Consider the following 134,199-nt stretch of genomic DNA (forward strand, 5'->3'; position numbering starts at 1 on the left):
TATATGATTTGAAAAAAAGCAATTTGTAATAACCAAAGATAAAATAGATAATATTGTTATGCATCTACATAAATTGGCGGAGCTTAGGACATATCAATGTCCATTCTTCGGAAAGAATATTCGAAGTATCCTTCCCACTAACTCTCTACCAAAAGAGAGAGTGAGAGAGTGAGTGAGTACTCTCTACCAAAAGAGAGAGTGAGAGAGAGAGTGAGTGTGAAAGAGAGTGTGTGAGAGGATGAGTGAGTGGTGGTGAACTTTAATAAGTTCAAATTGCTTTTTTCATATCATATACAGCTCAATAGTTATTTTCTTAGTTCATATTTTGTAAATTCATCTATAATTTTGCTGTATTGTAAGCTATTGTATATGAGTGTATAAGCCAGTATATATTGTAAACTACATGAATAAAGTACTCAATCAATTAATAAACTAAGAAAATTATTATTGAGCTGTATATGATATGAAAAAAAGCAATTTGTAATAACTAAGGATGGAATAGATAATATTGTTATGCATCTACATAAATTGGCGGAGCATTGGACATATCAATGTCCATTCTTCGGAAAGAATATTCGAAGTATCGTCCCCACTAACTCTCTACCAAAAGAGAGATTGATTAATTGAGTACTTTATTTATGTAGATTACAATATATACTGGCTTATACACTTATATACAATAGCTTACAATACAGCAAAATTATAGATGAATTAACATAATATAGTGAATTTACATAATATAGAGAGTGAGAGAGTGAGTGAGTGCAACCACAAATTTCATGAAAATATATTTCTGCGTTTCGCCGTAAATGCGCAACATATAAACATTTAAACATTAAGAGAAATGCCAAACTGTCAACTTGAATCTTAGACCTCACTTCGCTCGGTCAAAAATGTTAAAACATATAAACATAAAAAGAAATGCAATCCCTTGGACTCGAATCTAGACCTCACTTTGCTCGGTCACTCGTTGCTATCTATTGTTGTATTTTCTTCTTCTTCTTTCATTCATCCATCTCTTGTTATTGATAGAAAGTAACTTCCCTTGATATCAATAAATTGAAAGAATATCTCACAAAGATGGTTCCGAGTTGACGGAGCGGGGAAACTGGGAAAAAAACAACGCTGATGAAATAAATGAAGCGAATAGTGGAATGAGGAACTAAAACGGAGACAAAGTGAGAGGGCATGGAAGCGCGGTACAAAGCGAATAATGGAAAACATTATTAATAATTGATGTCGAATGGAGTGGAAAATTAATTTACTGAGCCAACGATTTAAAGTTTAGAGAAGAGTGGAATGCTTTGATGAGGTTGGAAACATTTTGCGATGCAATTTCTTGGCGAATAAAGTTTCCTCAATGAAAATAGCAGCTGGGAGGATTCACTCAACCACAAACTCCTCGAATATTTCAAATATTGCAGTTCAACTATAACAAAAGCTATTATACAGAGTGTTTCAGAAGTAGTGTCGAACATTTTAGGGTATTGTTCCTGGATGATAGGAGACTACAAATGTCGTATTTCAAGTGTCCAATACTCAGCGGTTATCCTTATAGATGTCATTTTGTTTTTTTCACTTGGGAATTTTTATTTCGAGAACAAATTTCATCAAGATTTCAAGGATACCTTATTTATTAAGATTAGTCAAAGGAAAACAGAGACATTAATTTTTTCGCCACATTGCACAGAAAGCAGCTGTTTTCCAGTCCCTACGTAGATCTGAAAGACATTGTTTGCAGACGACTCTCGTCTGACGTCAGAACAGGGTTTTTTCAGGCCTAGGCCGGAAAGAGTACCCTTTCCAGCCGATAACATGGAACTAAGAAAGGTGATCAAAAAACAGCTGAACAAAAAACTTTTCATTATTTGTGTTCATTATTCAATATTTAAAACATTTATAATAATATCATATTATTGTCATTTGAAAGAATAAAAAAGTATAAACTCAACCTCCCACATAATTGAACATCATGTTTCAGGTTATTTAGACAAATCAGAATAAAAAATAAAATACTTGGACAATTTCCTGATATTCAGATTACATCACATTTGCTAGAGCTATCACCTTCCACTTCTGCTTTCGGAAGTGCTTAGTAACAAATAATTCATATATATATTATATATAATATATATATATATATATAATATATATATATATAATATATATATATATATAATATATATATATATATTATATATGAATTATTTGTTAACGAATATATTGTTTATTTTGTGTGTGGCTAAAAATAGCGTTCGCACCACGGTCAAAAATGTTTTTCCGGCTCTCAATCTTTTCGGACTTGAAAACTGATTTCGAGCCGGAAAAATCACACTTTCTGCTCTAGGTGCGAAATGTGGGGGCTAAAAGCAAAAGCTGCAAAATCCACTTTTTCCGGAATTGAGTTATTGGTACCACTGTGAGCTGTTCTGTGTCTAGTTTCAGAATATGTAACTCTTGAAAGCAAAAACTGCTCGGAAATATTTTATTTTAATATATGAAATATAGCCTTGTTTGCAAAGTCTGCAATATCCAAGTTCAAAGTTTTACGTCTGAGAAGCATAATCAACAAAATCCAATTCCACCAATCAGAGTTCTTGATTTGGTCATGTGACCAACATGGCCGCTTTTAGTTGTGATGGGCTGTATGTTGTTGACTTCCAATGAGGATTGGTTTGTAGTGAATACGGTAACTGCTCACGAATTTATTAATATTCATATTATTAAGTTATTTCAATAAACTTAAAGTGTAATGGAACCTGATGAAGAAAATGGTATTTCACCGGTGTAACCCAGTAAAGCAAGGAAAAGGCAGCGTCGTCCTAGGCAGCCTACAGAGTTTTCAAGCCTGTGAATAGCTGGCATTTCAAGTTCGCACCAACTAAAAGATTTTTCCTGAAGAGATCAGTGAGAAATAAAAGCCAGGTTGTAGTGAAGGGGGAGCACTTCTATTATCATGAGTCATGCCAATACAGATTCCTGACAAAATCGAAATTAACAATAGCTGACATTAAGCCTAAGTTGATTTCTCCTGGAAAGGTTGGCTTGGTGAAAAAAGTGAAACTAACCGACATTCAAAGACTTCTTGAAATTCACTACGGACCCAACTGATTCAAAACATGAGTTTGAATTTCTACAAAAATCTTCTCGAAAAGTATGGTGACCAAGAAGAAGATGGGCCTACTCAGCAAGAAGCAGAACTGGAGTGTGAGGAGACCGTAGAATCACCTGAGACTATTGTTTAGAAGAAAATCAACTGTAGAAGAACTCAACTACCTACTCACTTTTCAATCACTTTTTTCCATTTTCAATAAAAAAGTTACCTTTTTATTCCTGTATACATCATTATTTCCTCAAATTCTAAGTAGTATTATGGTAAAGGCAACGCTAACATGATGGTTTAACAATGCTAAATTTAATATATTATGTTAAAATAGGCAATTTGTAATAACTAAGGATGGAATAGATAATATTGTTATGCATCTACATAAATTGGCGGAGCATTGGACATATCAATGTCCATTCTTCGGAAAGAATATTCGAAGTATCGTCCCCACTAACTCTCTACCAAAAGAGAGATTGATTAATTGAGTACTTTATTTATGTAGATTACAATATATACTGGCTTATACACTTATATACAATAGCTTACAATACAGCAAAATTATAGATGAATTAACATAATATAGTGAATTTACATAATATAGAGAGTGAGAGAGTGAGTGAGTGCAACCACAAATTTCATGAAAATATATTTCTGCGTTTCGCCGTAAATGCGCAACATATAAACATTTAAACATTAAGAGAAATGCCAAACTGTCAACTTGAATCTTAGACCTCACTTCGCTCGGTCAAAATGTTAAAACATATAAACATAAAAAGAAATGCAATCCCTTGGACTCGAATCTAGACCTCACTTTGCTCGGTCACTCGTTGCTATCTATTGTTGTATTTTCTTCTTCTTCTTTCATTCATCCATCTCTTGTTATTGATAGAAAGTAACTTCCCTTGATATCAATAAATTGAAAGAATATCTCACAAAGATGGTTCCGAGTTGACGGAGCGGGGAAACTGGGAAAAAAACAACGCTGATGAAATAAATGAAGCGAATAGTGGAATGAGGAACTAAAACGGAGACAAAGTGAGAGGGCATGGAAGCGCGGTACAAAGCGAATAATGGAAAACATTATTAATAATTGATGTCGAATGGAGTGGAAAATTAATTTACTGAGCCAACGATTTAAAGTTTAGAGAAGAGTGGAATGCTTTGATGAGGTTGGAAACATTTTGCGATGCAATTTCTTGGCGAATAAAGTTTCCTCAATGAAAATAGCAGCTGGGAGGATTCACTCAACCACATATCCTCGAATATTTCAAATATTGCAGTTTAACTATAACAAAAGCTATTATACAGAGTGTTTCAGAAGTAGTGTCGAACATTCTAGGGTGTTGCTCCTGGATGATAGGAGACTACAAATGTCGTATTTTAAGTGTCCAAAACTCAAATCCTTATAGATGTCATTTTGTTTTTTTCACTTAGGAATTTTTATCTCGAGAACAAATTTCATCAAGATTTGAAGGATACCTTATTTATTAAGATTAGTCAAAGAATAACAGAGAAAAAATATTTATACATTTTTATAGTATACTGATATGAAGTTTGTAATAAAACATCTATGCATGAAACATCTATTTCATATATTGATTGGATGTCTGGTTGAGGTATTGAGTTTAGTTGGTTTAATGACTACTCTATATGCTTCCTCACCTGAGCTTAGACCTTCTAACCTATCTAAAATGTAAGTTTTTGAAATAGAGAAGCTTCCCATGTTATTTAAATGGAATTACTTTTACGCTCTTGGGAGTTTTTTGTATTTTCCTACCGAGAGCGAAAAAGTGACATTTTAGTATTATGTTTCAGGGAGTAAAGTAGGCTCTTTAGACAGTAGCTGGAGGAAAAATTAATTCTTTATATTCCATGTTATTCAAAATACCAACCAACGAACATTCCTCTTCAACTAATCAAATTTGAAACGGGAACTTCATCATAGTGATGCAGTCGAGTCGGCGGCCATTGTTGCTACAACTATTGCCGACAGATAGCGCTGTCGGCGGTGAACTGTGTGATTACAAGACAGCTGTTTAATTTTTAAGTTATGTTGTACCACATTTTACTGGTCACGTAAGTTTTTAAAAATTATTTTATTTGCAGTTTTTATAAAAATGTAGGAGGAGGAAAAATGTTGTGTACATCACGAGTAGAAAATGTTTTTCTCCCTCAGGAAAATTATTGCCCTCGGCTTCGCCTCGGGCTTCAAACTTTCCTCTCAGGGAGAAAAACAGTACTTTTCACACTGGATATACAAATCGCTATTTTTCTTACTGCATGCATTCACAAGACAAATTATATCATAAGAAAAACAATGTAAAATCAGCTGTATGGCCATATGGAGCCATACCGAGTTTCAAAGCTTAATCTTAAATACAAATTGGAATTAAAAATTCAATATTAAAGTCTAAATATTGAAAAGTGGTCATGCACTTACGAAAATAATAAATTTCTCTGTTATTCTTCTACCAATCTTAATAAATAAGGTATCCTTGAAATCTTGATAAAATTTGCTAACCCTTTGTCCCTTGTACATTTCCTGTAAAGTGAACGGTTTTCGTGAATTTCGCCATCAAAAATTTAAAATGGCCGCCATTTTGAATATTTACATCGAGAATTTTTTATTTAATTTTTTAAAGTTGAGTCTTTATAGCATAAATACTCATGTCAAATCTCAGATCAATACAACATTTCGTTCTTGAGATGAAAATTCCTAAGTGGAAAACAAAATGGCAGCTATAGGAATAGCTGAGTTTTGGGCACTTCAAATACGATATTTGTTGTCTCCTATCATCCAGGAACAACTCCCTAGAATAATCGACACTACTTCTTAAACACTCTGTATATTGTTGGTTCAAGAATAATTCCATAGTACCCTTTCAAGAACCTATTATATTGAATACATTAACAATACAAAACATTAAGATACGTTATAAGATTCATTGTACTATATTTCCAAAATTTTTCTCTCCAATTATTCAATATTGCAATTGAAATCATTTGTTGCATATTTCAATTTCAATTTCAATTTCATTTATTGCCAATTAGAATATTCAAAACATATTACAAACTCTTTATAATATGACATATCATTAGAAATATAATTTAATAAACATAATAATTACTCATACATATACTTGAATAAAATTGAAATAAAATATAAAATCTAGGCATAACCAGCAAAAAGCAAATATTTGCCCGCTGGTGAGAGTTGCAAAACAGTAAAAGAAAAACATAATATTTCGAAATAATGCAGAAAGTTGAGGATAAATTTAACTAATAATTACAGAACTTTATAACAGCATAAACATAAAAAAATAAGAATATTGTGCAGAGAGAATACTATAAAATGAGAATAATAGAATTCAAATTGAATTGCTATATTTAAGGTAAAGAAATATTCCCTCTTTATCCACTCATTGACGCTCTTTTTACTAATTTTGAAATCCAAGTCAAAAGGAATTTCATTGATCAGTTTTTTACTGCTTGTGTAAATTAGCTGTCTTCGGATCAATGGAAGTTTAGTAGGATGAACTCGAAATTCCTCTGTTACACCCGATCCAAAATGATAAGTGTTCTTGATCAACTTTGGGAAGATATTTTTATTTTTCACTAAGTATTTGAAAAAAAACTGAATTTTTTATTGAATTTTCATGTACTTTTTCATCGTTTGTATTACAAAATACAGTATAATATAGTAACTGCCACATGTCCACAAGTATAATATAATATAATAGTTGCTACAAGTCCCATATCTGTAAAAATCTTCAGGAGCTCCGCCCCATACATGCAAAGTTTGATTTTAGATTTCCAATTATCATGCTTCAGATACAATTCAAACGAGAACATTCAAGTGGGAGATATTGAGAATAAAAATCTCTATAATTAATGTTCAGTACCATTTTCATCTAAAATTGAAAATAAGTTCGAAATTCGAGAAAATGTGATTATTCAAATGCAAACTTCCTCTCTATGAGAGAGGCAACTGTTCATTCTATTAAGGCTGTGCAAAGGCTGAAAATAAACTTTCTACTCGTGATATTTTTCCAAGTTTTTCAATTTGTATATCATCATGCTATCAAAATGAAAAAGTTTTTTCAGGAAAACATTTTTTTCCGATCATTACTTTCTGAGATATGAGCGCCTGAAGTTTGAATTTTTGGGACGGAACATTTCAAATTCGGTAAGATATAAATCCATGAGAATCAGAGGATAGATTCTTCATTATATTGTTGATCTAGTAAAACAATAATTTTCTGAAAATATGAATTTTTGGAAAAGTTATTCAATTTACCAAAAACTCAACTAGAAGTTATTTTTAGTAAATTGAATAAGTATCTCAAAAATTGATATTTTCAGGAAATTTTCGTTTTACTAGATCAACAATATCATGATGAATCCCTCCTCTGAGTCTTGATGGAGTCTATGGTATTAGTCTATGCTATATAAGTCTATGGATTTATATCTTACCGAATTTAAAATGTTCTGTCCCAAAAATTTAAACTTCAGGCGCTCATATCTTTAAAAGTAATGATCAGAAAAAAATGTTTTCCTGAGAAAACTTTTCCATTTTAATAGCTTGATGATACAAATCGCAAAACTTTGAGAAATATCACCAGTAGAAAGTTTATTTTCAGCCTTTGCACAGCCTAAAATGCCGTTTGCACAGTCACAGTTTAAACAAAATGTCGTTTTAAACAGGAATAAATCCGTATCAAGTCTCGTTTGTTATAATGTGTTTCATTTTGAGTTTAAGCCACCAGCTGATTAAATTTCGTTTAAGCTTTGACTGTTCAAACGGCCCTAAATCATTCACTGGGAGAGATAGCGGAATTGATCTCGTTAGCTGATCAATATTTTGAATTATATTTCCGAAAACTCGACTCTTACGCTGGGATCACATGAGTAAAATGGAAATTTTCATAACGGCAAGGAGTGTGCCACACCAGATTTTTACTTTACTTGCCCTATTACCATAGGTAGGGAAAGTATTGCCCTCCAAAAAGAATTAAGGTAGCCCAATTTCTAAATTTCTTTATGTTTCAAGGTCCCTGAGTCCAAAAAAGTGTTTTTTTGGTATTGGTCTGTATGTGTGTGTATATGAATGTATATGAGCGTCTGTGTACACGATATCTCATCTCCCAATTAACGGAATGACTTGAAATTTGGAACTCGAGGTCCTTACGATATAAGGATCCTTCACGAACAATTTCGATCAAATGCAATTCAAGATGGCGGCTAAAATGGCAAAAATGTTGTCAAAAACAGGGTTTTTCACGATTTTCTCGAAAACGGCACGATTTTAAACAAATTCACACATAAAATTGTCATCGATGAGATCTATCAACTGCCACAAGTCTCATATCTGTAAAAATTTCAGGAGCTCCGTCCCATCTATGCAAAGTTTAATTTTAGATCCTCATTTATCAGCTCCAGATACAATTTAAACAAAAAAAATCAAGTGGAAGAGATTGAGCATGAAAATCTCTACAATTAATTTTTGGTTACATTATGACCTAAAATTGAAAATAAGCTCGAAATTCGAGAAAATGTGATTATTCAATTGCAAACTGTTGGCGAATGTTGATTCTATTGAATCATTCACTATGAAGAGATAGCAGACTTCGTGTGTCTTCAGCGCTATTGTCCTGTCACCAGCTGTCTCAGATCTTAGAATAGTAGATTTGATATGCGAGGGAACACTAGCGTCAGTTGATCAATTTTCATAACGACAAGGAAAGTTGTGTGAGTGTGCCACACCAAATTCTTTACTCTTACTATTGATTATTTTTAACGCTAGAACGTAAGTTAAATTCTGTTTTGTTGAACACATAAAGAAATCTGAATCTGAATCTCCTTTCATCCATTTCTCTCGTTCTCCATCTCTCTCTCACACACTTTGTATCGTTTCATTAGTCTTTATTAGCTCCTCAGTTCTTTTAAGAGTTGCCTCAGGCTAATCATCGCAACAGAGCCATCCGAAATGCTAACAGTAAACACGAATTTTCTTTCTCTCCGAAATCATTCTAATATTCACCAAAGAGAAATAAGTTTTGAGAAAATTGACGGTCGCAAAGGAGAGATAATGATGATGAGAGAAGGAGAGAGAAGAGAGATGATGATGAGAGAAGGAGAGAGAAGAGAAATGATGTTGAGTGAAGGAGGGAAAGGATGATGAGAGAAGGTCAGTTGCAAAAAACGTTCTCAAATAGAGCTTTGATGGAATGGTTGAGGGAGTGAGTGGGAAGATTGGGGAGCGTTAGATTAGAACGAAGACGAGATTCCTGATGAGAAATAAAAACTAGGTCAAAACAGACGAGTCCTGTCTTTGCCAGCTCCGTTCAGATTTGTCTAGATCAGAAAGTTTCGAAAATTTGCACTCTGTTTTGTAGTTTGTCTAACATTTTTAAGCTCTACAGATTACTAATAAAAAACTCTGTTCCACAACTTATTCATGAAAATAAGAAGAAGAAGGAGAAGAAGAAGAAGAAGAAGTAGAAGAAAGAGAAGAAGAAGACTGAAGAGGTAGAAGAAGAAGAAGAAGAAGAAGAAGAAGAAGAAGAAGAAGAAGAAGAAGAAGAAGAAGAAGAAGACAGAGGAAGACAGAGGAAGGAGAAGATAGGAGAAGAAGAAGAATAAGAAGAAGAAGAAGGAGAAGTAGAAGGAGAAGAAGAAGAAGAAGAAGATGATGAAGAAGAAGAAGAATGATTAGCTCAACGAAAATCGGATGAAAGACTGTTTTTTCTTCCTGCATTGAAAGAAAATAAGGTTTATGAATCCTATACTATTAAACGAGCAATTTCTGTTTATATGTTCAGATGTTGAATTATTGTATGTTCAGATGTTCATATGTTTGTATTCCACCGGATCTCAGAAACGGCTCTCACGATTCTTACGAAATTCAAAACATAGTAGGTTTATAATATAAAGATTCGATTGCACTAGGTCTCATCCCTGGGATAACTTGCTGAAGGACATTGAAAATATAATTATTATTCATCCCTGGAAAAACAGCTGATAATAATTATTTCGTCGTCTGTTGATGATAGAAGTGAGTGAGCGAGTTCATGTGTGTGGGGGGACTGTGTCAAAATTATGACTCAGCTGTTGAACTTTTGTAATCATTCAATCAGGTATAAGAAGCTGTATTGGCTGATCGGAAGAAACTCTGTCCTTTCAATCCGAAACAAAGTACTTCTGTACAAACAGATATTAAAGCCAATATGGACGTATGGTATACAACTTTGGGGGTGTACCAAAGAAAGCAACATCAATATCATTCAACGTTTTCAAAACAAAGTGCTAAGGAACATTTTGGATGCTCCTTGGTATGTCAGGAACAGCGATCTTCATAGAGACCTTCACGTCGATCTGGTGTCCACCGAGATCCAGAGGCATGCGGAGAAGCACGAGGGGCGACTGCACCAACATGACAACGTCGAGGCGATCCAGCTGCTAGACAATGGAGGGTTGGTGCGGAGGCTCAAAAGGAGGAAACCGTTTGAACTAGTGTAGTGCTTGTTCAAGTAGTGTCCAGTGAAAGAGCAGAGCAGTGATTGAGTGAATCTAGCTTCTATAGTGCAGTCAATAAGTGTACATATTAATTAAACAATAGCAGTAAGAGTTTCTAATGAGAAATTCACTGTTCAATTTTTCAAGTAGTAATTTAGGATAGAAAAAATTAGCTCATTAGTCTTTAGACTAGATGGCTAAAGTATTGACCAATAGAAATTCAATCAGGTACTTAGTGCCGGTTGCAAAAAGCCAGGCTATTTTCAATCCTGATTGATTCCAGAAAATCCATCTCTTTGGAATGGTCTTCTCTGGATCACGTAAAATTAATCAGGATTAAAATTCAACCGGAATTTGTGCAACCGGGCCTTTGTGAGGGAGATTTTTTACATTCCTTGGGAATTAATCTCAATGTACTGTGATAAGATGATACCTGTTTGAATGATTACAAAAGTTCAACAACTGAGTCATAATTTTGACACAGTCCCTTACACATGAACTCGCTCATTCACTTCCATCACCAACAGACGACGAAATAATATTATTATCAGCTGTTTTTCCAAAAGTGAATTATAATTATCCTTTTAATGTCCTGCAGCGAGTTTTTCCAGGGATGAGACCTAGTGCAATCGAATCTTTTTATTATAAACCTACTATGTTCTGAATTTCGTGAGAATCGTTAGAGCCGTTTTCGAGATCCGGTGAAATACAAACATATGAACATCTAGACATATTATTAACATAATGTTGCTCGTTCAATAGTATAGGATGGATTGATCCAATTGATGTCTTCACATTGATGTCTAGACCATATTCATAACTACAAACCGTTATTTTGTCCATCATGAATTGCAAATCTTCGTTTTCTCTGATAATTTAGGAGATTTGCAATTTATGATGGACAAAATAACGGCATATAGTAATGAATATGGTCTAGATATCAATATGAAGAAGACAAAACTGATGATTATAATCAAGAATAACATAAATGGAGGTCACCTAAATATCAATCAAGCACCAGTGGAAAGAGTGTAGAAGTATAGCTACCTGGGAACCATGATAAGTGAAGAATGGGATATTACTGAGGAAATAAAATCAAGAATAGGAAAGGCCAGATCAGCTTTCAATAGAATGGGCTCCATCCTAAAGAGCAAAAGTTTCTCCCTAGAAACAAAGATAAAAGATAGACTGTGTTTACAGTCCTATTAAATGGTGCAGAGTCCTGGACTCTGAATGAAGTCATTAATAAAAGACTTGTTTCATTCGAGATGTGGGCATACCGAGATGGATTCTGAGGATACCGTGGACTGATTACGTAACAAACATTGAGGGTCTAAGGAGAATGGGGAAAGACATTGAGATAATCACCACCATCAAATGCAAAAAGATCCAGTCATATAATGAGAAACGACGTAAGATATTCTCTATTACAGGTGATTCTCCAAGGAAAGATTTTTGGAAAGAGGGGCCTAGGTAGACGAAGAATTTCTTGGCTAAACAACATCCGATCCTATTTGATAATCACAATATTCTTATCCTATTATGATAAGACACTTATCAGAAGTTTATTAAACTACTGCTCTGAAGTATGGCATCCATATCTCGCCTCTCATGAGCTGGAATTAGAAAGAATTCAAAGTAAACTTCCAAGTGTAATTATTATTGAACGAAAATCCTAAATAAATGCTGCAAATCACCCGAAGACCTCTGCTACTGCAGACATTGACAACAGGTCTAACAGCTAGATGGAAATTCGATGAGAATTATCCAAAAAAATTTGGATAGTAGTTCTCATCGAATTTCCATCCAGCTGTTAGCCCTGTTGTCAATGTCAGCAGTAGCAGAGGTCTTCGGGGTGATTTGCAGCATTAATTAAGGATTTTCGTTCAATAATAATTATATATTAATTAGCATTTGAATAAATGCATTCTCCATTTAATTCCATCTGTAAATTTCTAAGGTTTGTATATTTCAAGCGTTTTAAAATGTTCTGTCCTTTCAATTTTCCCACAGCTAACCTAAGAGCCATATTTGATATTCAATCCCTGGAAGCATCAAGGAGCTGTGAATTGCTTTTGTTTCTATATAATATATTGAACAACCGTGTTCAATCAGCCTACCTCCTTTCATTACTGAATATATATGTGTCTTCAGTTTCACGGCGTTCCGGCTTCAGATTTCTCCTTCCTCAATGCAAGTCCAATAGTCACTTCAATTCTCCAATCAACCACATGATGAATCTTTATAATTACCATAGTTTTCAACTTGACCTTTTCCATATGAATCCCAGTCAGTTCAAGGAGGCATGTAAGCACCTTCACCCAATGTGACACCTATTTTTCCCACGCTGGACCTCATCAACTTACATAGAGTACCATAAAACCATATGAGTACCATAGAGTACCATTTTTTTCTTATAACTTGAAGATGGTGTAAACCGAAACTAGTTGTTCAAGTATTTTAAGGTTTTTTAAAAATAAAGAGTGCTATAAGATTTATTTTATTTTATTAATAGAGTACCATATTTAGTAGATGACTTCCTTTCATTCTTAGCTCTGTTATCATCCACCTCATTCTTATTTTATTTCAGCATATAATTCAAATCATTCTTGGAATGTTATTTGTAGTTTCTTGCTTCCTCTCCTATTATTTTCTCATATTGTAAATGGTTTCTAGTATATAGTATAGTCTCTAGTATTTAGTATATTCAGTTTTCAGTATATTTATTTTTTTATAACATTTTTTCTTCTTCACTAATATGAAATAGTTTTTTCGCCCCACTTGGATGTAATGAGCTGGTTTTCGTGCGTCATATGGAGGCCGAAAATGATTGTTTTCTGACCAGGCCGGTAAAAGTTTTACGGCCCTAGGGCTGTAAAATAACCTTAAAGTCAGCTGGTTCTGATTTGATGTGAACGTGTTTACAAAATGGTTTATGAAACGGAATCAGTTTATGCTTCTAGAATTGAATAAGTATTCTGCAATAAGATACTATCATTTTATTTGGATGAATAAAATACAGATAAGATATATATTATAAACTATTCAAATTCAATTTTCAGAGTAGGATAGAACTTCTAACCTAAACTTCCGAAGTCAACGACAACAAGCATTGTTGACGTTGACATTCAGATTGGCCAAATTTCAAGTATGCTAAAACAGCTGATCAAAAAACTTTTCATTATTTGTGTTTATTATTCAAGAATCAAAACATTCATAATAATATCATCTTATTGTCATTTGGAAGAATAAAAAGTATAAACTAAACCTCTTACATAATCTTTTGGGTTATTTAGACAAATCAGAATAAAAAAAAAATACTTCGACAATTTCTTGATATTCACATTCAGATTACCTCAGATTTGCTAGAGCTATGACCTTGCTGTTTTGCTTTCGGAAGTGCCTAATAAACAATTATTCTCATATTTTATTGTTTATTTTTCTGTGTGGCGAAAAATAACGTTCTCACCATGGGCAAAAATGTTTTTCCGGCTCTCAATCTTTTCTAGTCCTCGGCCTACGGCCTCGGACTTGAAAACCGATTTCGAGCCGGAAAAATCTCATTTTCGGCCCTAGGTACGAAATATACTATTTTCTCTCGATTTTCAATTTCTTTGTAAAGTGATTATTGTATTTTTTTTTATTAGGAAGAAATTTTTGGGGTTTTCCCGTATGCTCCCATATTGTTGTGAATGAATAAATATTGTATGGATCCTGGTGTGGAAAAAGCTCCATAGAAATATTTCGTATTGCCGTGGATAAAGTGAAAATCGCCATGTTGATCGCCCACATTGTTAGCGGACAGGCACGATAAGGAGAAGATCAATATTCAATTCATCAATCCAATACCACATTTTTTCATTCATCTTCTTCAACTATACTCTCAATTCCATGATTATTCACCTTCCACGTTCTATAATTTACAAACCTGAATGCTAACTGATTGAGTACTAATATGTTAGCCTGCAGCCATACGATCTGTTCACTTGATTCGGTTACATGTGACAATTTATTGTAGCCTGGACACTCACGACATATCACTGATGCCCCGTTTGAAGTCATTAACACACACTCGACTCAGAGATAGGAGGACATCGAACGAGGCGGAGAGACGGCAATTGGACGTCAAACGAGGCTGAGAGACGGCAATTCTGTAGATTCGCTAACTGATATTTGATGGTTCCCCCCACCCTCTCTTAAACCCTTTATGCAAATCAGTCAGTTTGACAATGGCAAGTACCTCATCCCTCTCCACAACAATCACTTCTTACCCACAATTCAAAATCATCTGGCTAATCATAGGTTTCGTCCCTCTCACTAATCTGCCATCATCCATTGTATTGTTCACTACTTGACATTTTGCTGAGTTGAGCGAAATAGCCCTATGGCTGTTATATGGTTCAATTTGTATGGTGAAACTGCTGGGGAGTGATCGAAGAGGGAGAATGATAATGTTATATTACTAGTAACCCCTACACATACATCCCATACTATTAAACGAGCAATTTCTGTTTATCCTATAACATTAAGCAAGCAATAAATTTATGTATATATTTATTTGGATATATGGTTATATGGGTATATGTATGGGCATAGCCACCTCTAATACAAGGCCCTGCCCTACGATATTGCAACGTGGCAGTGTTGGCCTAGAATCTAATACATGATTGGTGAAAAGATTTTTAAAAATACCAGCTGATCTTTTTCACCAATCATGTATTAGATTCTAGGCCTACACTGCGACGTTGCAAAATCATATGCCAAAAATCGTAGTAGAGGTGGCTATGGTATGGGAATGTGGTTATGTATTTATGTCCAACGGATCTCGAAAACGGCTCCAACGATTCTCACGAAACTCAGAACACAGTAGGTTCATGATATAAAAATTCGATTGCACAAGGTCTCACCCCTGGGGAAACTCGCTGAAGGACAAAAAAATGATAATAATTATTCATCCTTCGAGAAACAGCTGATAATTTCGTCGTCTGTCGATAAAGAAAGTGAGTGAGCGAGTGTATGTGTGTGAGACTGAGAAAAAATTACGTCTGTCGATAATGAATGTGAGTGAGCGAGTGCTTGTGTGTGAGACTGAGAAAAATTACGTCTGTTGATAATGAAAGTGAGTGAGCGAGTGCATGTGTGTGAGACTGAGAAAAAATTACGTCTGTCGATAATGAAAGTGAGTGAGCAAGTGCATGTGTGTGAGACTGAGAAAAAATTATAACTCAGCTGTTGAACTATTGCAATCATTCAATCAGTTACTTAGTGCCGGTTACACAAAGTCCGGTTAAATATTAAACATGATTATTTCCAGGAGAACCAATCAGAGAAACCGTCTTTTTGAAATGGTCTCTGAACTGATTTAGTTCACGTGGAATTATTCAGGATTAAAATTCTACCGGTTTTTGTGTAACCTTGCCATTGTGAGGGAGATTTTTGCATTGTGAGGGAGATTTTTGCATTCCACTGAGAATCAATCTCAATCCACTGTGATTAGTTAGAACCGTTCTGTATAAACTATAACTATATCATGATTCCCTCTTTCGTGAAAAATTTTCTATGCTTTAGTGCTTTAGAGCAAAGCTTTGTTCCCCGATATTTACCATATTTGAGCGAGAAACATTCAAAAGAGTTCTATTACACAGAATTAACTGGTAGTTCTGTGAACAGTAGACCTCACGCAGTATTCTCATCCACAAGTACCTGATTGAAACTATAGACCTTAAGGGAATACAGCAATAGACTGGCTTCTCCACACATCTGTGTAATCACTTGTCAGCTGATTTATGATGATTAATTCTATAGTCTGATTTTTACTCCAATATTGGCGTATGAAGGAGGCTTCTCTTTCCTTTTATATTATCCTTGAAATGCAAAGTTTCCAAAAACCTTGTATATACGTCGACGCTCAATTAAAAAAGGAACATACCTGTCAAATTTCATGAAAATCTATTACCGCGTTTCGCCGTAAATGCGCAACATATAAACATTTTAACATTAAAAGAAATGCCAAACCTTCGACTTAAATCTTAGACCTCACTTCGCTCGGTCAGTTACCAAATTTGAAGGAGATACATTCAATGAAATTCTATGACCTAGAATCAATGACATGATTAGTTTCAAGTATTGTATCTCGGAAAATACTCGAAAATTGTTGTCTAAAAAAATAATATTCGTATGCTTTAACTGGTGAGGAGACCCTGACTGAAGTTCTACCTCACCTGAATATAATCACTCCTAAGCCGTCAATAGGCTTTACGAATGTTATACTTCAGCCGGGACCGACAGTTTAACATGCCCATCCGATAACACGGGAGTGTCCTGGTCAAAAACTTCTGGTGTTGAGAGGGTTTGAACCGGGGATCTCTATATAGGTGCGTACAGATTTACGCGCCGCGAACACGAGCAATTCACTTTCAATCAGCTGATGAAAAGTGTATTGCTGGTGTTCGCGGCACGTGAATCTGTATACACCTTAAGTTGCTACGCAAGCACTCTATCCACTAGACCACGGATCTGGTTGTCTCAAAGTAAATGAATGGAAAAATACTGGTAATTTCAGGTAGCCCTATTCAAATGTTAGAAACTATGATATACTGTCAATTATTGTGACTCATTAATTTTCTTTGTTAGATTGAACTTTGTGAAATTGAACTAGCTTTTCACTCTGTGGTTAATGTTTTTTTTTTATCACAGATTCAAAGACATAAAAATGATCATTCTACTGCAAAATTTAATCTTTTCATATTTTACACCTATTTATGTGTATGATTCTATTGATCTTTACTAGTTTATCAAAAGCTCTTCATGTTAGTTTTTGTTTTTGTCAGGTTTATAGCACCTATATTTATGCTATTTGATAGCAAAGGCAGCCGGTTGCTGCCTTGGGGTATGGTTCACAATATTCTACATCATTTATTTATTATTTTACAAAGGCGACTTTCTAGAAGTATTTCAAGCCTGGATGATAATTATGGGATGAATGATAATACAATGAAGGTAGAGTTAAGAATGAATAAAATTATCAGGATAGACTCTGTAATCAATAATTATTAATAATAAGTCGTCAATATTTCTGAATTAATGATGATCCTTGATATTTTTTATGAGTATAACCGAGTCCTTCAAGGAGATTGGGAAAAACTTGGAGCTTGTAGAGGAAGAAAAACGTGCGAATTCAGAATAATTCTAAAGTAACTGATGTGTTTTGTCAGGTCGTGCATTTAACAAGTTGGAATGAATAAGTCGTCAATATCCTTGAATCAAGGACGATCCTTGATATTTTTTATGAGAATAACCGGGTACTTCAAAGAGATTGTAAAAACCTCAGAGAGAGAGAGAGAGAGAGAGAGAGAGAGAGAGATTGATTGATTGATTGAGTACTTTATTTATGTAGATTACAATATATACTGGCTTATACACTTATATACAATAGCTTACAATACAGCAAAGTTATAGATGAATTTGCATAATATAGACTAAGAAAATAACTATTGAACTGTATATGATATGAAAAAGCAATTTGTAATATAATAACTATAGATAATAATCATATTGTTATGCATCTACATAAATTGGCGGAGCTTTGGACATATCAATGTCCATTCTTTGGGAAGAATATTAAAAATATCCTCCCCACTAACTCTCTACCAAAACGTTAATTTCGTTATTTAAACTAAGGATTTATTCATTAATGGAAATATTGTAAAAGTTTTAATCAATATGAATATTGAAGAGAAAAAAAAACAGAAAATTGATAAAGTAAAATAATTATATAGGTAGATAAGATCAAATAATTGATTAATAAAATGAGGTAGGCTGAACGTAGATCAGGGTTATCAAATTTCAGTAATATACAGCAGTATGCAGTGGATAATATTGAAATAACATGAGTTTATATATATATATATTATATATATATATATATATATATATATTATATATATATATATAATTCGTTCTATAACATGGTTTAAAGGTTATATTGGTGGAATGGGTGAGGGATGGTTGTCATGTGATCGTTCTAGGGCCGGACAGTTTCAGTCATTTGTTCCAAAATATGTTTTTTTAAAGTCAGGTTGAAGCTCGCTCGGCTCTCGATAGACCTGATAGAAACAGGAAGTGTATTCCATGCACGACAGGCACTGACTAAGAAGGATTTTGTGAAAATAGTAGTTCGATGATTGGGTATCCTTAAAGTACTTTCTCCGGTTCTAGTATGTGAAGCATCTATCCTCCTACCTTCAGAGACAAATTTGAAATCATCTTTAAAATAGTTCGGATTACCGTATTTCAAGATATCTCTAACAAGCTTGACTATTCGAAAAAGCCTCTGATCGGGAAGCTTCAATGTTGAACTAGCAATGTGGGCTGGGGTGATATGATCATGGCGTTGGAGAGAGTAGACGAAACGTAGACAATAATTTTGGCAACGCTGTAGTTTATCATTCAGAGTGACTTGCATATCATTAAGAACAGAATTACAATACATTAAATGTGGGAAGATGAGAGATTGAACCAATAATAATTTAATGTTTCTAGGGAGGATATCGTGCATTTTCTTCAATGCATGCATGGCTGAAAATACCTTTTTACAAGTTTTGTTCACTTGTTCTGACCAGTCAAGAGTATTATTCATAATAATGCCTAAATTTTTAACTGAGCTACAGTAAGGAATGTCATTACCGTCTACACTAACTTTGTGAATCGATTCAAGGTCAATATTGTTTATAAGACGAGAATATCCAATTATAATGGGTTGTGTTTTGATGGGATTAAGCTTAAGGCCATTTTTCTTTGTCCATTCCACTATCGAATTGATATCCTAATTCATTATTCCAACTGTTTCATTAATTTTTGCTATGGGACAGCTTAAATAGATTTGAAGGTCGTCTGCATAAGTATGGAAACTGGAGAATTTGATAATGGAAGAAAGGTCATTAGCATACAAAGTGAAGAGGAGAGGGCCTAAAATTGAACCTTGTGGTACTCCATGCATAACGTTTTTCCAAGTTGACTTTTTGTCACCGACAGATACACATTGTTTCCTACCTAATAGATAGGATTTAAACCAAACTAACGAGTTGTGACTGAACCCAAGAATAGCCAACTTATTCAGAAGGACTGTATGATCAACAGTATCGAATGCTTTGGAAAAATCAAATAGGGTGAGGATGGTGCATTTTCTTTGGTCCATAGCTAACCTTATATCATCAGTGACACGAAGCAGAGCTGTCTCAGTTGAATGGAATTTTCTAAAGCCTGATTGAAAGTTATGAAGCTTACTATTGTTGTCTAGAAATTTTACAACTTGAGCATGAATGAGTCTTTCTAGCACTTTGGACAATGCAGGTAAAATACTGATTGGTCTAAAATCCTCAACTTTATTGGGTGATGGAACTTTATTTAGAGGGCGAACCAGACCAAACTTCCAGTTTTCAGGGAAAATGCCTTCTTCAAGTGACTTGTTGAAAATGTATGTAATGGTTGGTAAAACAGCAAATAACATCTTCTTGATAAATTTAATAGGAATTTTGTCTACACCCGTAGCATTACAATGAATACGTTGAATTGCTCTGAAAGTGTCTTCTTCTGAGATTGGATGGAAATGAAATTGATCAGTGATTGGTAAATCTAAGTTTGTAACCTGCTCTTCAAGATCATCTATATGATTAGCAATGACAACTTCGTCGCGTTGGTTAGAGTGTGAAACGAAATGGTCATTTATATTATTCAATGGTAAGTCAATTTGTGGATTCGATTTCTGTTTGCCAAGCCCGAATTCTTTTATTCCCTGCCAAAGTGATTTAGAGTCTTGTCTATTGTTTGTCATAAACGAATTCAAGTACCTAATCTTTGAGTTCCGTAATTCCTGTTTAACCCTATTTCTAAGGCTCCTATATTCTATCAAACTGTCCAAGTCAAATGTCTTTTTAAATTTTCTATGTGCTTTGTCTCTACGTCCCATCATCTTAAGTATGTCTTCAGTCATCCACGGTACTCGTCGTTTTCTATTAATCCTCCTTGTCACATAAGGTGCATGTTTGTCATACAAAGTCAAAGTCCAATTCTCGAAAGTCTTGACCATGTCATCAACTGAGGGTAATGCTTCAATTTGATGCCATGGAGTCTGAGCCACATCAGTCAGGAAGGCGGCTTCATCAAAGTTTTTGAAGTCTCTATAAGTGATAATTTTCTGTTCTGGCTTGGGTATCTTATGGGAAAGTACACAGTAGATCAAATCATGTCTAGAAATAGCTGGGACTGAGATTTGGCCTGCTTGAACAACCTCATTGGGATCACTAACAATGAGAAGGTCAATGAGTGTGTCTGATTCATTAGTATGATGAGTTGGATCGAGGGGTAAAATAGTCATGTTTAGGCATTGGAAAATTGTAGTCAGTTGAAAGTAGTCAAAGTTACGATTCGTCATGTTCAAGTCGGTGTTCATATCCCCCATAACTAGTATACGGTTATAACAAGGCATAAGAGAAAGCAAGGCATTTTCGAAATCTGTGAAATGACCTATTTTTGGTGGGCGATAACAGATACCAACGAGTAATTTATCATTATTAGATAAGGATAATTCAAGTAGCATAAACTCTGGTCTGGAACAATACTCTTGTTTAGATGTGATTAAAACTTTTGTTTTGATACCATCTTTTACATAAATTGCTACACCCCCACAAGCTTTATTTAATCTATCATTCCGGAAAAGATTATATCCAGGCAATGCAACAAAATTTGATGATATACTAGGCTTCAAAAATGATTCGGAAATTCCGATTATATTGAAGTCCTGAAAACGGAAGATTGCTCTGAGTTCATCAATGTGGCAACTGAGGGATTGTACGTTAAGGTGAGCAGCCTTGAAAAGTTTTTTGAAAGAGTGGAGCTTATTTGCTAGAAACATACCTGCGTCATTATTACTATTATTGAAATAATCATACCTACTTGAGGGCGAGCGAGCTGACGTGTCAGTGAGAGGCATCATGGAAGCAGCAGACCAATCGTGAACCGACCTCAGAACGACACATGACGGGGGAAATGGGGATGAAACTGATAAAACTTAACCTAAATGAAAAAGTCTCTTGATTCGAGTGCATTCAGTATGCCTTGACAGTTCGGCTCCCTTCACTATTTAAAGCACTAGTTCAAAAAAAATTCACTAAACACAATAAGATGTAGATGTGTGGAGTTCCGGTGATGAATAATCCCAATGGTGAATAAGATGAAGATTGAGGAAGAACTGGTAGTGGGAGATCTGGTCCAAGTGGAGATAGAGCGAGTAGGTATCCAGTAGTGGAAGAATCGGGTCCAAGTGGAGGTAGAGCGAGAAGGAATCCAGTAGTGGAAGATCGAGTCCAAGTGGAGACAGAGAGAGATGAATCCAGTGGTGGAAAATCGAGTCCAAGTGGAGATAGAGCGAAATGGGATCCAGTAACAACTGAAAAAGAGAAGAAGAAGCCAGCAGAAAAACGAAAAATCTTTGAAGAAAGTTATCAATAGAGGAAAGATACATAATACAACTGATAATGAATAATATTCGCATAAAATTGAAGAGGAATAGTATGATTTAATGTGGGAAAGAATCGAATATTATATGGATAAATATATGGATATTATAATATAATATATGGATATTAGTAGAAGGTAATCAGATAGAAAGAGAAAAGGTAGAAAGATAAATAGATATAGAAAGAGAAATAAACATTTGAACATGCTGGATAGCAAGTGGAAAAATCACAGGGAAAATAATGATAATAATAGGGAAGAAAAGAAGAGAAAGAAGGAATGTGCACAAATTGCGAAGAACTTATGAAACTGAACTATAGAATAAGAAATAGAACATCGCATCGTGATCTTGAATTAATCAAGGAGAGAAGAAAAAGAAGAGAAGAAAAAGAAGAGAAGAAGAAGAAGAAGAGAAGAAGAAGAAGAAGAGAGAAGAAGAAGAAGAAGAAGAAGAAGAAGAAGAAGAAGAAGAAGAAGAAGAAGAAGAAGACGAAGAAGAAGAAGAAGAAGAATAGAAAAGAATAATAATCATCATCGCAAACAACAATATTCAAGTAATCATTATAAATATAAGATCAAGAAGAGAAACGAGAAAGAAAAAATAAGAAGTAGAGGAGACGATGGAGAAAGTGCTAGATTATTTTAGATGAGTTTTAAATAGTATTGAACGGTGAAGTGTGAAAAATATTATATAGTATTAGAAGTATAATTAACTATTGGGAGTTGCAATAACGATAAAAGTAGTAAATTGAGAACTGTGATAGTTTAGTGATGAATGTCTAAGATAACGTTAAATTAATGAAACACAGCCCCTATATAAGCATATGAACAGACTACCCACCCCTCTGTTCTATCAATAATTCTTCACACATTAGCTTCTATTGTTCAAGCTGTGGCAACAGTAGAAGATATCATTATATAGGAGATTACTATCATTACCTATAGATTACATCCATATCTATAATGTATGTTAATCATTCAATTTATTTGAAATTCAGCATTTCGAAAATTATTAATTATGGAAATAATTTTTTTTTGGTAAGAGATGTAATAATTATTAGTAAGAATAGAGAGAATGATTCTCTAAGTACCCTCTGGAGTATAGTAGTTGATGCATTGAACGTAGTTTTGGGAATTAATATCAAGATAAATTATTAATCAGTATTAACAAATGTGGATCTCCTTAGTTTGAAATAATTGCCTCATATATAATCATAAATAGCAGTGGAAAGATTCATTTATAGAACAGAAAGCCAGCTCATGAAAAATGCCAAGGTATGTCTACTGTGAAATGTATTAATACGAATTTCCTATTATTGTAGTGAAGGGCACCTTAGTCATCGAATCCTGAAATGATTTAATTTACCTTTATTTTTTGAAGGTCGGTCATCCTCTCGACTGTGTGGACCCTCTTGGATCCTCCCTCGCCGATAGAGATCTTGATCCTCCCGTCCGATGACCAGACATTCCTATGCCCATGACGGTCGGCCGCAGCGTTGAGGATCTTGAGACGCTCCGCAGTCAGATCCTCGCGAATGGTGACGCCGGAACCCTTCAGCTTCCTCTTAGCGTCAAAGATCATCTTCCTGGTCCGGTAGCTGCAGAGTCGTACTATGATGGGTCGGTCCTTGGGTTTAGCTTGCCCTTGTTGAGGTGGTTGACGCCTTCCAACGCGATGCGAGCGGTTGACATCCGCCAGAGTCACGGGCACGTTCAGCTTCTTGTTGAAGACATCAAGCGCCAGCAGGTCCGTGTCTTCTTTTTCACTCTCCGGGATCCCAAAAATACGTATTGAATGTCGGCGCCCGTATTGCTCGAGGTCGTCGACCTTCAGGTGACAAGACACCTCTAGCTCACGAATTCTATCGTGCAGCTGTTTGTTCTCCTCCTTCAATGCCTGAAGTTCCTCAAATATAGACTTCACTGCCATAGAAACAGCATGATGCACAGTTTCCTCGATTTGCTGTCGAATAATTCGGAGGGTCTCTTCAGACAGTGATCCAGAAATAGCTGGCCCTGGCTTCGGAGCATTGACCTCATTCCTCGGCGTGCCTCTGTTTGGTCGAACCATCGTGTACCGTTAGGTGGATTTACACTTTTACAGGCGAGAAGGTATACTGAAGAATTAGGAATGTTTTTCAAGATAAATAAAAAGTCATCATCATCCTTGAATTAAGAGTGATCCTCGATATTTTTGATGAGTATAATCGATTCCTTCAATGAGATTGTTAAGAACTTTGAAAGAGAGCTTGAAGAGGGAATAAAAAGTGCGAATTCAGGTAGAGGACGGATATTGACGGTGTAATGAATGAATAATGAGTTGTCAATATCCTTGAATTGAGGACGATCCTTGATATGTTTGATGAGAATAACCGAGTCCTTCTAGGAGATTGTAGAAAACTTGAAGAGAGAGCTTGAAGAGGAAGGAAAACGTGCGAATTCAGGATAATTCTAAATAACTGATGTGGCAATATACTCCCATTGAGGATATTCCTGTATATCCTTGATAAGGCTAATCGAGTCCTTCAAAGTGATTGTAAAAAACTTGGAGAGAGAGGTTGGAGAGGTAGAAAAACTTGCGAATTCAGGATAATTCTAAAGTAACTGATGTGTTTTGTCAGGTCGTGCATTTAACAAATTGGAATGAATAATAAGTCGTCAATATCCTCGAATCAAGGACGATACTTGATATTTTTGATGAGTTTAACCGATTCCTTCAAGGAGATAGTTAAGAACTTTGAGAGAGAGCTTTAAAAGTAAGAAAAATGTGCGAATTCAGGATGATTGTAAATAACTGATGTGTCAATATTCTCCTATTGAGGATAATCCTTCATATCCTTGATAAGGCTAATCAAGTCCTTAAAGGAGATGGTGAAAAACTTGGGGAGGAAGAAAAACGTGCGAATTAAGGATAATTGTGAATAACTGATGTGTCAATATTCTCCTATTGAGGATAATTCTGTATATCCTTGACAAGGCTCATTAAGTCCTCCAAGGATATTGTAAAAACTTGGAGAGAGAGCTTGAAGAAGGAGAACGTGCGAATTCAGGATAATTGTGAATATCTTATGTGTTAATATTCTCCTATTGAGGATAATCCTGTATATCCTTGATAAGGCTAATCGAGTCCTTCAAGGTGATTGTAAAAAAACGTGAAGATAGAGAGCTTGAGGAGGAAGAAAAACGTGCGAATTCAGGATAATTCTAAGGTAAGTGATGTGTTTCGTCAGGTCACGCATTTAACAAGTTGGAATGAATGATAAGTCGCCAATATCCTTGAATCAAGGACTTGACTTTTTCAATGATAATAACCGATTCCTACTAGGAGATTTTTAAGAACTTGGAGAGAGAGCTTGAAGAGGGAGAAAAACGTGTGAATTCAGGTAGAGAACGGGTATTGACGGTGTAACTAATGAATGATAAGTCGTCAATATCCTCGAATCAAGGATAATCCTTGATATTTCTGATGAATTCGCCATTCAAGGAGATAGTAAAAAACGTGAAGATAGAAAGCTTGGAGAGGAAGAAAAACGTGGGAATTCATGATAATTCTTAAATAACTGATGTGTCAATGTCCTCTAGATGAAGATAATCATTGATAAACTTGATGAGTATTATCAAGTCCTCCATGAGATTGTAAAATACTTGGAGAGAGAACTTGGAGAAGAAGAAAAACGAGCGAATTCATGATAAATCTTGAATAACTGACGTGTCGATATTCTCCTATTGAGGATTTATTATTCATTTTACAAAGGAGACTTTCTAGAAGTATTTTAAGCACAGGTGATGATGATGGGATGAATGATAATACAATGAAGGTAGAGTTATGCATGAATAAAAATTATAGGTTATGCTATACATTTGAATTGATTTGAGTGCCCTTTCAGTCCAGACATAAATAGACTAGAAATTTTGAATTCGATTTGATTAAAAAACGAATATAATGGAATTATTACATTCAATAAACTCTCAGAACTTGAAAATATTGAGTTATTAAGATAAATTACCCTTGATATCCTTGAGGCTAATCGAGTCCTTCAAGGAGATGGTGAAAAACTTGAAGATGGAGAGCTTGAAGAGGGAGAAGAACTTGCGAATTCAGGATAATTGTAAAGTAACCGTTGTGTTCTGTCAACTCGTGCATTAAACGACAGGAGCTTTGTTAGGGGTGCACACATGTGCTTTAATGACGTTGTTGGAACTAATTAGACTAAGAGGAAAAGTTGAGAGACGAAAGTTGGGAGACAAATTGGTGATGACACTGAGCGAGTGGAGGGGGAAACTGGAGTGGGAGGTTCATTGGATGTGGCTCCGAATGTGAGCTGTGTGGAGTATGGATCACAGGTTCCCTTTTCATTTCCATACTCCTGTATCTTGTTATTGAACTTCCTGTTATTTCCGTTCATACCATGCTTGTTTCTTATGTTCTTCATCTTCTTCTCTTTCTTCTACTTTCTCTTCTACTCCTCTTCCTCGTCATCCTACTTTTCCTACAGGGTGTAGGAGTCATCCTTTTTGCTTCTTATCCTCTTCTCCAGTCTTCTTCCTTTTTTCTCTCCTTCTTCTTCATCTTCTTCTCCTTCTTCTAATTTCTCTTCAGCTTCTCCTCCTTGTCATCCTTATCCTCCTACACCCTCACATCCTTCTCCTTCTTATCCTTCTCCCGTCTTCTTCTTCATATTTTTCTCCTTCTTCTTCTTCTCCTTCTTCTTCATCATCTTCTTCTTCCTCTACTTTCCATTCTGTGTCACCTACTACACCCTCTCATCCTTTCTGCTTCTTATCCTCCTCCTGTCTTCTTCTTCATCTTCTTCTTCTTCTTCTTCTTTTCCACCTTCATCTTCTTTCCCTTCTCCTTCTACTCTTCCCCATCATGTGTTTCTACATCTACTCCTCCTCATCCATCCCCTTATCATTTATCCTTCTTTTTCCCCTGCTATTTTCTTCTTCTGATGAAATCTTCATCTTCCTTCTCTTCTAGTGTTTTATCCTTCTTCTTCTTCATCTTCTCCTCCTTTTTCTTCTGTGTCTCCTCTTCGTCATCCTACTCCTCCTACACCCTCTCATCCTTTTTGCGTCTTATCCACCTGTCATCTTCTTCATATTTTCTCTCCTTCGCCTTCTTCTTGTTCTTCTTCTTCTTCTTCCTCTTCTTCTCCTCCTTCCTCTTCTTCTCCTTCTTCTTCTTCTTTTTCTTCTTCTTCTTCTTCTTCTTCTTCTTCTTCTTCTTCTCCTTCTTCTCCTTCTTATCCTGCTTCTTCTCCTTCTCCTACTCCTCCTCTTCCTCGTTCTAACAATCCTCCTATTCCCACTTTTTGAAAACATACCAATTTTCCTGAGGTTGAGGCAAACTACTATAATGAGATTAAAATTATTCTGGTATTTTTCTGATATATCAGAATCAGAACCAGCGAACTTAAAACTCGACGTACTGAAATCTTGAAGGATTGAAAATATGCCTATAACCAATAACCATCCTCGGTAAATTAAGAGTCCATATGCAAAATTTCAAGCTGATCAGACCAGTAGTTCAGACTTGATGATGCGTCATTCGTGAATTTCCTACCCCGTACGTGTATAAGCCAGTTCTTTTATTTATTATAGTACTAGCCAGCAGGCCCGCTTCGCTTGCCTCATCAGTCTAGCCAGGGGGTTCCGCCCCCAGGACCCCCAGCTGAATCATCCAGAGATGAGAACAGCAGAACTCGCTTCGCTCGCCTGCATTCTTCATCTGGGCTTGCTTCTTCCCGTCAAATAGATACTTTTAGGAACGATTCAATCACCAGTTGCCTGAGACGATGGAAAACGTCGATTTTGGTCGTAAATTCGGGAAAATGTCGAAGTCCTTCTAACATAAAACTTTTAAGAACCTAGCTGAACCTATGTACCAAATTTGAACATTTTCTCTCGATAAGATTTTGAGAAATCTAAAAAAACGCAGAAAAACGTTTTGAAACCGCCTATATCGGACGTATCATTGGCGTAATTTTGAAGTCCTCTCAAGATAAAAATTCAAAACCCTTGTTGAACTTGTGTACCAAATCTGAATATGATCTGTCAATTAGTTATTATAAAGGCATAAAAAACGCATGAAAAACGCTCAAAAACCGCCGATCTTGGACGGAACGTTAGGCGTTTTAACTGTAGGCGGAACTGAATTTACAATACAACATTTTTATAGTTCAGTGAAGCCTGTGTACCAAGTTTCATAATTTTTTCGCCAATTGTTTATTGAAAAGGCTGAGAAAACGCTCAAAAAACGCAGATTTTGGGCGTATCTTTGGATTTTTTTCAAATCCGGTCTTAGTGCGCCTCTAGATGGCTAACTGAACAAACCTGCCGAATTTGAACGTATTTGGTCCATTAGATTTTCAGTTGTGTTGATTTTGAATGAATGAGTGAATGAATCAGTGCCATTTTGCTTCTATAATTATAATAATACTTGGGCCCGAGCTTTGCTCGTTATTCATTTATTGATAAACAAGACACAACTCTCTAAAATGATTGGAAAACGTCTAATATGCACATCCCAGAACTGTTTCATCCACGTATTTTGATTTATACACTATAAAAAGTCCAAAAGGTAGGTTATGTTCCATACATTTTAATTCAGGTCCAATTTCAAGTTCAAACATTTGAAAACAAAAAAGTTCAATTTAGATTGTTTACAAACCAAATTAAATAACAAAATAACACTCACTTAAAAATGTAAAATAATGATTAACAATGAAAATTCTGATATACCGTACTTCAATAAGAATGATTATACCATGCTATGTCAACAAATTAGATCATTTTGATCAAGTTGATTAAAATTTCCAGATAATATTTCTCATTAGATGAGCTGAATGATTAAGAGCCTCCCAGCAGCTGAGTGCATCTGCTAAAAATGTTTTATGGTTGAAAGATTAAAAGAAAAATAAACTTTTTTGATGAATCTTGAAACATCGCAAAAGTATTTTTCTATTTTAAATATAATTAGTCTATTATTTTCGATCAATTATGAATTTTCACCTTTTAAATCCTAAAGGTTTCTTTATCTTCTAGGTCGTGTTTATATTTTACAGCTGGCTATACGTCAGTTTATGAATTTCGGGGATGAGATATTTTGGTTTTCCACAGACGCACTTGCTCACCCACTTTTTTACTATTCACAGACGACAAAAGTCTCAGCTGTTTTTCGAAGGATGAATTATCCTTTTAATATCCTTTAGCGAGTTTTCCCTGGAATAGGACCTAGTGCAATCGAATTTTTCATATCATAAACCTATGTTCCAAATTTCGTGATACTCGTTGGAGCCGTTTTCGAGATCCGTTGGACATAAATAAGTATATGAATAACCAGATAAATATACGAAAATATACTGAAATTGTTCGCTTAATATAATAGGATAGATAGATAATCCACGTAATGCTCAGAGCAAACTACATTTGTGATAGAATACGATCATACAACGGTAGGAACGATGTAGAGAAAGAGACAGAACTCTTGACATTTCAAATGAAATGGCATCCATCACACTTCAAACAAGGCAGCTGACAGAAATATTCGACAGCAAATCATTCAACCGCAATATGGCATAGGAAATCCGGTCTTTGCGGTCGGAATTTATTGGTGCTCAGTGCTTTTCGGAAATACTCGCATCCCTGATGACTGTACCTGACTGGAGTCTCGAATTCCACCGCTGGTGTGGTGGTGGGGGGGGTGGTGAAGTTGGGGAAGGGTGTCACACCCACAGTAAGGGCATAAACCAAATCATTCTCTTAACATACATTGCGTAACGTGATTTTTTCATGTGCATTCCGCTCAACGATGTGAATGTGATTCTGGCGAGGAATTGTAAATTAATGGGTTTGCTGTCGGTGGCTTCCCATGGCATTTTCCAACAAATCTGACACCACTCATCACAGATGGCTCGACACTGAGTGCAAATATTTGACCACATTATGATATGAAATTATTATTTTCATTCTTGGATGATAAGTTCAGCATAGCAGCAGGAGTAAGCTACATAAATTACATATAACTACATGAATGGAATGAGATAAATATTTTAAACCATCCAGTGTGATTTGTTTCATTAACTCAACCAAAATTGAACTCAAACATTTTACAGAAGAAACATAACATGTTACATTCTACAGTAGAAACATCACCTACATCTTTAGACATGTTATCCATTATCTAAATTTGAGAGAACAGAATAATTGCATTATTCATCAATTGAGTAGTCCAGTTTTAAAACTCGTTATCTCCATTTTTTCCAATTTCGAGTTAAGACCGCCATTTTGTTCTCTGGGTTCATATACAACCAAAGACCTTAAAGATGCATAGACTCACATGCAGCGCTAGTGTCGTACTTGGAATTGAAATCGGCCATTGAGGGGGCAACCTATAAGATTTTTACATACCAATGCCTTTGTAATCTATAATATTACAAATATATAGATATAATATCTCGTGCTGGAATAACCCAATGGCGGCCTTTAATTTCAAGTAAGATCTATCATTGGGAAGGCATAGGCATTGTGGGTATATCTCTTTAAAATCTTGCAAAGGCTAAAAATATAATTTTCTACTGGTGATATTTTTCAATTTTTTTCGATTCGTATACTATCAAGCTATCAAAATGAAAAAGTTTTCTCAGGAAAACAGTTTTTTTCCGATCATTACTTTTTGAGATATAAGCGCCCAAAGTTTAAATGTTTGGGGCAGAACATTTCAAGTTCGGTAAGAGATAAATCCATGAGATAAAGAGAATAGATTCTTCATGGTATTGTTGATATAATAAAATACATATTTTCTTCAAGTATCAATTTTTGAGAAAGTTATCCAATTTACTAAAAAGACCAAAAATAACTTTTAGTTGAGTAATTTTCGGTCATTCTTGGTAAATTGAATAACTTTTTCAAAAATTGATATTTTCTGAAAAGTTTTGTTTTATTAGATCAACAATAACATGGATAATCTATCCTTAAAATCTCATGGTTTTATCTTTCACCGAACTTGAAATGTTCTGGCACAAAAATTTAAACTTTAGGCGCTCATATCTCAAAAGCTAATGATCGAAAAAAAAATGTCACCTGGGAAAACTTTTTTATTTTCATAGCTTGATACTATACAAATCGAAAAACTCTGAAAAATATCACCAGTAGAAAGTTTATTTTTAGCCTTTGCACAGCCTCAACTCAACCAGAATTGAACTTGAACATTTTATAGTAGAAACATAACCTATCTTTAGACATGTTATCCATTATCTAAATTTGGGAATAGAATAATTGCATCATCCATTAATTGCATGCAATAGAAAACTGAAAGCTCGCATTTTTGGTCTTTCAGAATTATTTCTTAAATATGGGAATATCTCATATTTCAGTGATAATGATGTGAAACATTTCTTGTATGTTTGGTTCTAAAACATTTAAATTAAAAAATCTACTTTGTGAAAATGATTAAGGAGTGAAAATTTTGTAAAGTTAACAACTACAAGACAACCCTATTTTGGACTATGTGTAGCCTTATCTAAATTTGGGAGAGGAATAGCACAAGGTTACCTCATTTCTTCTCTCCCTATCATTTTTATGATGTACTTATTCTATAAATCGAAAAAGAATATATTATATTGAATAGAAAAAATATATTAAATAGTTTTGGGCGAAACCTGTTGTTCCTTCCCAATCATATTCGTATAATCAAAAGTGATTTTATCCAAGAATAAATAAATTTATCAATAAATAAATAATGAAGGGAAAAATTCATCAAATACTGAGATACCAACAATAACAGTATATATTTAATATATAAAATATTTTTCCATTGCGGATGATGCTCTATCATGAGCTTTTTGCTTGAGCGTGAGTTAATAGTGCAAAGGTGATTTAATGAGATGATCAAGCGTTCATTCCTACCGACGGGATTCAAGCCCACGACCGAACCGCGGTGTTGCAACGCCGAATGTATAGTCCGGGTCCTGTAGCTTTGCCTATCGGCGGAGGGCCACTGGACTACAAAACTACCCAACCAAAACATTTTTCAAAATGTGTCTTTCCATAAGCAAAAGATGCTCTTATGTATAATTTCAAAAGCAACGTGTTGCATCCGGAAAGATACACAAGAAGCTTTGATATACCTTTCCGTAAGCAACAGATGTTCTTTTGTTTCTTCACAAACCCAACGTGTTACATGATACAACGTGATACACAAGGAGCTACGTCTTCACAGCACAACACAGCCTATCAGCTGACATTCGTTCACAAAAGCAACGTGTTGCATCCGGAAAGATACACAAGGACCTATCCGTAAGCAACAGATGTTATTTTGTATCTTCACAAAAGCAACGTGTTGCATCCGGAAAGATACACAAGGAGCTACGTCTTCTCAGCACAACACAGCCTATCAGCTGACATTCGTTCAACATGCTCTTTCCATTGTTGGTGTTACGTTGCAACTCCATCATTCATGAAGAATCTCTTTGTTTAGGGAGCTTCCTCCATCTAGGGATCTAGGGTCTCTGAAGTCTGATGTTTTTGCAAAGCCGTGAATATTACCCTGCGAACCATATCTTGCCTATTTGTCGTTTCAAAGTCATGAAAGCAAAGTTACGGGATGCGTACTGTACTCTGTCTGAGCCTCAAAGCTGTGAAAGGAATGATATCTTGCAAAAAACAAGAATGACAAAAACAAAAACAAAACATGTTTTGTTTTTATCAATTTGTAGATTATTTGAGATCTCCTATTCAGAGAGGGGCATAGGTAAATACAAAATTATCATTAATCAGTATCAGTAGGGGTAAAGTGAGACTTCTGGAGAAAAGCTGCCCCAAACCTGGCTCAAACCTGCCCCAAACCTGGCTCAAATCTGCCCCAAATCTGATTCTTGGTTCTAACCTTGCCCAATCCAATGTAATCCGATCTAACCTAACCTAGCCATACCCCTAATCTCACAATAAACCTCAAATGAAGATTTCCCACTTTTTTGGAGAAAAAAAACTAGATCCAGCTTTTTTTTATTTCTTGAATAACTAAGAAACCGTTAATTTTACAAAAAATCTACAAGAGTAACTTTTTCCAGTAAATCTAATAACAAATCCATTGACACCCCATTTGTCAAGATTGAACAAAAAATAAGGATCTCATGGGAAAACTGGATCCAGCTTTTTTTTTATTTCTTGAATAACTAAGAAACCGTTAATTTTACAAAAAATCTACAAGAGTAACTTTTTCCAGTAAATCTAATAACAAATCCATTGACACCCCATTTGTCAAGATTGAACAGAAAATATGGGAAAACTAGATCCAGCTTTTTTCAATTTCTTTAATAACTAAGAAACCGTTAAATCTACAAGAGTAACTTTTTCCAGTAAATCTAATAACAAATCCATTGACACCCCATTTGTCAAGATTGAACAGAAAAAGTAGATCCAATTTCTTGAATAACTAAGAATAATTTTTTTCAGTAAATCCATTATTTGTCAAGGGATCCTAACTCTGAAACTGAGCAACAAGCATTTTTATGTTGAGACCCTTTCTCAAACCTCAGCACTAAACCCCCCCCCCCCACAGAGTGGGGGGGTTGGGGGGGGCTTGACCCTCTGCATTTAACCAGCTAAGCTTGAAAACTCATCTCAGGTTGTATTGAGAAGGAAAAATATATATAATAAAAATGTATAAGAAACAAGTCAAGTCAGATATATTACTTGTTGATCAGAGTGTACATCTTGATGAGAGTATTACCAAATATGAGTATATCACTCACACACCATATATTCAACAGACATTTAATTACAATGATGAAATTCGAATTAGTTTAAAACAAGAAGATATTTATACACTTCCAAGTAGAAGTTTTCTCATAATTGAAGGCGAAATCAAAGTGAAAGATAAGAATGATGTTGAAACCAAGGACTTTTCACTTATCAATAATGGAGTTGCATACCTATTTGATGAAATCAGATATGAATTGGGAGGGGTTGAAGTTGATCGCACACGTAATGTAGGATTGACAACAACCATGAAAAACTATCTACGTCAATCAAAACTCAATGAAAAAATTATGGAGAATGCAGGATGGAAGTTGACTGGATGGAAAAGTTTAGATAAATTCTGCTTCTGCATTCCTTTGGATATGTGGTTAGGTGTAATGGAAGACTATAGAAAAGTTCTATTAAATGTTCGTCAGGAAATTGTTCTATTAAGATCATCATCAGACTTAAATTGTATTGAATCAGAGACAGCAAAATCGGTGAAAATTGATATTACAAAACTACAATGGAAAGTACCCTATATACATGCTTCTGACACTGTTCGTCTTGATCTGCTGAGTTTAACACATAGTGATATACCAATTACCATTCCATTCAGATCATGGGAATTGCATGAATTTCCACAATTACCTGAAACTACTAATCTTCAATGGACAGTTAAGACAACTTCAAACATATTGAAACCTAGATTCATTATTCTTGGATTTCAAAAGAATAGGAAAAATGTTATAACTGCTAACAGGTCACATTTCGATTTCTGTAATCTGAACAATGTTAATCTCTATTTAAATGCTCAATCATTCCCCTATGAAAATATTGTTGGTAATAAACATTTATTGTATCACATGTTCTCTGAATTCCAAAATGAATACTATCCTTATAACAGCAGTACATCAATTGAGTATAAAACATTTGATGAATATGCACCATTGGTTGTTATAGACTGTAGTAAGCAAAATGAACTATTGAAATCTGGTGCAATAGACATAAAGTTGACATTGGAAACAACAAATAATTTCTCAGAAAAAACCAGTGCCTACTGTTTAATCCTCTATGATAATGAGTTTGAATATACACCACTGAGTGGAACAGTAAAAAGAGTATTATAAATCTTCTATAAAATAACAAAGAACTAGACAATATTCAAATCAAAAGTATTATCTACAAATGTATCAATATTTTACCTTCAGTATCATCCCATTGATTTGTAGAATTGCTCTTGTCTTAATCTCAACCATTTTCTTCAAATTTAATTTTAAAGCATTTTATATTATTATTCAATTTATCAGCTTCTTTCAAAGCAAAATACTGACTGTGCTATCCATATGAGCTTAGATTTTTCATTAAAGTTGAATAATGTTCTTGGTCTGGGTAACCAAACCTACATTTTTTTTCTGGGTGTACTCACCTACATCTACAATTTCTTTCTGGGTGTACTCACCTAGACCTAAGATTTTTCACCTATATTTATTACATTTTTTTCATACCATTCTTTAAAAGAGATTCCAGAAGAAAGTGAGAATTGTTGGATTAAGTTTGGATCAGTCATATACTTCCATTCTTTTTCATTATTGAGATTGATGTTTGGTATGAAAGTTGCAGCTAATGGTATACATTGTAAAAAATGGAAAAAATTCTGAATCAAATTTTTGATATCAACATTAATATCTCTATTATTATCTTTATCATACAAATATCGACCAAATTTATCAACACTCATGATCTATTTTTATAATAAATGTTTAATACAACCTGAGGTGAGTTTTCAAGCTTAGCTGGTTAAATGCAGAGGGTCAAGCCCCCCCAACCCCCCCACTCTGTGGGGGGGGGGGTTTAGTGCTGAGGTTTGAGAAAGGGTCTCAACATAAAAATGCTTGTTGCTCAGTTTCAGAGTTAGGATCCCTTGACAAATAATGGATTTACTGAAAAAAATTATTCTTAGTTATTCAAGAAATTGGATCTACTTTTTCTGTTCAATCTTGACAAATGGGGTGTCAATGGATTTGTTATTAGATTTACTGGAAAAAGTTACTCTTGTAGATTTAACGGTTTCTTAGTTATTAAAGAAATTGAAAAAAGCTGGATCTATGAGATCCTTATTTTCTGTTCAATCTTGACAAATGGGGTGTCAATGGATTTGTTATTAGATTTACTGGAAAAAGTTACTCTTGTAGATTTTTTGTAAAATTAACGGTTTCTTAGTTATTCAAGAAATAAAAAAAAGCTGGATCTATGAGATCCTTATTTTCTGTTCAATCTTGACAAATGGGGTGTCAATGGATTTGTTATTAGATTTACTGGAAAAAGTTACTCTTGTAGATTTTTTGTAAAATTAACGGTTTCTTAGTTATTCAAGAAATAAAAAAAAGCTTGATCTAGTTTTTTTTCTCCAAAAAAGTGGGAAATCTTCATTTGAGGTTTATTGTGAGATTAGGGGTATGGCTAGGTTAGGTTAGATGAGATTACATTGGATTGGGCAAGGTTAGAACCAAGAATCAGATTTGGGGCAGATTTGAGCCAGGTTTGGGGCAGGTTTGAGCCAGGTTTGGGGCAGCTTTTCTTCAGAAGTTACCATCACTAGTTGCGTTGCAAACACAAGCAACACCATGCAACGCGTTGCTCCACTCAGTGATACACTTGCACTGCACAAACCCATTGTTACACCGATTACTTTGCAACAAACTAATGATACAAAGTCAGCAGTGAAGATACGCACCACCTCGAATTGAAGAAATATGTTTTCAACCCTAGTATATTCCTCTGTAACAGCTATTTTTCAATTGCTCCCGAATTCCATTCATAGAATGATGATTTTAGTAATTATTGTATTGTTACACTATAATTTTTACAGTATGACCAAGTAGATAGATAAGAAATGACTAGATTTGGAAATGCACAAAGTTAAAAATTAAAGAATAGATATGAAATGGCTTGATTTGAAAATGCACAAAGTTGAAAATTGAAGAATATGGTAGGTTGTGTTCCTGTTGTAGTTTGATCGATTAATGATTTCCTAGCTACTTTTTATTGCTGGATATGTTAGAGTATCTATTCACACTGAATATTCTTTACAAATATCTAAGTATTAAACTGCAGATACTTTCAATGAGCTCCATGATTGATTATATGTATCAATGATCAGAGCTTGACTCTTCGGTATAATAGTTTTGCAAAATATTTCATTTCTTTTGCATGACGAGCTGTTTCTAGAGAGCACAAATTTGATCGATGGTTTCTGATGGTTCGCCTCAGTTATGGAATTTCAGGTCGAGTCTGCTAGGCCCAAAAACCTGCAACAGTAAATTGAAAATTGAAATGGAAAAGTTCAGAAGATAATTATGATACTGATACATTTTTGATTTCATAATCTAGGTGTCAATTTTTTTTTTTGTATGAATTCCTTCAACTTGAAGGTCTGTTGAAATTGAAATGAAAATTGGTATCCTATTATATTTAACGAGGAATTTCTGTATAATTGTATATTATTTGTATTGTTATATCTGGTTATTTATGTTCAACGGATCTCGAAAACGGCTCTAACGATTTTCACGAAATTTGGAACATAGTAGGTTTATGATAGAAAAATTCGATTGCACTAGGTCTCATCCCTGGGAAAACTCGCTGAAGGACATTGAAAGGGTAATTCATCCTTGGCTGAAACAGCTGTGGTTAGTAAAAAAGTGAGTGAACGAGTGAGTATGTGAAAAATCAAAATATCGCATCCCCGAAATTCATAAGATGACATATAGCCAGCTGTGAAATATGAACACGATCATTTGAGAGAATTGTGTTTTGTTTATCAATAAATAAAAATAACGAGCGAAGCTCGGTGCCCCGATATTTGAATAAGAATGGGAGTGGTTATCTCCCTCCACACTGGACAAACACTATTTAATTATTTACGTGATGCCTATGTGCTAGTGTACATACACCATTTTCTAGTAGAGATACATAACATATAATTATCATATCCATTAGGATACATTCTAGAGGATTCTAGAATGATTCACATCCTTCTGGATGTGATGATTATACTCCATTATATTATTGCATAGAAAATAGAAAGAAAAATAAAAATCTCAGTACCATTTTTGAATTATTTTATCACAACATGTTTCAACATTGATGCCATTTTCAAGTGATATGAAGTAAATAAATAAATACTGCTGTGAGATTCATATTTTTGATCATAATGTTAGTGTAGTCATATGATTTTATGAACTAGGACTGTAAATTTTGGATTCAAATTTGCATGATTCTATCAAAAAATGGGGTTATTGGTGTACAATTGGATCAAGTTTATTATTTTATCTCTGTTTAATTTTGCCGCTATATCATTTTTGATAGAATCATGCATGATAGAAAATGGCATCGATGTTGAAACATGTTGTGATAGAATAATTCAAAAAGGGTACTGAGATTTTTATTTTTATTTCTATTTTCTATGCAATAATATAATGGAGTATAATTATCACATCCACAAGGATACATTCTTAAGTGAATCAATCCTATTATATTAAGCAAGCAATTTCTGTATAATTGTATATTATTTGTATTGTTATATCTGGTTATTTATGTTCAACGGATCTCGAAAACGGCTCTAACGATTTTCACGAAATTTGGAACATAGTAGGTTTATGATAGAAAAATTCGATTGCACTAGGTCTCATCCCTGGGAAAACTCGCTGAAGGACATTGAAAGGGTAATTCATCCTTGGCTGAAACAGCTGTGGTTAGTAAAAAAGTGAGTGAACGAGTGAGTATGTGAAAAATCAAAATATCGCATCCCCGAAATTCATAAGATGACATATAGCCAGCTGTGAAATATGAACACGATCATTTGAGAGAATTGTGTTTTGTTTATCAATAAATAAAAATAACGAGCGAAGCTCGGTGCCCCGATATTTGAATAAGAATGGGAGTGGTTATCTCCCTCCACACTGGACAAACACTATTTAATTATTTACGTGATGCCTATGTGCTAGTGTACATACACCATTTTCTAGTAGAGATACATAACATATAATTATCATATCCATTAGGATACATTCTAGAGGATTCTAGAATGATTCACATCCTTCTGGATGTGATGATTATACTCCATTATATTATTGCATAGAAAATAGAAAGAAAAATAAAAATCTCAGTACCATTTTTGAATTATTTTATCACAACATGTTTCAACATTGATGCCATTTTCAAGTGATATGAAGTAAATAAATAAATACTGCTGTGAGATTCATATTTTTGATCATAATGTTAGTGTAGTCATATGATTTTATGAACTAGGACTGTAAATTTTGGATTCAAATTTGCATGATTCTATCAAAAAATGGGGTTATTGGTGTACAATTGGATCAAGTTTATTATTTTATCTCTGTTTAATTTTGCCGCTATATCATTTTTGATAGAATCATGCATGATAGAAAATGGCATCGATGTTGAAACATGTTGTGATAGAATAATTCAAAAAGGGTACTGAGATTTTTATTTTTATTTCTATTTTCTATGCAATAATATAATGGAGTATAATTATCACATCCACAAGGATACATTCTTAAGTGAATCAATCCTATTATATTAAGCAAGCAATTTCTGTATATCTGTTTATATTTTTATATTTGGTTATCTGGTTATAATATGGTTATCTCTTTATTTATGTTCAGCAGATCTCCAAAAGGGCTCTAACGATTTTCACGAAATTTGGAATAAAGTAGGTTTATGATATAAAAATTCGATTTCACTAGGTCTCATCCCTGGGAAAACTCGCTGAAGGACATTGAAAGGGTAATTCATCCTTGGCTGAAACAGCTGTGGTTAGTAAAAAAGTGAGTGAACGAGTGAGTATGTGAAAAATCAAAATATCGCATCCCCGAAATTCATAAGATGACATATAGCCAGCTGTGAAATATGAACACGATCATTTGAGAGAATTGTGTTTTGTTTATCAATAAATAAAAATAACGAGCGAAGCTCGGTGCCCCGATATTTGAATAAGAATGGGAGTGGTTATCTCCCTCCACACTGGACAAACACTATTTAATTATTTACGTGATGCCTATGTGCTAGTGTACATACACCATTTTCTAGTAGAGATACATAACATATAATTATCATATCCATTAGGATACATTCTAGAGGATTCTAGAATGATTCACATCCTTCTGGATGTGATGATTATACTCCATTATATTATTGCATAGAAAATAGAAAGAAAAATAAAAATCTCAGTACCATTTTTGAATTATTTTATCACAACATGTTTCAACATTGATGCCATTTTCAAGTGATATGAAGTAAATAAATAAATACTGCTGTGAGATTCATATTTTTGATCATAATGTTAGTGTAGTCATATGATTTTATGAACTAGGACTGTAAATTTTGGATTCAAATTTGCATGATTCTATCAAAAAATGGGGTTATTGGTGTACAATTGGATCAAGTTTATTATTTTATCTCTGTTTAATTTTGCCGCTATATCATTTTTGATAGAATCATGCATGATAGAAAATGGCATCGATGTTGAAACATGTTGTGATAGAATAATTCAAAAAGGGTACTGAGATTTTTATTTTTATTTCTATTTTCTATGCAATAATATAATGGAGTATAATTATCACATCCACAAGGATACATTCTTAAGTGAATCAATCCTATTATATTAAGCAAGCAATTTCTGTATATCTGTTTATATTTTTATATTTGGTTATCTGGTTATAATATGGTTATCTCTTTATTTATGTTCAGCAGATCTCCAAAAGGGCTCTAACGATTTTCACGAAATTTGGAATAAAGTAGGTTTATGATATAAAAATTCGATTTCACTAGGTCTCATCCCTGGGAAAACTCGCTGAAGGACATGAAAGGTTAATCATTATTATTCATTGTTGGAAAAACAGATGATAATTTCGTCGTCTCTCGACAACAGAAGATGCGTGTGCCTGTGTGGGAGAGAGACAGAATTATTTCCAGCTGTGTAATCAAAATCAGTCAGCGAGAAATGTTATCGAGCTAGACAGTTTAATCGACTTGATCAACATAATCTGATTTGTTGACATGACATGATAATCCTTCTGAACTGGAGTATATCATAATTGATCATTATTTGACAATTTTAAGTGATTAGTGAGTGTCATTTTGTTATTCAATTTGGTTTGTATATAATCTAAATTCTAAATTTCTTGTTTCCAAATGTTTGAACAAAAAATTGAACCTGAATTCAAGTGTATGGAACATAACCTACTTTCTGGATTATTTATTGTGTATAAATCAAAATTCGGGAAGAAACTGTTTTGGGCTGTGCCTGTTAGTCCTTCCCCAATCATTTTAAAGAATTGTGTTCGGTTTATCAAAAGTCAATGAATAAATAACGAGCGAAGCTCGGTGCCCCGATATTAATAGATAATCAACCCAATAACTAAGAGAGTGTAAGAGAATCACTTCCGTTCTAAACTTGCAATTCATTCTTATTTAGTGAATTGTACATACATCTTACGGGTCTGATCTCCTCCCTTCCTCTCCACCCATAGTCCCACCATTCCCGCTTAGTTCTATTCAATTTGCAATCATATCGTTTATACCGTTAGGTGGCAGGGTAGCGGGAGGAGGGTAACATGAGCTCATGGGTTTTCCCCCTAATGGGATGCGATTTGGTTCGGTTTTGAGGGGATTTTGTAATGTGGTGGCGTTGGTACACAGCGGGAAGGAGGGAGACTCGGTGAGAGTTTGGGGATGCAGAAAAGGGTTCGGGCAGCATCTCTGCCTCAAACCACATCAGAACAAGGGCACTCCAAGGGGAATGGGTGGCTCTGCTATGAACTCTCTGTGGAAAAACGGGGCTGGTAGTCGGAAAATCAGAATTGCAGCCACAATAAACTTCAGTTTTATGACAGCCAGTTTAAACGTATGCGGTCTCATGTCGGTTATACCTACACAAGCATGTACCCTTCCGTATATATATCCAACACGTTTACACATGTATATATCAAGCCACCGACCTGATTCAAGCATTCAACTAAGCTCTAACAAGCATCCTAGCTAGGAAATGAGAATTGTAATTGATCTTTTAGTGTTCCGTTGATTGTTATTGCCATCATTCTATAAGATTCCTGCATATGGATTCCATTGAATTTGTTTCGGTATGGCTTTGAAGGCGATTTCACTTGGAATATTGTTCTATATAGTGGTTTGTTTGACGAGTATATGAATGAACTTATTCTTTAGTTACTTGAGAATAATGTTCATAAAAATTGGAATTGGACAGTTTGTTATATGATGTATTTCCGTAATAACGATTAGTGAATATCAAATTGTATTCATATGTTAGGATAGCTACACACACATAGATTTTTGTTCATACGATATTTTGCCGTCCCTATGAATTCTATCAGATTAAACGGAATCGAATTTGTTTCGATATGGCTTTGAAGGCGATTCCACTTGGAATATTGTTCTATATTGTGGTTTGTTTAAAGAGTATTATGATCTTATTCTCTAGTTACTTGAGAATAATGGTCATCAAAATTGGGATTGGACAGTTTATGATGTAATATCGGGGCACCGAGCTTCGCTCGTTATCCTATTATATTAAGCGAGCAATTTCTGTGTTTATATATCTGATTATTTTTATATCTGGTTATTTTTATATCTGGCTATTTTTATATCTGGTTATCTATGTTTAACGGATCTCCAAAACGGCTCTAACGATTTTCACGAAATTTGGAACCTAGTAGGTTAATGATACTAGTAGTTCTGTGAACAGTAGATCTCACGCAGTATTCTCATCCACAAGTACCTGATTGAAACTATATAGACCTTATGAAAATACAGAGATAGACTGGCTTCTCCACACATCTGTTTCAGCTGATTTATGATGAATAATTCTATAGTCTGATCTTTACTCTAATATTGGCGTATGAAGGATGCTCCTTTTTCCTTTTATATTATCCTTGAAATGCACAATATCCAAAAACCTTATATATATATGTCGACGCGCAATTAAAAAAGGAACATAACGGTCAAATTTCATGAAAATCTATTATCGCGTTTCGCCGTAAATGCGCAACATAGACTATAAACATTGAAACATTTAAACATTCAAACATTTAAACATTTAAACATTCAAACATTTAAACATTCCAACATTTGAACATTTAAATATTCTAACATTCAAACATTCAAACATTAAGAGAAATGCCAAACCGTCGACTTGAATCTTAGACCTCACTTCGCTCGTTCAATAAAGATTCGATTGCTCTAGGTCTCATCCTTGGGAAAACTCGCTGAACGACGTTAAAAGGATAATTCATCCTTGGCTGAAACAGCTGTGGATAGTAAAAAATTGAGCATGTGAAAAATCAAAATATCGCATCCTCGAAATTCATAAGATGACATAATTATAGCCAGCTGTGAAATATAAACACGATCATTTTAGAGAATTGTGTTCTGTTTATCAATAAATAAAAATAACGAACGAAGCCCGGTGCCCCGATATTTTTCATTTATTGATAAACAGAACACAATTCTCTTAAATGATCGTTTTTATATTTCACAGCTGGCTATATGTCATCTTATAAATTTCGGGGATGCGATATTTTGATTTTTCACATAGACTACTCACTCACTGTTTTACTATCCACACCTGTTTCAGCCAAGGATGAGTTATCCCTCTAATGTCCTTCAGCGAGTTATCCAAGGGTTGAGACCTAGTGCAATCGAATCCTCATATCATAAACCTACTATCATGAACCGTTTTCGAGATCCGTTGAACATAAATAACCAGATATAAATATATAGAAATACAGAAATTTCTCGCTTAATATAATAGGATTTCCGTGTTAATGAGTAGTGAAATTCAAATTATATTCATCTGTAAGGCTTGCTACACACACATCGACTTTTTTTGTACGATATTCTGCCGTCCTTATGAATTCCATAAGATCAAACAGATGATGTTTGTCAAGATCTGTTTAATCTGATAGAGTTCATAGGAACTGCAAAATATCGTACGAACAAAAATCGATGTGTTTGTAACTGGACTAACAGTTTAGTTTCTAATTGATATACAGAGTGAGGTATATTGTATATGACAACAGGTTGATATTTCTGTAACAAGGATAATTAATTTGACAATAGGTTTGATCAGGTATCTTATATAAATCGAAATACTACTTTTCTGTGACTACAAAATATTCGTCTACCATTTTGGATCCGACATTTTGAATCCTACATCAATATTTTGAATAAAAAAGTGATCATGTGGAACTGTTCAGTATTTTAATTGAATCCATCTAATGCTATACTGTCAAATTAAAGTGAATCCATCTAATGCTATACTGTCAAATTAAAGTGAATCCATCTTTATACTGTCAAATTAAAGTGAATCCATCTTTATACTGTCAAATTAAAGTGAATCCATCTAATGCTATACTGTCAAATTAAAGTGAATCCATCTTTATACTGTCAAATTAAAGTGAATCCATATTTCTACTGTCAAATTAAAGTGAATCCATCTAATGCTATACTGTCAAATTAAAGTGAATCCATATTTCTACTGTCAAATTAAAGTGAATCCATATTTCTACTGTCAAATTAAAGTGAATCCATCTTTATACTGTCAAATTAAAGTGAATCCATCTAATGCTATACTGTCAAATTAAAGTGAATCCATCTAATGCTATACTGTCAAATTAAAGTGAATCCATCTTTATACTGTCAAATTAAAGTGAATCCATCTTTATACTGTCAAATTAAAGTGAATCCATCTTTATACTGTCAAATTAAAGTGAATCCATATTTCTACTGTCAAATTAAAGTGAATCCATATTTCTACTGTCAAATTGTATGGACGGTAATAGCACAAATAGTCTTTTATATCGTTCAAATTAACTGTGCTTAGAAAAATAGCCTTTAATTGTTTCGCCAAACTATAATTTTCACTAGATGATTTCTGAATTGCACTTTCACACTCATCATACCAGTCTATGCAGTTTTTTAACCTCACTTCCAATTCGTTGTCAGCAGCTAACCACTTTGCCGGATCCATCGTTGTCGAGTAGTAAAACTATGTGTAGGCTGGCACTATTATAGAGTAATTAAACGGTCTTTCTTCATTAATAATTGTAGACAGACAACACGTGCGAGCTTTATGCAGTCTCAGTGCATGCGAGCAATAAACACACTGTAATTCCTTTCCGTTGTAGAAGAATCCATATCGTGCAAAGTTTCTTTTCTGAGCATTCGTATACATAGGCGCCAATTTCATACTTTTCATACGAGTATTCTCGCACAAGAAATTATTTGTTTGATACATATTTTTAAACAGCAGAGAATTATAATGTTGGGCACTGTACAACGCACACCTTCCATCGGGTCTATACTTATGTATCTTACATGCATCATAACACCACGAAGTGGTGAAAAAGCTGAAATCGGGCTTGAGAAAGTCCTCCGGTATGCATTGTACGTTAGAATGCAATCTTCTCAAAAACTTTGCTTTCTCAGTTCCTTTTGTAAAAATTTTTTCATAACCTGCGAGGTATTCACGGATAATTGTCTCATTCCATTCCAAATCTCCATCGCTCCATTTTATTTTATGATAGTTACGTTCCAGCCATGTTACGTCGTTAAACAATTTTGTAGTCAATTCCATCTTTGGAAATGGTGATTTGAAATGAAATACAACATAATTATTGCTCTCATCGACAATAGCAAGTTCTTTCACAATAATTTGATTACAAGTTTGCTTAAACCAGTGAAGATCAACCGTAGCAATTTTCGTAGGTGTCTGCTTTTGCACTCCTTTCTGTTCCTCTTCACGTTTCTGTTCCTCCACCTCTGGCGCCCCCTCCCCCTCCTCCTCTCCCGACTTCTGGATTGGTGTACTGCTTCTCCTTGGTTCATAATAGAAATTTGTTGATTCAATATCGTAAAGTAGCGACGACTGAGCTTTGTCCAAAATATCAGAATCAAGATCACACTGGATAGAGCGAGTTTGTGGCTTGTCCACCAAAATATCAGAACACAAAGAATAGGACATGATTCCTGTTCAAAGGTAAAACTGATAATGGCTTACATTTGGTGCAGTACACACCTTATATAACCTGCAGTGATGCACTCTATCAACAAATTACTGAACTTCTTTCACCATGCTCGTGAGTGGCGTGTACTCCATCACACGATCGCTAATTAAAACGCAATACGCGGAAGTATTTGCAGGTACTGCACTATTAAATTCCATTTCAATACGAACATCTGTCGATGATTTCAAATGACTTGGTTGGTGTGAACAATCTACAACAATCAGCGGTGTTGATTCACAAAACGTTTTAAAATCGATTTCTGTTCCGAGTTCGCTATTGATTGAATGATTATAATACGAGGGTGCGAAATCCAGGAACATCCGGTATAAAACTTCCTTCTTACCTAGCAGATTTTCGTATGGATAATACTCACTATTCAAATATACTTTAACATTGTAAATATTACAGCTGTCAAAATTAGATATTGATTTTTTAATTTTATTCTTTCGATCAGTTTGAAATGCAATTATAATATATTTTGGAGTATCAAAATTCGATGTTGTGCGTACTGACCAAGAATGAACAAGTGAATTTTGCAAATTTGGTAATTCACAAATTTCCCAATGGCGGAAACTTAATTTCAGTGGAGTGTCGGCATCGAGCAGTCTCAAAAATTTCAATCGCACATGATCTTCTAAAGTAATGTAGGGCATCCGCCATTGGAGCTTAGTAATTTTTACACTAACCTCTGTACCGGTTGCAGACTCGACGCAATTGAGGTCTGAGGGCGACCTCAATAATACAAGCTCTTGTTTCAAGTTTAAAATTATTCTTTGAAAATCTTCAAAAAATGGAAGGATTAATTTCAACGGCACACAGAAAGTGAATTTATTATCTGTTAGCTCATATCCTGCTCTGTCAAAACCAGCTAAATGATATGTGTTTTTATCAGATGCGTTCTTCACAAGAATAGCTTTAATTGTAGAAGTTAAACCAATTAATCTTGATTTGGAAATTTGTTGACCTGCTAATTCGTATCGTATTTCATCAAAAAGGTTGCCCACTATGTTACTGCTTAATTTATAGTCTGCCGCAATGGGCGCACCAGCCGGTTGAGTTGCCTCCCCTGCTACTGTAATCGCAGGCGCTGCCGGTTTTGTACAGCTCACCGTTCCCTCAATTAATATAAATGATTTGCAAGGTAAAGTGTACACATCCAATGAATTTATTCCAATTCGAGCTTCATCAGAGTTTTTTATTTCTTGTCCCGAATAAACTGTATGTGTATGAAACTGGAATTTGGTTATGTCATTATAAAACTGAAGCTCTGTCTCCACATCCAGAATATCACTAATTGCAGCCCCTCCTGACATGTCGCCAATTAACTATAAAACCTAATCTTTCCAAAGTTCTCGCACTTTTAGCTGATAACGCCCTATTGCTTTTACTAGATGTTGACGCTATCGCGACCTTTTCTCTAATGACTTGATTATGCGTACACGTACTACGTGTACGCGGGTTGAAAATAAGATATCCCATTACTTTTGTTTTTCACGTATGTGCAGTCTAATTGTAATTGTATCTCCGCGGAAATCAATAAACGATCCGTTCTGGTCTGTTACCTTTACATTAATAGTTTGAATTCGACGTGTATTCAAAGGTACATAAATAATTGGAGAGGGTACTTCATTTATTAAATAACCGCTAGGAACCTTTGGCAAAAATTCGTAGATTATATGTTTTTCTTTTCCATTAAAGTAACTGCCACATGCTAAATTACATTCAACAAGAATACCATCAATGCTCGATATGTTAACCAGATGTTTGGAATAATGCCATTTATTTGCTTGTAAAACTACATTATCAAAACCTAGTATCTTAGCAATCGAATCAGAACGTGTTAAATCAATAGGCTTATCAGAATAAATTTCAATCTTCATAGTATTTGCATTTGCACGTATAATAAGTCTATTCTTCTTCTCATCATAGTTCAATTTATGCTTTATAGACTTTATAATATCCTCAAGCTCATATGCACCGGTATCCAACAAGATTAACTTATCACCATATTTGAAGCTAGAATTTGTTCCTTTGTTTACATTTGCTATACTATTGTAACTACAAAAATTAATCAGACCAATTTCCCATTCACTATTTTTGTCCAATTCTATAATTTCTTGTAAATGTTCGTAAAGGTTACTTGACTTTGATCTTAACGTTATAACGACCATCTTGTGTGTTCAACACAAACACTTAATTACAACTGATTTGCAAGAAACAATAACGTGAGATGACCACAAATATCACTATCTAATGGTTGCAGGTGATCCAAATTATAAAATATATTTACTCCATTTTCTTTTTTCCAATATTTGTCCAATTCGTATGGAGGTTGTAAATTTCCAATTGGATCAAAATACCATACATTACTTCCTACCTTCTTATATGCAATCCAGTGTGTCCCCGGTTGGCTGTGCTTGTCCAAATTCACGATCGCATTTTCGTTTTTTAGAATTTTTTTGGGTAATGCATCTAGCATATATATTCCTCTTAAACGAATTTGTAATAAGCTAGCCCAATCCATTAAATCATAGTTACTCAATTCTCCTTCAATATTCATGGTTTTTTCTTGCTCTTCTTTGACCTCTTCTTTGTTGTTCTACGTTTCTTAACTTGAGGGAATAAACTCACACCATATGATGATGATGGTGGGGGTGGGGGTGGAATTAAAAGTCGCCCACCACTAAGCGGGGGGTACGGCTTCAAATAATACCCTTTACCTGCTATATGTTGTTTCAACTGAGCTATAGCCTTGCGTCTAATATCATTACTATAACTTCTCCTCTCATTCTTCTTCTTCTTCTTCTTCTTTCTCAAAGAACCACCAAAGTAATTTTTAGCTTTCATTACATTCGTAACAAGGTAACTGAGACCTCTCTCGGCTAGGGGAGTTTTCGGATTTTTAAAAATTTCCCACGCTGCGTTCGCTAGAATTCTGTCAGCTTTGGCTCGATTAGAATTATCACTATTTAGTGAATATGCTATATCGTGGGCCTTACAAGCCTGGTCAAGTTTGTTTATTCCAGGATCTCCACGTGCTAATCGCTTTTCAAGTTTGGTTCCTGGTCCGCAATACTGGTACCCAGGTGCTATTGGGATTTCAAAGGGTGTTACATCGATCAATTTATTTAAAATAGTTGAAGTAATACCTGTAGCAGCCCCTGCCGCCCCCTTAAGTACTTTCGCGGCCGAGCTTAAGAAGCCTCTCCCCCGTTTTCTTCCACTTTGCTTTCTCTTACATACCACCATTTTCATTACCTTTCAACTCAATGGTTGAACATTAACTAAAGTTAATTAATTAATCATTACACTAACTTAATCTAAAAGAAAAATGGAAATTTTCTATTAATTTGGAATAATACTTTGAATTCATCTATTCAGATTGCAAAATGCATTTCAAAAACAGATGGCCCCATGCGTTATCTCCTATTCTCGCTACTGCTTTTTCCTCTATTACGAAAGAGAAATCAATCGTGAGTTCCTTTTTAATCCTGCCTTCCTATACTGCCAGTTGAAGTGAATCCATATTATTCACTTTATATGTGGCTTGCACCCAACTCGAGCCCCCTGGCACGTTGCCGCTTTTTCCTCTATTACGAAAGCCATGACAAAAATCAGTCGTGAGTTCCTTTTTAATCCAGCCTTCCTATACTGCCAGTTGAAGTGAATCCATTCTGCTCCTCGGGACGGCCTTGTGAAGGTCGGGAGGGCGTTGCCCGGCCTTGAGTGAGTGAGCGACCGAGTGATGTCAGCTTGTGCGTACATCAAGCTATATATAAAAACACATTTCTTATCACTTAATGCAACTTGGAGAGTGATTGAGTGCACTACACGTACTAGCTGCCGAGGAGGCCTATCACAATTGGCGAGCACTGCATACTCCACAGAGGTCACCGCTAACATTATTGATTGTAAGTAAAAATTTTTGTTACATTCTCATATTTTTGTGAAATAACACTAAATTGATTTTTATAATATATATTTAGTGTTACAGTTTGGTTTCATTGTTTTTCCACAGCATTTTCTCACCTCACAACTCGGTCTCATAAGCAGTTGTGCTCTCGTGAAGGAACCTTACCTGCATCGAGAAAATCATAGCCGAGGAGCTAGCTGAACCGAGTCGAGGAGCCTATCCGATTATTTCATTTCGTCAAATCAACACATGTAAGTTCATTTTTACTTAAATTTTCCTCTTCTCCGAGGACAATATTGTTCTCCATGTTAGATCCTTCAACAAGGAAGTAAGAGGAGCTCATTTTTCAAACATGAATCTTATCTTGACAGTGTTTTCTATCATCAATGAGACATTTTAATATTTAACCAACCAGAAAGATGCATTTCATTTATTTACAATATTGCACACATACTTGATTTTGATCTTTCTTTGTCAATCTTGTTCTAAGCCTGTTTCATCTGAAGAATCTCGTAAAAAATTCCAGATAAGTTTATTTAATTGTTCTTTTGTTAAATGAGCATTGTTTTCTATTATAACCTTCTTAATTCTATTGATAGACTGTGTAATTATTGCCAGACTACAGTCCAAAACTTCTTTTCATCCCAATTTCATAAAATAAATTGTCCAAATAAAGGTTATGCACATGCGACTTTTCAATTCTTCACTAATTTCCACGTTGAAACAGAATACAAACACATGAAACAATTGATTTTGAATTTAGAAAGATTAAGATCCGAATTGACAAAAAACAAAATTCATTCTACTTAGCACTAAAAACTGTAAAATAAATATTAATTACTGTATTGTTCCTCATAAAACTAATGAATAAAGCCGATTAAGATCAATTAAAAAATGATAATCAATTAAGGTTCACCAGAGAGTTATGCAAAACTTTTGTTATAATTAGATTTATGAGAAGCAAACCAGCATAATTAATTTCTCACTATAATCCCTCTCATAAACCACGTACAGGGTATAATCTATAAAGTAAATAAATGAAGATCTTTGATATAATTCAATATATTATGTATATTTTGTAATTCAGTTTAATTAATGAGATACTATACTTACAAAGATTGGGCTATCAATGCGATCGTCACTCACCTATAAAAGAAAGAATGAAATTACAACACAAATAAACATTTTTTTACAAACAGCATTAAAAAATACATAACAATTTTGAATGTTTTTCAAGGCTCATTTTTGTTATTACATTGAATTCTATGCATACCTCTCTGTTTGTGATCATGAGGTTTACCAGCATGTAATTTTCCAGTTTACTCAAAGCTTGTAATTTTTCAATTGTCTGCCTACGATTTTATTTATTTATTCATTTATTTATTCGTTGATATAATTACAAATCATATGAATATGATCGGGTAGAACAACAGGCACAGCCCAAAACTATTCTGTTCCTTTAGATGAAATGTCCGAACATTTTTTCTAAAGGAACAGAATGGTATTCACTTAATTGATTAAAATGTCTATCTATAATGAATTGAACGCACAAATCTGAAGACTTTAACTCAGACTCCACTGATCCATCTCAGTACAGTAGCTTGATGTTGTATCAGCAAAGACAAGATCACTACTAACAGATTAGCTTGCTCTAGCTTATTATTATTATTATGAAAAGCACACTCTAGCGATAATTTATTGTACTTTATAATATATATTTGGTTACAGTTTGGTTACATTGTTTTCACAGCATTTTCTCACCTCACTACTCGGTCTCATAAGCAGTTGTGCTCTCGTGAGGGAATCAATCATACCATAGGCCGCTATCTACACCTGTACCATAGACCGCTATCTACACCTGTACCATAGACCGCTATCTACACCTCTACACTCGAGGAGATTCACGCACCATCAACACATGTAAGTTCATTTTTACTTAAATTTTCCTCTTCTCCGAGGACAATATTGTTCTCCATGTTAGATCCTTCAACAAGGAAGTAAGAGGAGCTCATTTTTCAAACATGAATCTTATCTTGACAGTGTTTTCTATCATCAATGAGACATTTTAATATTTAACCAACCAGAAAGATGCATTTCATTTATTTACAATATTGCACACATACTTGATTTTGATCTTTCTTTGTCAATCTTGTTCTAAGCCTGTTTCATCTGAAGAATCTCGTAAAAAATTCCAGATAAGTTTATTTAATTGTTCTTTTGTTAAATGAGCATTGTTTTCTATTATAACCTTCTTAATTCTATTGATAGACTGTGTAATTATTGCCAGACTACAGTCCAAAACTTCTTTTCATCCCAATTTCATAAAATAAATTGTCCAAATAAAGGTTATGCACATGCGACTTTTCAATTCTTCACTAATTTCCACGTTGAAACAGAATACAAACACATGAAACAATTGATTTTGAATTTAGAAAGATTAAGATCCGAATTGACAAAAAACAAAATTCATTCTACTTAGCACTAAAAACTGTAAAATAAATATTAATTACTGTATTGTTCCTCATAAAACTAATGAATAAAGCCGATTAAGATCAATTAAAAAATGATAATCAATTAAGGTTCACCAGAGAGTTATGCAAAACTTTTGTTATAATTAGATTTATGAGAAGCAAACCAGCATAATTAATTTCTCACTATAATCCCTCTCATAAACCACGTACAGGGTATAATCTATAAAGTAAATAAATGAAGATCTTTGATATAATTCAATATATTATGTATATTTTGTAATTCAGTTTAATTAATGAGATACTATACTTACAAAGATTGGGCTATCAATGCGATCGTCACTCACCTATTATGATGGAATCTAGACCACAAATAAACATTTTTTTACAAACAGCATTAAAAAATACATAACAATTTTGAATGTTTTTCAAGGCTCATTTTTGTTATTACATTGAATTCTATGCATACCTCTCTGTTTGTGATCATGAGGTTTACCAGCATGTAATTTTCCAGTTTACTCAAAGCTTGTAATTTTTCAATTGTCTGCCTACGATTTTATTTATTTATTCATTTATTTATTCGTTGATATAATTACAAATCATATGAATATGATCGGGTAGAACAACAGGCACAGCCCAAAACTATTCTGTTCCTTTAGATGAAATGTCCGAACATTTTTTCTAAAGGAACAGAATGGTATTCACTTAATTGATTAAAATGTCTATCTATAATGAATTGAACGCACAAATCTGAAGACTTTAACTCAGACTCCACTGATCCATCTCAGTACAGTAGCTTGATGTTGTATCAGCAAAGACAAGATCACTACTAACAGATTAGCTTGCTCTAGCTTATTATTATTATTATGAAAAGCACACTCTAGCGATAATTTATTGTACTTTATAATATATATTTGGTTACAGTTTGGTTTCATTGTTTTCACAGCATTTTCTCACCTCTCAACTCGAGGAGTCAAAGGCAGTATCTACACCTGAGAGGAATCAATCATACCATAGGCCGCTATCTACACCTCTACACTCGAGGAGATTCACGCATCATCAACACATGTAAGTACATTTTTACTTCGATTTTATCCTCTGAGGAGGAAAATTGTGCTCCGAGCACAGTTTTTCTCCTCCGAGCACAGTGTTTGTCCTCGGAGGATAAAAAACCTTCTACATTATACTGCATGCTTGTGATTTTTTCGCTTCATCTGTATGATGAGCGTCTTTTGTCTTAGACTCATCAGCATAATATATACAAAACGGTGTATGCATTACTTTTTCAAATGGTTCAACGATAATATATTTACAAAACACACATTGTAGATAGTGATAGTTATGTAAGAAATAACCATTTCTTGCAAAATAGTCTGCTCTATCAGTTAATGGTTTGCAAATGTAACAATGTAGATGGTGTGGAGGTAGTTTTTCAAACCACTCTCCTTGTACAGATAAATCTTCTGGCATATTAGTAAATGATAAATATCTTTCTTCATATAATCGTAGAATATTATTATCGTAATTCTCATCTTCAATTGTTATATTTCCTTTCCTTCTACAATTTGGGCTAAACTTTGCATGTTCGTTGGCTACAACATCATTTTGCTCCCAATCTCCTATACAAACTGAACAAAATACGCAGCGCACAATATCCGGTTCACTTGCGAATACAAAACCGTCTTTCGCCATATTTTCTGCCGACAAATTCTGACTAGTTTTTGTCCATTTTTTATCGAATGTTAATAATCTCAATCTTTCATGTAACATTATCTGTCCTTGTGATAACATCGTGAATGTCAATTCACAACTGATTGTGAATTACATTCCTTTACACATACTATTAATTGCCTATGCCATCCTGATCATTATTCTTTTGTTTTTTCAGTATCATGCCGAGGGAACGCAGACTTCGTGGGATCAATTCAAGCGCAGTTCGCCATCGCATCAGTTTTGAGGACGAGGATATTGACATTGAGAGTGTGCTTGAGAGGACGAAAACTCGAGTGTTCGAGATAATTAGGGAGCATGCGGCACGGTATGATGCAAATGTTAAGTGGTACATAGTGCTTAACGTTTTATTGTATAAATTAGTGGTGCTGGATGACAAGGTTGATGAGTCTGTTTCATCTCTAATAAATCTACATAGTTACTCCAACATAGCGCTGAACGTGCTTGAGAACTATGAAGATTTTAATGAGCATTTTTTCTTGGCTGTGAGAAAAATCCTCTCATCTTTCGAAAATTTCGTAAGACATGGGTCTGGATGGGTGTTGAAGAAAATTGAATCACTGGATGTAAATGTAATCAAATATAATCCTATATACACATCCAGTTTCATTCAAACACCCCAGTTTTTGAAAAACAAAAAATGTATTATAAATGTCAAAAATCTTTCTGACGAAAAATGTTTTTTGTGGTCGGTCCTCGCATATTTCCATCAGAAACCAAGGAACTCGGACTTAACTGTAAAGTATTTGAGCAAGTTTGCTCACAGACTCAATATGCGAGGTGTAAATTTCCCGGTGACGACACGCGATATTAAGAAATTCGAAATACTCAATCCGGACATTGCAATTCACGTCATCGCGTATGACAACAAAAAGTTTTTCCCTACCGTACAAGCATTTTCCGCACGCGTAAACACCAAATTAATCTTTTAATGTTGAAAGGCGATGCAGGAAAAACACATTATTGTTTAATCAACACCGCGAACGGGAAAAACGGGCTATCGCGTCTTTTCTCCCACCTTTCAAAATGCAACGGTCAAGTACATGTATGCAATTTCTGTTTTCACCGGTTCACATCAAACAAATCTATAAATGTAGACGGGAAAGCAAATTTGTTGAAACATATGGAACTTTGTTCCAAGTTTGAATCTCAGCGCGTTTCATATCCTAAACGCGGAGAGACAATTAAATTCAAGAAACTAGGCGCGACGTTGAAGAAAAAGTACACTATTTACGCGGATTTAGAAACATACGTTGTGAATATTGATAATGATGATGATGATGATGATGATGATGATGATGATGATGATGATGATGATGATGATGATGATGATGATGATGATGATGATGATGATGATGATGATGATGATGATGATGATGATGATGATGATGATGATGATGATGATGATGATGATGATGATGATGATGATGATGATGATGATGATGATGATGATGATGATGATGATGATGATGATGATGATGATGATGATGATGATGATGATGATGATGATGATGATGATGATGATGATGATGATGATGATGATGATGATGATGATGATGATGATGATGATGATGATGATGATGATGATGATGATGATGATGATGATGATGATGATGATGATGATGATGATGATGATGATGATGATGATGATGATGATGATGATGATGATGATGATGATGATGATGATGATGATGATGATGATGATGATGATGATGATGATGATGATGATGATGATGATGATGATGATGATGATGATGATGATGATGATGATGATGATGATGATGATGATGATGATGATGATGATGATGATGATGATGATGATGATGATGATGATGATGATGATGATGATGATGATGATGATGATGATGATGATGATGATGATGCATTACTTTTTCAAATGGTTCAACGATAATATATTTACAAAACACACATTGTAGATAGTGATAGTTATGTAAGAAATAACCATTTCTTGCAAAATAGTCTGCTCTATCAGTTAATGGTTTGCAAATGTAACAATGTAGATGGTGTGGAGGTAGTTTTTCAAACCACTCTCCTTGTACAGATAAATCTTCTGGCATATTAGTAAATGATAAATATCTTTCTTCATATAATCGTAGAATATTATTATCGTAATTCTCATCTTCAATTGTTATATTTCCTTTCCTTCTACAATTTGGGCTAAACTTTGCATGTTCGTTGGCTACAACATCATTTTGCTCCCAATCTCCTATACAAACTGAACAAAATACGCAGCGCACAATATCCGGTTCACTTGCGAATACAAAACCGTCTTTCGCCATATTTTCTGCCGACAAATTCTGACTAGTTTTTGTCCATTTTTTATCGAATGTTAATAATCTCAATCTTTCATGTAACATTATCTGTCCTTGTGATAACATCGTGAATGTCAATTCACAACTGATTGTGAATTACATTCCTTTACACATACTATTGCCTATGCCATCCTGATCATTATTCTTTTGTTTTTTCAGTATCATGCCGAGGGAACGCAGACTTCGTGGGATCAATTCAAGCGCAGTTCGCCATCGCATCAGTTTTGAGGACGAGGATATTGACATTGAGAGTGTGCTTGAGAGGACGAAAACTCGAGTGTTCGAGATAATTAGGGAGCATGCGGCACGGTATGATGCAAATGTTAAGTGGTACATAGTGCTTAACGTTTTATTGTATAAATTAGTGGTGCTGGATGACAAGGTTGATGAGTCTGTTTCATCTCTAATAAATCTACATAGTTACTCCAACATAGCGCTAAACGTGCTTGAGAACTATGAAGATTTTAATGAGCATTTTTTCTTGGCTGTGAGAAAAATCATCATGTCTTTCGAAAATTTCGTAAGACATGGGTCTGGATGGGTGTTGAAGAAAATTGAATCACTGGATGTAAATGTAATCAAATATAATCCTATATACACATCCAGTTTCATTCAAACACCCCAGTTTTTGAAAAACAAAAAATGTATTATAAATGTCAAAAATCTTTCTGACGAAAAATGTTTTTTGTGGTCGGTCCTCGCATATTTCCATCAGAAACCAAGGAACTCGGACTTGACTGTAAAGTATTTGAGCAAGTTTGCTCACAGACTCAATATGCGAGGTGTAAATTTCCCGGTGACGACACGCGATATTAAGAAATTCGAAATACTCAATCCGGACATTGCAATTCACGTCATCGCGTATGACAACAAAAAGTTTTTCCCCTACCGTACAAGCATTTTCCGCACGCGTAAACACCAAATTAATCTTTTAATGTTGAAAGGCGATGCAGGAAAAACACATTATTGTTTAGTAAATACCGCGAACGGGAAAAACGGGCTATCGCGTCTTCTCTCCCACCTTTCAAAATGCCACGGTCAAGTACATGTTTGCAATTTCTGTTTTCACCGGTTCACATCAAACAAATCTATAAATGTAGACGGGAAAGCAAATTTGTTGAAACATATGGAACTTTGTTCCAAGTTTGAATCTCAGCGCGTTTCATATCCTAAACGCGGAGAGACAATTAAATTCAAGAAACTAGGCGCGACGTTGAAGAAAAAGTACACTATTTACGCGGATTTAGAAACATACGTTGTGAATATTGATAATGATGATGATGATGATTCCGATTCCGATGAAATTACTCGTAGTTACACCAAGAAAACGGCGCGGCATATTCCTTGCGGGTATTGTTTCGTTGTTATAGATGTAAACGGAGAAATCGCCTACGGACCTGTACTCCATAGATCGAGTAGTTTAGACGAAAAAATCATGGAGAAATTTCTTCAGGAAATTACAGATCTTGGCGAAATTTTGTATGAGGATATGAAACGTGAAATTCCGATGCAACATTTGTCCGAAAGTGAAGAGCGCGAATTTCAAAATTCAGTAAACTGCGGGCTTTGTGCTGAACCGTTCTCAGAAACCGATATTAAATGTCGTCACCACGCGCACGAAACCGGTAATTACCTATGTGCAGCACATGTTTCTTGCAATTTAACAGCGCGTACTCCAGATTACATTTCGTGTTATTTCCATAATTTCTCCGGTTTTGATTCGCATTTTATTCTGAAAGCGCTCGGTAAATGTAAAAAAGAAATTTCCTGCATCGCAAATACGTCAGAAAGATTTTTGACACTTTCAGTAGGCAAAATTAAATTTCTAGATTCCTACAAGTTTATGTCTGAATCCTTGGAAGTATTGGTGCGTAATTTGGTAGAAAGTACAGACATGGAAAAGAAGTTCGAAAGATTATTTTCGGTGTTTCATGATCCACCTCGCGAACACAGACAGCTCTTGTTGAAAAAAGGAGTATATCCCTACTCGTACATGAGCTGTCCCGAAAAATTCGCGGAAACATCGCTCCCTCCCATTGAATGTTTTCATAACGACTTAACTGATACACCTCTGTCTCGCGAAGAATATGAGCATGCGCAAAGAGTGTTCTCAACATTCAAGCTGAAAAATCTGGGTGAATATCACGATTTTTATTTATGTTTGGACGTAATGCTATTAGCAACAGTATTTGAATCCATGAGGTCTACGCTTTTTAGCTCATACGGCCTCGATGTGACCCATTTTCTTTCCCTCGCGGACTTCACCTGGAATTGCATGTTGAAGTACACTAAAGTCGAATTGCAATTACTTACAGATCCGGACATGCATCTCATGTTCGAAGCGGGAATGAGAGGCGGGGTCTCATTTATCGGTAAACGTTATTGTGAGGCGAATAATAAACATCTACCTGAGACATACGATCCCTCAAAACCGTCTAATTATCTCCTTTACGTGGATGCTAATTCTCTTTACGCGGATGCTATGAGCAGACCCCTCCCTTTTGGGAATTTCAAATTCCTCACAGAGGAAGAAATTTCCAAACTTGATTTCGCGAATTTGGACAGCAATTCAGGAACTGGTTACATAATTGAATGCGATCTCGAGTACCCGAAAGATTTACACGATAAACATGCCAGCTTCCCTCTCGCGCCGCTACACTTAACTCCCCCGCGGGAATTGCTGTCCGAGTATCAGACAAATGAGAACGGTCAGGGAGTGACCAGAAAACTCATGAACACACTTTTTAACCGTGAAAAGTACATTGTACACTATGTCAATTTAAAACTCTACCTTCAGCTCGGTTTGAAATTATTGAAAGTGCATCGCGTCATTAGTTTTTCCCAATCTCCCTGGCTGAAAAGCTACATCGACTTCAATATCCGGAATAGACAGAACGCGAAAAATAAATTTGAAATATCCTTCTTTAAGGCCTGTTGCAATCTTTGTTTTGGTAAGACTATACAATCAGTTCGGAAACACATTAATGTTAAAATTATTACAGACGAAAAACGATTAGACAAGTACATTTCAAATCCGTTATGCAAACGCTGGCAAATAATTAGTCCGGACGTGATCGCGGTTTTCTCTCGCAAGTTGGAACTTAAAATGAACAAACCTGTCTATTCCGGCTTCAGTGTACTGGAGTTGAGTAAATTCCATATGTACGAATTCTTTTATTGCAAATTACAAAAAATCGTACCCTGGAACCGCGTAGAACTCTGTATGACCGACACCGACAGTTTTCTTCTAAACCTAAAAGTCGAAGATGTGTATCAGTTGATCAAAGATAATTTGACCCTTTTCGATACTTCTAACTATCCACCTGCCCACCCTTGCTTTTCCATGGAAAGAAATAAAGTTGTAGGTAAGTTTAAGGATGAAACGGGCTCAAGGCCGATCTCTAAATTTATAGGTCTTAGATCGAAACTTTACAGCTTTTTAGTTGGTAATGAGAATGATGACGAGGTTGTAAATAAATGCGTAGCAAAAGGAGTAAAGTCATCGGTTAAATGTAGAAAACTTAATTTTAATTTGTATAAGAAATCATTGTTTGAACGTAGTGTACATGTAGAAAAATTTAGTATGTTAAGATCCTATAACCATAGTATGTTTCAGGTCGAATGTGCAAAAATTTGTTTGAGTCCTTATGACGATAAAAGATACATTGCAGAAGATGGTCTGAATACTCTCCCTTTCGGTCATTATAGTCTCAACACTTCAACTGATTGATCAGTATGTGTCGTGACAATCATCCAACACCACTAATTTGATTTGTCTGTTGTAAATATCATGAATATTATTAGATCTAAGCTAGCTTTAGAGCTTCATAGCGTGCCGCGTGTGAACTATCCCACTCGCAAGTATGAACTGAAAAGTGAAAAAGATCTCCTTCAAGCAGACCTTATTGAAATGATAAGTTTATCACGTTTTAATAAGGGTTATAAATATATCTTAGTTGTTATTAATTGTTTTACAAAATTTGCATATTGTGTACCATTAAAAGACAAGACAAGTCAATCTGTATTTAACGCTCTCCAACCAATTATTTCTAAAAATAAGGGCATTAAGCTGTTCCAAACAGATCAGGGAACAGAATTCTTCAATTCAAAAGTTAAAGCATTATTAGATAAATATAGTATTAAACATTACCATGTTTTTACCGATAAGAAAGCCTCCATAGTTGAAAGGTTTAATAGAACACTTAAAGCAAAAATTTATAGATATTTAACTGAGCACGGAACAAAAAACTGGTTAACCAATCTAGACAGTTTAGTTAAAAATTATAATGCTACAGTGCACAGTTCAATTAGAATGAAACCTAAAGATGTGGGGAAAAAAGATCGTACACATGTTTTATCGTCATTGAATTCTGCATTCAATAGACGATATAAATTGAAAAATTCAAAACCAAAATTTAAGCTAGGCGATATCGTGCGAATCTCGAAGAAACGATTATTTTTCGATAAATCTTATAACATAAACTGGAGCGCAGAGTATTTTGTGATTCATTCTATATTTCCTTCCAAACCTATAACCTACTCACTGAGAGATCTAAACGGTGAAGTAATTAGTGGTCGGTTTTATGCAGAAGAAATTAAAAAAACGCAATTAAACGAAACGGAGAGACAAGTGTATTTGATTGAAAAAATATTAAAACGTGATAAAAAAGGATTGTTAGTGAAATGGATTGGATTTTCTAAACCTAGCTATATTAGTAAAGATCAATTATTAGATGAAAAATAGTTTTGTAAATAACATGTACATTTATTGTAAATACATTCCATTTATTGTAAATATCATGATGTACATTTGTTGAAAATATATTAGAAGTATTATTTGACATTGGTTCTCATTTCGTAATATAAGAATCCATAATCTGTCTGATGATGTGGAGAGGAGGTGGAGAGTGTTGCTCTGCATTCCAATCTCTGGGAAACGCCTCTCTCACACATGTAGCGTCATCATGACCTCGGTCATTGTTCTAAATATTCAGTGGCTTATCAGATCACGTACTGTACGTTTGTAATCATGAGCCAATTACCAATTGTTAACTTTGATACCTTAATTACAAATAAAGAAAAGCCTGCATTTTGTAAAAATGGGAATCTGCTACCTCACAATGCGCGAATGTTAATAATTTCTCCTAGTGCTGGAGGAAAAACAAATCTCTTATTTAATTTAGTATTTGCTGAAAATGGTTTAAAATTTAAGCACATTTACTTATTTAGTAAAAGTTTATATCAACCAAAATATGTCTTTTTAAAACAGGTATTTGCAGGTTTGAAAAATATCGGATTTCACATGAAAGATGATGTGAGCCAAATTCCCCATCCAAACCGAATCCCTGAATATAGCTTGGTAATTTTTGATGACTTGCAACTGAGTAATGTGCCACAGATTAGAGAATATTTTACAATGGGTCGTCATCGTAATATTGATACTGCATATTTAATTCAGAGTTATGGTGCCACACAGAAACATTTCACTAGAGATAACGCAAATATGATTATTATTTTTAAGATGGATTTATTGAGTCTCAAATTAATTCACAGAGATCATGTTGGAGGAGATATGTCTTATAAAGATTTCAGTAAACTTTGTCTAACTCGCGGATTACTCGAATTATTATTCAAAGCGAGACCAAACAGAAATCTTTATAATAATGATGACCTTGACAAGTACAAACGTATCTTATTACTTACTGGCGTACATTTAGATCGAAGAGGCTATGTTAAACGTAATCATGGAATTAAATCGCAATTGATTCAGAAATTATTTCCCAGTAAAAAACTTGTTAAAAAGAAGGGACAAGGTTTGTTGAATTTTGCAAAAAATATTTCTCATGAAAGAAATTACCAATACTTTGATAGTTTTGATGAACTAGTGGAAAGATTAAATTTACTCTATTCCTCAAAAGCTTCTGGGAATTCTGCTCATGATGTTGAGATTTCATCTATACTAGAAGAGCTCAGAGAAGCAAAACTAATTATTTAGTGTCACGATGACCTTGCATCGATTCGGACGGATTGAAACACCTACTGCTACCGCTTCAACTGCTGAGGTTTCCTGTAATATTGATGTCATAACACAGACTATAATTGATTCAATAAATCAGCAGGGAATCAGTGAAGCTGTTAAAAGTTCATTACAGAATTTTAGTGCAAATATTGATAAAGTTATCATAGAGAGAACACAAACTCTACAGAGTGCATTAGGAGAAGTGAAAAATTTATCAGATACCTTTTCAACCCAGTTGGTTAGTATTGACAAAAATAAGGTTGATAAATCTTATTTGGACGAAAAATTGAAAGCCATTTCTGATAAAATTAAAAATTTAGAGATCTTGGACAGAAACTATCTTAACACTAAACTGAAACAGCTTAGTACAGAAATTTTTACTAAAGTAAATGAAACACAACCGTCAGTAATTGATAATAAATATTTAGATACTGTTTTGGAGAAATTGACTAGTAAAAATATAACTAAGGAAGAATTTGAAAAAAGATTATCTGGAATGGCAGACGCAATAAAAGCTACTATTTTTGATGGGATTAAACAATTCGTTACAAAGGATGCTGTTAATGGTCTGATTAAACAAATTACTGAGCAATATGCACAAAAAACTGATTTAAAAGATTTTATTAAGAAAGATGAATTGGATCTTGCTGTTAAAAAGGTTAATGATGAACTAACAACCTTGATTACAAATTCTGAAAAAGATACTGTGATGAGACTGCAATGTTCACCCGCTTTTATAGATTATTTAAAATTATTCATTCACAAAATGGCCTACGATATTGTAAGGAATTACGCAAAAGTTAGTTTTAATATGAATTGGATAGAAGCTAAACAACATAATTTGACTGAGGAACAGGTGGGAGATTTGATTACATCGAAAATGGGTCTTGGTCAATATGCTGGGTTTGTATTAGCCCCAAAAGAAAATCTATAACGAGCGGTAAGCATTGTAAGCATAGCTGGCGAGGGAAAGCAGCAACGCGCGAGGAGGCCCGAATTGGGTGCATACCAGTCTGCTACTTGTCTAAAACACATAGGAGCGCATCACCATTTCTCTCTATAACCTTGGCACGAGCGATGGATTTCACTACGTAACATCACATTAGATAAGGAAAGTATAGCACGCGTCGAATTGCAGCAACAGAAGGTGTCATTTGCTTTGAAACGTTCGAACTGATAAGATGAGTGCTTATTTCGATTGCACAAGCTTTAATGAATTTTCAATTGATGCAGACCCGCAAGCAAATTGGGGTTTTGACCATTTGGCTTACGATTGGTTTACTGTAACCAATGTCACATTTCCTGATAGTGGTGAAATTTGCATACACATAATTGATAGTGAAGGAGACTTTAAAGAGGTTATCAACTTGCCCAATGAGTATTCTCTAGTCTTAAACAAGCATAAACTTAAAAGTTTTCTTTCACGCTCGTGGGAACTTAATGTCAGTGGAAATCGAATTTTCCTAAGAGAACTGCACCGATATTGATGATGTTGATTTGAGCACACCAAGTGATATAGGTCTGAGAATATCTATAAATATTTTTGGAATGCTTGTTCGTACTAAATTTACTATAGATATTCTCGGAGAGCACACTTAAAAAGCAACGCCTGCGGTTTGTACAGCACATAGAAAATTTCAATATAAATTTGTGAAATTTTTCTTAACTGTCGGGTGGAAAGCAAACCAATCACTTTAATTTGACAGTAGAAATATGGATTCACTTTAATTTGACAGTAGAAATATGGATTCACTTTAATTTGACAGTAGAAATATGGATTCACTTTAATTTGACAGTAGAAATATGGATTCACTTTAATCTGTCAGTAGAAATATGGATTCACTTTAATTTGACAGTAGAAATATGGATTCACTTTAATTTGACAGTAGAAATATGGATTCACTTTAATTTGACAGTAGAAATATGGATTCACTTTAATTTGACAGTAGAAATATGGTTATCTATATGTTTATCTATGTCCAACGGATCTCGAAAATGGCTCTAACGATTTTGACGAAATTTGGAACATAGTGGGCTTAAGATATAAAAATTCGATTGAACTAGGTCTCATCCATGGGAGAGCTCTCTGAAAGACAAGAAAAGGATAATAATTATTCATCCTTTGAAAAACAAATGATAATTTCGTCGTCTGTCGATAATAGAAGATGTGAGTACCTGATTCAGAGAGACAGAATTATTTTCAGCTGTTAAATCAATCAGCTTATCTCACGAGAAATATTATCTAGAAATTTTAATCGACTTGATCAGAATAATTTGATTTGTTGACATGACATGGTATATAATTCTAAAATATCGGGGACCGAGCTTCGCTCCGGACAGAAGCATAAAACAATTATTACGAAAGAAGAAACTATAATAACATTATTACAGAAATGTTCTATCTAATCACAGTAAAATGAGATTAATTCTCAGAGGAATGCAAGAATTTCCCTCACAAAGGCCCAGTTGCACAGAAGCCAGTTAAATTATAATCCAGATTAACTTCACGTGATTCAAATCAGAGAAGACCATTTCAAAAGATGGATCTACTGGAATTAATCAGAATTGAAAATTGGAAACGGGACAGTTTTGGGCATGAGCCTGTTGTGCCTTTCCTCATGTTAAGTATTTGTTCACGATGTGATAAATAAATAAATAAAATTACCCGGCTTTTTGCATCCGGCACTAAGTACCTGATTGGATGATTACCAAAGTTCAACAGCTGAGTCATAATTTTGACACAGTCCCACACACATGAACTCGCTCACTTATTTCCATCATCAACAGACGACGAAATAATTATTATCAGCTGTTTTTCTAAGGATGAATAATAATTATCCTTTCAATGTCCTCCAGCGAGTTTTCCCAGGGATGAGACCTAGTGCAATCGAATCTTAATATTGCAAATCTACTATGTTCTGAATTTTGTGAAAATCGTTAGAGCCGTTTTCGAGATCCGTTGAACATGAATAACCAGATATAAATACTGTTTATAAAAATACAGAAATTGCTCGCTTAATCCTATACTATTAAACGAGCAACTTCTGTTCATATGTTTATATGTTCAGATGTTTGGATGTTTAGATGTTCAGATGTTCAGATTTTCAGATGTTCAGCTGTTCAGATGTTCAGATTCAGATGTTCAGATGTTTAGATGTTCAGATGTTCAGATGTTTATATGTTTGTATGTTTGTATTTCACCGGATCTCTAAAACGGCTCTAATGATTCTCACGAAATTTAGATCATAGTAGGTTTATAATATAAAGATTCGATTGCACTAGGTCTCATCCCAGGGAAAACTCGCTGAAGGACATCAAAAGGATAATTATTTATCTTGTTCTTGGAAAAACAGCTGATAATAATTATTTCGTCGTCTGTTGGTGACGGAAGTGAGTGAGCGAGTTCGTGTGTGTGGGACTGTATCAAAATTATTATGACTCAGACTGCACTTCAAGTTTCCATCTAAAACAAATTATATTATTTGCTTTTACTGGCTTCAATCTGCAATGCAGCTTGTCTTGCGTCCGTCTTCTGTGGGGAAGTAACGTTGTTCGAATAATTGAAGTCTACTGTGTTCATGTTCCATATTATGTTTGTTTCGAAACTCTATTAGCAACCGCAAAGTCGGGTCACAGTGGTCCCTTGAACTACGGTGGGGTTCACCCATCCCTTATTTCTGGGGAGACTGAGATGGACTGCTCCCTTTCAACTAGCATATATCCTTCTCATACTCTCTCGCTCAATACCTCACTCTCACTCTTCTTCATTCGAAGAGGAAGTAGAAGAAGTAGAAGAAAGCAGGAGGAGGTTGAGGAGGATGAGCAGGAGAGCAAGAAGAAAGTGGAGGGGGAGGAGTAAGGGAAAAGGAGTCGGAGGAGAAGAAGAAGAAGACATGAGAAAAAGATGAAGAAGAAGAAGACAGGAGAAGACTGAAAAGGAAGAGGAAGAAGAAGAAGAAGGGGAAGAAGAAGAAGAGGATGACGGAGGCGGATAAGAATGATAATGATAATAAGAAAAAGAATACACAAGAGGAGGAAGATCTTGGTAGAAGGAGAAAACGGGATGGGAGATATAATGATTAGTTAGTAGTGGATAAGGAGGAGGAGGAGGTGATGAAGGAGGAAGAGGAGAAAAGTAGAAGTAGAAGAAGAAAAAATTAGGAAGAAGATTACAGAAGGACGATAAGAAGGGAAATAGGATGTGGGAAACAGGGAAATAGGGGTTGTTGGAAGAGGAGGATGAGGAGGGTTATGAGGAGGAGGAGGAGGAGGAGGAGGAAGTGGAGGTGGAGAAGGAGGAGGAGGAGGAAAAGAAGAAGGTGATGGAGGAGGAGGAGCAGCAGGAGAAGGAGAATGAAAAGGAGGAAGTGGAAGGTGAGAAGGAAGAGGAGGAGAAGGGGGAGGAGGAGCGGGATGAGGAGAAGAAGGAGGAGGGGAAGAAGGATGAGACAAGGAGGAAGAGGCGAAGAATAGCAAGAAGATAAGAATAAGATGGAGAAAAAGTCTGTTGAGAGTTTAGTGAAGATTAGCCTGTGGAGGAGTAAAATTTGACACGGATTTTTGGAAAGAGGCCCCTCTTTACAAATACAGTATCATTCTACACTCTCCTTCAATCCTTTCCCCCACCGCTCTACATCATTCCACTCTCTCTCGTACAATCTCTCTCACTCTCACTATTTTCCTCTCATCCTCTCACACTATCTCTCTCACCCACACATTCTCTCTCACAATCTCACCCAATCTTAATCCCTCGCACAGTCTCTCACTCGCCCCTCACCATCACTCTATCACTCTCTCTCTCTCACTCATCCTCTCTTTTTCTCATTCTCTGTGTCTCTAATCCAATTTGATCAAATCTCTCTCACTTTCTCACACTATGTCCCTCTCACTCTTTCTCTCTCTAGCAAATAACTAGCATTATCGTCATTTAATGTGAATTAGTGAATAAGCCAGTAAACATTGTAACATACATGAATAAAGAAATTTAATCTAATCTTATTCAGAACGTATAAACAGTCTCGTTCCGATTATCCCAAAACTAAAACCGTTGCACCCCCGCCCCAAAGAGTACGAGAACTTGCCTGGAGGTCCCCAGGCTTGGGTCTGACCCCTATACATTCTACCACCTAAATCCTCCCCGCCCCCTCAGGCCCCCTCGAGGGTAAAGTTTATTATTTGTCTTTGGGTTGGATTCGGTGGTTTGTTTACTCTCTCACTTAGACCCTGGGTCACTTCAGTGAGAGGGCTTCCCCAACACTGAAACTTCACTTTTCTATGGTTGCTAAGATCTCCCAGTCTGCATGATTCATCGACTTCTGCTATATTTACTTGGGACTTCTAATACCTTTGATTGAGTTGATAGTCTTGTTGAACGAGCGCTAGCGAGTTCTCACTTTCGACTCACTTAAGGCCCAAGTCATTGTCAGTCTGTTTGTATGTTCTACAAAATTTGAAGATGTTTGATCAATACCTTCTTAAGTTATTGTAGAACGAACTCGACCTGTAAAAATCTGGTGTGGCGCACTCACACAACTTTCCTTGCCGTTATGAAAATTGATCACCTGACGCTAGTGTTCACGCGCATCTCAAGTCCACTTATAAACAAAGATCTGAGCCAGCTGATGACAGGACAATAACAATGGAGACATACAAGGTATGTCTATACATGTCTATACATGTCTATACATGTCTTGTATCTCATACAAGCTATCTCTTCATAGTGAATCATTCGATAGAATCAACAGTTGTTGCCAACAGTTTGCAATTGGATAATAACATTTTCTCGAATTTCGTGCTTATTTTCAATTTTAGGTGGAAATGCTAGTATACAATAATTGTAGAGATTTTCATGCTTAATCTTTTCCACTCAATGTTTTTTGTTTAAATTGTATTTGAAGCCTGATAATTGGGAATCTTAAATCAAACATTGCATAGATAGGGCGGAGCTCCTGGAATTTTTACAGATATGGAACTTGTGGCAGTTGATAGAGCTTATCAATGACTATTTTAGGTATGAATATGATCAAAATCGTTGGAGCCGTTTCCGAGAATATCGCGATTGTTTTTGACAGCATATTCTCCATTTTAGCTGCCATCTTGAATTGCATTTGATCGTAATTGTTTGTGTCGGATCCTTATATTGGGAGGACCTTAAGTTCCAAATTTCAAGTCATTCCGTTATAGAAATTTAGAAATAGGGGTACCTTAATTTTTTCGGAAAGCAATACTTTCCTTACCTATGGTAATAGGGCATGGAAAGTGAAAAGTTTCGAAGAATACGTGTTCAAAAATTGAAGCTGATTGATTAATTCTCTTTAAAGTTATTAGTTGCGACTTCTCATATCTTTTTTTTCTTAATTTAAAAATGATTTTTGTGTGTTTTGAATTGTAAATCGAGTGTGTAATAATTGAAGAATGTTAAGTGACACATAACCTAGCTACATTTGTACTGTTGTTTGAATTAAAATAATTGGAACTGTTTTGGGTTTATAAGCCTGTGGTACTTTTCTGTAAGTTGTGTAATTCTGAATAATTAAATTCACCTTTGAGAAGTTGAAAGTTATATCGTTGAAAGTCTTGTTGAAGGAGCGTTAGCGAGCTCTCACTTTTGACTCACACTTTTTTAAAATATTTAGACCACAAAAATGAGCAATCCGCTACTTGGCGGGGCTGAAGTCCTATGATTCTTGTAAACAGGCTTTTGTTGACTTGAATATACTTACGCTACCATCAATTTATATCTTCAAACTGTTAATTTTCACTCACAAGCATTTATCTGATCTGAATACAATTGCTGATAGCCACACTTATAACACCAGAGGGAGGAATAAACTGTCTTTGAGACAACACCGACTGCAGCTGTACGAGAAAATGCCCTCTTATATTGGAGCAAAGCTGTTTAACGACTTACCTACCGAGCTGCAGTCCTTGTCTGAAATAGAAATTTTTAAGAGTAAAGTGTATAAATTCCTGTGTGAAGGATTCTAGTGATAGAAGGTAGCGTAGTTGATGATGGTGATTGAGTGTGTGTGTGTGTGTGTGTGAGTGTAGACTTTTTTCTCCTCTTACATCCCGATTAAACCTGAACTTCTGCTCACGGGCAAGGGTTTCATGAAGCACTTTGTACAAATTGCTTTTTGTTCACATTATTATATATATATATATATATTCTTTCCACATACATGATGGTATTTATTCCCTCAATAAAATAAGAAACAAATAAAATATTATGATGCAATACTATATAGTCACGTAATTATATATGGAAATCTAAATAGATTCTTACGACATGTGTTACGATAAGGTATTATTGTATAATGATTGCTTCAATTTGTAGTAACTGTCATATATGTGTAATATGGAAACAATTTTAATAAAGTTTGTAGGTAGGCCTACTCTAGTCTCCCATGTGTGCTTTTGATTGTGTACTTATTATTTACTTATTAAGACCTGACGTTATTCAACTGTATATCATAAAGTGTACTGTGTTGAATAAAAAGATTATGTTATCTTTATCTTATCTTATCTTAATTGATTAAAATGAAATTTTGCATATGATTTCTTTATTTACCAAGGATGGTTATTCAAGATTTCAGTAGATTAAGTTTTCATCAGTTTATCAAATTTTCAATTGGACCCTTCCAGAGCACAAGTTACCTGCTAGTGATATAATAAAGGGAAAAACTTTACCCATACACGTACGGGATAGGAAACTCACGAATGACGCATTATCAAGTCCAAACTACTCAACTGATTGACTTGAAATATGAAATTTTGAATATAGATTCTTAATTCAACGAGGATGGTTATACAGGCACATTTTAAATTCTCCAACATTTCAGTAGGTAAAGTTTTCAGTTTCTAAAGTTTTTAATCGGACCCTACTGAAACACGGATTACCTGCTAGTCTATAATATAATATATACTGGCTTATACATGTACGAGATGGGAAATTCACGAATGACACATCATCACGTCTCAACTACTGACTGATTGGCATTTATAGATTCATTATAAAATGCATTTCCTTTTTCAAAAACTGCCCGTCTATTTGAAAAATCCCGACAATTTGAGAATAAGTCACTATAAAAAAATAGTCAACGATTGGGTGACTTCCCTAAACCCAGAGGAGCAGGAAGATATTTTAGTATCACCTTACTCTTTCCGATGATTGTATCTTTTTTGGCTAATAATTATACATTACATAAACATTGAGAGTGAATAACGAATGTGTGAATGAGTGCGCTTGTTGGATGTGAGTGTTCTCGATCCGTGGTCAAAAAAGCAGGTTTTCAACAATTATTGTATCTTTTTTAACGATTTTATTTTGTTCGTCGATCTCACCGTGCTTCCCACTTCGTTTTTTAGTTTACCTGATTTGGTTTATTTTATTTTATTCATAATAATACCTCTCTCCAGATTGACTTTAGTTTTATTTGTTACACTAGTCTATTCTTTCTTAAATAATTTTTTTATTGTATTTATAGTCATATTTCTCATAGCTATGAATAGTTAAATTCAAGATTATGTATATTGGATGCTACTAGACAACTCGCTCCTCTCTCACAGGCATAAGAGGAGCCTCCAATCAAATGTATTCTTATTTTTTACATGCAAATATAATTGTATTGTTAATTTTTTTTGGAGAATAAAGAATTTCGATTTCAATTTCAATTCCATCATTTATCGAGGATGGTTATAGGTCTATTAAATAAATTGTACAAGATTTTAGTAGGTCAAGATCCAGTTCGTCAATTTTTCTAATTAGACACGTGTGAAGTACGTGCCGCTAGAGCTGCGCTACTTGTCTTTCTCGCGCTCTCTCGCACATATCTCTTTCTCTCTTCCACTCCCTCCATTTTCGCGCTCTCTCGCACATATCTCTTTCTCTCTTCCACTCCCTCCATTCTCGCGCTCTCTCACACATATCTCTTTCTCTCTTCCACTCCCTCCTATCACCTCTGCCATAACGCTCATGCTATCACAAACACAATCTCAAAGCACACTCGTTTCACACACACATCACCACTGATTCGCCACATCACCGGCCAAGTCAAGAATATAGGCCTACTCCTGCCAATTCCATCTTTTTGAATCATGTTATTGATTTATAGGAGATTATAAAATAATTTACATATGCGTTATTGCACTCTAATACCTTTGAAAGAACAATTTATTCTATAAGCACTATGTTGAAGCTATGTTCATTTATTCTCTCTGTAATAAATGAGAGATAATAATAAGCTATGAATGTTTTGACAACCTTTGTTTTGGAAAGCTGAAGCTTGACTACTGTCAGTTCTAACACTTGAATAAACATATTCCGGCTCACCCACGAATCTACATATATATATAATAAGTCCTATAGGGAACTATCAACTATCTTACACACAGACATTAATTTATATATATAAATATATATTGATATTTCCCTATAGGACTCAAAAACTACTTGACAGAACAGCATGAAACTTTGGGAATAATATGTTGTGTGTATATTGGGATAAATTCAGATGAATTTCAAGATTCACCAAATAGTCAAGTGTGACATGTGATACATTGACTTTTTGGCGGTACTAAGTTTGCCGGGCAAGCTAGTTAAAGATAATACTAATGAATTATGAATTATGTTTGAATAAGTTGCAAGTTGCATAAAACACAATAAAGTTACATTATTTCATTCGGGATTTCAGTAAAAGCTCGCATTTTTTGTGTAATTTTTATCATTTAATTTATTAATTTATGTTTCAATCAACAAAGAATAAAATTAAATTATGCACAAAATTTCACTGTTACCTGTATCGGGTACTCAGATTATATTATAGTACCATACATTAAAAATCAATCAACTTAACTCACAAATTACAGCAATAATGAGCAAAGTAAATTTCCAGTAAATATCGTCTATTTTTTAGGGCTACTGTTGAATATACTGTAAATAAGATGGAAACTTAATAGTTACCCTTTTTAAAATGATTTAGTCACATGTTTTGGCTATATGATGCTATTATCAGATAAAAAGAATCAGATAATACAAGAATAAATTGAGAATCATTTTAATAGTGAGTCAATAAAAGAATTCAATATCTATATTGAAGCATAGTGTCACCTGGTCATATGGGACATATATATGAATCATATATTTATCTCATATTGATCAGGATTTTAGAGTTTTAATTTAGAAAAGTTTAATGAACAGTGTTTTTGTCTTTGAACAATTTTTGTCATCGACAGAAAGATTGTTTATTTCATTTGTTATCAAAATTATTGTAGCTTCTCTTTTGTTTTTGATAACAAACGTGCTCGCTTGTGCGACTGATAAAAATATGTATTGAAATGGCTTCATGTTTGGCATTGACTGAGTTATATATTAATACCCAAAATTTTGCTTTTGTGTGGTGTGTGAGCTCGTTCGATAGGACTGTGAGTAAAGTCCGGCTGTTCTGGTGAAGGGGATAGATTTTGTTCTTGTTTTATAATACAGTTTTCCTGTCACAGGTCGGGCAGTTTAAAGAGAATTGTATTATTGAATAGAAAGGGATCTGAACCCACTTCATTAGATCAGTTTTTTTGATTTTTAATTAATAAATTAACGTCGCGTCTCAACCAGTAGATGCCAAATTGGGAAGCCATTTTTATAAAGGTAGGTGACTACTGAGTCATTGTTTTAAATTTTTCATAACCACAACAAATGAATCTTCACTAGCAGCAAAGTGAGTAGCCCTTGAAAATATTCATCTGATTATTATTTCTAATTATAATTCTAATTTTGTACAACTAATTTAATGTTTTGTTTTAAATATCAAAAACCTGTACGATTTTTCCTTGTTTTTCATTTTCCCACCCTTACATATTCAGTGAAGGCACATTTTTGCTTACATATTTGGTGGAGGCTTTTCCCGCCGTCCATATCGTGCTTACAATAGATAAAACCTATTATTGAAAGAAAAATTCTTTTTTGAAAAGTTCTAAAGAAGACATGTAACTTGGAATCTATTTCAAACAAATTGAAAAATGGGAATGCCATTAGCACAAAAGCAGACAAGGGAAGTAGGCCTACTACAGTTATCATAAAACAAATAGATTATAATGATAAAGTGAAAAAATTCATTATAGATAACAATTTGAAAACATTTGATTTAAACTGAGAGATTTGACATTTGAAAATTCAACAGAAGATCCAACTCATGAATGTAGTACCTAAAAATATTAATAATATCGTATAATGAAAATGATAAATCCTTTATCTCCAATGTTTAATAGACCAATCAAAAATACATTTATAAGGTTGGAATACCAATAAGGCCAGTAGTAAAGTATTGTAATGCTCCTGCATATAAAACTTGCAAATATATGAATAAATTACTACTTCAAAAGATAATAATGGAAGAAAACCATAGCATAAAAACACATATAGTTTGGTTCAAAAAATTAAAGGTATGAAAATTCCAACTAATTTCCAGCTATTTTCCTATCATTTGATGTAACCAACATGTATACTAGTATTACAACAAGTGAAACAATTAGAATTCTTAAACTAAATTTTATAGATAATAACATGAATTGGAAAGATCTTAAATAATGAATAATAATAATATACAAGGATAGCCTTTTTAATTATATACAAGGATAAAATAGTCATTGATAAGCTCTATCAACTGCCACAAGTCTCATATCTGTAAAAATTTCAGGAGCTCCGCCACATCAATGCAAAGTGTGATTTTAGATTCCCGATTATCAGGCTTCAGATAAAACTTCTCTGGCACTGGTATGGTAGGACTAGGGAACTATAAATACCTTTATAGTCTTTATAGTTCCCTAGGTAGGGCGTTAGAGCATGAAGGCTGATTCGATTCGCAAACTAGTTCTCGGAGAAAGGAGAAAAGTCAGAAACCGGAGTGAGACAGCAGGCGTTAGCTCCACTTTCTCTGTCTATGGCTGGGTATGGTGGCGGGGGAGTTAGGCTGGTGATTCGCAAGCTAGCCACACGCGGCGCTATCGGACTAAGCTAAGAATGAGTAGTTTCACCATACGCGCCGATAGAGCCGCGACACTTGTGCCGTCTTCGAATCCGCGTATCCCATAATATGTCTATTCTTTCTATAGTCAAAGGTTATACCTAATAAATTTAGACTTTTTCATTAACAAACTTTCTTTCTTCCTTTCAATCATTCTACAGTAGACCTAAAGATTCACCGCAAATTCAAATCAGTGTCTGTTGGACACTGCATGAACTCTGGCCAAGAGAAATGTAACATTCACGTAAAGGGTTAAGCATGTCCAACGTTAGTAGACAGTTAGTCTGTCCACTAACTTTGAAAAGTCTCAGCTGTTTTTCCAAGGATGAATAATCCTTTTAATGTAGTTCAGCGAGTTTTTCAAGGGATGAGACCTAGTGCAATCGAATTTTTATATAATAAACCTACTATATTCCAAATTTCGTGAAAATCGTTGGAGCCGTTTTCAAGATCCGTTGAACATAAATAACCATATAACCAGATATAAAAATATAGAGAGATATACAGAAATTGCTCGTTTAAGATAAATATCGGGGATCGAGCTTCGCTCTGGAGTACAAAGGCATAAACAATTCATTATGAAAGAAGAAATTATCATAACATTCATACAGAAATGTTCTATCCAATCACAGTAATTGAGATTTATTCCCAGAGGAATGCAAAAAAATCCCTCACAAAGGCCCAGTTGCACAAGAGCCGGTTAATTTTTTATCCTGATTAACATCACATGAACCAAATCAGAGAAGACCATTTCAAAAAGATGGATCCACTGGAATTTATCAGGTTTGAAAATAACCCGGATTTTTTGCAACCGGCACTGAGTACCTGATTGAATGATTACAAAAGCTCAACAGCTGAGTCATAATTTTGACACAGTCATACACACATGAACTCGCTCACTCACTTCCATCACCAACAGATGACGAAATAATTATTATCAGCTGTTCTTCCAAGGATGAATTATCCTTTTAATGTTCTTCAGTGAGTTTTCCCAGGGATGAGACCTATTGCAATCCAATTATTATATCATAAACCTACTATATTCCAAATTTCGTGAAAATCGTTGGAGCCGTTTTCGAGATTCGTTGAACATAAAATATATACCCATATAACCATATAACCACATAACCAGATAACAACATAACCATATAAATATATACATTACAGAAATTGCTCGCTTAATATAATAGTATTTATATCTTATGAGATATAGGCAACTGCTTGGACAGGTTTTAATTTTTTGTTATCACTTGCATTACTTACATTATTGTTTCTACTCTATACTCTATAGTCTATACTAATGTTTTTCACCATGTGTTTTTCTATTAAACCTTAGTCTTTGCTTAAACCTTGTCTTTTGTTAAACCTAATAAATTCAGACTTCTTCATTAACAACTTTCTTTCACCTTTCAATCATCCCAGACCTAAAGATTAACCGCAAATTTAAATCAGTGTCTGTTAGACACTGCATGAACTCTGGCCAAGAAAACTGTAGAATACACATCAAGCATGTCTACTACGTATTGCTAGAAGTATTCATGTCTATGCGTGTTGTAACCCAACCTGAATCACGTTGTCTGAATGGTGAGAATTTGGTTATGTTGACCCTTACCTTCATGAGTGTGACTGAAGGCGTGTGTTCCCGACATAAACTAGCAGAGCTCTTGTCCTCACTAGCATATTATTTCACAAACACTTGTGGCTGTTAGTTGTATTGCAGGTCAGCACAACGAATATTCCGACACTCGAGCTAACTTCACGAGGTAACGCGACGAGGTGACCTCTGATCTGCCGCCGCGTCGCACCCGGACTGATGAGTGATGGCAAAGTAGAGTCGCGTCGCGGCTACAGAAACTCCTATCAGCAGTTTTGCCACCACCCCCAACAAAAACCTCCCTCTAGTCTGTTGGCTGCAGTGCTCACGCTCGATACTCCCCCGTATCGATACTGCGCTATCGTATGTATCGATATCGAAACACCATAAAGGTGAACAGTCTGAACACTTTTTCACAAGGAGAGCAGAGTCTCGACGTCATGGATACTTATATCGATATTCATGTTGCTTTGAATCGATAGTTTGTTGATTTGACAACTGTACTTTGATCATTCGAGATGATGGATTCTTCATGGTATTGTTGATCTAGTAAAACAAAATTTTTTTGAAAATATCAATTTTTGAAAAAGTTATTCAATCTACCAAAAATAACTCAACAAAAGTTATTTTTGGTTATTTTTAGTAAATTTAATAACTATCATGAAAATTAATATTTTCAGGAAATTGTTGATTGGTAATTGCAAGATGCAACAGTTGGTTATGTTTATGTTATGGTGCTGGAAGTGGATTAATAATAATGCGTTATGTGAATTGTAAATTGATATTAAACGACGTAGTTGTTAAATTGAGAGGCCATAAAGTGGCAACTGGTTCCAAATATTTATTTATTTATTCATATACGAATACAATCCAGGTAGAAACAACAGGCATTCGCCCAAAACTGCTCCAAGCGTTTATTTGGAATACACAGTCTAGAGGTTATATCAAAATGATATTTTTCTCGTGAGATTAATCACGATTAAAATGTAACCGGCTGTTATGCAACCGGGCATTAAGGGTGTGCGAAGACTAAAAATAAACTTTCTAATCGTGATATTTTTCGAAGTTTTTCGTTTTGTATATCATGAGGCTATCAAAATGAAAAAGGTTTCTCAGGAAAACATTTTTTTCCGATCATTACTTTTTGAGATATGAGCGCCTGAAGTTTGAATTTTTGGGACAGAGAATTTCAAATTTGGTGAGAGATAAATCCATGAGATTTAGATAATGGATTCTTCATGTTATTGTTGATCTAGTAAAAAAAAATTTCTGAAAATATCAATTTTTGAAAAAGTTATTCAATTTACCAAAAATAACTCAACAAAAAGTTATTTTTAGTAAATTGAATAACTATCATAAAAATGAATATTTTCAGAAAATTGTTGTTTTTCTAGATCAATAATACCATGAAGAATCTATCATCTGAGTCTCATGGATTTATCTCTTACCGAATTTGAAACTTTCTGTCCCAAAAATTTAAACTTCAGGCACTCATATCTCAAAAAGTAATGATCGGAAAAAAAATGTTTTCCTGTGAAAACTTTCTCATTTGGATAGCTTGATGATATACTAATAGAAAAACTTCGAAAAATATAACGAGAAGGAAGTTTATTTTTAGCCTTTGCACACTCTTAACTAGTCAGTTACTTTAAAAGAACAAAGATTTAAAGCTTCAAATTTTGTTCTCTCAAATGATCTGTCAGTCTTGTACAAGACTAAAAGATCGCTACGGTAGTGACTTTACTATAAAAGATAAGCTACTTTAAATGAACATGATTTTAAGCTCTTCAATTTTAATAACAGAAATTCCTAACAGTCGCTCTGCCAACTAGGCTACTGTACTAAACTTTTTGTGTAGTTGAGAAGTTGATATTGTGGTAATTATTCATATTGAATGAAAAAGACTAATAAATTGTCAAAAACCACTGATTTATTGATAATTAGAAAGACCGGTTTCGGTCATTACACCATTGTCAATCTCTGATAAACTCTGTACTAAACCACGGAGTCTGTTAATACATTGTATTCTATTACTAAACTATCAATTCTAATAAGAAACTATCGATTCTAAGCTATGGATATCGATATATGTATCCATGACGTCATACTTATCATGACGATGAGACTCTGCTTTCCTCCTTGTGAAAAAGTGCTCACCCACAATAAATCTGATTCGAACATAGAGTGCCGGTTGCTCAAAAGCCGGTTAAATTTTAATACTGTTCAATTCCACGAGAACCAATCATAACAGTCGTCTTTTCAAAAAAGCCTTCTCTGATTGGTGGTTCTTAGTTATTAAGAATGAGAATTCTTATTTATGAGAATTATTAGTCTAATTTATTAAACAATAACTTCAGACAAGGATTTGAACCTGCTAAATTTAGTCCTGATTAGTTTGAAATCTTGTATGAAGTTATTGTTTAGACGTTTAAATTAGACTTTTATGTAGCCTACTTCATAATTTAACTTATCCTATACTTTTGAACAAACAACTTCTGTTTATATGTTTAGATGTTTAAATGTTCAGATGTTTAGATGTTCAGATGTTTAAATGTTTAGATGTTTGTATTGCACCTCAAATACGGCTCTAACGATTCTCACGAGAATTCAGAATATAGTAGGTTTATAATATAAAGATTCGATTGCACTAAGTCTCATCCCTGAGAAAACTTGCTGAAGGACATTAAAAGGATAATTATTATTCATCATTCGAAAAACAGCTGATAATAATTATTTTGTCGTCTGTTGGTGATGGAAGTGAGTGAGCAAGTTCATGCTTAGACCAGTTATAGAATAGACACGGCCCATTGTATATTCATACTGAAAGTCGATGAAGCCAACATCTACTGCCATATCACCATATCGTGACGTCAGCATCGGATAGAAAACAATGTATACAAACTCTGCAGAAAAGTTTTCTATCCAATGCTGACGTCACGATATGGTGATATGGCAGTGAATGTTGGCTTCAGAGGCTAGACTCCTCAGCGTGTCTATTCTATAACTGGTCTAAGAGTTCATGTGTGTGGGACTGTGTCAAAATTATGACTCAACTGTTAAACTTTTGTAATCATTCAATCAGGTACTTAGTGCCGGTTGCAAAAAATCCGGTTTATTTTTAATACTGATTAATTCCAGTAGATCCATCTTTTTGGAATGGTCTTCTCTGATTTGGTTCACGTGAAGTTAATAAGTATTAAAATTTAACCGGCTTTTATGCAATTGGTTTTTTGTGAGGGAATTTTTTGAATTCCTCTGGAAATTAATCTCAATTTACTGTAATAAGATAGAACTTTTCTGTATGAATATTATAAATTTTATTATAATTTCTTCTTTCGTAAAAAATTTTTCATGCTTTTGTACTCCAGAGCGAAGTTCGGTCCCCGATATTTACTCTAATATTTTTATCTGTATGATTTTTTTTCATAATTTGTAAATATTGTGAATTGGATTGAATAAAATTCGAATTTGAGAAATTTGAATTCTTGTAAAGTTAATCACGGTTGAAATTCAACCGGATTTTGTGCAACCAGGCCATAGGCACTGTACCTGTAATCATAGTTAACTGCAATCAAAACTTGAAGATTGTTCTATTCTAAGCTGTAATTCACTATTCGCTATGAGCACAAAGGTGGAGAGCTTTTAAAACGTAGCGTAATTTGTTCTCATTAGATTCATCAATTTAGTATTTAATTGGGCGTCAATTAAATACGGGGAGTATATGGATTGATTGATTAATTTAGTGCCGGTAACACAAAAATCGGTTTAATTTTAACCGTGATTAATTTCACGAGAACCATTCAGAGAGGCCTTTCCCTTTTTTTTCAAAAAAGCCTTCTCTGATTGGTTCTTGTGAAATTAATCACAGTTAAGATTTAACAGTCTTTTGTGCGACCGGGCCATATAGGCACTGTAACTGTACCTAATCAGAGAAAACTCAAGTTTTCGTTCATAAACTTGAAGATTGTTGATGCTGTAATACACTATTTGCTATGATCATGTAAGTGGAGGGATTGCTAGAGCATCTTTTGATAGAGCCAAATTTTATGGAATCTAATTGATCTATCTGGAATGTTGATGAGAAACAAAAGAATAACATGAGTAAAGAAAGGATAATCTATACTATAATAAAGGAAAGAAGTTGCTTGTGCAGGATAGACCAATTATGTTTGACGCATCATCACGTATGAACAATGACTGAAATTAACTTAAAAATTTTGCATATAGATTCTTAATTACCGAGGGTGGTTCTTGGCCTACTTCAAGATTCCACTCGCTCAATTTTCCAGTTTGTCAAGTTTTAAGGCTGTGCAAAGGCTAAAAATAAACCTTCTACTCGTGATATTTTTCAAAGTTTTTCGATTGGTATATTATCATCAAGCTATCAAAATGAAAAAGTTTTCTCAGGAAAACATTTTTTTTCTGATCATTGCTTTTTGAGATATGAGCGCCTAGAGTTTGAATTTTTGGGACAGAACATTTCAAATTCGGTAAGAGATAAATCCATGAGATTTAGAGGATAGATTCTTAATGGTAATGTTGATCTAGTAAAACAAAACTTTTCTGAAAATATTAATTTTTAAGATAGTTATTCAATTTACTAAAAATAACTTTCAGTTGAGTTATTCTTGGTAAATTAATTAACTTCTTCAAAAACTGATATTTTCAGAAAATTTTTGTTTTACTGAATCAACTAAATCCTCTAAATTTCATGGATTTATATCTCACCAAATTTGAAATGTTCAGTCCCAAAAATTCAAACTTAAGGCGCTCATATCTCAAAAAGTAATGATCGGAAAAAAAATGTTTTCCTGAGAAAACTTTTCCATTTTGATAGCTTGATGATATACAAATCGAAAAAACTTTGAAAAATATCACGAGTAGAAAGTTTATTTTTTAGCCTTCGCACAGCCTTAAAATGAAATTTTGCGGAGCACGGGTGACCTGCTAGCATAAAGGAAGTAAATTTCACCATAGAGAAACGATAGCATAAGTAGATATCTCATGGTATAGGGCGTTTATGTCGCAACTTTTACTGTTATCTCAAGCCGATAGTACATGTAATAGTTTCCCGTGAAGCTGTGTGACACTGGTAGTCTCTCATATTGTGCCGTTTATGCACTCTCACCCCAACAAAACAGTGAAATTCGTCAATAATCAACAGTAATCGGCTTGAGATAACAGTAAAAGTTGCAACATAAACGCCCTATACCATGGGATATCTACTTACGCTATTGTTTCTCTATGGCGATACTATGACATATATAAATGATGATAATGATGAACCTCTGGAATCAACTCATGGAAAGTTATGGAAATGTGTGTTATAGAAATAAGATTGGAATTATATAGTTCTGTAGTTCAAGTAGTTCCAGACTATGTGAACTATACAATTTCATTTTGTGACGTTCGAGGTTATGTCTAACCTATATATACCGAACTTTATTTGATTTGAATGCTTAGATAATATATTTAGTATACGCTGAAATGAATGAAGATATGATCAGTAAATAAATAGTATATAAATCAATGATCAGCTGTACTTTTAGGAGTAAGTTTGTTTCACGATTTGTGTTTGAAAATTTCTGTAATAAGTGAATATTCTCTATTTTAAAAATAACTGAGTGTTATATTATTATTATTTTGGTATTTAGAACATCTAGATTAAAAAGAATGGTCCGTATAAAAATATTTTTGGACAGAAAATTTTGTGAAAATCTAGAAGACATAACCTCATTTTGACTTTTAATGTTTCCAACATTAGGGAGAGGAGAAATAGTACAAGGTATTCTTAGTTTTTCTCTCCCAATATGTGCTTCATTATAAAAAAAATGAATAATGAATAAATATGCCACAATATAAATAAAATTTAAACTTACCTGGAATAACTTCGTCTATGTACGAAAAATCTGTGCAGTTTGTAACGAAGAGCAAAACTGAGTGTGATAACCTAAAAAAAGATTGAGCTAACCGAGGGTAGCCAAAGCAAAAGCTTCCAAGGGTAGCGAAGAGCCACCCGAAAGGTGGCGGCGCCCAGCGGAAAATTCCTCTCCTATCGCACACTGGAGACGCGCCTCGCCGCTCCACGAAAAATTCCGCTCCGTTTTGTCCGAAACGTTCTGGCAGCAGAATAATTCCACTGCGTCCACGACTGCGTGGCGCGGGGGGCGCGGCGCGCCTCCAGTGTGCTCATTCTAACTTATTTACATGCTAAGTATTAGCAACCAGAATAATTCTACGGCGTCCACGGCTGCGCGGCGCGGCGAGGCGTGGCGCACCTTCTGTGTGCTCATTCTAACTTATTTACATATTCAACCGGAATAATTCCACTGAGTCCACGGCTGCGTGGCGCGTCTCCAGTGTGCTCCGTGCTTACGGAGCAACACTTCATTTGCTCTTAGTGGGTTTTATTGTGGATGATGAAAACTAATCACTAAACACTTTGTTGAGTTTCATTTACTTCCCAATTACTTTCAGTTACCTGAAATTACCTTACCACTTGTCTTTCAATCATTTCCTATGTCATTGCATTGATTATAAGTTTTTCACCTGTTGTAAAGATGTAGATTTTTGCCCCACGTGTTGGGTGACATTATGTAATGGTGTGAATTGCCAACCATTCATATGTGGTGCGGTATTTCTGATATTTATGAGAGCGGTTGCTAAAATCCCTATTTTGCAAATAAATTTGCAAAAAGTTAAGGCCGTCCGGCTTGCAAATATGCTGGGTTCAGACCGCAGCTCTAGCTCAGTGGTAGATGCATGAATTTTCCAAATATAATCAATCACCACCAGGTTCAATGATTGGTGATTAATAATTCTTACCGCTGCTTCCGTGAAGTTCCGGAAGAACACCAATAAGGAAATCAAAAAGATAGTTAGTGACTGATTACCAGTAACCATGTATCCAATCGAGAATAATGAAGACCAACTATGGTTTTTTCTAGTTGATTTTTAAAACGCTTGTCATGAATACAGGTATTCACCAATTTACCTTTCTGAAATTCCTTGGAACTTACAACGTCAGATCTTGAAGTTCTCTGGATCCTTATATGATATACTGTGGACTTATTAATATAATTATCAGTAAGACTTTCTGGCTGAATAGTGTGTCTATCATCAAAGGATGATAAGTAATAAATGCTCTGAATAAGATCAATATTAATTGATTCACTGAATTTATATGCTGCAGAAGATTTTTTCTTGGTACCAAGAAAACGCTATATCATGAGTTGAGTTAGGATATAATAAAAACTTCTAAGACTTTGTATGCTGACATAAAACATAAAAAATATTCCCATAAAATAGTATATATAAAATATTCTTATATCTATAATTCCAATATAAATAAATTATTTAATATTTTAATAATTATCACAAGGTTTATTAGCATTCACAGTTGTGAGCTTTAAAATTATATATATGTATTTAATACTGATTCGTGGACTTCAAGTCAATTCAGAATTCTACAACTTAAAACCTGTTCGGTCTGTAGATTTAACAGGACATACTTTGATCAATGAACAAATAATAATTAATAAAAATAACAAGTTAAAAATCTCAGGGTTTATGAGTTTGTGCCATGCATGGAAATAAGCTTCCTACATAAATCAATAAATTCATAAAAGAGTTTTTATAACTTATATGATAATAATTGACACGTTGCGAATTTCTTAACTTGAATAAATTTATATAGCACTTTGATCAATTCCCCAATTCACTGCTAAAGGCCTTCTTAAAATGAGCTCATTTGAGAAAAATTCTGCACACTCACTATAATGATGTTCTTGAAGGTCTAGTAGAGTAAATTAATTATTTCCAATAATTAATTAGCCGGGTCCTTTCATCTACGCTGGGCTCGTGTATGGTCCAGATTTCTTATAAGTTTCTATCAGTATTAAAAAATATAATTATGGGAATAAATTACAGTTAAGAACTCTTTAACAACACTGAGTTCACAAATAATCAAACATTAATTACATATACTTAACATTCAAATAGGGATTGGCTTGATGCTTTTAAAAATTAATAGGAAGAAAGAACCCTAATCTCCATGTGCTCCTCACAGATCGAGATCACAAGCCAGAGAGAGTGATTTTCAGAAAAATTTCATCTCTTCCTTAAACAATTTATAAGCTTCCTTCTGATTGGCTTTCTCATCTGTAAAGACGTAGATCTTTGCCCATTCATATGTGGTGTGGTATTTTTGATATTTGTAAGAGCGGTTGCTAAAATCCCTATTTTGCAAATAAATTCGCAAAAAGTTAATGCCGTCCGGCTCACAAAAATGCTAGGTTCAAACTGCAGCTCTAGCTCAGTGGTAGATGCATGAATTTTCCAAATATGATTAATCACCACAAGGTTCAATGATTGGTAATTCTTACTCTTGATTTTCATACTTTTTTAGATTGCAATAAATACTCATGTAACAATAATAGTTGTCCTTATCTATTCACATAAAACTTCCCTAGTGTATATAATATATATTATGTGAGTAGAACTTATAATTCAATTTATACTGGTCAGGGGTGCCCAGCCCCCCCAAGGGCAATGGCGCAAGCCCCCCCCAATTCAAGTGTAATGCCCCCCCCCCAAAGTACCCCAATTCCCAACCCTTTTGTTTTCAACATTAGTCAGTGTATGACAATAAAATTCACATCTTACATTCTAATATTCTAAATGACATTATTTACCTTTGGTCTTGTGAGGAGTTCTTTCTGTTTTCATAATATTGTAAAAATATATACCATCGTTCCTTATCTCTTTTAAAATAGAAATAAAGTATCTTTTTGATATCATTTTTGAGACTAGCAGTGCACCCGTTCTTGTTTGGGAGGAGTAGAAAGTACTAAATTACATCAGGAAAAACTCCATGACAAATATTTTTTTCCTACAGTTACCTTGAAAAGTGACGATTCCTGCACTGATTACAGAACGCAAAGATTCACTTTTCCGCTCTAGTGCGGGAAAAAATTTTTCTGCACTCCAGATTTGCAACATGGCAACACAAAATAGTTGGTGGGTTATATGGAGGATTAGTGCACGAAAACAAAAATTAAGTTTGTAACAATGACTGTGGTTAGATTTAGATAAGAATCATTTCAATGGCTACCCTACATTTATGATAAAATCCTGATCTAGAAATCCAAAACAAGAATAATGTTCATCTAAATCATAATTAAATAATCATTATTTACGAATTCTCATCATTTAATAATAAATAATAGTTCTTTTCTATTGATAATTATTATTTCAACTGCAAGAAATGAGAAAAGTAGCAAATTTACATTATAAAATTCGAATTTTGAGGTTAAATGATTACCGTTCGATATTCATATAAATAGAAATAATAAAAAACATAACAATACTACAATAAATATTCTCTGTTGTCTATGTTATTTTTATAAATATTTCTCAGTTTACATCGAGCATTTTTCTCGGTAAATTGAGCAAAAGTCTAAATTTCTGAATCGTGTTTCAGTAATTTTTAGCAGGATGAAACAAACTTAGGTACGATTCTTCCCGATAGGTCGCGCGCTTGTCGGTTCAGCCATCTTGTGTTCAGCCATTTTGCAGCTCGGTTCAGCTAACAAGCTGTTGGCGTGTATTTTGAATGTGAATTTTTTGTTTTATCTGTATTTTTTATGATTCTTGAATGAATAAAAATGGGAACTTTGGCTGAGAATTTTCAACTTCATTTGGATTATTAATTTTTAATGAATGGTAAGGTTGTTATTAATAACAGCATCACACACACAATGCATTTCAGCCATCATTTTACCCATAATCATTTAATCAACCACTTCTCTCATTCAATGGTAACTGTGGGAAAAGTTTAATGTGAAATACGTGAGCAAAGTTCGTCTGCTGCACTCAAGAAGCCATTCCGCCCTCGCCTACGGCTCGGGCGTAAACGTTTCTTTCGGTGCAGCAAACTGTCACTTTGTGCACTAGTTGCACAAATAACTATAATAGGATATTGAAAGATAAGTAAGGCTGGCTTTGCTTTTTAAATGTTAAGGTTACTTATAAAACTTTGAATAATAATATAATTGATAATTCTTTATTGCAAAAGAATATTGCATAGCAAGTTTGGTACCTAAACATTCATACAAATTTGGAACGATTTTATTCATACAATATATAATGTCGGCAAGCTTAGGTATTCTAAATCCTATAATATAAAACGAGCGATTTCTGTTGAGATGTTTTGATGTTTAAATGTTTAGATGTTTATGTTTGTATTTCACCGGAACTCGAAAACGGCTCTAACAATTCTCACGAAATTTAGAACATAGTAGGTTTATGATATAAAAATTCGATTGCACTAGGTTTCATCCCTGGGGAAACTCGCTGACCCAGTCAGCAGTAAGGCTTGATTCAAGGCTTGAATTAGAAGCAGCCTTCACTTGTCAATCAAGGCTGAAGTTGAATCCAGCTGAAAACAATCATGCTAGATCCATACTAGAATCGAAAGCAGCATATCCTTGTTTTTCAAGGCTAACAAACTTGGTTGGAATCAAAATTTAATATGGCATGCTATGTATTCGTTCGAATTTAGCTTTTATTGCATGGGTCAAACAAGTCTTGACTTTGCCTTGAATTCCCCTTGTCAGTCAAAGCTAACAGTCTTGATTAGAATTGATCTTGAATATGGCTCGAAAGTATTCGTTCGAATTTAGCTTTTATTGCATGAGTCAAACAAGTCTTGACTCTGCCTTGAATAACCCTTGTCAGTTAAAGCAATACCTACTATTACTTCAGGCCCCACAACTAATTAATGACGTCATAACATAGATTGATTCTTCCTAGATCGTAGTAGTTTCTACTAGCTTATCAATGTAACTTTTGTTACTGTATCGATTTTTATTGGATGGAATACTATCTAAATTTCAAATTAAAGACACTTGTAATTTTATTGAAATAAAAACACTTTATTCCACAAATGCAATAATTTATCCATATTTTCAGATTGATAGACATAGTCCTACTCGATTCAGTGATAGAGCTATTGATAAATTCATCTCAACCAAAAATACTTAATAATAGCCTGTATCAGAGTCAAAGGAGAGGTAAATCAAAGATAAACCAAATTTCCTAACTCTTTTTTAGGAAAGAGGCTCCCACAAACTTGATCACAATTGATCTGTAGTACAAAGAAACCCATCAGGAGATGTTTTTCAGTTAGGTAAAATCTTTAATATTATGATTTTATGGGCAGTTCCAACACTTTGCATTTACTTTTTAATTTATTAATTCAAAAGTTCTTTCACACACTTTATTCACACTGTTCTTCCACACTCTAATTACACTGTTATTTCACATTTTATTTACACTGTTCTTTCACACTTTAATTAAATTTTCCACTCACACTTAATTTACACTGTTCTTCTACACTTCATGTAAACCGTTGTTTTGTAGAATTGAAGCTCTTTCTTCTTATCGCTCGTATCCATTTTCATTTCAAAGTATCATCTTTCAAAAAAGTAAAAAAACCGTTTTAAACTTTAAAACCGTATGGAAACTTTTGGAATCTTGTTATAATTCCCGCAACAATTAGGTACACAGCAGTATCCCAATGATTTAAAACCCCAAATTCATTATTACTTTTCACAAACAAATATTAGAAGAATGATAAACAAACCATATTCATTGAAATGGAACACCGTGAAAATTGAATTTGTAATTCCAATTTTGTTGATTACCATATCAGATGTGATAACAAGCATCAGTGCCCTTATTTCACTTGCTTACCGCCAGTAGATCATCGATGATCTACATGTGATGACGTCATAGTTTATTAGAGATCAGTTGTGGGGCCTGAAGTAATAGTAGGTATTGGTTAAAGCCGATTTGAATCGATCTTGAATATAGCTTGCTACGTATTCCCTTGAATTTTGTTTCTATTGTGAGTGTCGAACAATCCTCGAGTAGCCTATTTTACATTGTCTTCTTTACATTGTCTATTTCTCATTGTCACTTCCAAAATCTCCTCTAATACAGGGGAGAGGAGATCAACCTGTAGTGTTCATCCCACACAGCACAAAAAGTTTAAAAAACGTTTAATAAATTGATAAATGTTTGAAATGTATAAATCCGATAAACGTTATGAAAACAACGTTTAATAAATGTTAGGGAATTTTACTAAAATGAACGTTCACTCTATAAACGTTCAATAAACGTCTAGAATGTATATTGCTGATAAATGTTATGAAAACAACGTTTGATAAACTTAGAAATGTTTACCAAAATAAACGTTAGAAAGGTTGGTACAGTATGGAATTTCTACAGTACCTACCCAGTCAACACACTAAGTGAAAATGTTATAAGTGAAAATCAAACATTTTTTTCAGAAGGTGTCTCCTCCCCCCTCACCTGTGTAACTTAATCCCTAAAAATGTCTCAATTTAGGCTTTCTGACCAATAGGCCTAATTCCTAAGTGGAATTGAATTCCAATCCTTTTCTATCTTCTTCAAAAATCGTCTCCAACTCACCGTTATCGAGATAAAGAAAATGTTTTACACAAATTAAGACTGAAATTTTTTTGAGTTTTCCAAAAAGTCTCACTTCAAGCTTTTTGTTAATCAATTCGGGTGCAGAATTGCAATTCAAATACTTTTTGTCTTTTGCGAAAATCGTCTAAAATGCACTGTTAACGATATAATTGACCTTTTGCACTAAATCCACAGGGACTTAGAATAAATTTGCCAGATGTTCAAGTTTTCCAAAAAAAGTCGAAAAATTGTATTTCTAATCAATAGTTCGGATGCAGGATTAAATTTCAAACACTTTTTGTCTCTTGCGAAAATCGTCTACAATGTACGGTACTGTTGATGATATAATAGACCTTTTGCGCTAATTTTAATCCAGATAGGACTTGGAAAAAATTTGATCGATTTCTAAGTTTCCTAAAAATGTTCAAAAAAGCAGTCTTTTATCACTTATTCGGCTACAGAAGTAGATTTCCAGCACTTCTCTCAATGCAAAAATCCCGTCAGACGGGCCGTTGACGGGCTACTAACGTTTAAAATTTTAAATAATTGGTAATTGATGATGGAGAATTTTGAAGAAAATAATTAACGATTCTGTTCATGTTATAAACATTGTCCTAGAATTTCAAATGTTTCCATCCAAAATTGAAAAAGTTATATCATTTTTTCAAATTAGATTCCAGTTTGTGCTAAAAATCATGTCACACACCAAGCCTATGAAATAATTTTCAAGTTTTAAATTCAAATAATAATAAACTAGGTACTATTTTATTGATTCCAACATTATTCCAGTGGAAGCACAAATGTCCCCCATAAAGAAATCATTAATCCGTCCCAGAAATATGGACTGTTTTAATGTTAACAATAAAGATTGTCTATATCAATAACTTTGAAACTCCCGGGGTGATTCATGCTTGTGCACTAATGAGCTTGAGTGACAGCCATTAAAGATGTCCTCTTGTCCTGTCTCCTTCAGTTTTCAGTAGTTGAAGGTGAAGTTCATTCATTGTTTGTTTATCCTTTATTTTATCGCATCATCAAGTTGATGATAATTTTTGATTGCTGAAGGTCTTAAATTAAGGTAAGATCATTCCTTTATGTCTAGGATATTTATTGATAAGTTTAATAGCATACAGAAGTTACCTACTAAACAAAGCTGTTTAGCCTAGTTTTAGAAAAGCGTTATTCCCCATCCCCAGATAAATTTGTAAAGCACATGTTGTTTTTAAAAGCACTATGGTAAATAATTATGTTAGGCCCTATTAATAACCCTGATACAACATTAATTGCAATGTTTAGTGTGTATAAGTTCATTTTTTCCATTTTTAAACCCAAACAGTTGATTTAACCAACTGTTAACATTGTTGGTACCTTAAACTTGTAAAACAACTATCAAGTGTGGTTTTGATTTTATGATTTAGGTAATAATTTTTAAACTAGTGATTATATGATTCAGTAGTATCATAATAGATTGATTTAATTATTATGAATGTTTAAGATATAAGAAGCTATTGTAAAATGTTACAATAATAAAGCTAATACCAGAATAGGCTTACCCACTAATAATATTAGTTATTTATAGGCATATTAGGGACTATGGTTACATTTGACCTAATTAACTTTTTGAATACAGTATTTTGATTAGATAAAACATTATTTATTTCAATATGACTAGTATCAAATCAACCTCTTGAGAAATACTCTAAATAAACTGTAAATAGCAGCAATCATTCTTATTGATAGGCTACAATTTAATAATTAGTTCAGTACTATGTACGGTCCTTAAATACTCCCTTGTATTGGTTTATTGTTTTAATACTATCAATTTATTAAAACCATACTAAATTATTAACTTAGCCTACTTCAAAATTTCGGTGTAAATGCACGTCCAGTGCCAACATACCTGTCATCAAATTTTTGGTTGGGATCGATTATTAAGTATGCTATTTTGAGCACGAAATCACAAATTTAAACGACGGTCACTATTGTTTTTGAAATAAACTAAGTTCAAAGTAGCACAATTTTACATGCATTTAACCTATGAGTAGCAGCCATTTTATTATTGAAATCATCAAATTAAGATATTCCCAATCTGAGTTTTCCTAACCCAAAGCTTTTCCTAACCTAAGCTTTATTAACCTAAAGCTTTTCCTAACCTTAGCTACTTATGGTTGCTACTTATAGCATAGGTTAAATGCATGTAAAGTTGTGCTACTTTGAACTTAGTTTATTTTGAAAACAATAGTGACCGCCGTTTAATTTTTTGATTTTGTGCTCAAAATATCATAGGCCTACTAAATCGATCCCAACCAAAAATTTGATGACAGGTATGTTGGCACTGGACGTGCACTTTAGCCAAAATTTCTTTCAATTAGATAATTGCTTTCATACATGTTCCATTTGATTTCAGACGAAGGTGGGAATAGAACTGCAGATACATATTATACTAAAATCCACCATGACAGATGAATATGATGCCAAGGATTAGATTTGAAAAAAGTTCTTCTCCTCTCTACATTTGATGAAAGCCATTTTCAGTAAGTTGCACTCTATCTCCTCCAATAATCAAATTTTTCAACATACATAAACAAACTTACTTGTAACCTTAACAAACAAACTTAGGCTACCTACAATAGCCTATATTCAAGAATTACTGGAGCAGTTTTAAGATTTTATGTCAAGCCCTATTAATAACCCTAATATAACAGTAATTGCAATTTTTAGTGTATATAAGTTGAATGTTTATCATTTTCAAACACTGAGGCCCGGTTGCACAAAAGCCGGTTAAATTTTAACTGTGATTAATTCCGCGAGAACCAATCAGAGAAGCCGTTTTATCAAAAACGCATTCTCTGATTGGTTCTCGTGAAGTTAATCACGGTTAAAATTTAACTGGCTTTTGTGCAACCGGGTCTAATAGTTGATTAAACTGTTACCATTGTTGGTTAACTTCAAACTTGTAAAAAACTATCAAGTTAGTGACACAGTTTTAATTTCATGATTCAATACATTTTAAGCTAGTGATTATATGATTCAGTAATATTATAATAGATTGATTCAATATCATGGATGGTTATGATATAAAAGAAGCTATTGTAAAATGTTACAATAATAGAACTATTCATAACACCACCTACTAATTATTAGTTATAATTATTAGGGACTATAGTTACATTTTTGTTAGGGACATGAACTAAATTTTTTTTTTATATTTTGATTAGATGAAACCATATTTATTCCAATATGACCAGTATAAAATAACCCCCTTGATAAATACTTTAAATAAATTGTAAATAGAAGCAATCATTCTTATTGATAGGCTACAATTTGATAATTAGTTCAGTACTATGTAAGGTCCTTGAAAACTCTCTTGTATTGGTTTATTGTTATATCATTTACTATCACTTATAAAATTCCTCTCAATTAGAAAATCGCTTTCATACATTTAATGTATCATTTGATTTCAGGCAAAGGTGGGAATAGAACTGCAGACGCATATACCAAAATCCACCATGACAGACGAATATGCTGCCAACTACAGTTTTAGATTTAAAACTCCTTTCTACATCTGATGGAAACCATTTTCAGTAAGTTGCACTATACTATTTCCTAATCACTAAAGCAGTTTTAAAATTTTTAAATGATAACTTTATAATTGAATAGGCTCAGATTTTTAATTTCATATGAAGCAAAAATTTATTGTAAAACAAGCTGCAAATTAGTATAGTAATTTCCAAAGAACCATATTGGAGACTTAAGTCACAATAAATCTCAATAATGTTGGATATGTTATAAGAAGTTTGACGAATGAGTGAACTGGCAGAAGTGTGAACCGCGGCTAGAGTCGGTTTAAGGTTGTGCAAAGGCTAAAAATGAAATTTATACTGGTGATATTTTTCAAAGTTTTTCGGTTTGTATATCATCAACCTATCAAAATGAAAAGGTATTCTAGGAAATCATTTTTTCCGATCATTACTTTTTGAGATATGAGAGCCTAAAGTTTGAATTTTTGGGACAGAACATTTAAAATTCGATAAAAGATAAATCCTTGAGATTTAGAGGATAGATTCTTCATAGTATTGTTGAACTATTAAAAAAATGTTTTCTGAAAATATCCATTTCATTGAAAATACAAGGTTTTTGGGCCACTCTGTATCAATATAGAACAAGACAATTATTTATCATGCAAATATTGGTTGGTTCTGAATTTATTTATCCTTTTGTGGATACAATCACAAATCATAAAAATATAATTTGGAAAGAATAGCAGGCTTTGCCCAAAACTATTTTATCCCCAAATTTTGATAATGAATAATATGTCCCAAAATGTTTTTATAATTTTACTGCTGAAAGTTCAAGTTTAATTTTCATTGATGTTTAAAAAATATAGGTATAAAAATCAGAAATAAAATATAAATTACTAGCAGGCCTCTTTTTCATGTCTATATTGACTGGACTAATATGGTTGCAACTTTAAGTGAGTTAGTGTGAACGCATTACTGGGATAAAACATACCTATAGTCTCTTTTCTTTAGGGCTACTTTTGAATAATACTTGAGAATAGAAATCAAAGAAAAATAAAAATAATATTATTCTAATATTTTTATTTCTAAAAAGAAATATGCCAATTTTAAAATGGGTACTTGAATTTCTGTTTTTATTTACATACCTACAGGTATGGTTTGAAAAACAAATACGGCTATCTACTACAGTGCAGTGTAAATATTGCCTAAAACGCTAACCTTGCTAACATATAAAAATTAACATACAATAAAAATAAGTAACATCCATATTTACATAACCAAAAATGTCATATATTCGACTAATAGCACATTCGCTCCTGGGTGGCACATATATGTGCGACATGACTAATCAACTCCTCCCAATAAAAAATTAGGTTTACTTCATATATACCAGTCAATTAATACAGAATACTCCACACATTCCAAATCATATCACCTGTTGAAATGAATATTTCCTTAACAGTAATTTGAATTACTCTGGAAGATAATATTAAAAATGATTGTTTATTATTTGACAATTGTTTGTGAAAATTGATAGTTGTATCGTCGCCCGGAATGCTAGTTGCAAGCATTTGTATTAATGATATTTGTTTAAGACTTTATTAATTGACATATACCTAGAACCAATTTAGCGAAATCATGGAACTGTTCACCATGGTTACAAGTTATTTTTAGAACGTTGAACTGTCTGGTTACTAATAATTATTTCAGTTGTCTACTGGAAAGCGTAGTGCCAACACGTTGCTCTTGTATTGTGTTTTTGTTTCTGCTCAGTGCAGTATTATTATTATTATTGACGATTATTAGTATATTTTATTGATTATTTTCATGGGACACAAATTTACAAAGGAAATACCATATATTATTCACAAATAATATAACATTAATTATTCATGAAATTATTCAACTACTTTACAGTACAGTAGTGTAATGCGCTTTATTTTTTGATAAAATAACAGCATTAAAGTCATTAAAAGTCATGATTATCTATTTTTTTATCATAATTGGGATAAATAAAAATCTTTATAATGTTTAAATGATGTTCATATATTCTTAGGGCTTATCTAGACTGTTTATTTTTGTGATAAAGCTAGGCAACCGTTGATGGGTTCGCATTGCTATGTTTCAGGAGTTGTTGATAAAATAACGTTAATATCCTGAAATTCCTAAAGAAGCTGTTAGTTCTTTCCACAGACTTCATAAGGATAAAATTTCTAAATGAGAATAGAATCTGTTCAAGAGAAAGAACTAAAACGATGCAGAAAAAACTAATAGAAAGTACAAAAACGTATTTGAAATGGTATTATCAAATCAAATTGTGTGTTCAAACGATTTGTTTTAGACTCGTCGGTAACATTTATAGGATTTTTACTGAAAATTAGTTTGATATTGTTTCAAAGGGGATAAAATGCTGAACATTTTGATGTCAATCACTTCCATGTAAAGTTGATGGTTGATTTGCTATGAGGGCTCAAAGTTGGCATTTTTACATTTGAATGCATGTTAAGCCAGGGCGAGAGGTCGCAGCATGACGTCACACCATAGCAGGCTGCGGTCTCCACGCGTCTTATGTGATCAAGGCAACCTACTATTATACTATTCTTGAGTTTTTTCCAATTATAAGGAAATAGCAGTATCATCAAAGGCCAATGACATACATATTCATCATAAAATTCATCATTAGTAAATTATTATTATTGATCATGTTTTCAAAGTATAAAAATAAAAATCCAAGAAAATATTTGACTTACAGATAGAAAATTGAAGTGTCCAATATGATGTGAAATGAAAATAGTTCATTCAATAAACTTATTTGTGAATAAAACAATCATGTCAAAAAGGCTTTCTTTTATGAAAGTATGGAATAATCATAAATTAGTAGTCCCAATACATGTGGAGAAATTGCAAATCAGTTACTTGAATCAAAGAAGAACTCATCGTTTCGTACACTTCACCGCTTGCTCCCAATACTCTTTTCAAATTTCTTCTACATGTTTGCCTTTTTGCAACCAATGTCCAATCACTGCTACCCAAAGACGGAACCTCCTTCAAACACAGTTTTTCAACAACCTTTGAAATTCAACGATACATATGCACATATACAGAGTGAGTCATATGTATGGGAACCCTTCAATAATTTGGAGACTGTTGTAGATATAATTCTGTAACTTTCAGGATCAGTTATTGATAGAATACTCTACCTTTTAATGTACAACCAAGTTCCAACCCCACATAACGTGTTTACTTGGGGGTTGTAACTGGGATATTTAAAATGTAAACACCCATTGTGTGGTTAATCATTTTAAAGGTCTTTTTAAAACAAGAAAGATGACATCAATAATAATGTTCTATGATAATTGTATCCAAAATGGCGGCTGATTGAAGTTTTAGTTTTTGAAGAAATGAGGGTTTGTAACTCAAATATTAAAAATGTAAACACCCATTGTGTGGCTCATAGTTTTAAAGGCCTTTTTAAAACAAGAACGACGACATCAATAAAAATGTTCTATGATACTTTTATCAAAAATGGCGGCTGATTGAGGTTTTAGTTTTTATAGAAATGATTGATAAAAGTAATAAAACTTAAAACAACACTTTTTTTGATGAATAACGAAACACATTGAAAAACTGATTATTTATTTAGTAATCTGTTTGGTACTTTTTACTTTCCTTGCCCTATTACCATAGGTAAGGAAAGTATTGCTTTCTGAAAAAAATTAAGGTACCCCAATTTCTAAATTTCTATACGTTTGAAGGTCCCCTGAGTCCAAAAAACTGGTTTTTGGGTATTGGTCTGTGTGTGTGTGTGTGTGTGTGGTGTGTGTGTGTGTGTGTGTGTGTGTGTGTGTGTGTGTGTGTGTGTGTGTGGTGTGGTGTGTGTGTGTGTTGTGTGTGTGTGTGTGTGTGTGTGTGTGGTGTGTGTGTGTGTGTGTGTGTGTGTGTGTTGTGTGTGTGGTGTGTGTGTGTGTGTGTGTGTGGTGTGTGTGTGTGTGTGTGTGTGTGTGTGTGTGTGGTGTGTGGTGTGTGGTGTGTGTGGTGTGTGTGTGTGTGTGTGTGTGTGTGTGTGTGTGTGGTGTGTTGTGTGTGTGTGTGTGTGTGTGTGTGTGTGTGTGTGTGTGTGTGTGTGTGTGTTGTGTGTGTGTGTGGTGTGGTGTGTGTGTGTGTGTGTGTGTGTGTGTGGTGTGTGTGTGTGTGTGTGTGTGTGTGTGTGTGTGTGTGTGTGTGTGTGTGTGTGTGTATGAGTGTATGTGCGTCTGTGTACACGATATCTCATCTCCCAATTAACGGAATGACTTGACATTTGGAACTTAAGGTCCTTTCACTATAAGGATCCGACACGAACAATTTCGATCAAATGCAATTCAAGATGGCGGCTAAAATGGCGAAAATGTTGTCAAAAACAAGGTTTTTCGTGATTTTCTCGGAAACCGCTCCAACGATTTTGATCAAATTCATACCTAAAATAGTAATTGATAAGCTCTATCAACTGTCACAAGTCCCATATCTGTAAAAATTTCAGGAGCTCCGCCCCATCAATGCAGATAGAATCCCAATTATCAGGCTTCAGATACAATTGAAACAAAAAAAATCAAGTGGAGTAGATTGAGCATGAAAATCTCTACAATTAATGTTCAGTAACATTTTCACCTAAAATTGAAAATAAGCTTTAAATTCGAGAAAATGTGATTATTCAATTGCAAATTATTGTTGATTCTATTAAATCATTCACTATGAAGAGATAGCAGACCTCATGTGTGTCTCCAGCGTTATTGCCCTGTCACCAGCTGGCTCAAATCACTGAATAGTAGACTTGAGATGCGCGGGAACATTAGCGTCAGGTGATCAATTTTCATAACGGCAAGGAAAGTTGTGTGAGTGCGCCACACCAGATTTTTACATTTCATTTCAAAAGATGCTCCCGAAATGTTCCCCTTTATTCTCTCGTTTGACAGTGTGCCAAACTGTCATAAATGTAAATGAGATGTCCTTATGAAGGTCTAAGTCAACCACTTATGAGGGGTTGAAATTCATTTATGTATGTCAAAAGGTAGAGTATTTGACCAATAACTTATCCTGAAAGTTACAGTATGTATATCAGTCTCCAACTTATAAAAGTTTTTAAGCTACATAATCAGCATTCTGAGAATTGATTACCGAGAAATTTTATATTTTACTTAATCAATCAATCAATCAAGAATATTCTTTATTCCAAAAATACAGTAAGTACACAAATGATGAATAATATAAAATATAAAATACGAATAATTATGTACTTAAATTAAGTTTCCATATTATAGGTTATGGAATGAGTCTACATGGGCACTGTGGCCTGTGCGTAGACTCGAGTTGAAATTTCAAGTAGGTATAGTGAATCCTTATGAAGGGGGAGAAGAAAGAGAGGCAAAATTAATTCAATTTATGAGGGTGATTTCATTCAAATGAATGTCATAGTTTTGTATCGCAGAAAGTCATTCTGTATTGTAAAGTCCGTCTGTATCGTATATAGCCAGTCTGTATCGTATAGAGTCAGTCAGTATTGGTATAGAGTTAGTAAAAGTCATGTTAATTTTGCAGTCAGGTGAGTCCGCCGCCCGCCAAGACCAGAGCCACAGTCTCCTCCTCACTTATTTCAAACAACCAATATTTCAATCTTTTTTTGAAAATTGGAAGACTTACTGCTGAAAAAATGTTATTTTGCGGAAATAATCTTTTATAATTACGATATATTACTTGAGATAGGAAGAAGCAATTTGTTGTTGAGAAGGATCTTGTCAGCTGGATAGATCTGATCCCAACTGTGGCTGCATATCTCGTGTTGTGAGAATGTAGAGATGGTATTAAAATTGAACCAAAATGTTTATAAACATGAGTGAATAAATCCTTTATGTATAATTTTTTCAAGGGTATCTTGAAAAAATAATTGTTCTAATATTTATTAGAAATACCTCTAATTTCCTGAAATAATAAAGATGAGGGGTATCTTCGACATTTACGAAAGCCAGCTTTAAGGATTGCAGTAGCTATGAATTGTGGGGATGGACCGGTTTTTTTGCGCAATTATGTAAAATTATAAAGTGATTGCAAATTAATACATCTAATAACTTATACTGTATCTACTGTCAAATTAAAGTGAATCTGTTACATCTTTATACTGAGTGAATCTGTTACATCTTTATACTGTAAAATTATAAAGTGATTGCAAATTGAATAATTCGGAGGGTATGAGAGAGAGAGAGTGATACACCCATCATTTCTCTGTCTCTCGCATAAGCTTAAAGATTGTGCAAACTACTAGGTGGAAAAAAACAGATGGCCCAAAAACAGATGGCCCCATGCGTTATCTCCTATTCTCACTTACTCCATATCTACTGCTTTTTCCTCTATTACGAAAGCCATGTGAAAGAGAAATCAGTCGTGAGTTCCTTTTTAATCCTGCCTTCCTATACTGCCAGTTGAAGTGAATCCATATTATTCACTTTATATGTCACTTTATATGTGGCTTGCACCCAACTCGAGCCTCCTGGCACGTTGCCGCTTTTTCCTCTATTGCAAAAGCCATGTGAAAGAGAAATCAGTCGTGAGTTCCTTTTTAATCCTGCCTTCCTATACTGCCAGTTGAAGTGAATCCATTCTGCTCCTCGGGCGGCCTTGTGAAGGTCGGGAGGGCGTTGCCCGGCCTTGACTGAGTGAGCGACCGAGTGATGTCAGCTTGTGCGTACATCAAGCTATATAAAAACACATTTTTAATTTCTTATCATTCAATGCAGCTTGCGTAGTGGAGAGTGATTGAGTGCACTTGTCTACACGTACTAGCTGCCGAGGAGGCCTATCACAATTGGCGAGCACTGCATACTCCACAGAGGTTTAGCTCGACGCTAACATTATTGATTGTAAGTAAAAATTTTTGTTACATTCTCATATTTTTGTGAAATAACACTAAATTGATTTTTATAATATATATTTGGTTACAGTTATTAAATATTTCATTGTTTTTCACAGCATTTTCTCACCTCACTACTCGGTCTCATAAGCAGTTGTGCTCTCGTGAGGGAAACTTACCTGCATCGAGAAAATCATAGCCGAGGAGCTAAGCTGGAACAATACCTGAACCGAGTCGAGGAGCTGAGAGAAGCATATCCGATTATTTCATTTCATCAAATCAACACATGTAAGTTCATTTTTACTTAAATTTTCCTCTTCTCCGAGGACAATATTGTTCTCCATGTTAGATCCTTCAAAAAGGAAGTAAGAGGAGCTCATTTTTCAAACATGAATCTTATCTTGACAGTGTTTTCTATCATCAATGAGATAACGCATTTTAATATTTAACCAACCAGTAGCAAAGTTGATGCATTTCATTTATTTACAATATTGCACACATACTTGATTTTGATCTTTCTTTGTCAATCTTGTTCTAAGCCTGTTTCATCTGAAGAATCTTGTAAAAAATTCCAGATAAGTTTATTTAATTGTTCTTTTGTTAAATGAGCATTGTTTTCTATTATAACCTTCTTAATTCTATTGATAGACTGTGTAATTATTGCACACACACATGAGCCTGGCATATCGCCATTCCCCCAGAATTTATCATATGATGTACCATATAAATCACAAACAAGAATATGATTATAGTTATCACTATGCCAAACTCCTAATTTTTCATAATCTCTCACAAAAGTTAAATATTGTAGATTTGTCCATCCTTTTTCTGCTAACTCGTCCAATATATCTAGGTGCATGTCCAAGAGTTCACTTAATTTATATTGATATCTCATTTTTTCTAAAGGAACAGAATGGTATTCACTTAATTGATTAAAATGTCTATCTATAATGAATTGAATGCACAAATCTGAAGACTTTAACTCAGACTCCACTGATCCCGCACCAAACACATTATCCATCTCAGTACAGTAGCTTGATGTTGTATCAGCAAAGACAAGATCACTACTAACAGATTAGCTTGCTCTAGCTTATTATTATTATTATTATTATGAAAAGCACACTCTAGCGATAATTTATTGTACTTTATAGTACTCTACTTATATATATTTGGTTACAGTTATTAAATATTTCATTGTTTTCACAGCATTTTCTCACCTCTCAACTCGAGGAGTCAAAGGCAGTATCTACACCTGAGAGGAATCAATCATACCATAGGTCGCTATCTACACCTGTACCATAGACCGCTATCTACACCTGTACCATAGGCCGCTATCTACACCTCTACACTCGAGGAGATTCACGCAGCATCAACCAGTACATGTAAGTACATTTTTACTTCGATTTTATCCTCTGAGGAGGAAAATTATGCTCCGAGGACAGTTTTTCTCCTCCGAGCACAGTTTTTCTCCTCCGAGGACAGTTCTTGTCCTCAGAGGAGAAAAAACCTTCTACAATATACTGCATGCATGCGATTTTACTTCATCTTTACGATACGGTATATCCGGAACATCCAAGCCCCGCTCTTCTTTCTCACACTCTTCATATAAACAAAACGGTAAATGTATTACTTTTTCAAATGGATTTTCGATAATATATTTGCAATAGACACATTGCAAATAGAATGGATTTTTATGTAAGAAATAACCATTTCTCGCAAAATACTCTGCTTTATTGCATAATGATTTACAAAAGTCGCAATGTAGATGATGATGCTTTTCAAAATACTCTCCTTGAACGGATGAATCTTCTACACAATTAAAAGTTGAATATCTTTCTTCATATTCTCGTAGAATATTATTATCGTAATTCTCCTCTTCAATTGTTATATTTCCTTTCCTTCTACAGTTCGGGCTGTACCTTGCATGTTCTATTGCTGGTATGTCACTTTCTTCCCATTTTCCCAAATAAATTGAACAAAATACACATAGCACAATGTCTGGTGCAGATGAGAATATAAATCCCTCTTTCGCCATGTTTTCCGCGGACAAATGCGGAGAAGATTTCAACCATCTTTTATCGAATGTTAATAATCTCAATCTTTCATGCAACATAATCTGTCCTTGTGATAACATCGTGAATGCTAATTCACAACTGATTGTGAATTGTACTCCTTTACACTATTAATTGCCTATGCCATCCTGATCATTATTCTTTTGTTTTTTCAGCATCATGCCGAGGGAACGCAGACTTCGTGGCATCAATTCAAGCGCAGTCCGCCATCGCATCACCCTCGATGACGAGGATATTGACATTGAGAATGTGCTTGAGAGGTCGAAAACTCGAGTTTTCGAGATAATTAGGGAGCATGCGGCACGGTATGATGCAAATGTAAAGTGGTACATAGTTTTAAACGTTTTATTGTATAAATTAGTGGTGCTGGATGACAAGGTTGATGAGTCTGTTTCATCTCTAATAAATCTACATAGTTACTCCAACATAGCGCTAAACGTGCTTGAGAACTATGAAGATTTTAATGAGCATTTTTTCTTGGCTGTGAGAAAAATCCTCTCATCTTTCGAAAATTTCGTAAGACATGGGTCTGGATGGGTGCTAAAGAAAATTGAATCACTGGATGTGAACGTGATTAAATTTAATCCTATATACACATCCAGTTCCATTCAAACACCCCAGTTTTTGAAAAACAAAAATTGTATTATAAATGTCAAAAATCTCTCTGACGAAAAATGTTTTTTATGGTCAGTGCTCGCATATTTCCATCAGAAGCCAAGGAACACGAACTTGACTGTAAAGTATTTGAGCAAGTTTGCTCACAGACTCAATATGCGAGGTGTAAATTTCCCGGTGACGACACGCGATATTAAGAAATTTGAAATACTCAATCCGGACATTGCAATTCACGTCATTGCGTATGACAACAAAAAGTTTTTCCCCTACCGTACAAGCATTTTCCGCACTCGTAAACACCAAATTAATCTTTTAATGTTGAAAGGCGATGCAGGAAAAACTCATTATTGTTTAGTAAATACCGCAAACGGGAAAAACGGTTTATCGCATCTTTTCTGTCACCTTTCAAAACACAAGGGTCAAGTACATGTATGCAATTTCTGTTTCCACCGGTTCACATCAGACAAAACTCGAAATGTAGACGGTAAAGCAAATTTGTTGAAACATGTGGAACTTTGTTCCAAGTTTGAATCTCAGCGCGTTTCATATCCTAAACGCGGAGAGACAATTAAATTCAAAAAACTAGGCGCGACGTTGAAGAAAAAGTACACCATTTACGCAGATTTAGAAACATACGTTGTGAATATTGATAATGATGATGATGATGATTCCGATTCTGATGAAGTTACTCGTAGTTACACAAAGAAAACGGCGCGGCATATTCCTTGCGGGTATTGTTTCGTTGTTATAGATGTAAACGGAGAAATCGCCTAAGGACTTGTACTCCATAGATCGAGTAGTTTAGACGAAAAAATCATGGAGAAATTTCTTCAGGAAATTACAGATCTTGGCGAAATTTTGTATGAGGATATGAAACGTGAAATTCCGATGCAACATTTGTCCGAAAGTGAAGAGCGCGAATTTCAAAATTCAGTAAACTGCGGGCTTTGTGCTGAACCGTTCTCAGAAACCGATATTAAATGTCGTCACCATGCACATGAAACCAGTAATTACCTATGTGCAGCACATGTTTCTTGCAATTTAACAGCTCGTACTCCGGAGTACATTTCGTGTTATTTTCATAATTTCTCCGGTTTTGATTCGCATTTTATTCTGAAATCGCTCGGTAAATGTAAAAAAGAAATTTCCTGCATCGCAAATACGTCAGAGAGATTTTTGACACTTTCAGTAGGCAAAATTAAATTTTTAGATTCCTACAAGTTTATGTCTGAATCCTTGGAAGTATTGGTGCATAATTTGGTAGAAAGTACAGACATGGAAAAGAAGTTCGAACGATTATTTTCGGTGTTTCATGATCCACCTCGCGAACACAGACAGCTCTTGTTGAAAAAAGGAGTATATCCCTACTCGTACATGAGCTGTCCCGAAAAATTCGCGGAAACATCGCTCTCTCCCATTGAATGTTTTCATAACGACTTAACTGATACACCTCTGTCTCGCGAAGAATATGAGCATGCGCAAAGAGTGTTCTCAACATTCAAGCTGAAAAATCTGGGTGAATATCACGATTTTTATTTATGTTTGGACGTAATGCTATTAGCGGTAGTTTTTGAATCCATGAGGTCTACGCTTTTTAGCTCATACGGCCTCGATGTGACCCATTTTCTTTCTCTCGCGCACTTCACCTGGAATTGCATGCTGAAACACACTAAAATCGAACTGCAATTACTTACAGATCCGGACATGCATCTTATGTTTGAGGCGGGGATGAGGGGTGGGGTGTCATTTATCGGTAAACGTTATTGCGAAGCAAATAACAAACATCTACCCGAAACATACGATCCTTCAAAACCGTCTAATTATCTGCTTTATATCGATGCAAACAGTTTATACTCGGAAGCTATGAGCAGACCCCTCCCTTTTGGGAATTTCAAATTCCTCACAGAGGAAGAAATTTCCAAACTTGATTTCGCGAATTTGGACAGCAATTCAGGAACTGGTTACGTAATTGAATGTGATCTCGAGTACCCGAAAGATTTACACGATAAGCATGCCAGCTTCCCTCTCGCGCCACTACACTTAACTCCACCGCGGGAATTGCTGTCCAAGTATCAGACAAATGAGAACGGTCAGGGAGTGACCAGAAAACTCATGAACACACTTTTTAACCGTGAAAAGTACATTGTACACTATGTCAATTTAAAACTCTACCTTCAGCTCGGTTTGAAATTATTGAAAGTGCATCGCGTCATTAGTTTTTCCCAATCTCCCTGGCTGAAAAGCTACATCGACTTCAATATCCGGAATAGACAGAACGCGAAAAATGAATTTGAAATATCCTTCTTTAAGGCCTGTTGCAATCTGATTTTTGGTAAGACTATACAATCAGTTCGGAAACATATGAATGTTAAAATTATTACAGACGAAAAACGATTAGACAAGTACATTTCAAATCCGTTATGCAAACGCTGGCAAATAATTAGTCCGGACGTGATCGCGGTTTTCTCTCGCAAGTTGGAACTTAAAATGAACAAACCTGTCTATTCCGGCTTTTCCGTACTGGAGTTGAGTAAATTCCATATGTACGATTTTTTCTATTGCAAATTACAAAAAATCGTACCCTGGAACCGCGTAGAACTCTGTATGACTGATACCGACAGTTTTCTTCTAAACCTAAAAGTCGAAGATGTGTATCAGTTGATTAGAGAAAATTTGACCCTTTTCGATACTTCTAACTATCCACCTGCCCACCCTTGCTTTTCCATGGAGAGAAATAAAGTTGTAGGTAAGTTTAAGGATGAAACGGGCTCAAGGCCAATCTCTAAATTTATAGGTCTTAGATCGAAACTTTACAGCTTTTTAGTTTGTAATGAGAATGATGACGAGGTTGTAAATAAATGCTTAGCAAAAGGAGTAAAGTCATCGGTTAAATGTAGAAAACTTAATTTTAATTTGTATAAGAAATCATTGTTTGAACGTAGTGTACATGTAGAAAAATTTAGTATGTTAAGATCCTATAACCATAGTATGTTTCAGGTCGAATGTGCTAAGGTCTGTTTGAGTCCTTATGACGATAAAAGATACATTGAAGAAAATGGTCTGAATACTCTGCCTTTCGGTCATTATACCCTCAACACTTCAACTGATTGATCAGTATGTGTCGTGACAATCATCCAACACCACTAATTCGATTTGTCCGTTGTAAATATCATGAATATTATCAGATCTAAGCTAGCTTTAGAGCTTCATAGCGTGCCGCGTGTGAACTATCCCACTCGCAAGTATAAACTGAAAAGTGAAAAAGATCTCCTTCAAGCAGACCTTATTGAAATGATGAGTTTATCACGTTTTAATAAGGGTTATAAATATATCTTAGTTGTTATTAATTGTTTTACAAAATTTGCATATTGTGTACCATTAAAAGACAAGACAAGTCGATCTGTATTTAACGCTCTCCAACCAATTATTTCTAAAAATAAGAGCATTAAGCTGTTTCAAACAGATCAGGGAACAGAATTCTTCAATTCAAAAGTTAAAGCATTATTAGATAAATATAGTATTAAACATTACCATGTTTTTACCGATAAGAAAGCATCTATAGTTGAACGGCTGATTAGAACACTGAAATCGAAAATTTATAGATATTTAACTGAGCACGGAACCAAAAACTGGTTAACCAATCTAGACAGTTTGGTTCAAAATTATAATGCTACAGTGCACAGTTCAATTAGAATGAAACCTAAAGATGTTCGCAGGAAAGATCGTACACATGTTTTATCGTCATTGAATTCTGCATTCAATAGACGATATAAATTGAAAAATTCAAAACCAAAATTTAAGCTAGGCGATATCGTGCGAATCTCGAAGAAACGATTATTTTTCGATAAATCTTATAACATAAACTGGAGCGCAGAGTATTTTGTGATTCACTCCATTTTCCCTTCCAAACCTATAACCTACTCACTGAGAGATCTAAACGGTGAAGTAATTAGTGGCCGGTTTTATGCAGAAGAAATTAAAAAAACGCAATTAAATGAAACGGAGAGACAAGTGTATTTGATTGAAAAAATATTAAAACGTGATAAAAAAGGATTGTTAGTGAAATGGATTGGATTTTCTAAACCTAGCTATATTAGTAAAGATCAATTATTAGATGAAAAATAATCTTTTGTACTCAATTGTAAATAACATGTACATTTATTGTAAATAATCTATTGAACATTTATTGTGAATATCATGATGTACATTTGTTGAAAATATATTAGAAGTATTATTTGTCATCATCAAACATTGGTTCTCATTTCGTAATATAAGAATCTTTTGAACATCCATAATCTGTCTGATGATGAGGAGGAGAGGAGGTGGAGAGTGTTGGCCTGCATTCCAATCTCTGGGAAACGCCTCTCTATACATGTAGTGTCATCATGCCCTTGGTCATTGTTCTAAATACCAGTGGCTTTGTTCTAACTATTGTAAAAATTTTCAGTACCTTATCAGATCACGTTCTGTACGTTTGTAATCATGAGCCAATTACCAATTGTTAACTTTGATAAATTAATTACAAATAAAGAAAAGCCTGCATTTTGTAAAAATGGAGATCTACTACCTCACAATGCACGAATGTTAATTATATCTCCCAGTGCTGGGGGAAAAACAAATCTCTTATTTAATTTAGTATTTGCTGAAAATGGTTTAAAATTTAAGCACATTTACTTATTTAGCAAAAGTTTATATCAACCAAAATATGTTTTTTTAAATAAGGTATTTGCAGGTTTGAAAAATATCGGATTTCACATGAAAGATGATGTGAGCCAAATTCCCCATCCAAACCGTATCCCTGAATATAGCTTGGTAATTTTTGATGACTTGCAACTGAGTAATGTGCCACAGATAAGAGAATATTTTACTATGGGATGACATCGAAATATTGACACTGCATATTTAATTCAGAGTTATGGAGCTACACAGAAACATTTCACTAGAGATAACGCAAATATGATAAAAATTTTTAAGATGGATTTATTGAGTCTGAAATTAATTCACAGAGATCATGTTGGAGGAGATATGTCTTATAAAGATTTAAGTAAACTTTGTCATACAGTTTGGAATCGTAAACCGCATAATTTTCTTACAATTTTAAAAGAATGTAATATAAAGGAAGGAAAATATCGGGATTCAACTGGATTGAGCGTGAATTATTCGAATCTATTTTTCGGTGTTTTTAACTTTGCTGTCTTTGAAAACATTCTTTCAATTATTGAATTCAACTGACCAATCAATAAAACGAGTAGTGGAAGCTGTATGTGTGTGTGTGAAATTCAGTAGTGTTATGCAAAGAGATATTCAAAGTTATTGTACTCCTACTGTTTCGTCGAAGAGAGGAAGATCGCAAAATTCACCAGAGGTCGAGGGCCAATCGAGTAGAAAGAAAACAACGATGGGTGTCGACGAAGAATTCATGGAAAAACTATTTCAGGACTTTGAGAATCGTATAACTTCCAATATAGATGAGAAACTGCAGCAATTCAGGAAGGACTCTCAACAGGATATTGCAACTATGAAAACAGTGGTGGATCAATTAGTGACTGAAAATAAAAAACTAACAAACAAATTAAATCAGATTTCTATAACGAACAAATCTTTGTCGAAACGGGTTATCGATCTTGAAGATAGGAGTCGTCGAAATAATCTCATCTTCAAGGGGCTCAAATATAATGTGAAAACGTTCAACCCTTTATCGGTGGTGAAAAACTTTTGTGCTGACTATTTGGGATCACGAAAGGATATATGGATAAACCGAGCTCATCCCCTAGGAGCTGCAAAGGACAATGGTCCTATAATAGCACACTTTCCCGATGACTCTGATGTGTTCCATATTCTAAAAAATGCTAAAAAACTGAAAGGTACTGGGTATTATGTGCACAAAGACTTCTCTTTCGAAACAAGAAAATCTAGGGCTAAACTATTCGCGATGAGAAAGGAGATAATTAAAATACGTCCACAAGAAAAAGAATTCACCAGAGGTCGAGGGCCAATCGAGTAGAAAGAAAACAACGATGGGTGTCGACGAAGAATTCATGGAAAAACTATTTCAGGACTTTGAGAATCGTATAACTTCCAATATAGATGAGAAACTGCAGCAATTCAGGAAGGACTCTCAACAGGATATTGCAACTATGAAAACAGTGGTGGATCAATTAGTGACTGAAAATAAAAAACTAACAAACAAATTAAATCAGATTTCTATAACGAACAAATCTTTGTCGAAACGGGTTATCGATCTTGAAGATAGGAGTCGTCGAAATAATCTCATCTTCAAGGGGCTCAAATATAATGTGAAAACGTTCAACCCTTTATCGGTGGTGAAAAACTTTTGTGCTGACTATTTGGGATCACGAAAGGATATATGGATAAACCGAGCTCATCCCCTAGGAGCTGCAAAGGACAATGGTCCTATAATAGCACACTTTCCCGATGACTCTGATGTGTTCCATATTCTAAAAAATGCTAAAAAACTGAAAGGTACTGGGTATTATGTGCACAAAGACTTCTCTTTCGAAACAAGAAAATCTAGGGCTAAACTATTCGCGATGAGAAAGGAGATAATTAAAATACGTCCACAAGAAAAAGTATTCGTAAATCATGATCGAATTACCATAGGGAATGTGACTTTCGGAATCGAGGAAACCGGGCGTTTGAAAATTGGCAACCGGAGCGGAGAGGAAAGACTGCGGGAAATCCTAGGCGATCACACGGACACTGTACTCGCGGCGATGAGGGATACCAACGAAGGACATAATAATGAAACTAACAGTGATGAAGTTAATTGAGCCAAAGCCGTCAGTCAGGCAGAAAGAGAGTGTAGTGAATTAGATATATTGGTTTACAATGTAGCTGGGCTGAGGGGTAAGTCTATTCAGGATATATTTGATTTTCTTAGAAAGTATGAGTGTTTCATTCTGTTGGAAACCTTTGTAGAGGAAGGTAACCATGTATATTTTGAAAAGTATTTAGAGGGATATAATTTTGTTTGGGAATTTGCAACGAGGGATTCACAATTTGGTAGAGCAAAAAAGGGGCAATTAATAGCTATTAAGAGCAGGAAAGAAGATATTGTTAGATTAGAAAATATAAATGGAAGAAACTTAGTTGTTCTGATAGAGAAAAACATTACCATTGTTCCAGTTTATTTAAGTGGAGGCTTACAAGGAGAGTGGGAGTTGGATTTTTGTGCTCTGTATGACTTCATATCTACTCTAGATAACACAAGTAGTTTGATTCTTGCCGGAGATTTGAATGGGAGAGTGGGAACTTGTCAGAATCTGCCGCAAGAAGTATTACTAGATCACGCAACTATATTTCATGAAAGAAACTCAAAAGATAACGTAATTAATATTAAAGGGAAGAAAATAATAGAATTATGTGAAGAATATAATATGATAATTTTGAATGGTAGGAATATAGGTGATTTACTGGGAGAGTTTACGTTTATAAATAATAATGGGGCATCAGTGATAGATTTGTGTTGCGTGAGTCTAGAATGTTTGAATGCAATAGAAGAGTTTAAAGTTATACCAGCGAGTTACTCGGATCATTTGCCAATATGTATTAAATTTTTGTGTAATAGTTATAAGGAGAATGAAGATAGATTAATACCAATCGCCCCAAAAGTATCCTTAAAATGTCTTGATGATAGTATTTTCATGGAAAAGCTAGTGAGTAAGTGTAGAGAAGTCATTTCTCTCCCAGATAATATCGATGAGACCAGTAATGTATTAAAAGATCTTATATACGATGCAGCTAACTTTAAGTGTGAACCAAAACCGGGCAGGAAAAAATTCAGAAATAATGATTGGTATGATAGAGAATGTGAAAATAAAAGAATACAAATGTTTTCGCTCCTAAATTTGTTTCGAAAAAATAATTCAAGTCAGGTAAGAAACGAATATGCTAATGTAAGGAAAGAGTATAAGGCTCTCTGTAAAAGTAAGAAGGGAAAATATTGGGAGGACGTAAAAAACAAGGTTGGTACAGTTAAGGATTCGAAAATGTTTTGGGAGATGGTTAGAAAATTTAAAGGATATAACGCAACACAAGCAGCACACATAAGTGCAGAAGAATGGATAGGTCACTTCAAGCAATTATACACACCTTTGAGAGTTAGCGGTTCAACGATATATGCAGAGCCCTTACATAACAATGATATGCTGGATAGGGTGATCAGTATGGAGGAAGTCAACTCATCATTAAGAAAATTAAAAAATGGAAAAGCTCCGGGTGAAGATAGAATCCCCGCTGAATTCTATAAAAGAGCCCCTTTAGAATTTAAAGAGTTAATGTGTAAATTTTTTAATGAAGTTTACAATAAAGGAGTATGTCCGGTAGCTTTTAAAAAATCAATAATATTTCCCCTGCATAAGAAAGGAGACCCTAAAGACCCAAATAATTATAGGGCTATTTCATTTGTGAACTCAATGTACAAAGCTTACGTAGGTATCCTCTTGAAAAGGTTAGAAGAATGGGTGAAATTAAGGAACATTATTGCGGAGAACCAAGCAGGTTTCAGGGCGGGGTACTCATCCATAGATAACATATTTGTATTACAGAGTTTAATTAAGTATTATACAAACGTGAGACATAAGAAAGTTTATTGTTTTTTTGTTGATTTCAAGGCCGCGTACGACTTTATAGATAGGGATGCTCTCGTGTATAAACTATTAGAGATAGGAGTTTCAAATAAATTTGTCCGCATGATCAAAGCCTTATATGAAGATACGTCCTCAGTTATATGGTGTGATAAGGGCGTAACAGAAGATATCAGGCTTGTAAGCGGATTAAAACAGGGTTGTTTGGTATCCCCAATTTTATTCAATCTTTTCACATATGATATCTGTGAGAGTTTAGGCGGAGGCTTGATGGTAGGAGAATCAAAAATAAATTCACTTTTATATGCGGATGATTTAGTTCTCTTAGCTGATAACGTAAATGTAATGCAGAGTATGATCAACAGGCTGGAGCAATATTGCAACCGATGGAACTTAGTTTTGAACAGGGAAAAATCCAAAATGATAGTGTTTAGGAGGGGTGGTAGATTGAGTAGAAGTGAGAGATGGCATTACGGTGGGGAAGCTATTGAAGTAGTAAATGAATATAAATATTTAGGAATTACGCTTACACCACCTTGTCACTAACAACACATTTTGCGAGTAAATTGACGGCAGCGAGGTATGGTATCAATAGTTTATGGCGTAAGCTAATTGGTAATGATGAGGTACCAGTATCTACGAAATGGAAATTTTTCGAAGCAGTTAGCAAGTCAACAATCACATATGCAGGGCAGGTTGGGGATGTCAAGAGAGGGAGGATATAGAACGTTTCAATAGGTTTTTATTAAACGATTGTACGCTATACCAAAGAATACTCCCAACTACATAGTATATTTAGAAAGTGGTAGAGATGTTATGTGGCTTCAAACATTGAAAATGAATTACAAATACATATTAAAAACTCTTGCACAGCCGGATTCTAGATTTACGAAGAGAGTATCAATATTACTGACGCAGAAGAAGAGTGGTTGGTATAAAGATTGGAGAAAATTATTTTATGAATTTAATGAAGAGTGGGTAGATCCCATGAACCAACCAGATCTTTGGGGAAGAGGATGCGAAAAGATTGTGGGCAGGATACGTGATAAATTTCAAGGTTTATGGTGGGACAGGGCAGCAACTTCTCAGTTTCATCAAATTTACTTTAATTTAGGAAGGAATGGATTGCAATCAGGTTATATAAATGACAATAATAAAAGAAGAATGATCAGCATTATTTTTAGGGCGAGGGGAGCATTATTGTCATTGAATTTTAGAGTGGATCGTGGAGAAAATAGTTACATATGTTCTTTATGCAACAGTGGTGAGGTGGAAGACACCTATCATTTTATTGGAAGATGTAAAGCCTTATCGGAATTCCGAGTAAAATGGTTCGGCTGCTCGGTTATGACTAATGAAATGGTACATGAGTATTTGAATGGCGAGAATTGGAAATGCTTAATAGGTTTTTTGACATCAGCACAGAAATATAGAGATTTTCTTGTAAGGGAATTTAATTTTTAAAGATAAAATTGGACTTGGTTTACATAATATTATCGATTTATCTGTGTTAAATATCGGTTTATTTATATTTATAGTAAGTATATTGTTGTTTCATCAATTATATTTAGAAGTAGAATCCGATTTTTTTTTTTGGGAGAATTTTCTATCAAGATTAGATAGTAGAAACTACTCAACTCTGGCTGACGGCTTCGGCTAAGCTTATCGAATTTGAGCTAATAATACAATTTTTTATTTGTTGTTCTGTTACACTAGTGACATTACTGATTACTTGTGAAATGTATCTTTTGTTTCCTGAAATAAATTCGTTTATCTATCTATCTATCTATCTATCACAGCCATCGGGAATTGATAAGCAATATTTAGAATCTACTTTGCAGAAATTGACTAGTTCTTCATTAACAAAGGAAGAGTTTGAAAAACGATTATCTGAAATGGCGAGTGCAATAAAAGCTAATATTATGGAGGGTATTGAACAATTCATTACAAAAGATGCTATTGCTATTCTAATTGAGCAAATTGCGGAAAAGTATGCAACTAAAAATGATATAGGAGATTTTATTAAGAAAAACGAGATGGCAGTTGCTGTGAAAATCGTTCATGATGAAATAGCTGAGGCAATTAAAAATTCGGAAGAGGGTGCTGTCATGAGACTGCAATGTTCACCCGCTTTCATAGATTATCTTAAATTATTCATTCACAAAATGGCCTATGATATTGTAAGGAATTACGCAAAAGTTAGTTTTAATATGAATTGGATAGAGGCTAAACAACATAATTTGACTGAGGAGCAAGTCGGAGATCTTATTACATCTAAGATGGGTCTTGGGCAATATGCTGGCTTTGTATTAGCCCCGAAAACATAAAATCTTGTAAACAGTTGTGTGAGAGAGAGTGAACGATATGTTGTTTCAGTCTAGACATTTTTGACTATGATTGATTGTGATGTGAATTCATTTCCAACTCGATTGAAAATTAAACCAATTCAATTCAAGTTGATGTATTGATTAATTAACCTCAGTTAATGTTCAACCATTGAGTTGAAAGGTAATGAAAAATGGTATGTAGGAGAAAAAAGCAGAGTTCGAGGAAACGGGGTAGAGGAATCTTGAGTTCAGCGGCAAGAGTTTTTAAAGGTGTGTCAGGTTTGGCAGGTAATGTGACATCAACTATTTTAAATAAGGTAATTGATAACCTGGGAGAAGAATATCATATTCCGGGATACGAGTATTGCGGGCGGGCACCAAGGTTAATGAAAGGTTAAAGAGAGGTGATCAAGGTATAAATTCATTAGATAGAGCTTGCAAGATACATGATATAGCCTATACTCAAAATAGCGATAATAAAACTCGAGCGGTAGCTGACAGAGCTCTAGCAAACGCTGCATGGGACATTTTCAAAAATCCTCAAACACCCTTGCCGAGAAAGCACTTAGCTATCTTGTTACAAACGTTATGAAAGCTAAAGCGGCGTTTGGTGGGTCTTTGAGAAAGAAGAAGAAGAAGAAGAATGAGAGGAGAAGTTATAGTAATGATATTAGACGCAAAGCTATAGCTCAGTTGAAACAACATATTGCAGGAAAAGGATATTATTTGAAGCCTTACCCACGCTTAGTGGTGGCAGACTTCTACCCCCACCCCCACCACCATCATATGGAGTGAGTTTATTCCCTCAAGTTAAGAAACGTAGAACAACAAAGAAGAGTAGGAAGAAGAAGAAGAAGAAGGCATGAATATTGAAGGAGAATTGAGTAATATGATTTGATTGATGGTCAAAATTATTACAGATTCAGCTAAGAGGATATATATGCTAGATGCATTACCCAAAAAAATTCTAAAAAACGAAAATGCCATTGTGAATTTAGCAAGGGAAAGCAAGGATGGCACACATTGGGTAGCATATAAGAAAGTTGGCTCTAATGTATGGTATTTTGATCCAATTGGAAATCTACAACCGCCATACGAATTGGACAAATATTGGAAAAAAGAAAATGGAGTAAATATATTTTATAATGTGGAGCATATGCAGCCATTAAATAGCGATTTTTGTGGCCATCTTACATTATTGTTTCTTGCAAATCAGTTGTAATTAAGTGTTTGTGGTGAACACACAAGATGGTCGTTATTACCTTAAGATCAAAGTCAAGTAACCTCTATGAACATTACAAGAAATTATAGAATTGGACAAAAATTGTGAATGGGAAATTGGACTGATTAATTTTTCTAGTTACAATAGTATTGCAAACATAAACAAAGGAACAAATTCTAGCTTCAAATATGGCGATAAGTTAATCATGTTGGATACCGGCGCATATGAACTTGAAGATATTATAAAATCTTTAAAGAATAAATTGAATATTGATGGGAAGAAGAATAAACTTATTATACGTGCAAATGCAAATACTATGAAGATTGAAATTTATTCTGATAAGCCTATTGATTTAACACGTTCTGATTCGATTGCTAAGATACTCGGTTTTGATAATGTTGTTTTGCAAGCAAATAAATGGTATTATTCCAAACATTTGGTTAACATAGCAAGCATTGACAGTATTCTTGTTGAGTGTAATTTAGCATGTGGCAGTTACTTTAACGGGAAAGAAAAACATATAATCTACGAATTTTTGCCAAAGGTTCCTAGCGGTTATTTAATAAACAAAGTACCCTCTCCAATTATTTATGTACCTTTGAATACACGTCGAATTCAAACTATTAATGTAAAGGTGACAGACCAGAACGGATCGTTTATTGATTTCCGCGGAGATACAATTACAATTAGACTGCACATACGTGAAAAACAAAAGTAATGGGATATCTTGTTTTTAATCCGCGTTCGAATAAGACCAATCAAGTCATTAGAGAAAGGAACGTGATAGCATCAACATCTAGTAAAAGCAATAGGGCGTTATCGGCTAAAAGTGCGAGAATATTAAATTAGGTTTTATAGTTGATTGGCGGAATGTCAGGCGCAGCAATTAGTGATATTCTGGATGTGGAGACAGAGCTTCAGTTTTATAATGACATAACCAAATTCCAATTTCATACTCATACAGTTTATTCGGGACAAGAAATAAAAAACTCTGATGAAGCTCGGATAGGAATAAATTCATTGGATGTGTACACTTTACCTTGCAAATCATTTATATTGATTGAGGGAACGGTTAGCTGCACAAAACCGGCAGCGCCTGCGATTACAGTAGCAGGGGAGGCAACTCAACCGGCTGGTGCGCCCATTGCGGCAGACTATAAATTAAGCAGTAACATAGTGGGCAACCTTTTTGATGAAATACGATACGAATTAGCAGGTCAACAAATTTCCAAATCAAGATTAATGGTTTAACTTCTACAATTAAAGCTATTCTTGTGAAGAACGCATCTGATAAAAACACATATCATTTAGCTGGTTTTGACAGAGCAGGATATGAGCTAACAGATAATAAATTCACTTTCTGTGTGCCGTTGAAATTAATCCTTCCATTTTTTGAAGATTTTCAAAGAATAATTTTAAACTTGAAACAAGAGCTTGTATTATTGAGGTCGCCCTCAGACCTCAATTGCGTCGAGTCTGCAACCGGTACAGAGGTTAGTGTAAAAATTACTAAGCTCCAATGGCGGATGCCCTACATTACTTTAGAAGATCATGTGCGATTGAAATTTTTGAGACTGCTCGATGCCGACACTCCACTGAAATTAAGTTTTCGCCATTGGGAAATTTGTGAATTACCAAATTTGCAAAATTCACTTGTTCATTCTTGGTCAGTATGCACGACATCGAATTTTGATACTCCAAAATATATTATAATTGCATTTCAAACTGATCGAAAGAATAAAATTAAAAAATCAATATCTAATTTTGACAGCTGTAATATTTACAATGTTAAAGTATATTTGAATAGTGAGTATTATCCATACGAAAATCTGCTAGATAAGAAGGAAGTTTTATACCGGATGTTCCTGGATTTCGCACCCTCATATTATAATCATTCAATCAATAGCGAACTCGGAACAGAAATCGATTTTAAAACGTTTTGTGAATCAACACCGCTGATTGTTGTAGATTGTTCACACCAACCAAGTCATTTGAAATCATTGACAGATGTTCGTATTGAAATGGAATTTAATAGTGCAGTACCTGCAAATACTTCCGCGTATTGCGTTTTAATTAGCGATCATGTGATGGAGTACACGCCTCTCACGAGCATGGTGAAAGAAGTTCAGTAATTTGTTGATAGAGTGCATAACTGCAGGTTATATAAGGTGTGTACTGCGCCAAATGTAAGCCATTATCAGTTTTACCTTTGAACAGGAATCATGTCCTATTCTTTGTGTTCTGATATTTTGGACAAGCCACAAACTCGCTCTATTGCTATCCAGTGTGATCTTGATTCTGATATTTTGGACAAAGCTCAAACTCAGTCGTCGCTACTTTACGATATTGAATCAACAAATTTCTATTATGAACCAAGGAGGAGTAGTACACCAATCCAGAAGTCGGGAGAGGAGGAGGAGGAGGAGGGGGGCGCCAGAGGTGGAGGAACAGAAACGAGAAGAGGAACAGAAAGGAGTGCAAAAGCAGACACCTACGAAAATTGCTACGGTTGATCTTCACTGGTTTAAACAAACTTGTAATCAAATTATTGTGAAAGAACTTGCTATTGTCGATGAGAGCAATAATTATGTTGTATTTCATTTCAAATCACCATTTCCAAAGATGGAATTGACTACAAAATTGTTTAACGACGTAACATGGCTGGAACGTAACTATCATAAAATAAAATGGGAAGATGGAGATTTGGAATGGAATGAGACAATTATCCGTGAATACCTCGCAGGTTATGAAAAAATTTTTACAAAAGGAACTGAAAAAGCAAAGTTTTTGAGAAGATTGCATTCTAACGTACAATGCATACCGGAGGACTTTGTCAAGCCCGATTTCAGCTTTTTCACCACTTCGTGGTGTTATGATGCGTGTAAGATACATAAGTATAGACCTGATGGAAGGTGTGCTTTATTCTCTGCCCAACATTATAATTCTTTGCTGTTTAAAAATATGTATCAAACAAATAATTTCTTGTGCGAAAACAATCGAATGCAAAGTATGAAATTGGCGTCTATGTATACAAATGCTCAGAAAAGAAACTTTGCACGATATGGATTCTTCTACAACGGAAAGGAATTACAGTGTGTTTATTGCTTGCATGCACTGAGATTGCATAAAGCTCGCACGTGTTGTCTGTCTACAATTATTAATGAAGAAAGACCGTTTAATTATTCTATAATAGTGCCCGCCTACACATAGTTTTCTCCATTCGCTCGACAACGATGGATCCGGCAAAGTGGTTAGCTGCTGACAACGAATTGGAAGTGAGGTTAAAAAACTGCATAGACTGGTATGATGAGTGTGAAAGTGCAATTAGGAAATCAACTCCTGAAAATTATAGTTTGGCGAAACAATTGAAAGACATTTTTCTAAGCACAGTTAATTTGAACGATATAAGAGACTATTTGTGCTATTACCGTCCATACAATTTGTCTATAGATAAATTGATTAAAATTGAAGATGAAGTTATGATGTATTGTTGTAGTGAAATGTTGTAAACAAATATATAGATATTTCCTCGAACATTTTGGTTTAGTATCAGTGTAGACTTGATTGAGTGAGGACACGAGATACGCCCCCTCAGACACAACTGTTACAGCTAAGTGCACATTCCTACCTTATCAGAGATACGCCCCCTCAGACACAACTGTTACAGCTAAGTGCACATTCCTACCTTATCAATTATAGTTCATAGCAATCAAGGTCATGCAGTGTTTTAGCTTTGCAAAATTCAAAAAATTAACTCGCCTCTTGATGTCAATTTCATTCAATGAATTTGATTCTATTGCAAAAAATATTAAATTTTCAACAGGATTCCAAGGCGATGATGTTGATCTAGCGTTAACAAAAACAGAAAATGTACATTTTCCAATTTTATCTGAGATTTTCGAATTATTGGACATACTAGATACAGGTCATCTACATTATTGTAGTGCAAATGATTTCTCAACTATTGTTACAAATTCCGATGAACTTTGGAAATGCTTGTATGACATTGCAGATAAAAAATGTAAAAGATCAACTTAGATCATTGACCTCTCTCTGTTAAGACATCAATAGAGCTGATACCCCAAGTGATATAGGTCTGAGGATATCTATAGCCATTTTTGGAATGCTTGTTCATACTAAATTTACTATAGATATTCTCGGAGAAACACTTAAAAAATAACGCACATAGAAAATTTCAATATAAATTTGTGAAATTTTTCTTAACTGTCGGGTGGAAAGCAAACCAATTGTATTAATTTGCAATCACTTTATAATTTTACAGTATAAAGATGTAACAGATTCACTCAGTAGAAATATGGATTCACTTTAATTTGACAGTAGAGAATTTTTCCCTCAAAGGGACATTATTTTTTCCCTCATCTAGCATTCACTTTAATTTGACAGTATAGCATTAGATGGATTCACTTTAATCTGTCAGTATAAAGATGTAACAGATTCACTTTAATTTGACAGTAGAGAATTTTTTCCCTCATTTAGCATTCACTTTAATCTGTCAGTATAGCATTAGATGGATTCACTTTAATCTGTCAGTATAGAGAGGGAATTTTTCCCTCAAAGGGAATTTTTTTTTCCCTCACCTTGGAAAGGGGAAGGGGAGAGATATATCTCTCTCTCTTTTCAACCCCCTCGTCCTCACTGGGAGAGGGGAGATAAGATAAGGAGAGGGAGAGGGAGAGGGAGAGGGAGAAGGAGAAGGAGAGGGAGAAGGAGAAGGAGAGGGAGAGGGAGAGGGAGAGGGAGAAGGAGAAGGAGAGGGAGAGGGAGAGGGAGAGGGAGAGGGAGAAGGAGAGGGAAGAAGAAGGAGAGGGAGAAGGAGAGGGAGAAGGAGAGGGAGAGGGAGAAGGAGAGGGAGAGGGGAGAGAGGGGGAGTTTGCGCATGTGCAAACTCTAGAGGGGGAGGGGGAAGGGGGAGGGGGAGGGGGATTTGCACAAACTCAGGGGGGGGGGGTGGGGGAGGGGGAGGGGGGTAATTGCGCAAAAAAACCGGTCCATCCCCACAATTCATAGCTACTGATTGCTTTTTGAATAATTTCTAGTCTTCTTAGATGGGTGCGGTAGGCTGCTCCCCATGCTAAGATGCCATATGAGAGGCGAGACTGTACAAAGGCAAAATAAGCTACTTTAAGTTCGTTAAAATTGAGAATTTCTCCAAGCTGCCTGAATGCAAATATATATTTACGTAAGGTTTTCAATTGGAAGTCAATATGTTGTATCCACTTAAGTCTGGAATCAAAAATGACGCCCAGATACTTATATGAGAAAACTTGTTCAATACTTTGACATCTGCACGAATATTTAAAAAGTCATTACAATTATGAATTTTAAGATCCTCTAGATTGTAATCAGTTGTATGGATTAATGCAATTGGCATGAACTTGGTTTTAGATATATTTAGTGATAATATATTTTGATCAAGCCATTTTTTAACATTAAGTAGATCAGATAAAGCTCTGTTTTTGGTTTCAAGCCAAGTGCTTCCCTGAACAAGTATTAAGTATCATCAGCGAAAAGGAAAATTTCGCCATTCAAAGTTAACCGAGAGATATTATTAATATAAATTGAAAAAAGTATTGGGCCCAGGGTACTTCCCTGAACAACCCCAAAATTGATTGGTAGCTTCTCTCCCTCTGCCCCACATATAGATACATATTGCTGTCTGTTTGTAAGGTAGCTGGAAAACCAGTCAATTGCCTTACCCACAATTCCTATTGCTCTCAATTTATCAATCAACTTATCTCTGTCAACACTATCGAAGGCTTTTTTGAGATCAAGAAATATCATCAAAGCCTTCATATCACCTGACACAGCACTATGCAAAGCTTTGTTCACATCAAACATCACATCAGAACACATCTGTCACTCCTAAAGCCATATTGCCGGTCTGTAATAATGTTATTCAATGTTAAGTAAGCAACAAGTTGCTCCTTGGCAATTTTCTCTAGAATTTTGGAGAAAACTATCAGTAGAGAAATCGGTCTGTAATTATTTTTATCTGAAAAACAGCCTGTTTTATAAAGTGGAAAAACTTTGGCAATCTTATAGATATCAGGAAAAACTCCGTTTGTCAAACTCAGATTTATTATATGAAGGAGAGGTTCAAGGATTATATGGATATTATCTTTAAGAAGGCAGGCCGAGATCCGGTCGTAACCAGGCGCCGAACCACCTCTTAGTGCGGTCACACACCTTAACACGTCCCGCTCAGAAACAGGATGAAACGCAAATTCTGTGTCTACAACATAGTCAGTATCATTCACTATCAGAGCACCACCTGAATTGATCGAACGAGCTAGATTCTCTCCTACTGCAGCAAAAAAAATGTTGAAATCATTTGCTACATCTCTGCAGACAGTGATAGGTGTATGTGGTGAATTGGACAGAAATTTATCCAATGGAAAGCTATCCTTTTTCACATTTCTTCCTCCTAACTCGTTTATCAGCTTCCAAAACAATTTAGGATCATTTTGGCACTGGTTCAATTTATTACGATAGTACATCCGTTTTGAATTCTTAAGTTTATTTGTAACTTGTTGTCTGAAGACACAAAAATTTCGCTTCAGCTCTAAGTTAAATGGTTGGTTTTTTACTTTTTTGCTCATCTTGTCTCTTTCACGAATCAACACAATTAGATCTCGAGTGATCCAGGGTTTGAGCTTCTATATCTAGTGGAAATATTTTTTAATGATTTTTTAGAACTGGAGATTGCCTCAGAAAATAAATAGGAAAAATCAGCGGAACATTGGTTGACGTCATGTGCTGTGTGATGCTATTGTAGTTGATTCGACTCAGGTTGGCGGCTAAGAGAGCGCGATCAATGTAGTGGTGTGTGATAGTGTCAGTCATGTCAGTCTGTGTAAAATTGTCCAAATCAATAGTGAGTCCTATGCTGTAGTGATCTGTCAAGTGCGATTGCAAAACAGCTGATCGCACATTTACCATATCATTATACCGTATAAAAAAATGGTCTATACAAGATTTTGTGTTTTCAGTTACTCTTGTTGGTTTGTCAATGCACTGAAAAAGTCCTGCTCCTATCAATGTGTTTAAGTAAGTGTCAGTGTTCAAAGTATTCCTAATAAGTCAAAGTTGAAGTCACCACTCCAAATAATTGTTGTGGCTCTATTGAATTGGTTAATATAGTCGTCCATTGAGTCTAAAAATAATTGAATATCGCAGTCGAAAGTCCGGTAGAAAGCCAAAAGACAATAATTTTGATTTTTGAAAGAAAATTCCAATTTTAAGCCATACACATCAGCAATAGAAGTTTGTACGGCACTCACTGATAATCTTTTATTGTAGTAAACTATAACACCGTCGGCTCTGTTTCGTCGTCTGTCAGTAATTGCATAGTCAAATCCCTCTAAAGGTATTCCCTCCTCACCTTCTCTCAACCAGCATTCTGTTAGTATTATGAAATCCAAAGTTGGTAAACTATCTAGATAGACCAAAAGTTCATCTACATTTTTGGAAAAGCTACGAATGTTACATTGAAAAACTTGAGCCTCTCCCCCCCTCCCTCCGTAGAAAAGAAATTCACAAATTCATGTGTTGATTCAAGCTCTAAACATATGTGGTTAAAACATGATAAATGATCGTCATCAATCATCCGATTGAAACTCCGTCGACTGCGCACAGGCCACCCACCCAACTGGTCAACAAATTAACAATCGCACACAATTATACAAAAAGGATTGATTAACCTGAATACTTGGAATTTGATCGAATTAAATGAGTAAACTAGAAAAAAAAAAATAATTGAAGAGTAAGATATATTAAATAGAATTAAATTCATGAAGTTTCATCTAAAAGTTTTAAACTTTTTTCGTGAAAAACAACTCAGAGACATATACTTAATTTATGCTTTTTAAGTGAATAAAGAGTAACAAGCAAAAGCAGTTTCCTAAAATTGAACAGTCAAACATACGAACGAGGAGCATACAACTTTTGTAAAGTAGAGTGCCAGTTCTAAATAAAAAATAATACTAAAAGTAAAATATATTCTGTTTACAAATTGCAAATTTTACAATGCCTCAATTGTATCTAATTCGATTAATAATAAAGTTATCTTTATTCAAAGTTAGGTAGAATTTTGAAATGAGAAATTATACGCTAAAATAATTGAAAATGCCGATTGACTCTTTATCTAGAGATAAGAGGCAACACAACGGATCAAGGAAAAGCACTTAAGGACTCGCCACACCAAGCTCGCCAGTACCGCCGAGGTAGTACCGCTGGTGGTAGTTTTCTCGGCTGAGCACGCCACACCGAAAAACGTCCGCTAGCGGTAGTCTCCGAGTAGTGAGTCTAGTAGTGGGAGGTGAGACGTACTAGTTGCGTTGTGTTGCAAGGAGGAGAGGTGCGCATGCGCTACCTCTTCGAATCGCCTGCCATGTATTCAGGTTGAGCGCGCCACACTGAGCTCGCTTTGTCCGCTGTACTACCTCTCAGCGAACTTTTGTTGAATCGCCTAGCAGGCGGTCGTAGGTGGTAGTGCGCCGTACTACCGCCGCGGTAGAGAGCTCGGTGTGGCGCGCTCAACCTGAATACATGGCTAGCGATTTTTAAAACTTCGCTACCGCCGCGGTAGCGAGCTTGGTGTGGCGTGCCCTTAAGATAGTCGCCTCTTGATGAACTATCACCTCTGTCTCACCAAAGAAATGAACTCGATAAGATAAGCAAGTTGAACCACCTCAATTGAGAATGAAAACCAGGAATTCTATTTCTGAATAATTCCTATTTCTGTATATTGCTTTATCTACTACCGAATATTTCACTAGGCGAAAGGAAAAAGACTGTTGGGAATATTCCCAATTTCATATTGACATAGTGAATAAAAATAAGCCTATACTGTCACCATATAATTACGATAGGTTGTAAGAATTCAGTGAATAATCAAACAAGATGATGATTATTATATTCATTATACGTAGCCTACTGAAAAGTCATAATTTCTCTTAAGTTCTAAAAATAATTATAATATGAAATTAGTTACAAAGATCAGTAAAAAAAAAAAATCTTCTTGATGTTTGAAATAAAATACAATAATATAGTGTTATAAAACCAAAAAAGAATAAAATATATATTATCTCCATCTAGGAATAGGTAATCCATAAGTTAACTATTTAACTTCTTCACAGTGATTTGTTTCTCTTGTCACTTCACTGATAATTCAATTGGGACTTATTCTTTTCGACAAACCTAGCAAGGTCCTCAATGAAGTAAATACGTACCGCTTTCGATCCCTCAGTCTCCTTCAGCATTACCTTGCCATTGGAGAAACCTGCGAATGCAATTTTCTTCTCTCTTTGTAGCCATCTCGCCTTCCCCATCAGCTGCTTATTATGCGGTGTTAGATGCTCGTTGATGTAAACACGGCCAGGAGCTAGATTCCCTTAATGTCGGTTGTGCTGAGTCCCCTCTTCTTCCATGAAGCCTTCAGCCATTCCTCCTTTACGTGTTTGGATACGAATTGAACAATGATTGGTGGATGAGTGTGGCGCTTCCTGGAAAATAGCTGTATCCGGTGGGCTGTGGAGATGTCCTCCTGCTTGTATGTGATGTTGAGGGCGGCGGCGACGTGCTGCAGGCAATTATTTATATTTTCGCCAGCAGTCAAGGGAAGACCAACAATTTCAATGTTTGCTGAACGTGAATACTGTTCAGTGTCATTTAGTCTAATTTTGAGATCTCGAATCTCACCTGATAAGCCGTCTTTGGCTTGCTCCAACTCACTGCACCTAGATTGAAGTTTCTCCTTCTTGCTGTCCAGTATTTTGACAGTTTCTTGTAGTTTATTCAACTCCTGCTGAAGAGCACTAACTGATTCTAAAACTTTCTCTATTTTTTCATTTGTGTTTTTGTTTATGTTGGCTTCCATCCTCTTCATAGCGTCCCGAATGGAGCCTTCATCATCGTCGTCATCATCCGCACAATGGTCGCACTTTAATGATTTTCTAATTGACTTGAGTGCACGTAGCATGAAAGACACCCTTACACACCACACATGTAACCTTTACGTCATTTGCGTCGAATATCGCGCTACATTTCGAACATTTATTGGCCATGATAAGAGATGCGAATAAATATACAGAAGACACAAAAGAAATAACAGAAATAACCCATTAAGTTATCCCACTAAACTGTACATTTCATATTTTACAGGACCAAGAGTAGAGAGACTACGCCTCATGAAGCTCAAATCGAGGACGATAGCAGTTCAAAGTAAAAATATACAATTAGTTATAAATTGAAAGTTCAATTTTTGTAATATTTAATAAAAATCATTGCATTTTATTGAAAATAATGCTTTCTTATTTACATTTTTCGCTCATATAGTAAATACTCTGAAGTTAAGCTTTAAAGAAAATAAACTAATATAGATATTAATATATAATATTTAATATTTTAATAGATATTCAAAGTAATAATTGATGTGTTACTCAGATGTATATGAACTGTACTCCATTTGAGGTGTTGCAAGCATAGAGGGCTGTTGAACTAGAGCAGATTTGATTTAATTAATTCATCGAATGGCGAGTGACTCATGCACTGCTCCCTCTCAGGACAGTCTGCAAGCTGTTATTGGTTAGCAGAGGTCGATCTCGACTCAATCAATACAGCTACAGAGACAGTTTATAGACTGCCCTGACAGGAGAGAATGAATAAGTAATTTGCCATTCACAGGAGAATTTTAAAGAATATTTCAATTTGAATAATATAAAAATATAAAATATATATTAATAATCTGATTCAGTGCAATCCAATATAAATGCTTAATCATAATTCAAATTTCATCCAGAATTTGAAATAAATCTGTAATTCTTATTATTCATGATTCAATATTCTTCCAAACTAATGCTCCAATCTTACTATTGCCTTAATACTCTATTTCTATACTCAGTGGACATCCATACATTCTATATAAGTATAGATGAATATATATAATATATATATTATATAGTCTATATATATATATATATATATAGGCTATATATATATATATATTATATATATATATATATATTATATATATATATATATTATATATATATATATTATATATATATATATATCTATATATATATATATAATATATATATTATATATATATATATCTATATATATATATTATATAATCTATATATATATAGATTTCATCTATACTTATATAGAATGTATGGATGTCCACTGAGTATAGAAATAGAGTATTAAGGCAATAGTAAGATTGGAGCATTAGTTTGGAAGAATAATTGAATCATGAATAATAAGAATTACAGATTTATTTCAAATTCTGGATGAAATTTGAATTATGATTAAGCATTGATATTGGATTGCACTGGCCTTGAATCAGGATTGATTCACTCTAAACATCCAGCTTGAATCTGACTCTAATTGATCTAGAATCACAATAGAATCGAGCTTGAATTTCGTGAAAGGTGTGCCAGGTGGCCTTGAATGGGGGGATTGCATCCAGCATGCGTTTCAAGCCTGAGTCAAGACTGCATCTCATTCCTGATTCGACCGTGCATCTCGGGCCTGAATCGAGCTCGCAACGCGATCTTGATTTTAGCTCGCAGCACCAGCCTGATTAGAGCCTGCATTTCGAGCTCGAAACTGGCTTGAACGATGTATAAACGGACTCTTGAATTCAACTCATTTCGAGCAAAACGCATGCGAATGAAATCTTGAATCAAGCCCTCACGTTTGACAAAACGAGCTTGTTTTGATTTCGATTCAAGTTGATTTTGCTGATTGGGGAAGGACATTGAAAGAATTTATCAATTTCAATCCTGATTAATTCCAGTAGAACCAATCAGATAAGCTATCTTCTTGAGATGGTCTTCTGTGATTTGTTTCGTGAAATTAATCAGGGTTAATTTAACATGCTTTTGTGAGAGAAATTTTTGCATTCCTCTGGGAATCAATCTCAATCCACTGTGATTAGATAGAATCTTTCTGTATGAACTATGAATATTTATTATAATTTCTTCTTTTGTAATAATTTTTATATGCTTTTGTAGGTACTCCAAAGCGGAGCTCGGTGCCCCGATATTTATCATAAATTGGAACAGGTTGTCACTGATGTTGTGTTGTTGGTAGTATTTACTTTTTAACATCACAGGTGTAAATAACACAAGTCGAAATCTTTAAATGGTTTGGTTTTTTGAATAAAGATATCATCTGAACAAGTACATTTTGTAAATTCTATTTATTAATACCAAATATCGGGGCACCGAGCTTTGCTCGTTATTTATTCATTGATAAACAGAACTCAATTCTTTAAATGATTGGGGAAGGACTAACAGGCACAGCCCAAAACTGTTTCTTCCCCGAATTTTGATTTATACACTATAAAATTTATAGTTGGAATATTTAATATTCCAAAAAGTAGGATACACTTGAATTCAAGTGAAATTTTTAGTCCAAATATTTGAAAACATAAAACTTCTAATTTGGATTGTTTATATACCAAATAGAATAACAAAAATAACACTCACTAATCACTTAGAACTGTAAAATAATGATTAACTTTGAATATTAAGATATATCATCTCATGTCAACAAATCAGATTACTGTATTTTGATCGAGTCAATTGAAATTTCTAGATTTCTCGCGAGATACGATAAGCTAATTGATTACACAGCTGATCTCCCACACAGGCACACGCATCTTCTGTTATCGACAGACGACGAAATCATCATCTATTTTTCCAAGGATGAATTATCCTTTTCATGTCCTTCAGGGATTTATCTCAGGGATGAGACCTAGTGCAATCGAATTTTGATATCATAAACCTACTATATTCTGAATTTAGTGAAAATCGTTAGAGCCGTTTCCGAGATCCGTTGAACATAAATAACCATATAACCAGATAGCCAGATATAAAAATAGAAAAATATAAACAGATATACAGAAATTGCTCGCTTAATATAATAGGATAACAACTTATAGTCCAGTCAAATGGTCGTTTTTCAGGAACCAGCCCTGAAAGAATTTTTTTCTATGGTTCTATATGTATTTTGGGGCGCTGAATTCTAATCTGAAATTTGCTGACACGCAAGAGGGCGACTTCACCCCCAAAATTTTGGACTTTTTCAAGTTTTCCATTTAATCTCGAGAACCTTGAATTTTTCGAGAAAAAGCATTCTCTATATAACATTAAAGATAATTAAATTTCTAATGAATTTGAGTGGTAGCACAGGACTACTTCTTGGATTTTTTATCTGAAGTGTTCCAAAAGATATGCAACTTTAAATGGGCGAGAAATTTGTGATATTTCCCCCATTTTCACAGTCTCGCATATGCAACGGTGCGTATCTTGTGGAACACATCAGATAAAAAATCCAAAAAGTAGTCGATGTTGTGATGAATTTTCTCCTCTTTTCACTCCCATAAATTATACTTCTGTTTCCTATACCGTTAAAAAGTTACAGCCAATTGAATGATTAGGTATCTTTATCTTCTAATTTTTTTGCGATTTTACTGTTATTAAAGAGTCTCTAAAATGAGTACAATACATGATAGAAACTTGCGATTGGTCTTTAAATGAGAGAAAATTTCATGCTCTATAAGCTGAGTTGTCTTAAATTGATCTTGAATAATTGTTTATATCGAAAAACTGTCAATACTGTGAAAATAAGAAAAATATCGCAAATTTCTTGATTTTTGAAACAAACGTATCTTACTTCACAATTATATTTTTACAAAAATCATTCACATCCCATAAAAGAGGAGACTCTTTTCTTCAAATCAAGACCAAGTATCATTTTGAGTTACCGAGACACACAATTTTGAGTATAGAAATCGGTCATTTTTCTATGCATTGAAATATGGGCTGAAATACACTAAAGGAGGAATTTCCTATTCTTTTAACAAATTTTGGTGACATGATACATGATTTTTAACCGCCTTGACGTGCTGATATGAACGAGCTGTAGTACGAGGAGATGGTCTTCAGTCAAAAGTCATAAGTGATTAAAGTTTTGATCCTGGACGTATCCTTATGTGTGCCCCCCACTAGGAAATACTGAAATCTTACGAGTGATTCTCATAGAACATAACCCTCGTAAGGTGATTTCAGCCGAAATGTGTTTCTTTTTTGTTAGGAAGGCCATGAAAAGGTATTATAATGAAAATTTGAATTTTGGATGTAGGACATGATTTTTTATTTTTGGGTGTATTCCCCCTCCTACCACTACTAAATTCAAAAATACCTAAGGAATTCTGTTCAGAATTAATATTGTTAATTCACGTGATGTGTGGATTTCTATCATTACTAGAAAAAGATCCTAGTTGTATAGGATAGAAGTGGTAGGTTTGCATAATTTTGGAAACCCCTTAAAAAATACCCCTTTTTTTGAAAACTCTTAGCTCTGGAATCAAAAATCGTGGAGTCCTGCGCGACCACTCAATTTATTGAAAATTTTATTATGTTTTATATTTTAAATATAAATTCAATTATCTTTAATGTTATATAGAGAATGCTTTTTCTCGAAAAATTCAAGGTTCTCGAGATTAAATGGAAAACTTAAAAAAGTCCAAAATTTTGGGGGTGAAGCCGCCCTCTGGCGTGTCAGCAAATTTCAGATTAGAATTCAGGGCCCCAAAATACATATAGAACCGTCGCGAAAAATTCTTTCGGGCTGTTTCCTGAAAAACAACTATTTGACTGGACTATTATACAAAACAGAAAAAAGTAATAAAGCATTACACTAATTACTTGATTACTGTGTGGTAAATAGGGTGTAAATTTGAAAGATTGAAATTTGCTTCATTTGATATTTTTGACAAGAGAAGTTTTATTCCTGTCAAATTCACTAGAGTTTGCGATGTTGTTTATAATTGCATTCCCATTTCAGAGACATTAATATCATGATGAAACGCCTTCGAGATGAAATAATTATTAGATTGAGATGTACATTACAATTTAACTTATCATTGTGCTTTCAAGAAAATTAAGTTGCAACAGCAAGGAAACTCAAAGGACCATTGAAAATTAATTAAGCAAAGGAAATCAGAATAATAGTGGATGTTGAAGTTATAATTTATTTTTGTCAAAGATTTACCTTCAAACTCATAGGCTTAGAATTACTAAAATTCCTGCATACAAAATCTTATCAATTGTATTTTTTATGCTGTATATTGAGTTACACTTAGTAAAATATAACATTGTAAAGGGGGGAAAAAGTATTAAAATTAACTACATTAGGATAATATTTCTATTTAATACCTTGATTTTTTAGCCATGATTCAAAATGTTTACATAAAATATAAAAAAATCATGCCCCCCCCCCCAAAAATGTTGATGGCGCAAATTGCGCCATGCCCCCCCCCCCTTGTGGGCACCCCTGATACTGGTTGATCGAGCAATCAGCTGATTCGTTAGGTATCGATTCAAAGAACTGTCGATTGATCTTAGATCGATGGATTCATTTAGAACAAAAACAAAGAATTCTAACCTCAAATGTACATGCAAACTTTTATTTTTTATGATCATGTAATAATAATAAATCATCTAATAATAAATAAGCCGCTTTATAATCTTTAAATTCTGCCAATGGATTCTCATTATTGTTGAATTACAATTTGTTTGATTCTCTTATCACTTTAGATAATATGATACTCTTATCACCACAATAATATTCGATTTACTTGAGTGGTACTTTGACTAGACTATCTTTTCTTTCTATTTTATAATTCTATTAAAGCTCAATAGCTCATTTCGAAAATATTACTTGGTGCTAAAATACCACGTGACACTGTGTGAGTTCTTCACAATAGGTATCATGAACATGCCATGATAATAGTCAAACAGACTCATGGACGTAAAATGGCAAGAATTTCTGAAAAGAGCCGCCAATTCTAATAAGCTGTTATGTATCAACACAATTCTTACTCCCTAAAGCGTTATTCATTACATCCAATTTTTAAAAAAATCTGGTGTGGCGCACTCACACAACTTTCCTTGCTGTTATGAAAATTGATCACATGACGCTAGAGTTTACGCGCATCTCAAGTCTACTATTCAGAGGCGGCCCTACATGAAGGCGAACTGGGCGGCGCCTGGGGCCCCGCGCTTCTCCGGGGCCCCGCGCTTTTCTGGAGCCCCACACAGAAAAAAAATTAAGACGGAATTTTAAAATTTAATATTTCAATTTAAAATATCCTACATAATCGGCAAAACTTCAATCCTATCGAATTTATTGAGCTTAGAAAGTATGAAGAGAGAGATTTGGGTATCTCTATAGACTAAATTCATTGAAGGACAAATCTGATAGAGAGATTTCAAGTTTCTGTAAACAACTTCAAGAGACGCTAACATTTAAGACAGAAACTACATCTAACTCCGACATTGACGTGAAGAATTGAAAATGTACTGCCGAACCATACCTGTGGACTTGAAAATTAGTGAAGAAGTTAAATTACTGATCGAGAAAAACTTAATCGATGTATATCCTAATACATATGTTGCGCTCTGCGAATACTCTTGTCAATTCCAGTAGCTGTAGCAAGTGCAGAGCGGTCGTTTTCAAAATTGAAATTAATAAAAAATTACCTACGATCGACAATGTCACAAGAGAGTCTTTCTTCTTTAGCAATATTATCAGTTGAGAGAGATATTGCCTCTAATCTTAAGTATGAGAAAATAATTGAACAGTGTTGCAAAATCTAGAAAAGTAATTTTGTAGTTAACAAAATACAATGATAGGCTAGTGATAATGCAAAATAATATTACAATGATTAATGTAAACGCCAACAGTGGGTTTACTGGTTTTAAGACATTATTTTGAATTTGCCGTCTTTTCATCCAAATGAAAAACAGTTCAACAATTTAAGTGTGTGCGTCATCTGCTGACAAATTACGCAAGTTGGTATCATGTACTTTTCAACCACAAGTGCACTCTAGGTCACTTCCATCTTCTTGCTCGGTCTTGTTCGCGCTCGTCTCGTAACATGCTTGGTCGGTTCCCTTTGTGAATGGACAATATTTGCGATTTATCAAATTTGATGTACCAATCTCGGGCTCTTAGTAGTGCGGACAGTATTAGTGTGTGATCAACGTGTGAATCATCGGATCTTCTGGTGCATTGTATACCTGGCCAGGTCAGCAAGGAACGATTTACAACGCCGGTTATTTGTGCCATTGACGTGCAGCGTCCAGCTTCCACCCTAGACTTCGTGCAGTTCATATCATCGAGATCAACTCGAGTTTTTGCTGACTATCCAGATCCAACCAACTTGCTAGAGAGGTCCAGGCATGGATTGGCGAGGATTCAACCCAAGGAATTCCTGCTACAGACATTCTTCAGTTCCGGTGAGTGTGAAGATGCAAGTTTGAACCCAAATTATCAACACCCTCGATCTTACAAATCAGGGAATTTTAGTTGCGAGCTTGTATGGACTCAACAATTATGATGATAATAAATTTATAGTACAAACTTATTTCTTGTTCATTGAATCAGCACTTTTTTTCCAAGTGAATAGTTCACAATTATTTATTTTAGATATTAAAAGGAGCCCACCGTTAAATTCCGCCTTGGGCCCCGCAAACTCTAGGGTCACCTCTGCTACTATTCAATAATCTGAACCAGCTGGTGACAGGACTATAATGCTGGATGGCGCTTATGAGGACACCTCAAGGTTCAAAATTTCAAACACTTTTATAACTTTTGACATAATGCTCAGATTCCATCGTACCACACTCATTCTCTCGGCTCGTCAAGGCGGTCCAAAATCATGCATCACAAGTCAAATTCCGCCGAAAAATGGAAAACTTATTGTTGAGTGTACTTAAGCCCATATTCAAAAACACAAAAATGTCTATATTCAAAGCTGCATGTCTTGTGAAATACTTCTGATATAATTTCCAAATCTAGAGTGGATGTGAAAATTGTCCCCCTCTACCCACTCCAATAGATAATACTTTCGATTCCAATACAATTCGAAAGTTACAGAAGATTTTAAAAATGGCGATTTTAGTTTTTACATTTTTTTCGTGATTTTACGGTTGATCAAGAGTCTCTAAAACGAGTCTGATACATCATAGAAACTCACGATTGATTCCAAATTATAGATAAATTCATCCTCTACGAGTTTAGTTGCCTAAAAGTCATCTTGAGTTACTTTTCCCTATCATAGAACTACCAAACCGTGATTATGAGAAAGATATCTACAATTCCCAAATTTTTTCAACAATCAAATCTCACTTTACGAACATATTGTTTTATGAATCGCTTACAGCAGATGAAAGATAAAATTCTATTCAGCATTTTAAGACCAAGTCATGATTTGTATAATAAGGGTTACCGAGATACATAGCTTCGAATATAGAGGAGATTGACCATTCTTTCAGCTTAAGTACACTCAACATTGAATTTTACATTTTTCGGCCGAATCCTTGAGGTGTCCTTAAGCGCGCCTCTTCAGTAGGAAATACTAAATGAAGTTCATCTAACGGGTGATACTCATAGAACATAATCTCATGAACTTATATCATTGTGCGGAATATCAATGTGAAGACAATGTAGTTGGTGATGATGGTTGAAGCTGAAAATTAGCAGTTTTTCACAATACTAGGAGCATTGTTGTCAGGTGTACCTGGAAATCTATATGAGAAAGAGTGCTCTACCTGATCTCAGTTCGTAGATCACAAGAATACGCCCAGAGGGATTTTGAATTATACATCTAAATGGTAACAATCGGAAGATATTGTTGATCAAAAACTGAAATTCATCAAAATTTATTTTTTCTTCAAATTTCACTCATTTTTGAAAAATCATAACTCAGTACTCATTGGAGATAAAGAGTTCCGAAAGATTTCATTTCATTCAATTATTGACCGAGCGAAGTGAGGTCTGAAATTCGAGTCGACGGTTTGGCATTTCTCTTAATGTTTATATGTTTATATGTTGCGCATTTACGGCGTAACGCGATAATAGATTTTCATGAAATTTGACAGGTATGTTCCTTTTTTAATTGCGCGTCGACGTATATACAAGGTTTTTGGTAATTTTTCATTTCAAGGATAATACAAAAGGAAAAGGAGCCTCCTTCATACGCCAAAATTAGAGTAGAAATCAGACTATAGAATTATTCATCATAAATCAGTTGACAAGTGATTACAAAGATGTGTGGAGAAGACAGTCTATTGCTGTATTTCCTTAAGGTCTATAGTTTCAATCAGGTAGCCTACTTGTGGATGAGAATACTGCGTGAGTTCTGTTCACAGAATTACTAGTTTTATAATCTAAAAAAAAGGCAAGAGAAAATTGTTCTGTCTGATTACGAAATTTGGCAGAAATAGCTGGAAACTGGAAGGTGAGCCGAGAATACGACGTTTTTGGACCACTCTGTATCTAGCAGAAGGAAATTTTGTATGAAGAAATTGGTTCTGGACTTCTCTTATGTACCCGAATAATATATTAAAAAATCAGAACTACAATATAAATTGCATGCACCAATGTATATAGTGACTGGACTAACTGTGATACTATAGTCACAGAGGAAAGAAACACTACAGATAGAGCAAAGAAACACTTATGCTTATTCCGTGCTATAGTCTATTCTGTATTGCAATTCTAGAGCACTAGCGCCATCTATCGGAAAAGACAGAACTACTTGGCAAGAGTCGGCTCTGATGTCGTGTGAGTGCTGCCACCTAGCAGCTTCACGTGAAGGCTATTGTGGAGATAGAGTCTGAACTACTACCACAGAATTACAGGGAATTACAATATTACGGCATGAATATCGAGCCCAAAAATTGAAAGTGGTATAACATGATAGTCGTAGACTTGTTACATCGATTTATATCGGATTTTTCTCGATTACACATACCCTGAAGGCGGCAAGGGAACTGGTTACCTACAACCCTCCCCCTCCGCTGACGGCGTGAATATCGAGCCCAAAGTTGAAAGTGGTATCATATGATAGCTGTAGACTTGTTACATCGATTTCCATCGGATTTTTCTTGATTACTCATACCCTAGGGGCGGCAAGGGACCTGGTTACCTACAACCCTTCCCCCACGCTGACGGCGTGATTATCGAGCCCAAAAATTGAAAGTAGTATCATTTGATAGCTGTAGACTTGTTACATCAATTTCCGTTAAATTATTATGAAATACAACTTCCCTGGGGGCAGCAAGGGACCTGGTTACCTACAACCCTTCCCCTTCGCTGACGGCGTGAATATCGAGCCCAGAAATAATTGAAAGTGGTATTATATGATAGCTGTAGACTTGTAACATCGATTTATATCGGATTTTTCTTGATTACTCATACCCTGGGGGCGGCAAGGGACCTGGTTACCTACAACCCTTCCCCCCCGCTGACGGCGTGATCATCGAGCCCAAAAATTGAAAGTGGTATAATATGATAGTCATAGA

The 134,199-nt window shown here is 34.6% G+C and overlaps 2 protein-coding genes across 2 annotated transcripts; both read left to right on the forward strand.

The window, feature by feature from the left end:
• The first annotated feature begins 51,761 nt into the window (after positions 1-51,761).
• Positions 51,762-92,120, forward strand: LOC111043637. Its single transcript, XM_039435311.1, has 4 exons — positions 51,762-51,814; positions 54,251-54,562; positions 58,992-59,142; positions 92,016-92,120. The coding sequence occupies exons 2-4, from the start codon at positions 54,255-54,257 to the stop codon at positions 92,118-92,120; spliced, it is 564 nt and encodes a 187-aa protein (XP_039291245.1). The 5' UTR covers positions 51,762-51,814; positions 54,251-54,254.
• A 14,775-nt stretch (positions 92,121-106,895) lies between these two features.
• Positions 106,896-108,956, forward strand: LOC120353123. Its single transcript, XM_039435782.1, has 2 exons — positions 106,896-107,004; positions 107,624-108,956. Exons 1-2 carry the CDS (start codon positions 106,930-106,932, stop codon positions 108,428-108,430), a joined length of 882 nt encoding a protein of 293 aa, XP_039291716.1. The 5' UTR covers positions 106,896-106,929; the 3' UTR covers positions 108,431-108,956.
• The last annotated feature ends 25,243 nt before the right edge of the window (positions 108,957-134,199 follow it).

Source organism: Nilaparvata lugens, chromosome 9 (genome assembly GCF_014356525.2).
Source record: "Nilaparvata lugens isolate BPH chromosome 9, ASM1435652v1, whole genome shotgun sequence".
NCBI lineage: Eukaryota > Metazoa > Arthropoda > Insecta > Hemiptera > Delphacidae > Nilaparvata > Nilaparvata lugens.

Bases quoted from the DNA above. Each gene is read 5' to 3' on its own strand.
- LOC111043637 (XM_039435311.1), top strand. From the start codon at position 54,255: ATGCCGAGGGAACGCAGACTTCGTGGGATCAATTCAAGCGCAGTTCGC. The intron at 54,563-58,991 runs GCATTTTTTCTT...GAATTTGGACAG, and splicing joins AACTATGAAGATTTTAATGA to CAATTCAGGAACTGGTTACA. The intron at 59,143-92,015 runs GTGACCAGAAAA...ATTTGATTTCAG, and splicing joins CAAATGAGAACGGTCAGGGA to GCAAAGGTGGGAATAGAACT.
- LOC120353123 (XM_039435782.1), top strand. From the start codon at position 106,930: ATGCAAAGAGATATTCAAAGTTATTGTACTCCTACTGTTTCGTCGAAG. The intron at 107,005-107,623 runs GTCGAGGGCCAA...AATTCACCAGAG, and splicing joins GATCGCAAAATTCACCAGAG to GTCGAGGGCCAATCGAGTAG.